Genomic DNA, 144,179 nt, shown 5'->3' on the forward strand with positions numbered 1-144,179 from the left:
AGCCGGCGCTCTCTCGGAGAGAATGGCATGGCCGCCGATCGGGACGCGCGGGCAGCCGTTGGTCTCCTCCCTCGCCGCCGATGACAGCATGAACGATGCACCTACACCCCTGCCCCGGTCGAGGTTGTCCGGCTGGATTTGTGACCAGCCGTGAGCTAAGAGAGTGTGTGGCCACCTGTCGGAGTAAATAGCCATGGGTAGCCTAGCCGGCCTCCCCTGGCCCTTCTGAAAAAATTACGAGCCCGTCCGGCTCTCGAGAATCCAAGACATGGAGCCGCCTTCCCCTTGCTGGCAGCCATCCAGACTGGATTTCAGAAGGCGGCCCGGCTTTGGCCCTCATGAAGAACGCCACGGGAGGGCCGACTTCGGGAAGCCGACCATGAGAAGGCCGACTCCAAGAAGCCGGCTCCCATAAAGCGGTCGAGACCGTACCCTCAAAGTTTGCACCCACCTAACGGTGGTGCGACGGGGCGTGGCTATAGTGAAGCCTGCCACCCCCGCATCCCGGAGCACGCCTGGCACAGTGCGCCGTACGGAGTAGGCATGACCCGTCTGGCGCGGCACTGTTGCCATGTTGACCCTGGTGTCACCCACGACGGGCCGCCAGCGTGGCCCACAGATGGTGGGCCCCTTCGGGTAGAGAGACGCCCGAAGGCGGCCACGTCTCCAACCAGTCGGCCCAAGACAGAGCCGGCTCCCCACAGCCGGCTTGCCGCCTCCCTCGAAGAAGACGCCCCATTAAGGAGACAAGACACGGTGAGGCTACAGCGACCGCCTGACGGGCGGCAGCATTGTAGCCGCGCCTACCACGACGAAGCCCACGTCACCAAGATGAAGCCACAGTAACCAGCCGCCGACCAGGCCCTGGACAGTGGGGCCTGCCTGTCGACCAAGGGGCCGGCAGCCGGCGGGACCCACCAGTCGGCGGGCCCCAGCAGCCGGCGCAGAAGCCGGTGAGCGCAGTCATAGACGGCTGGGCCCCGCGCCCAGTCGGATTACCATTGTACCCCCGGGGGGTGGGCCTATATAAACCCCCCGGAGTACCCATGCAAAGGGTTGGACCCCCTGCTAGTCTTAGACACCACCCAAGGAGAGGAAGCAGGCTAGCCGTGCCCTTCTTCCCCCTCCCACCAAACAGCTCAAGGAGCATTGTGTAGCTGCTTGTTCATCCAGTGATCATGCGGAGACCCCGCAGAGCAGTAGTAGGGGTGTTATCTCCACGGAGAGCCCCGAAGCTGGGTAAGATCCGCCGGCGTGCATGTCTTCGCCTTATCCCGTTTCCAGGCACCGGCGATGTCTTACTGGCTCCCACAATGATAAGCCATCCGTTGGCATATGTCGCACCTACCACCCGAAATTTGGCGCCCACCGTGGGGCCAGGTGCACCGTCGTCCGGAGACCTGTTCTGGACGAGAACCCTCTTCCTCCCCCGCGAGCGTAGCCAGCCCGACAGGCCCGATGGCGCTTGCCACGACGCGCTGCAAGGCGTCACCAGCATCTGCGCGGCGAGCAGCCTCGCCGATCTCCTCGACGAAACCCTCATCTCCGACGAGCTCGCCTCCGATGCGGGCACCGACCACCTCGCCAACCTTCTCGGTCAGCTCCATGTCTCTAGCGAGCCCGCTGCGGACCTGGAGTCGGTTGGCTCCACCGACCCAATGCCTGTCGACTCTGACATGGCCTCGTTCGACACCTTCCCCACCAACATCACGATCTACAACGACCCGCTTCCTCGAGCCGATGGCTGCGACGCTGCCACCACCGAAGTGATGGTTGTCGGCCACAGCGGCCCGGCCGACGAGAGCGCCCATGACGCCCCGCACGCGGCGGCCCACGACTTGTTCACCCCCCTCCCGGCTAACGTCGACGACGAAGCACTGGAGGCACGCCGCCTCGCCCTCCTCGCAGAAGGCCGGAGGCTGGCTTCCGTAAGACGCCTCACTGAGGCCTATCAGCGCGAAGCTGACCGCGCCGCCTTCGGCACGCCGGCCCCGGGCGGGCCAAGCCGGGCCGGCCTTGTCAAGCAACGCGGCGCCGTCATCGCCGACACGCTGGGAGTCGACCACCCAGTCTATGACACTCCGCTCGAGAACTTGCGTGCCGCCCAGGCGGCCATAGACGAGTTGGATGGCTTGGAGGCCGAAGACCTCCCCCACATAACCCGGTGCATCCAGCAACTGATTGACGCAGCCGCGTAGCGACATGAAGCAGACGCCCGCGCGGGAAGCCCTCCCCCGCGCCGAGATCACGGCGCGACGTCCCGGACGCCGGCTACGAGCGACACCCGCGCGCGGCGCGAGAAAGAGCCGGCTGCCAGCCGTAGCCGGACCCGAATCTCCATCGAGCGAGACGCGGACGGCCATCCCCGAGCCATGGAGTGGCGGGGCAACCCGCCTCCGCCTCGACCCCGTGGAGAGAGATATCCCACCCCGCCGCCAGTGGCGCACCCGACTCTCAGCGGCCGACTAGGTCGCCGCGAAGGAGTCGGCGAGAACGACGCCCGCCATCAGATCGACCGCCTGGCGCGATCCCTGGCGTTGGAAGAAGAAGACGATGTCGGCCCGCCTTGTTTCGGCCCCCGCATCCGCGACGAGCCCTTCCCCAAAGGGTTCTCGCTCCCAAGAGACACACCCAAGTACAACGGCTCCATGAAGCCGGAAGATTGGCTGATCGACTACTCCATGGCGGTCAGCATAGCCAACGGCAACCGGCGCGTTGCCATGAAGTACGTGCCCCTCATGCTGCAAGGCACAGCGCGAACTTGGCTCAATAGCCTCAAGCCTCTCAGCATCAACAGCTGGCTAGATTTCACCGAAGCCTTCGTCCGCAACTTCACCAGCACCTACACGCGGGCTCCCAAGCCCAGACAGCTCTCCTTGTGCGTACAAGGCCCCGCCGAGTCCACTCGCGATTACCTCACGCGTTGGGCAGAGCTCCGCCATTCTTGCGAGGGGGTGCACGAGGTGCAAGCCATCGAGTACTTTACAGCCGGATGCCGAGAAGGCACCCTCCTCAAGCACAAGCTCTTCTGTGACGAGCCGGCTACCCTCGACGAGCTTTTGGACATAGCGGACAAGTACGCCACCGCCGATTCCTCGATGAAGACCGAGCTTCGGGTAGACGCGTCCGGAAAGGTACTCAACCCGGCGCCCAAGACGCCGGCTGGGGATTCCGGCCGACGCCCCCACTCGAGCGACCATAAGCGCAAGGGCCCTGCGCCGCCTCCCGCCAGTCGGCAGGTGGCCACAGTTGAAGACGTGCTGCCTGAAGGGCGGCCCGCGCCCAAGAAACCCAAGGGCGGCCGGCCGGCTTGGCAGCCGGCTTTCTCCTACGAGCAAACTCTCGACGCCCCGTGCAAGTTCCACAGCGGCGCGAAGCCGTCCAACCACACAACCCGGAAGTGCCATTGGCTCACCCGGATCTCCAAAGGCGAGGGGCTCGCGCTGCCTCCGCCTACCGGCCCGCCACCTCCGCCTCCGCCGCCTCCGGCAGCTCAGCCCGCGGTCGGAGCCGTGCATGATGAGTTCCCTGACGAGCAAGCAACCTACATCATCTTTACAAGCTAGCCCGAAGACCAGCGCAGCAAACGCCGAGAGCACCAGGAAGTTAGCGTGGTCGCTGCCGACCCCGCCAGACACATGCATTGGTCAGAAAAGGCCATCAACTGGAGCCGGGCCGACCATCCAGAGGTGATGCTGTCTCCCGGTTCTTATGCCCTGGTCCTGGAAGCCACCCTCGCGACGGACAGACGCGCTGCCCGCTTCTCCCGTGTGTTGATAGACAGCGGGAGCAGCATCAACATCCTGTACTGTGATACCCTGGAGAAGCTAAACGTCAAGACGAAGCAACTCGTGCCTACTCGGACAGTGTTTCATGGCATCGTACCCGGCTTATCCTGCGCCAACATTGGCAAGATCAAGATCGACGTACTCTTTGGGGACAAGGAGCATTTCCGCCGGGAAGCGATCTGGTTTGAAGTGGTGGACCTGGAGAGCCCTTACCATGCATTGCTTGGCCGACCTGCCTTGGACAAATTCATGGCAGTTCCCCACTATGCATATCTCAAGATGAAGATACCAAGCACCAAAGGCGTCATCACCGTAGCCGGCGATTACAAGAAGTCCTCTGAGTGCGCGGCAGCCAGCAGCCTGCTGGCCGAGTCCTTTCTGATTGCCGAGGAAAAGAAGATGTTGGACCGAGTCGTGGCCATAGCCGGCAAGCAGTCCGCCGTGTCCCCCGACCCCAAGGAGGCTGATACACAAGGATCTTTCCAGCCGGCCAAGGAGACGAAGAAGATACCTCTTGATCCCGAGCAACCAGAGAGGTTTGCCATCATCGGGGCAAACCTGAACAGCAAATAGGAAGGCGAGCTCGCCGATTTCCTTCGTGAGAATCGGGACATCTTTGCATGGTCCCCCAAGGACATGCCGGGTGTTCTGAGGAAATTCGCCGAGCACAAACTACACGTTCGAGAAGACGCAAAGCCAGTCAAACAACCCCTTCGCCGACTGTCGGAGGAGAAGCGCAGTATTGTAGGGGAGGAGATAGCCCGGCTTTTGGCAGCCGGCTTCATTATGGAAGTTTTCTTTCCAGAGTGGCTCGCCAACCCGGTCCTCGTGCTAAAGAAGAACAACAAGTGGCGCATGTGTATAGACTACACAAGCCTCAACAAGGCCTGCCCCAAAGATCCCTTTGCCCTGCCAAGGATTGATCAAGTGATAGACTCCACAGCCGGATGCGAGCTGTTGAGTTTCTTGGATGCTTACTCCGGATATCACCAGATAAAGCTGGATCCGGACGACCGCCTGAAGACCGCCTTCATCACGCCATTTGGAGCCTTCTGTTACCTGACTATGACATTCGGCTTGAGAAATGCCGGTGCCACTTTTCAGCGTTGCATGCAGAAGTGCCTCCTCAAGAAGCTCGGCAGAAACGCTCACGTTTACGTGGACGACATCATGGTGAAGACGGAGAAGCGCGGCACCTTGCTGGGAGACCTCAAGGAAACGTTTGAGAACCTGCGCCGACTTCAAATCAAGCTCAACCCCGAGAAATGCGTGTTTGGAGTGCCAGCCAGCCAGCTCCTAGGCTTCCTGGTCTCCGAACGCGGCATCGAATGCAACCCGGTGAAGATCAAGGCCATTGAGAGAATGGCGATCCCCACCAAGCTTCGAGACATTCAGAAGTTCACCGGGTGCTTGGCCTCCTTGAACCGCTTCATTAGCCGGCTCGGAGAGAAAGCTCTCCCCCTCTACCGCCTCATGAAGAAAAGCACTCACTTCGAGTGGAACAACCAGGCCGACCAAGCTTTTCATGAGCTGAAGAAGATGCTGGCCACGCCGCCCGTTCTGGCGGCGCCGGCTGAGAAAGAGCCCATGCTCCTCTACATCGCCGCAACCAGCCGGGTGGTCAGCACCGTCATTGTCCAATGCCCAGAAGAAGGCCGAGCCCAGCCGGTTCAGAGGCCGGTGTATTATTTGAGCGAGGTGCTGTCCGCCTCAAAGCAGAACTACCCGCACTACCAGAAGATGTGTTACGGCGTGTACTTCACCGCCAAGAAGCTGAAGCCCTACTTTCAAGAGCATCCCGTCACGGTCGTATGCACCGCCCCGCTGGCCGAGATCATAGGCAGCCGGGACGCATCCGGCCGGGTGGCGAAATGGGCCATCGAGTTGGCCCCTTACACGATCTTCTACCAGCCCCGCACCGCCATCAAGTCCCAAGCACTGACCGACTTCCTCGTCGACTGGGCCGAGACCCAGTACCTGCCGCCAGCTCCCGACTCCACCCATTGGCGCATGCACTTCGATGGGTCCAAGATGCGCACCGGCTTGGGAGCCGGCGTTGTCCTTACCTCTCCCAAAGGCGACAAGATCAGATACACGCTATAGATCCACTTTGCCGCCTCCAACAACGTGGCCGAGTACGAGGCGCTCATACACGGGCTCCGGCTTGCCAAAGAACTTGGCATTCACCAGATCCTATGTTATGGCGACTCGGACCTGGTGGTCCAGCAATCATCCGGCGGCTGGGACGCCAAGGACGCAAATATGGCGAGCTACCGCTTCCTGGTCCAACAACTCAGCGGATACTTTGAAGGATGCGAGTTCCTCAACGTACCGCGAGCTGACAACGAGCCAGCCGATGCCCTGGCTCGAATAGGCTCTACTCGGCAAGCAATACCAACCGGCGTCGCTCTACAATGCCTCCTCAAGCCATCTATCAAGCCGTCTCCAGAGTCCGACTCCATCTTCGTGCCGCCTAACCCCGATGCGGCCGGGTCCGGCTCGAAGAACCAAGAAGGCGACCCCGAGACTCCCGCAGCCGGCCCGGGGACTTCGACAACCGGCTCGGGGACTGCCACACCCGGCTCGGGGACTGCGGTAGCCGGCCCGGGGACTGCACCAGCACAACAGCCGGTGGCCGACTCCAGCATTTCACCACCCAGCCCGCCCACCCTGGTAGCAGTAGCCACATTGGCAGTAGGAGAAGTCGCGGCTCCGTCATGGGCTCAGTCCATCCTCAACTTCCTAGTAAACCAAGACCTGCCGGCTGACGAAACAGAAGCAAGACAAGTCCAACATCGAGCCGGAGCATACACAATCGTCAACGGAGAACTTGTCAAGCGCAGTGTCACTGGAATCCTCCAACGGTGCGTCGAGCAAGAGAAGGGCATTGCAATCCTCAGAGACATTCACCAAGGAGAATGCGGCCACCATGCGGCCTCAAGACCACTTGTCGCCAAAGCCTTCCGCCATGGTTTCTTCTGGCCGACTGCTTTGGATGACGCCAAAGAATTAGTTAAACATTGCAAGGGGTGCCAACTTTTCAGCTCCAAGCAACACATGCCGGCTTCGGCACTCAAGACCATTCCCCTCACTTGGCCCTTCGCCGTTTAGGGACTGGACATGGTGGGCCCATTCAAGACGGCGCGCGGTGGCATGACGCATTTGCTCGTCGCCGTGGACAAATTCACCAAGTGGATTGAGGCAAAGCCGATCAAGAAGCTGAATGGGCCGACTGCTGTGACGTTCATTGCAGACATAACAATTCGGTATGGCGTGCCACACAGCATCATCACCGACAATGGCACGAATTTTGCCAAAGGAGCCTTGGCACGTTTCTGCGCAGCCCAAGGTATCCGACTGGACTTAGCATCCGTCGCCCACCCGCAGTCAAACGGCCAGGTCGAGTGAGCCAACGGCCTCATCCCCTCCGGCATCAAGCCCCGACTGGTCGTACCTCTGGAGCGCTCAGCCGGCTGTTGGCTCGATGAGCTGCCGGCTGTCCTCTGGAGTCTGCGCACCACACCAAACAAGTCAACCGGCTTCACCCCTTTCTTCCTTGTGTGTGGTGCCGAGGCAGTCATCCCAACTGACATCGAGTTCGACTCGCCTCGAGTAACCATGTACACGGAAGCGGAGGCCAAGGAAGCACGAGAAGACGGCGTCGACCTGCTGGAAGAAAGACGGCTGTTAGCCCTCAGCCGGTCTGCCATCTACCAGCAGGGTTTGCGCCGCTACCACAGCCGGAAGGTCAGGCCAAGATCTTTCCAAGAGGGCGATCTTGTGCTCCGGCTGATCCAGCGAACAGCCGGCCGGCACAAGCTCTCAGCCCCTTGGGAAGGTCCCTTCGTCATCAGCAGAGCTCTAGGCAACGACTCCTACTACCTGATCGATGCACAGAAGCCAAAGGCACGCAAGAGAGACGACTCCGGCAAGGAGTCGGAACGACCATGGAACGCCAACCTCCTTCGAAGATTTTACAGTTGAAATGCAGTATGTACCACGCTAACTTTTGTATTGAGTACAAGACAATAGGCTCCCCGAGGAGGGCTCGGGGACTGCCATCCCTTATCTATGAATGAAAAGTATCATGCTTATGACCTTGTCATTTCATTTTCCGTCCGGCACCGGGTTTGACTAGTCGGCTCGGGGACTGGCCGACTGGAGTTATATTAGAAGTCCTACCCGCAGTCAGATAAGTAGTGTGCCGGCTCCCAAGCTTTCTCTTGCCAAAAGTCGCAGTTCGAAGAACCAGCTGTCCGACTGGCAAGAGTTAAAGGCAGGAACGGGCGCCCACACGAAAAAACGGCTAGGGACTAACGGACTAATATAAAAAAGCCGGTTTTTCTCCCACCGCCGAATGGCTACCAGAGTAGTCGGCCGGCCGGTTTCCATTCACTTCACTTCAATCCAAGAAAGCTCAAGTACTTGCCTCCCCAAAGAGGGAAGGCGGCAAAGGAAAAAGCCTAAGGATAAAAAGCATACGCGAATGGAAACCAAACATGCACATAATAATATTTACATAAAAGACCTCCGAGAGGCCAGCATTCAACATAGTTTGGATACACCCCCAGTGGGTGGAACTGCGAAAACTTAATGAATATTGTTCAAAAGACAACAAGCAGGAAAGATAAAGACGGCAGGTCAAGCCGGCGGAGCGACCGACGAGCCGGACTGGTTGGCGGAGACGGTCGTGCCGGCTGAAGGAGCGGCCGGCTGGCGAACTTCGGCTTGGTCGCCGCCTCCCGCAGAGGGCGCGCTTCCACGCGCCTCGTTGCTGGAGGCATGGTCGGCCTGAGGTCGGCCGGTTGTTCCACCAGCTGGCTCGACGTCTTCGCCGTCCTCCTCTTCGTCATCCTCGCCCTCGTCACTTGAGGCAATCTCCTCCGCCGAATCCTCGCCCACCGCCGGGTTCAGCCCGAACCACTCCTCCGGCTGAGCAACACCGTCATCATCGATTTCGGGTGCGAAAACGCTGATGTCGGTGCACTCGGCGATCGTCGAAGCTCGCTGGGCGATAGCCGGCCTCACCTCCTCCAGCTCCACATCGGCCTCCATCCGCCAAGTGCGCAGCTGGTCTAGGCTCAGCCCTGGGTACCAAGCCCGAACGAACTCCAACGCCCGCCCGGCTCCGAGGCGGGCCGCCGACGCCTTCCAAGCCTCAAAGCGACCAACTGCGACCTCTAGCCAGTCGGCAGTTCGGCTTGGGGTGCGGGGGATCGTCTCGCCGGGCCAGAGGGCGGCCAACACTTGCGCCCCGGCACGTTGTAGCCAGCGAAGCATCCGATGAGCCGGCTGCAACCGCGCCTGGACAGCCAAGAGCTGCTCCTCAAGCGTCCGGTTCGCATCCGGCGCGATGTTGGCCCCCGCCTGACGGCGCGCCTCGCGATGGGCCTCAATGCTTTGGGCGGCGAAGGCGGAGTAGCCGGGGAATTAGTCTGCACCAAAAAACAAGCAGCAGCCCAAGATAAGCCAAAAACCCAGGCGGCAAGGGGCAGGGGAGGGGCGAGGAAGGCGGCTTACCGTCGACCAAATCCTCGATCCGGCCGAAGCCTTCATCCAGGGCTTGCCGGGTCTCAGCCCAGCTCGCCGCCTCGGTCTCATACTCTGCCTTCAAGGCGGCTTCGCTATCCTGCGCCGCCTGCAGGGCCGCCTTGTGGCTCTCCTCTTGGTCAGCCAGCTTCTTGGCTAGGCGATCCCGTTCCTGGACCAAGGCGGCATACTCGGCCTCCTTGGTATGAAGGGCGGCCTTCGCTTCGCCGAGCTCCTTCCTCAAGTCGGCGTTGGCCCCTGAAGACAAAGAAAAAGAAAAAACCAATAAGGAAAGAGTCGTCAAGAAAGATCCGACCCGACTCCTCAGCAGTCGGCCCGAATCTCGGGGACTACACCCAGTGGGTGCGCTGACGCGCCCCCACAGGAGACAGACAAGATCGAGTACTTACTTCGGCTGTCGGCCAGGTCATCGGTCCTCCGGCTCAACTCCCGAGCCTGGGAGTTGAAGCCGGCACCACGGAGGTTGTGATATTCCTGAAAGTTCAGACAAAAAGCAAAGTAAGGTAGCCGTCGAGAAAGATCCGACCCGACTGCGCAACAGTCGGCCCGAATCTCGGGGACTACACCCAGTGGGTGCGCTGACGCGCCCCCATGGAAGAGATCAAGAAATCAAAAGTGGCCAAGAATGAAAGACTCACCCGGATGGTGGCTCGCGTCGACAGGAACTCCTGGGTGAATTGTTGCAGCAGGGCGACCTGAACTTGTAGCCGGCTCCAGACCCCTTGAGCCGCCACGTTCAGCTTGCCAGTCCCTCCGCTGGGAGTCCACTCGGACGTGGCAGTGCTGGCCGCCTCCAGATCTTCCACCGACTGGCCTGCGCCTGTGACTCAGCGCAACTCCGGCGGAGCAGCGCCTCCCCCCGCGCGCCGGCCCGTCACCGGCTATACCTCGAGGCCGACTCTGTTCTCCGGCTCACCCCCGGTCGGCCCCTCTGGCGCCGCTGACGATTGGCTGCCTTGGCCCGCTCCAGTTGGCGCTATTGGCGGCGCTCTCCTCGCAAAGGCCACGGGGTCTTCCCCCCTCTCCATCAGCGGCGGGTCTTGGACGATCTCCTCCGCCAAGGGCAATGGGGTGTCGGGGGCCACGGCTCGGAGGCGAATGGCGAGCAACGGAGGCTGGTTGTGCGAACCTTCCGCCTCCGATTCCGCGGTCGCCGCCTCCGTCTGGGCCTTGGCTGCCGCGTCGGCCTGCTCCCTTGCCGCCTGGGCAGCCGCCTTCTCCGCCGCCTCGCGCTCCTCCCACGCTTCACGGGCGTTCCGCTCTGTGGCCTCCCTGAGGTCGGCGCGGGGGTCCACGCGGCGGGAGCTTGAAGAACCTCCAGCCGGCCCAACTACGGAGCCGCCCGGACCACGCTCAAGGTAAAGCGGCGCCCTATCCAGCAAGCGGAAGAAATTAAGAAGAATGCTCGAACAAGAAGAGAATGATGAAGAGCATGCGGCAAGGCAATTGAAGACTTACGCTGAGACCGCCTGAGGCTGCTTCACCGCCTTGTGGAAGCGGGCCGCTTTCGCAGCCGCCTCGTCTCGCTTGGTCGCCGCGGTGGAGGCTTTGGACTTCTTCGGCCGACTGCCGAAGAGGCCTGAAGCGGCCCGGCGCTTCTGTGCGCTGCCGCCGGCAGCCAGCGCGATAGACGAGCCCGCGCCCTGATGGTCGGCCGTCGGCTGGCGACGCGGGGCGACTTCGGCTTCGAAATCATCCGGCCAGTCCTCGAAGCTGGCGGTGAGCCTTGTGCCCCCGGGCTCGGCGTCGTCCCCACGACGGCGTCTTCCATGGCGGCCGCCCCCAAGTCCGGATCGTCGACGTCGTCTGCCGTGCGGTCGGGGGCATACTGACGTTCTATCCCCGCTGTCCCGATCGTCGGCGGGAGAAGGGGGTTCTGCTAAGAAGGACCGACTGATTAGAAGCCGGCCCTCATAAAGCCGGCTACCCATGAAAAGAAGGAAGAAACGAAAAACTTACCACGGGCGGAGGGTTGGCGCGAGAATACGGCGCCTTGCCGTATCACCAGTCTTCGGCGAGCTTGCAATTTGAGATGTAGTTTACCATATATGATACCTCCGCATGAGGCATCTCCCTGGTGCTCAGCCGGCTTGGGTCGAAGCGGCCGCTCATCTGGCACATCATGTGGGGCCGGCTCTGGAGAGGAGATATCCGGCGCTCCACGAAGGCGGCCACCAAGTCGGCCCCGTTCAAGCCCTCCGACTGGATCATCACCCGAAGCCGGGAGACGGCGGCGTTCCCGGCCTGAGACAGTGACCGGGACCGGAAACTCCACGAGGGCTGCCTCCCAGCCGGCGGGCCGGCTACGTAAGCAGGCAGGTTGACGTGGTCCCCTTGCTCGGCGACGTTCTTCACGTAGAAATATGATTTCTGCCAGATCTTCACCGACTGGATCAGGGGGATGGGCGGGAACGGGTTGTTCTCGCTCGCCCTCCTCATGGCGATGAAGGCCCCGCAGGGGGCGGGCACGCCCGCGACGACGGCGCCGAGTTTGCTCTGGAAGAACTCTCCCCAGAGCTCCAGCGTGGGGAGCAGCCCCAAGAAGCCTTCGCAGAGGGAGACGAAGGCCGACAGCAGCATCACCGCGTTGGGCGTGAGGTGATGCGGCTGGAGGTTGTAGAACTCGAGGAAGGAGCGCAGAAATCTGCTCGCCGGAAGGCCGAAGCCACGCAGGAAGTGCGAGCGGAAGACGACCCGCTCGCCATCCTCCGGCGCCGGCGAGATCTCCGTCTTCGGCGCCAGACGGACCCGCACGAGGTTGGCGTCGGGCAGGTGCCGAGTCTGGCAGAGGAACTCCACGTGATCCTCATGGACGTTGGAGCCGTCCCACGAGCTTGACAGCGCCATGGGAGCGAGGCGATGTGGAGGCGCGGCGGCGCTGAGACGGGAGGCTGCGGCAGCAACGAGAGGAAGAAGCAAGGACGAGAGGGGGCGGAGCGAGAGAGAGCGTGCGAACCTCTGTCGCTCCCCCTCCTCCCCCTACTTATAGGCTCGCGTGGCGGGACCGAGGGGGTGCGGCATGGGGAAGCGTGAGGATCGATCATGCCCACTCCCCCACGTCCCGCGATTACTGTGCCATGATGGTGGAATAAAAACCGCCGCGGGAAGGCGAGCGGCCCATGTGGGCCACGGAAGATCCGTGCTCGGACCGAGGCCTGCGAGTGGCGGGCCCGGGCCTACGGCGACGTCCCGTCGCGCATGTGCATTGGCAGGATTTCCTCGCCACGCGGTCTGCGTCCCCGCCTGCGAGAACCGGAGCTCTCTGAAGTCGGCGTGCGCAAGCAAAGCCGGCTCTTCAGGATAGGAAGCTGACCAAGCTTCTCGTCCCTCTGTCCGCCTCGAGGCTCGATCATCCTTGGGGACTACTGTTGGAGTAAATAGCCATGGGTAGCCTAGCCGGCCTCCCCTGGCCCTTCTGAAAAAATTATGAGCCCGTCCGGCTCTCGAGAATCCAAGACATGGAGCCGCCTTCCCCTTGCTGGCAGCCATCCAGACCGGCTTTCAGAAGGCGGTCCGACTTTGGCCCTCATGAAGAACGCCACGGGAGGGCCGACTTCGGGAAGCCGGCCATGAGAAGGCCGACTCCAAGAAGCCGGCTCCCATAAAGCGGTCGAGACTGTACCCTCAAAGTTTGCACCCACCTAACAGTTGTGCGACGGGGCGTGGCTACATTGAAGCCTGCCACCCCCGAATCCCGGAGCACGCCTGGCATAGTGCGCCGTACGGAGTAGGCATGACCCGTCCGGCGCAGCACTGTTGCCATGTTGACCCTGGTGTCACCCACGACGGGCCGCCAGCGTGGCCCACAGATGGTGGGCCCCTTCGGGCAGAGAGACGCCCGAAGGCGGCCACGCCTCCAATCAGTCGGCCCAAGACAGAGCCGGCTCCCCGCAGCCGGCTTGGCGCCTCCCTCGAAGAAGACGCCCCATTAAGGAGACAAGACGCGGTGAGGCTACAGCGACCGCCTGACGGGCGGCAGCACTGTAGCCGCGCCTACCACGACGAAGCCCACGTCACCAAGATGAAGCCACAGTAACCAGCCGCAGACCAGGCCCTGGACAGTGGGGCCTGCCTGTCGACCAAGGGGCCGGCAGCCGGCGGGACCCACCAGTCGGCGGGCCCCAGCAGCCGGCGCAGAAGCCGGTGAGCGCAGTCATAGACGGCTGGGCCCCGCGCCCAGTCGGATTACCATTGTACCCCCGGGGGGTGGGCCTATATAAACCCCCCGGAGTACCCATGCAAAGGGTTGGACCCCCTGCTAGTCTTAGACACCACCCAAGGAGAGGAAGCAGGCTAGCCGTGCCCTTCTTCCCCCTCCCACCAAACAGCTCAAGGAGCATTGTGTAGCTGCTTGTTCATCCAGTGATCATGCGGAGACCCCGCAGAGCAGCAGTAGGGGTGTTATCTCCACGGAGAGCCCCGAAGCTAGGTAAGATCTGCCGGCGTGCATGTCTTCGCCTTATCCCGTTTCCAGGCACTGGCGATGTCTTACTGGCTCCCACAATGATAAGCCATCCGTTGGCATATGTTGCACCTACCGCCCGATATTTGGTGCCCACCGTGGGGCCAGGTGCACCGTCGTCCGTAGACCTGTTCTGGACGGGAACCCTCTTCCTCCCCCGCAAGCGTAGCCAGCCCGGCACGCCCGATGGCGCTTGCCATGACGCGCTGCAAGGCGTCACCAGCATCTGCGCGGCGAGCAGCCTCGCCGATCTCCTCGACGAAACCCTCATCTCCGACGAGCTCGCCTCCGATGCGGGCACCGACCACCTCGCCAACCTTCTCGGTCAGCTCCATGTCTCCAGCGAGCCCGCTGCGGACCTGGAGTCGGTTGGCTCCACCGACCCAATGCCTGTCGACTCTGACACGGCCTCGTTCGACACCTTCCCCACCAACGTCCGTAAATCATTATCCGACAAACGTTCGCCACAAGCCTTTTCCTGACGAACGCCATAAGAACTGTTAGATCGACATCCGACAGTGTCTGTTTTGCCATGTCATTTAAGAGAGCAGCCACTCCACCTACACACAAATCTTCCACGTGAGTGTTAGCAACTGCTGTATGCTCCATCCGTTCCGAAATGCAGTGCATATAGCTTACTTGAAAATTCTAACCTCGCAAACTTTTACCGAGTTTTCGTGTACCAAATTGCACATGTAGAATACCATGTATATGCCATTTCATTCTTCTTCAAGAGGTAACTATAAAGTTGGGTGAGGAGTCTACAAAGAAAGACCATCGTATCACCCGTAGCAATTTCGAGCATCCTTTAGTGTCGAGGAATATCATAGGAACTCTATATGATATGATTTTTATAGGATTTTTTCCTTTAGAGCCAATTGGTTCATAGGAATATATTCATATACTCCACATTTCAAAGGAAATAAACATGATATCATTTCTATAGCTTTAGAGCCACTTGGTTCATATGAATGGATTCCTATACTCCCTTAATTTCAAAGGAAAATAAACATTAGCGTATATTCAATAGAAAAGTTCCTATGATATGAACCAAATTACATCTCTTTTCTAATCCCTCATAGGAATTGAGATACATGTCATCTCTAGATTCAATAGAAAAGTTCCTATGATGTGAACCAAATGACATATCTTTTCCAATCCCTACTCATAGGAATTGAGATGGTCCATGTCATCTCTTTCCCTACAACTTCCATGTATACATCTTCTATTCCTAAATAGATAGTACAACCCACTAGTAGCTTTTTTCCAAAACATGCAACTATGGCACAAGAACTATATAGTGTGCCAATAACTTTGAAAGATGGTCGCTAGATGAAGCTAACCCGACAGTGCAGAGGTAGGCAAATTCGAGCACTACTGGCCGTTGGATATCATCAACATTCCACCAGATCTGCCACACGTACAATTTAGAAGACTCCATAGTTGAACTTAAGCATAATGCGCAAACCTCAAAACACAAGCACTTCTCCTTTGTTCTAGAATCTTCTATATCATAATTAATTATTTTTTTCTAAATGAATTGCCATTATTTGTTTTTTACTTTATGATTTACTCCCTCCATTCCAAAATAGATGACCCAACTTTGCACTAACTCAAAGTTAGTGCAAAGTTGGGTCATCTATTTTGGAACGGAGGGAGTACAATGCACAACCCCATGAATCTTAACATTTTTATAAAACTTATTGATTTTGAATGAGATGAACTATAAGAACTAAACGGACATCTACATAATGCATATATGACTCAAAGCTTTACTTGCTATAGTGTGTATTTATTCATAATTTGGTTTCGAAATCTCATGCGTTCAATACATGTGTACTCCATCCGTCCGCGAATAAGTGTACTTCTAGCCTTTGTTCTAAGTCAAAGTTTTAAAATTTTGACCAAATATATACAAAAGAGTAGTGACATATATGACATAAAATTGATATATTATGGAATTACAATTCAAAACGAATCTAGTGATACTAATTTAGTGTCATAAATGCTCCTACTTTTCCCTATAAAGTTGGTCAAAGTTTTAAAACTTTGACTTAAGACAAAAGCTAGAAGTACACTTATTCATGGACGGAGGGAGTACCTTACTAGTAGTCTTGAGTAGAGTAGCAAATTTCACACGGCCCCGGGTATATCAAAATGCAGGGCCGTTGCATCATTGCCTTTCGGTCGAACCTACGACCACAATTTTTTGTACGTACTATATCTCCACTGGTCCTCGAACCCAAAATGCTGCCTCGTTCCCGTAAAACCAAGCGGCCCACACATATTTAAGGCGTCGGCTCGAACCCGTTTACTACGACATGGCCCCGCACGCCGTAGTAATCCTACAAACCCTACCGCCGCACTCATCATCGGTTTTCTTCAAGAGGACGAGGGAGAAGCCGATTTGTAGTGGAGGCGCTTTCAAAAAAAAGGATCTGCAGTGGAGACCTCTACCCTAGGGCGCCCTAGGTAGCTGCTGCACGCATCATTGTTTTCTCTTTTCTTTATGCTCTTGCGCCCTAGAGTGAAATGATGGTTGCTTCGTCCGTCCAGCTTAATGCGGGAAAGGTGGGCCTTTGTGATTTGACCCCTCGTTGCTCATTTTCTACTACTGCGGCGCTACGACCGGGGTGCCTCCAATTCCAACCGCTGCTCCGAACTGTAATTTGGTGCATCGCACGTGGAACAAGACGGTGGATGAGCCACATGTCGGCCAAAGGGGTCCTGTTTAGTGTGTCACCATTTCGTTTGCGGACTGACCCTGCTTGAGTTTCTACGCCAACACGACAGGAGCAGCCTACCACTTGGTTTTGCTCCTTGGTGAATCCCGACTATATTGATCTAAAAAGATACGTGCTGAACTACCCTCTCCATCTCGGTTTTTTTATTTTTAGGCGTCTCGGTTTATAGGGCCTGCACTTCTAGGTCATCCATTTGACTAACTAAATAGGAGTTACTATGTCACAAAAAGTATATCATTGGATTCTTAAGCGGATGTAGTTGTATTTAAAAGTCGAGGGTGGGGCTTTTCCTGCGCGGTAGGCGGCGGGGCAGTTCCGCCTAGTCGGTTCGACAGAGACGCGAGAAGACGAGGGAGTAGCTGCTGCAAACGTAGGGATGCGTGATTTGACAGCGAGTTACTGCTGGCAGGTGGGGCCCCGTGATTTGACTTGCCATTATCATTTTAACTGCGACGCTACGACCGGCGTGAGTCTCCCAGATTCCTGACCACCTCCATACAAGTGCCTCTCCCAATGCTCCACCATGTAGTAGAGGCTGGCTCTTGCATGAGAGCCCACTTCTCCACTTTTTCCTTGCCTCTCTTTCCTCCACATATGCAAAAATGCCATGTAAAGCGCACTATTGTACTTACTTTTACTTGCTCCTACAGGTGCTTAAGCTTGCCACATAGGCATAAAGTCTGATGTGGCAAGTTAATCAAGAAGGGAGAGACTAGTTTGGTGACCCAAGGAAGAAACGGTGCTAAGCGCGTGTACCTAGGTGAAAAGAAAATTTTGAGTCTATAGCTAATTAAATGAAGCAAACTTAGCAACACCATTTCATTGGAAGAGGCCACTCCTTGGCAAATGCGATAAATACACACGCTTACTAGCACCGTTTCTTCCTTGAGTACGAAGAAAGAGATAGAGAGGAGTAACAAAATATACACTTATAGCCAACCTTGTTGTAGTATGAGTGACTAAGTGATGACTATGTATGACATGCCAACATCAGATAGCCTAACGCACCGTGTTAAATCTCCAAGGGCGCGACCGCGCGAGCGACGCGACGGTTATGGTAGGCGCGACCATGATACGGGCTGCTGGCAGCCCTTGGATCTGAGATCAAACGGTCGCATGCTAAGTTGCTGAAAATTTGTAGAATAACCCTCCAGGATAGGATATTCACCCATAGGTCTAGAATCACGCCATGCAACCGTTCGATCTTAGATCCAAGGGCTCTCGGAAGCCCGTATCATGGGAGAATGGAAAGCCACTACCCTGCCGTTCGCACGCTGGCAGTTCGCTCCTACTCGTCCACGCACATCCTTCAATACTACGGCGATTCGCTCCTAGTCGTCCCGTCCATTCACATTACGGCAGTTCCACTAATCCTAACCCTCCTCCCAAATCCATGGCGTCCCAAATCTCCATGATTGGCAGTGATTACAAGGTTAGAACCATCACCGGCGATGAGTTCGACGTCATCTACACCCGTTCTTCCGCGACGGTGAAAGGATGCCTTTCTTGCTTCAGATGCATGTTCGAAAACTCAGATGATGAGTGGGTCGTTGGGCTAGATGTTGAGTACACCACAGTCCTAGGATGATATAAGGATCTAAAGGACGAAGAGAGGAAGAAGCCCGCCGTGATCCAGGTTTGCGTGCATGACTTATGCTTGGTCTACCACATATGCCATGCCGACGTTGAGTGCCAGGATTTTAAGGACTTCCTCGGGAGCAACCTAGTCAAATTCGTTATTGTAGACTTTGGTAATGACAAAGAAATCCTGGGTCCGATAGGCCTCGTTGTAGGCAACCCCTTCGACCTCCAGAAGAATCGGCTGGTGCCCTCTCGTTGGCCTTCAATGCTGACCCTGGAAGGAGCCATGGTTCATCCTTCGTACGGTAAACTGGTGAAACCTCCATACACGTTTCATCGTCATGCATGGCAGCGGAATTTACTAGATATAGACCACATCCACTACGCTGCAATGGATGGCTACCTTTGCTTCAATATCTACAAGGGTTGGATGAAGAGCAACAGCCAAGTGTGCGGTTCAAGCAAAGAAGTATCGGCCAAGAGGAATAGGGACAAGGACGAAGTAGAGGACGTGGACGAGGACTCCGAGTAAGGTGGCAGTGTCGTTGCTCATGGTAGTTCTAAACTTCTAATGCAGTGTCTACCAGATTAGTTGTATAGTTTAATTTCAGGTGTGCTTAGTTTAATTTGAGGGGTGTGTTGTGCTGAGCCCCCAGCAGAACTATGTTATGTTTCTTCTCGTTACTTTAACTCTTCAGTATGTACATACTACTAGTATTTCTTTAATTGAATTTAGCACCCCAATTAAGCACATACTAGCTTTTTTAATAGTACTATATGCATAATTTGGCGACGAGCGCTCTCTATATGTACCACCTTTTTTTTAATTTCAAGTTTTGCTCCATGGCGCAATCCATCGATAGTACTACTGTACAAAAGTATACATTTTTTAAAAGGCTAGAGTACTATTCATCACATATATAGCCAGTTAAATTCTCAACCTAGAACGACGTGCATGCCATGTAGTAAACCGATACGGAGGAAGTATAGTAAAAATGAGGTGATTTTATCGAGCGATCGACGGGGGAGCATGGCCTGTCATGCGGTCCCACGTGTCATGATGAACCAAGGCGATGTGCGTGTCCCTCTTGAGGCAGAAGCGATACTAGTACGTGGTTTGAGATGATGGCGAACCGAAGGCCCTATTTGGATCAATGGGTTAGAGTTAGTTTGGGTTAGTTTGGACTCAACTAACTCAAAAAGATCCAAACAGGAGGGTTAGTTTGGGTTAGATGCATCTAACCCATCCAAAAACACTAACCCATACAAGAGGTGTTTATTTGGGTTAGTTCTTCTCAAGGCCATTAAAAAATATTTTTTCTCTCGCTCTCCCTGTAGCAGATCCCTCCCCACTTCCTCTAAGCTTATCCTCCTCTCCCTCCCTCCCTCCCTCCCTCTCACACCGTCCGTGAAGGCGCCTCGCCGTATCCGCGCTCCATCTAACCCTGCCATCCAAACACCTCTTTGGTTAGAGTTAGTTCAGGGTTAGTTCAGGGTTAGAATCTAAATCTAACCTCCAACTGAGTTAGAGTATCCAAACAGGGCCGAAGTGTGAAATAAGGGTTGCTTCATCCGTCTGGGAAAGTGCGGCATTGTGATTTGACGTCTCATTGCTCATTACTACTACTGGGCCGGTACGAGTGGGGTGCGTCCCCCCTACTGTTCTGCACTGTTATTTGGTGCTTGAAACGTCGACCCGGTTGCTATATGTCCCACATGTCGGCGACAGGAAGTACAGAATTCATGAAAGGGAGTGTCGACGGAGGAGTATACTACTACAGAATTCATGAAAGGGAGCGACTTAGTGTTGGAAAAATCTGTTTTTACGGTGTACGTACCCACTAGGGTTTATAGGGCTCATCTAAAAACATTCGTTTTTCCGTTTGATAAGTCTCAATTCTACTCCACTATACTAGTAGTAGTACAATTACATGTTGGATTTCGAGGTGCGTTAGATCACCCGACGCAAGCAGTGTCAAGAGGAAACTAACCAATGCATGTACAAGTTCATGGAAATTTAGTGGTCATTCATGCATTCGTTCTAATTAATGCCTCGGTAAACACAACTTCTTGAGAAAAACGAGCGTACTAATTACTTGTGCAAACTACGAAATTAATTCGACCACTCACCGTCTACCTTGGTTGGAGAGATTTTGAAATTGAGCCATAAACCGGAAAGGAGGGAGTAGTAACTTTTGTCTCGATTACTATTTGTGGCCTTGTATAGATGCAAAATGTATTTTTTTATAGTGGCCTTGTAGAAGTAAATGGAGGGAGTACTAACCAAAGTATGTAGTAGGGACGAGGAGTAAACGGAGGGAGCAGTAAAATTTTCTCCTCGGGCTGCGAGCCACCGCGCGCGTGGGCGAGGGAGCGGGCGTAAGGCGTGGTAAGCAAGCTTCACCTCATCCTGCGAGCCACCGCGCCCGTGGGCGGGGGAGACGGCATACTAAGCAAGCTTCTCCTCGTTCTGCGAGTTGACAGGACACATCAAAAGTACTCAAGTGTATAGAGCCTTGCCTCTAAGGTATGCCCCACATGGTTTGCCTCTTTTTTAATTTAACATAACGCGTCAAGTCGCAATTTGTTTGTTCACTCGTGGTAGACGATCCTCCCTCCACCAAGTGGACAACCAGTACGCGTGCCAAATTACCACGTGGGCTGCCTTTTTCGTACAGAAATGAGCTCCACCGTGTACACGCGCGGGTGTGGTTGGGAAAGAGACGGGAGTACGTGCATGTCCCCCACCTACGTGGGTGTGTGTGTGAGAGAGATACAAACCTAGACATAATGCGCCGTCCATCCCCATGCCTCCGCCCAGTCCGACCACCAGTCACCACCACGCCCCACTCCTCCTCGCCTTATCTCTCATCTTTCTCCCTCCATTTTTATATACAAGGGGCCACTATCAAAATTACAATTTGCAGATATACAAGGCCACTAACACTAATCGATGCAATATTAATGGTGTTTGCCTCGTGGTACTAGCAAAGGAGGACATTAATTATCCCTTGCATGCATGCGGGAGTTTGTAAAAAAATGCATCTTGATGTTTCGTGCAATGCACGGGCATCTTGCTAGTCCATGAAAACAACACATGGCAAAATTCCACGACGAACGAGGGATTTGAATCTGTTGGGAGGGGCTGTTTGGATCTTGCCCGGGGTAGCCAAAATATTGGCGACTACTTCGCCATGGCCGGCAACGGCTCGAGTTCATCCTAACATTGTTGTCGGTGTACAAAAAGAGGGGTACGTTTTTTGTACCCCTATAATTGTGCACGGGCAGTCTGAGCCACGGGCACCACCACACTGAGCAAGACAAGGGAGGTGAGCCAAGGTAAGGCCAAAGCTTAGGAGAAGTAGAACGACGCCAAGACCAAGACCACAAAGAGCAAAGGGGACGAAACGGATTCCCCCCGGCAAGATCCTTGCCGGCAGGCGGTTTTAGCAAACCCGGCAAGACCCTTGCCATGGCAGCTCGCCCCACACCTACAGAGTGAGTCACCCTTGAGTCCACTGCCCCCATGGGGCAAGGATTCGGGAGACATCCCCGTGGTGGCTTGCAGATCTTTGTGAAGACATTCAAGATCAGAATCACCCTTTGGAAGGTGATGATCCCTGGCGGGATCCCAGCCAAGGAGGACCACAAGGCCCCCGGCAAGAGCCTTGCCGGGGATGACAACAGGCGCCACGGGAAGACCCTTGCCGGGGCCCCGGCAAGGCCCTTGCCAAGAACACCCGTAGGGCCACCATCAGGCCCACGTCGGTCAAACCTCCACCGCCGTTCGCATGCAGCTGCTGACCCAACCAGCTGGGCAGGCACCTGCGTGGAGGCATGCAGATCTTCATGGAGACTCACCACTGCGCCACCTTAGCTGCCTGCCTGCCTACATGGCACCACGGGCGCCGCTGGCCAGGGCGCGTGTCGATATGAGAGGGAGCAGCGACGGACGAGACATGGCTCTCCCCCATCCCCGATAAAGCAAAGACACCTGGGCAAGACGCATTAAATGCGCCTTGTCATGTAATGCGAGGGATAACCTCACATCACTGTTCCCTTTCCACCTCCTGTGTGCCACCGTGGCAGCCCCTTTCTTATAAAAAGAGGCCTGAGGCGACCAGGAGGAGGATTCAGCTTTTTGGAGCTCCTCACGCCCCATAGCTAGCTCAAGAACACAGATATACAATCCACCAAAGCAGGAGTAGGGTTTTACGCATCCTCGCAGCCCGAACCTGGATAAACAAACCGTGTGCTATCTGTTTGATCCGCTCTTCTCACGACCCCGCGCCCCGCAACCGTAGTAGGGATTCTTGTGATCCCATAGGTGTCGTTCCCACCGACAATTGCCCTCTTCTGTGGAGCCCATGCGGGGTCGACGAAGGTCCTCGCAACAAAAGGATCCGGCAAGACACCTGCTGTGTACGCCAGCGTTGCCTCCGCGGTGGCCTTCAAGGGGCCCAAGCAGCGGCGGCCTCCCGTGTTCTACTTCTCCTCGATGATGGCAGCGGATGCGGAGGCGCTGGCCACTGACTCGCCGCTCTCCGCGCACCCGGCTTCTGTCACTGCTTGCATGGCGCGGCCGCCGACATGGGAGTCTCGGCCATAGAAACGGGAGACGCGGTACGAGGCGGCGACGTGGACGGCAGCAACGACGCCCGTGCGCCGCTCCTCGTCGAGCTGGCTTGGAGCAGCGAGTTGCTGAACCGCGCGCCGGCTTGGGGAAGAAACTGGCTCCATCGGGCGAGGGGAGGGAGGTGGATCAGTGAGCTGCATAGCTCGTATCCGGCGGGCTACCCAGCCGGCTTGGATGCGGAATAACTACTGTTCGTAAGCTATTGTAAGAGTGGACAAAATGATGGAGGAGATAGGGGAGCGGCGGAGGTGTGCGATTCTTGCCCGGCGTTTGGCCTCGTTTAAATAGGAGATTAAATAGATGGCGGACGGGAGGAGCTTGGCCGGTGTTGCGTTTGACGCCGGCCCGGTCATGAACGGACATGTGTCCAGTGTGGGTTTCTCGGCTTCCATATGGGCGGGTTTCATGGAGGCATTTGAATGCGGCACGGAGGCGTGTTCAGCCAGGCGTGCCCCGAGTGGAGCCCTCGACTCTGACCTAGGACACCGTGCCGTTCTTCCATTGACGTGTGGGCTCTTTGGGTGCATGGCCTGCATGTCAGTGACCCAACGCAGGCAGCGCACAGCAGAGGAACCTTTGGTGGGCCAGGGCGGTCAGAAGCAGGCATTTCATAAACCGATGATTGTTTATTGAGTGTGACGTCATGTTTTTCATGTAGATAAGCCTACTATGTTGATAGGCCGTGCGATACATTGTGATTCATAAAGACCGCTGCAAACATCAATGTTCTTCTTATCACAGATAAGATTGATTAATACCCGTAACAATCCATGTCCTTAGCAAAGGGTGCATGCACGTATAGGTTGAACGTGTGTCTTGCATCATGTGCTGTGTGCATGCAGGCGTGCGAGTGTTGCGTGCGTGCAAGGGTATGTTTCAGTGTTGCATGCATGGGTGCGTACGTGCGTGTGTTCTTGAGTGCATGTGTACGTGTCGGTGTTGCACGCCAGCATGCGTGCGTGTGTATGTGTCAGTGTTGCACGCCTACATGCGTGCGTGTCTTGCGTGCGTGCATGTGTACGTGCGGGGTGAGGCTACATGTCGGTCGACTGACTTTTTCATCTCTGGTCATTAGATTTTCCAGCCGTTGGATACGAAATCAAGGGCCTCTAGTTTATCATCAAACTCCACCCCCCGGAGCCGCCAGCCACCACCGGGCGAACCGCCAGCCCCCACCGCCCGCGGCTGGCCCGCCCTCCCCGAAACCACTCCCCGCCGCCGGTCCGCCGCCGCACCGGCCATCCCTCTAGCCCCCCCCCCCCCCCCGAGCTTTTTCTCCGGGGATCCCCACCCCACCACCCAATGAACGCCCCCAACCGCCGATGACTGCCAACCAGAGGTCTCATGACTTCGAATACCCGCCGACCACTAATTCATTACCATTTATGTCCTTCATATACGAGCTGGCGGGTGGGCCATATGGTAATGTGCGCTGCTGAGTGTGGACCGTTTGACTGGTCAATTGATCCTGTTATCAACAAATTACGGAGCTGTATGGTGAGCTAGTGACCGTACGATCACCCTAAAATGTACTCCTATTTTATTAACACAGTACAGACTCAAACTACCATTTCTTTCTTTCATATACGGGCTGACAGGTGGGCCCCACGGTTACGTGCCCTGATGGTGCTACACTAGTTGCGTCGCGTGGAACGTTTTCCTGGTCAATTGATTGTGTCATCAACAAAATACGGAGTTGTACGGGTGAGCCAGTGACCGTAAAATCATGATATGTATTTGTTTAACACGGTACAGACGCAAGGGCTCATATATACGCGCAAGCACTCACCGCTATAAGCGCACACACGCGAACCCGACCCCTATGAGCACCTTCGAGAGAGTGGGCTAGCATGTACGATCTTGAGATTTTACGAAGTCACCATAGGTGCCTCGTAGTTGAGTGGAACGTCTCCTCCCACTGAACGTACGTCGCCGGAAAATACTGAAATTAACACAAGATAAATGCGAGCACCGGGACTTTAACCTTGGTGGGCTCTAGAAACCACTGTCCTCTAACCATCCCACCACATGTTGGTTAGCACGACAAAATGTATGCGGTGACCGTGATGAGCTTATTCTGAAGTCCAGTGACCATATCGTGCTTTCGCTTCAAATACAATGACCGTAAGTGTCGTCAACAAAATACGGAGCACGCATCAAATGTTAAAGTCCGTCAGTGTCATCAACAAAATATGGAGACGTATCGTGAGCTAGACACCGTTGTACTATTGTATATGCTTATTCTCTTAGTGGCCGATTGCGTGTGTGGTGTGGTGGGCACATCATTTCTAGTTGTGGTGGGTCAACATGAAAACTCATGGGTCGGTTCCATCCTGCGCCACATATAGGTTGGACCAAGACTGTCGGTGTACAAAAAGAGGGGTACACTTTTTGTACCCCTATAACTATGCACGGGCAGTCTGAGCCACGGGCACCACCACACTGAGCAAGGCAAGGGAGGTGAGCCAAGGTAAGGCCGAAGCTCAGGAGAAGCAGAACGACGCCAAGACCATGACCACAAAGAGCAAAGGGGACGAAGCGGACCCCCCTGGCAAGATCCTTGCCGGGAGGCGGTTTTAGCAAACCCGGCAAGACCCTTGCCATGGCAGCTCGCCCCACACCTACGGAGTGAGTCACCCTTGAGTCCACTGCCCCCATGGGGCAAGGATTCGGGAGACATCCCTGTGGTGGCATGCAGATATTTATGAAGACATTCAAGATTAGATACACCATTTAGAAGATGATGATTGTAACACCCCGGATGTAATTTACCCAATATGTACTCCAACTCTGGCCGTTTCTGGCCTTAAGTTATTTTATTTTTCTCGGGTTCGGGTCTTTGTCTCTGTGTGTTGTTGTCGTTGTAATGCATCTCATATCATGTCATCATGTGCGTTGCATTTGCATACGTGTTCATCTCATGCATTCGAGCATTTTCCCCGTTGTCCGTTTTGCATTCCAGCGCTCCGTTCTCCTCCGGTGGTCATTTCTACCTTTCTTTCGTGTGTGGGGATTAAACATTTCTGGATTGGACCGAGACTTGCCAAGTGGCCTTGGTTTACTACCAGTAGACCGCCTGTCAAGTTTCGTACCATTTGGACTTCGTTTGATACTCCAACGGTTAACCGAGGGACCGAAAAGGCCTCGTGTGTGTTGCAGCCCAACACCCCTCCATTTTGGCCCAAAACCCACCAAAACCCTCTCTAACATCTAGAGCGTTCGATCACGATTGCGTGGCCGAAAACCGCACCTCATTTGGACTCTCCTAACTCCCTCAATGCCTATATAAAGACCCCCCAAAATTTCCCCTTCCCCTTCCTCCCGAAAACCCTAGATCCACTTCATCCGCCGCCGCCGGACATCTTCACCACCGACGGACGTGTCCGCCCGCCGTGTCCGCCGACACGTGTCGCCTCCCCATTCGCTGGGACGCCGCACCCACTTCGCCTCTGCGCGCCGCCGCGCCGGCCCGGGAAGCCCAGGCGAGGCCCCCGCAGCCCGGTGTCCCGAGCCGCCGTCCGATCCGCGCACCCGAGCGCCGTGCCGCCCCTCTCCTCCAACTCCGGGCACCGGAGCCGCCTTGCGCCACCGCGCCATCATCGCCGGCCGCCACCGCGGGTCCTCTCGCCGCCCGACCTCGCCGATGACGCCCGCGCCTCACCGCCCTGCCGCCTCTCCATCTCCGGCCGCCTCGTAGCCGCGCGCCCTCGCCGAAGGAGCCGAGCTCCACCGCGGCCACTCCGGCCGTCCCCGCATCGAGCACCATCGCCGGAGCTACAGTGGTCGCCGGACTTGCCTCGGGCCGCGTGCCCACCGAACCCCAGATCTCAGATCCACATATCTCGGTTGACTTTCCCCCTCTCCCTTATTTTTTTCGCTATGTTCATCATGTCGTATCTCCTCGTCCGTAGATCCGTTTTGGGCATATAGCATATCAAAATGTTCGTCTCAGAGAGTACATCATTTCATCTCATTGCATCATTTTCATTTGAGTTCACCTTGATGCCCGAAATGCTGTTAGAAGTAGGCTATTTGAGATAATTGTCAGATCTGCTGCTCAAATTAGATATTTGTCATTTTTGCCATGATTATTGTGTGCATGATATGCCCCTGAGGTCTTCATGAGTTTTGTTATGTTTTGCCATCTATCCAGAGGTGCAACCCATGTATTTTTGTGATGTGTGTGGTGACTAGCACAAGCTTGCAAAGTGGTGCATTCGTTAATGCTTATTTCAGGGACTTAACATTTCCACTAAGTCCTTGAGCTGTTTATCTCATTATGCCATATGTTCATGTTGTTTCCTAGTGATCCGTGCCTCTTTTGAGGATGATCAGTAAGGATGTTTTGTTAATATTGTAGTGCTCTATCCATCTATGTCTTTGTTTGCAATTATGGAGCACCCTAGCTTGAGTCAATCGAGCTCTACTTTTGTCATTTCATGAATCTGGGCAGATTGTCTACTTGTTAGCAATTTTGCCGAGGATGTTGTAGTTGATCCGTGCATGCTATATTATTGTTCTTGCCATGTATAGCTTGCATTTTGTGTATTCTTGATGGGTGCATGCTTAGATTGTCATGACTTGCTCTGTAGTGACTGCATCGAGCTCATAAACATGCCTACTTGATATCTGTTTCAGCATGCTCCAGTTTTCACTAAGTCTGAAAACTGATTATGTTTTTTGCCATGTTCACATGCTTGCAAATTTATTTTCTGATCCCTTTTGGCTCAAGGTCACTAAGGGACTTTTATTAAGCTCTTTGAGTAGCTCCATGCCATGCTTTACTTTGCCATGTTCAGGTCCTGTAGCATATTGTTTTCTTGCTCCAAAGAGTGCTACCTGATCTGAAATTCCAGAAAAGTGTTAATTTCACTAAGTCTGAAATCTGTTTGCCAAATGCATTTTTGCCATGCTTGTTTGAACCTGTTAATGGATGAATTGGACGTATCTCTGTGCTAGTCTTTTGTTAAGCATCACGAATGGATCCCTGCAATGTATTTTGTTGTCATGTTTGGGTGCTGTAGCATGTTCATCTTGTTGCATTTAAATGGCTACTTGCTGTAAATCGCAGAACGTGGTCATATTTGAATCGCTTGCCATTTCCAAACCGCAACTCCGATTCCGGCGTTCTTTATATCGCTTCCAAGCCATTTCATCTCATATTTCCAGTGGCACACTTGGATTCCCAAGTTGAGGCCAGGTTCATTCATTCCTTGTCAAATCTTGCATATGCATCACATATTGCATCCCGCATAGCATACCATCTTTGCATCATGTTGTTTGAGTTTGCACATGGTTGATTGTGTCCTTGTTGCTTGTTTGTCTTGTTTGGGTAGAGCCGGGAGACGAGTTCGCTAACGAGGAGCCCGTTGAGTTTGCTTTCGAGGATCCAGTCAACTCTGACAACTTTGCAGGCAAGATGATCATACCCTCGAAATCACTACTATCTTTGCTTCTAGACGCTCGCTCTTTTGTTATGCCTATTCTACGATGCCTACCACTTGCTTATCATGCCTCCCAAATTGCCATGTCAAACCTCTAACCCACCATGTCCTAGCAAACCGTTGATTGGCTATGTTACCGCTTTGCTCAGCCCCTCTTATAGCGTTGCTAGTTGCAGGTGAAGATTGGAGACCGTTCCTTGTTGGGACATTATTTTACTTGTTGGGATATCATTATATTGCCATGTTATCTTAATGCATCTATATACTTGGTAAAGGGTGGAAGGCTCGGCCTCTCGCCTAGTGTTTTGTTCCACTCTTGCCACCCTAGTTTCCGTCATATCAGTGTTATGTCCCGGATTTTGCGTTCCTTACGCAGTTAGGTCATAATGGGAACCCCTTGATAGTTCGCCTTGATTAAAGCTTTTCCAGCAATGCCCAACCTTGGTTTTACCATTTTCCACCTAGCCTCTTTTTCCCTTGGGTTTCCGGAGCCCGAGGGTCATCTTATTTAAGCCCCCCCCCCCCCGGGCCAGTGCTCCTCTGAGTGTTGGTCCAACCGAGCGATGTCTGGGGCTACCAGGGGCAACTCTGGGCTGGCTTACCCGACGTCTTGCTCATCCGATGTGCCCTGAGAACGAGATATGTGCAGATCCTATCGGGATTTGTCGGCACATCTGGGTGGTGTTGCTGGATTTGTTTTAACGTGTCGAAGTGTCTTGTAGAACCGGGATACCGAGTCTGATCGGAATGTCTCAGGAGAAGGTTTATTCCTTCGTTGACCGTGAGAGCTCGTCATGGGCTAAGTTGGGACTCCCCTGCAAGGATTTGAACTTTCGAAAGCCGTGCCCGCGGTTATGGGCAGATGGGAATTTATTAATGTCCGGTTGTAGATAACTTGAACTTTAACTTAATTAAAATGAATCAACTGTGTGAGTTACCGTGATGGTCTCTTCTCGGCGGAGTCCGGGAAGTGAACACGGTGATGGAGTAATGCTTGCCGCAGGATGACCTCTAGTTACTCACTCGCGCTTTGCCTCCTCTTCTCGCTCTCTTTTGCGAATAGGATAGCCACCATATATGCTAGTCGCTTGCTGCAGCTCCACATATTTTCCTTGCCTTACCTTTTAAGCTTAAATAGTCTTGATCGTGAGGGTGCGAGATTGCTGAGTCCCTGTGGCTCACAGATTACTTCCAAACCAGATGCAGGGCCTGATGATTCCGTTCCAGATGACGCGCTTAAGCTCAAGTGGGAGTTCGACGAGGACTCACGCCGATACTATGTGTCTTTCCCTGATGATCAGTAGTGGTGCCCAGTTGGGGTGATCGGGACCGTGTCGCATGTTGGGTTGTTCTTTTATTTCGGCACCGTAGTCGGGCCATGAGTGTTTGAATGTTGTAATGCTATTTATGTACTTTGATTGACGTGGCGAGTGTAAGCCAACTATGTATCTCCCCTTTTATTATCTATATTACATGGGATGTTGTGAAGATTGCCTAACTTGCGACATTGCTTTCAATGCGGTTATGTCTCTAAGTCGTTCCTTGACACGTGGGAGCTATAGCCGCATCGAGGGCGTTACAAGTTGGTAATCAGAGCCTTCCCCGACCTTAGGAGCCCCATTGCTTGATCGTTTTTAGCAACCGTTGTTGAGTCTAGAAAAATGTTTTGAGTCATTTAGGAATTATATATCGGAGAGTTTAGGAATTCTTTTTACTTCCCAGTCTCCTCATCGCTCTAGTAAGGCATCCTGACGTAGAGTTTTGACTCTTCTCTTCTCAAATTTCACTAAATTTTTTTTAGGATCACGCGGGTATCTTGGAATCGTTCCGATGGTTTTGTGACGAGAACATTGTTCTTGGTGCCTCCTGTCTTTAGGGGTTGTGGCAGTGTCCCGGGGAGTTGAGCTCCGAGGTGTTGTCGTCACAATTTTATCGTTGCAGTTCTGGAATACCTGAGTTTAGTACGCCGACATCGAAAATCTCTTTTATGTAGTTCGTTGGTGAGATAACCTCGACGCCACCCAGTACTGGGGCGGGAGTTCGGGAGTATCGCCATAACTTGTATAACAGATGCTTTTCGAAGGTTGAGGTAGATGGTTTCCGAAGTTTTCTCGGTTATGTGTTGAAGGATGGATACAGCTGGATGTAGGATCTGCTAGATTTGGGTGAGATATTATGCTTCCCCTGTATCCCCAACACCTGATTGCATAACCGGAAAGGTTCGGGAGTTTCATAGGTGGGAATTCTTGTAGCTCTAGTTCTTCTTCCTCGGATATTTGGTTTGAGATTGGGATTTCTTACCGAGTATTCGTTCTTGACCCGTACCTTGTTTATTTATTCCTCTACCTAAATTCTAAGTGGCTTCTCAATTTATGGATATGTGACCATTTCAAATGGAATGCATTCGTTCATTTTGTTCGGATGTGAAGACTATATGTTGCAATTTTCATTCCGTTGGATTCAGCTTCAATATTTGTCTATCAATGTGCTAATGGATGTCAACCTCGTCAGGATGGCTCCTCCAACGTGCACGACTCCAAATCCTGGTCCGCCACCACCTCCACCTCCTCCGGAGGCATGGCAAGCTGTCATGGCCGCAACCAATGCAAACACACAGTTGATCATGCATATTCTTCAAGAGCACAATCAAGCGAACCAAGGCAACCAAGGCAACAATCAGAATCACTTTGCTACACTCAACCAGTTCCTTGAAAAAGGGCCAAAGACTTTCAGTAATTGTGTTGAGGCAACTGATGCTGACGATTGGCTCGTGGATCTGTGCAAGCATTTCGAGTGCAGTAACGTCAGGCCTGAGGACTTTGTCAAGTTCGCTTCCTTCCAACTCAAAGATCAAGCTGCAGAATGGTTCCAGCAGTACAAGGATTCCAGAGGAGGCCGTGTGATTACCTGGGATGAATTCTATCAAGACCTCAAAGCTCATCATATCCCTCAGAGCGTGGTTGAAAGCAAGCGTGAGGAATTCCGCAACCTGAAGCAAGGCTCTTTGTCTGTCTATGACTACAACAAGTTGTTTCAGAAGCTCGCCTGCTTTGCTAAGTAGGACGTCCCTGATGAGAAGAGCATGATATACTAGTTCAGGGGTGGTCTCAGAGAAGAAATCCAGCTAGCTCTTGTTCTCTTTGAGCCCTTGAGGTACGATGAGTTCTACAACATGGCATTGAAGCAAGAGGCTGCTCAACTGAGGTGTGATGCTTCCAAGAAGCGAGTCAGATATGCTACTCCTTCTTCCTCTACTCAAGTGTCCAAGCAGCAGAAATATTGGCTTCCTCCTCCTCCGTTTCGTCAGCCGTATCAAAAGAGCAAAGGTGGCAGTGGATCTTCCCACCCACCCAACCCTGGCTTTCAGAACAAGACTTCATCTCAAGCTCCAAGATCAAGTGCTCCGTATCACCGTCCCCTTTTAGAGGTCACGTGCAACAAGTGCCAACAGAAGGGTCACTATGCCAACAAATGCTTCAATCTGAGGCGTCTTCCTCCTCCTCCTCCTGTGAGATCGGCAAGTACAGCTATGGTCAAGCATAACACCAAGTCCGCCAAGGTCAACTTGCTGAATGCAGCTCAGGCGGAGGACTCGCCAGATGTGATTATGGGTAACCTTCCTATTAATGACATTCCCGAAAGAGTTCTTTTTGACACTGGTGCATCTCTATCATTTTTATCGAAGCCTTTGCATCCATGCATGATGTGCATACTATTGATTTGCCTAAGCCGATAGCGGTCTCTTCTCCGGGGTTGTTCATGAACACCAAAATGATGGCTCCGGATGTTACTATCACGTTGGGCGATTATAAGTTTCTTTCTTCTCCAATGGTCCTTGGCAACTCGGATATTGATCTTATTCTCGGGATGGATTGGCTTTCTAAGCACAAGGCGCATCTTGATTGTGCTGCCAGGCAGATTCAATTGACTCATTCGTCTGAGGATGTAATTGTCTTTGCTACTCGTGATGATACTATCCGGCTGTTTTCTCTCAATGAGAAGGGTGAACTCGATGCTATCTCGCAAATTCCAGTCGTTTGCGAATATCAAGACGTTTTTCCAGAAGAGCTTCCAGGAATGCCTCCGCACCGGCCAGTTGAATTCGTCATCGATCTTGAGCCTGGCATGGAACCTGTGTGCAAGCATCCTTACAAGCTCGGACCTGAAGAGTTGAAGGAGCTAAAGAAGCAACTCGATGTTCAAGAGAGAATGGGTCTCATCCGGCCTAGTTCTTCTCCATGGGGTTGTGGTGTTCTTTTTGTGAAGAAGAAGGATGGAACGGACTGACTCTGTGTTGATTACCGTCCATTGAACAAGAAGACCATCAAGAACAAACACCCACTTCCCAACATCAACGAGCTGTTCGAACAACTCAAAGGTGCCCAAGTATTCTCCAAGCTTGATCTTCGTATGGGTTATCATCAGATTCGAATCCGTGAGCAAGATATTCCCAAGACGGCTTTCAGGACAAGCTATGGTTCATATGAATACACTGTCATGTCTTTTGGCCTCGTCAACGCTCCTCCGACGTTCTCTCGCATGATGAACTTCATCTTCAACGCCTACACCAATGACTTTGTTCTGGTCTATCTCGACGACATTCTGGTTTTCTCGAAGAACAAGGAAGATCATGCCAAGCACTTGCATTTGGTACTCGATAAGCTCAGAGAACACCAGTTCTACGCCAAGTTCTCCAAGTGCGAATTTTGGCTCGATGAGGTTCTTTATCTTGGACATCTCTGTCAAGGGCATTGCGGAGAATCCTGAGAAGGTGTCTGCAATTGTGAATTGGGAACCTCCTCAGAACGTGAAGCAACTCCGTAGCTTCCTCGGTCTCGCAAGCTACTGCCGAAGATTCGTTGAAAACTTTTCTAAGATCGCGAAGCCTCTCTCAAATCTTCTCCAGAAGCACGTCAAGTACGTTTGTTCTCCGGAGTGTGACATTGCTTTCAACACTTTGAAAGAGAAATTGGTCACTACTCCAGTTCTGACTCCGCCTGATGAATCCAAACCGTACGAGGTCTTTTGCGATGCCTCTCTCCAAGGTCTTGGCGCAGTGTTGATGCAAGAGAAGAAAGTTGTGGCTTATACCTCTCGCCAGTTGAAGCCCAACGAGAAGAACTACCCCACTCATGACCTCGAGTTGGTGGCAGTTGTGCATGCTCTTTTGACTTGGAGGCATCTCTTATTGTGAAGAAAAGTGGACATTTTCACTGATCACAAGAGTCTCAAGTACATCTTCACGCAGCCTAATCTCAACCTCAGGCAGACTCGATGGGTCGAAATGATTCAAGAGTATAATTCGAGTATCGAGTATACTCCAGGCAAGGCCAATGTGATTGCTGACGCATTGAGCAGGAAGGCTTATTGCAACAGCCTGATTCTCAAGCCTTATCAACCCGAGCTTTGTGAAGCTTTCCGCAAACTTAATCTGCAAGTTGTTACTCAAGGTTTCCTCGCCAACCTTCAAGTCTCTCCTACCTTGGAAGACCAGATTCGCCAAGCTCAGCTTCTTGATGCTATGGTGAAAAATGTGAAGATTGTGATTGCCAAGAGTCAACCCAAGTACAAGTGTTACCGCCTTGATGACAAGGATACTCTCTTCTTCGAGGATCGTATTGTTGTGCCCAAAGGTGACCTTCAGAAAGTGATCATGAATGAGGCTCACAATTCTCTCCTCTCCATCCACCCTGGGAGCACGAAGATGTATCAGGACCTCAAGCAGGCTTATTGGTGGACTCGAATGAAGCTCGAGATTGCTCAATTCGTGAATGAATGTGATGTCTGCAGAAGAGTGAAGGCAGAACACCAAAGGCCAGCGGGTCTCCTCCAACCTCTTGCCATTCCAGAATGGAAGTTTGACCACATTGAGATGGACTTCGTGACTGGGTTTCCTAAGTCCAAGCGTCGCAATGATGCTATATTCGTTGTCATCGACAAACTCACTAAAGTGGCTCCCTTTCTGCCTATCAAAGAGTCAATCACTGCAGCTCAATTGGCGGAACTCTATACCTCTCGGATTGTCTCTCTGCACGGTATTCCACAAGTGATATCTTCAGACCGTGGCAGCATCTTTACCTCCAAGTTTTGGGATTCTTTTCAGAAGGCCATGGGCACCAACATCCGCTTCAGCACAACTTTCCATTCTCAAACTAGCGGTCAAGTCGAGCGTGTCAACCAGATTCTTGAAGATATGCTCAGGGCTTGTGTGATCTCCTTCGGCATGAAGTGGGAGGATTGTCTTCCTTATGCTGAATTCTCCGACAACAATAGTTTTCAAGCAAGTTCGAGCAAGGCCCCATTTGAAATTCTGTATGGCAGGAAGTGCCGTACCCCTCTCAACTGGTCTGAAACCGGTGAACGTCAGCTTTTGGGTAATGACTTAATCACAGAGGCAGAGGAAATGTGCAAAGTCATCCGAGATAACCTCAAAGCATCCCAATCCCGCCAAAAGAGCTACTATGATAGTAAGCACCATGATTTGGCTTTCGAGATCGGAGATCATGTTTACCTCCGCGTCTCTCCTATGAAAGGTACTCGCCGCTTCGGTATTAAAGGGAAGCTTGCCCCTAGATACGTGGGACCTTTCAAGATCATCAGCAAGAGAGGCGATCTCACCTATCAACTCGAGCTTCCTTCAAACTTTGCAAATGTTCACGACGTGTTCCATGTCTCTCAGCTTCGAAAGTGCTTCAAGACTCCTGACCGCACAGTCAACTTTGAGGACATTGAGCTCCAAGAAGATCTCTCTTATCGTGAGCACCCCGTTGCTATTCTTGAAGAGACTGAACGCAAGACTCGCAACAAGTCGATCAAATTCCTCAAAGTCAAGTGGTCACACCATTCCGACCGTGATGCTACCTGGGAACGCGAGGATCACCTCCGTTCTGAGTACCCGGCGTTCTTTCAGTCCTAGATCTCGGGATAAGATCCTTTCGAAGTGGTGGAGTGTTGTAACACCCCGGATGTAATTTGCCCAATATGTACTCCAACTCTTGCCGTTTCCGGCCTTAAGTTATTTTATTTTTCTCGGGTTCGGGTCTTTGTCTCTGTGTGTTGTTGTCGTTGTCATGCATCTCATATCATGTCATCATGTGCATTGCATTTGCATATGTGTTCATCTCATGCATTCGAGCATTTTCCCCGTTGTCCGTTTTGCATTCCAGCGCTCCGTTCTCCTCCGGCGGTCATTTGTACCTTTCTTTCGTGTGTGGGGATTAAACATTTCCGGATTGGACCCAGACTTGCCAAGTGGCCTTGGTTTACTACCGGTAGACCGCCTGTCAAGTTTTGTACCATTTGGACTTCATTTGATACTCCAACGGTTAACCGAGGGACCGAAAAGGCCTCGTGTGTGTTGCAGCCCAACACCCCTCCATTTTGGCCCAAAATCCACCAAAACCCTCTCCAACATCTAGAGTGTTCGATCACGATCGCGTGGCCGAAAACTGCACCTCATTTGGACTCTCCTAACTCCCTCAATGCCTATATAAAGACCCCCCGAAATTTCCCCTTCCCCTTCCTCCCGAAAACCCTAGATCCACTTCGTCCGCCGCCGCCAGACATCTTCGCCACCGACGGACGTGTCCGCCGACACGTGTCGCCTCCCCATTCGCTGGGACACCGCGCCCACTTCGTCTCTGCGCCAGCCCGGGAAGCCCAGGCGAGGCCCCCGTGGCCCGGTGTCCTGAGCCGCCGTCCGATCCGCGCACCTGAGCGCCGCGCCGCCCCGCCCCTCTCCTCCAACTCCGGGCACCGGAGCCGCCTTGCGCCACCGCGCGATCATCGCCGGCCGCCACCGCGGGTTCTCTCGCCGCCCGACCTCGCCAACGACGCCCGCGCCTCACCGCCCCGCCGCCTCTCCATCTCCGGCCGCCGCGTCGCCGCGCGCCCTTGCCGGAGGAGCCGATCTCCACCGCGGCCACTCCGGTCGTCCCGGCATCAAGCACCATCGCCGGAGCTACAGTGGTAGCCGGACTTGCCTCGGGCCGCGTGCCCACGGAACCCTAGATCTCAGATCCACATATCTCGGTTGACTTTCCCCCTCTCCCTTATTTTTTTCGCTATGTTCATCGTGTCGTATCTCCTCATCCGTAGAGTACATCATTTCATCTCATTGCATCATTTTCATTTGAGTTCATCTTGATGCCCGAAATGCTGTTAGAAGTAGCCTATTTGAGATAATTGTCAGATCTGCTGCTCCAATTAGATATTTGTCATTTTTGCCATGATTATTGTGTGCATGATATGCCCCTGAGCTCTTCATGAGTTTTGTTATATGTTTTGCCATCTATCCAGAGGTGCAACCCATGTATTTTTGTGATGTGTGTGGTGACTAGCACAAGATTGCAAAGTGGTGCATTCGTTAATGCTGAAATCTGTTTGCCAAATGCATTTTTGCCATGCTTGTTTGAACCTGTTAATGGATGAATTGGATGTAGCTCTGTGCTAGTCTTTTGTTAAGCATCATGAATGGATCCCTGCAATGCATTTTGTTGTCATGTTTGGGTGCTGTAGCATGTTCATCTTGTTGCATTTAGATGGCTACTTGCTATAAATCGCAGAACGTGGTCATATTTGAATCGCTTGCCATTTCCAAACCGTAACTCCGATTCCGGTGTTCTTTATATCGCTTTCAAGCGATTTCATCTCATCTTTCTAGTGGCACACTTGGATTCCAAAGTTGAGGCCAGGTTCATTCATTCCTTGTAAAATCTTGCATATGCATCACATATTGCATCCCGCATAGCATACCATCTTTGCATCATGTTGTTTGAGTTTGCACGTGGTTGATTGTGTCCTTGTTGCTTGTTTGTCTTGTTTGGGTAGAGCCGGGAGACGAGTTCGCTAACGAGGAGCCCGCTGAGTTTGCTTTCGAGGATCCAGTCAACTCTGACAACTTTGCAGGCAAGATGATCATACCCTCGAAATCACTACTATCTTTGCTTTGCTAGACGCTCGCTCTTTTGCTATGCCTATGCTACGATGCCTACCACTTGCTTATCATGCCTCCCAAATTACCATGTCAAACCTCTAACCCACCATGTCCTAGCAAACCATTGATTGGCTATGTTACCGCTTTGCTCAGCCCCTCTTATAGCGTTGCTAGTTGCAGGAGAAGATTGGAGACCGTTCCTTGTTGGGACATTATTTTACTTGTTGGGATATCATTATATTGCCATGTTATCTTAATGCATCTATATACTTGGTAAAGGGTGGAAGGCTCGGCCTCTCGCCTAGTGTTTTGTTCCACTCTTGCCGCCCTAGTTTCCATCATATCGGTGTTATGTTCCCGGATTTTGCGTTCCTTACGCGGTTGGGTCATAATGGGAACCCATTGATAGTTCGCCTTGATTAAAGCTTTTCCAGCAATGCCCAACCTTGGTTTTACCATTTGCCACCTAGCCTCTTTTTCCCTTGGGTTTCCGGAGCCCGAGGGTCATCTTATTTAAGCCCCCCCGGGCCAGTGCTCCTCTGAGTGTTGGTCCAACCGAGCGATGTCCGGGGCTACCAGGGGCAACTCTGGGCTGGCCTACCCGACATCTTGCTCATCCGGTGTGCCCTGAGAACGAGATATGTGCAGCTCCTATTGGGATTTGTCGGCACATCTGGGTGGTGTTGCTGGATTTGTTTTAACGTGTCGAAGTGTCTTGTAGAACCGGGATACCGAGTCTGATCAGAATGTCTCGGGAGAAGGTCTATCCCTTCATTGACCGTGAGAGCTTGTCATGGGCTAATTTGGGACTCCCCTGCAGGGATTTGAACTTTCAAAAGTTGTGCCCACGATTATGGGTAGATGGGAATTTGTTAATGTATGGTTGTAGATAACTTGAACTTTAACTTAATTAAAATGAATCAACTGTGTGAGTTACCGTGATGGTCTCTTCTCGGCGGAGTCCGGGAAGTGAACACGGTGTTGGAGTAATGCTTGCCGCAGGATGCCCTCTAGTTACTCGCTCGCGCTTTGCCTCCTCTTCTTGCTCTCTTTTGCGAACAGGATAGCCACCATATATGCTAGTCGCTTGCTCCAGCTCCACATATTTTCCCTGCCTTACCTTTTAAGCTTAAATAGTCTTGATCACGAGGGTGCGAGATTGCTGAGTCCCTGTGGCTCACAGATTACTTCCAAACCAGATGCAGGGCCTGATGATTCCGTTCCAGATGACGCGCTTGAGCTCAAGTGGGAGTTCGACGAGGACTCACGCCGATACTATGTGTCTTTCCCTGATGATCAGTAGTGGTGCCCAGTTGGGGTGATCGGGACCGCGTCGCATGTTGGGTTGTTCTTTTATTTCGGCGCCGTAGTCGGGCCATGAGCATTTGAATGTTGTAATACTATTTATGTACTTTGATTGACGTGGCGAGTGTAAGCCAACTATGTATCTCCCCTTTTATTATCTATATTACATGGGATGTTGTGAAGATTGCCTAACTTGCGACATTGCTTTCAATGCGGTTATGTCTCTAAGTCATGCCTCGACACGTGGGAGCTATAGCCGCGTCGAGGGCGTTACAATGATCCTTGGTGGGATCCCAGCCAAGGAGAACCACAAGGCCCCCGGCAAGAGCCTTGCCGAGGATGATAGCAGGCGCCACGGCAAGACCCTTGCCGGGGCCCCGGCAAGGCCCTTGCCAAGAACACCCGTAGGGCCACCATCAGGCCCACGCCGGTCAAACCTCCACCGCTTTTCACATGCAGCTGCCGACCCAACCAGCTGCGCAGGCACCTGCGTGGCGGCATGCAGGTCTTCGTGGAGACTCACCACCGCGCCACCTCAGCTGCCTGCCTGCCTACATGGCACCGCGGGCGCCGCTGGCCAGGGCGCGTTTCGACGCGAGAGGGAGCGGCGACGGATGAGACAGGGCTCTCCCCCGTCCCCGATAAAGCAAGGACACTTGGACAAGACGCATTAAATGCGCCTTGTCATGTAATGGGAGGGATAACCTCACATCACTGTTCCCTTTCCACCTCCTGTGTGCCACTGTGGCAGCCCCTTTCCTATAAAAGGAGGCCCGAGGCGACCAGGAGGAGGATTCGGCTTTTTGGAGCTCCTCACGCCCCATAGCTAGCTCAAGAACACAGATATACAATCCACCAAAGCAGGAGTAGGGTTTTACGCATCCTCGCGGCCCAAACCTGGATAAACGAACCGTGTGCTATCTGTTTGATCCGCTCTTCTCACGACCCCGCGCCCCGCAACCGTAGTAGGGATTCTTGTGATCCCATACGTGTCATTCCCGCCGACATCTTTGGCGCGCCAGGTAGGGGGACGCAGTTGTGAGAATCGGCTCTAGCAATCATCTCAGCACTCCTTCGCCTTCGTGGCTCTTGGAGAAGGACGGAGGCCAGAAGTTCAACGCTCGAGTGACTACAAACAGAAGCTAAGTTGCACTGAACCCTTATTTGTGTTACCCTTCTTATTTGAGGTTATTCCCCCCGGAGATATTTGCTTTGTATGAGAAACCTGCACGCCAGGGGGATCTACCATGATCGGCAACGCCCTTGCCCTGTTTTGAGTCCGCTCAACAGCTCAAGCGGCTGCGTCGAGAATGGCAGAGTAGCCTTCCGCCATCAGCAACGCCCCCGATTCTGACTCGAGTCAAGCTCGACAGTTCGAGCGGCCGCGTTCAGAACGGAAAGGTGGCTCGTCCGGCAGCACGCATACCTGGCTAGCCATGGGGATCCGTCCCGAAAACACCGTAGGGGCTTCCGCGCCGGCAAGCCTTCCCGATTGACGTAGGGCACGCATACAAAGAGGAATTGAACGGGGAAATAACATGCATGAAAATTAAAAGTACTGCAAAGTTATATTACATCACATCATTGCTGCGGTTCTAACTAAAGATAAAATTTGTCTTGGTCGGGAACCCGCAGTGGCGAAGAAGAATGGGATGCCTAGTCCCGGCGCTGGCCTTCCACCCTCTTGATTTCGTTGATGCAGTCGGTGATGGGCTTGATGCGCTCCTTGAGTACCGTGAGGTCAGCACCATCCGGCAAGCTCTTCATCGCGGCCGCGAAGTCAAGATCGGGATTCCAGTACGCCGTCTTGGTGAGGACCTTGGTCACGACCCTCCGGCAAAGTCGTCGGGCCTCCTCGGCCAGCGTGGTCGTTCTATTGGAGTGGAGATAAGACAAGGCTCCGAGGACGCCCTCGAAGAACAGGGTCAACTTGGTGTTGACGGTCCCGCTGCGCTCAGGGGCGTACCTCACGTTTGGCATCCCCATGGTGGCCAACTGCGAGGTGACCCTGCCGGTGACCTCCTCTAGACGGCTGATCCATCTGTTCTCGCCCGCCACATAATCCTGGTGGGAGGCGGCCTCGTTCGCCCGCAGCTGCTTCTCCTCCTCCAAGCTCCTGGTCAAGGTCTCCTCCCGAGCCCTGCTCTCCGACAGCATCTTCTCGAGATCCCCCAGCTTCAGCTTGAGGTCTCTGATGGAGTTTTGTGCTTCAGAGAGCTCCCCAGCCCTGCTGATGACCGCTCCTTGCGCCTCTACCAAGGCGCTATTGAGCGTGCTCTTCTCATTGGACAGCTTGAGGGCCTGCTCCTTCAGCTCGTCCTGCGCCACCTCTAACTCCCTTACCTTGCCGGCATGTGCCAGAGCCTGGGCATTGAGTGCCTCCTTGTGCCTCTGCTCTAGCTCGCGAGTCCGCCGCGCGACAAGGGCCTCGAGCTCCTCATCCTTGCCACGGAGCGCTGCGGCAAGCTTCGCCTCACGCGCGGTGAGGTCCTCTTCCTGGGAATCCAAGGTGGCTTGATGCTGGTTCCGGGCGGCCTTGGCCGCGGCAGCCAAGTTCGCCCCCTTTTCCTGGGCCTTCTCGATGTCGGCCATCTTCATGGTGAGCTCCACATCGCGCTCGGCCAATTTCTCCTGAAAGGCCCTCTGCTCCTCGCGAGCCTAGTGGAACCAGGTCTGCCTCTTGGCAACGCGCGCCTTGAAGTCCACCTCCGCGTTGTCCACCGTTGCCATCCTGGACTTGACCTTGTCCAGGCGAGCACGGTAGAGCACTTGGAGCTTCCAGAAATTGGCCCCCATGGCACGGAAAAGCTGCTCTTCTGGAGAACCGTCGCCACCAACGCCCGGCTCATCAACCACCTCAAGCCCGGTGGCGGCAAGCACCTCGCCGTCGAAAACTTCCCCTTGGGCGGGCGCCCGGCTTGACGCCCCTGGGAGGTGGACGAGGAGATCGTCGCCCACATTCAGATACCTGCCGGGGCCCGAGGTTGAGGAGGAGGGAGGCTGGTCACCCACCACCTCTTCCTCGGCGGAAGCCTTGCCGGCGTCACTGGCAGGTCCACCGCTGGTGCCCTCGGCAGAAGCCTCGCCGGTCGCCTTGGCGGCCCCCGCCGCGGTGTCCTCGGCAGCATCCTTGGCGGCCTCCTCAGCAATGTTCCCAGCAACGGAATCCACGTCCTCCATACCTGTTGAAGGAGGGCCTGGGCAGCAACGGGAGCAATGAAGCCAAGAAAAGAATAAGGGAAAACAGAGACGAAGGACAGGCGACTCACCAGTGCCAGGTTATGAAGCAGAAGTCCCCTCTCCGCCAACATTTGGCGCCGTGGCAGAGCCACCAGCGCCCAAGTTCCCCTCTTCCTCCATGGGTGTGGGCACCGTGCCTGATGCCCTTGCCGGGGACGCCCCCCGCGGCGGCGTAGTTGATGGGGGTGGTGTGTTAGGAGTAGCCCTCTGTGGCTCCTCCTGCTGCCACTCCCCTCCTGCAAACCCGGCAAGGTCAGCATCATAGCATCGAGCGCCTACCACATGTCGAGTAAGAAGAGGGCGACGAACTTACGCTGGGGGCTGCACTGGGGGCTGCTGTCCGGGCTGCTCAGCACCACCAGTGGTGTCGTTGAAGCCCCAGCCGGGGGCTGGCTGCTCGCCGAGGTCCTCGCTCTCTTCACCCTCTGGGCCAACGTCTCTGTCTCCCTACGGAAGAAAAAATGGATTAAGACAAGCGACCCAATTCAAGGAAATGGAAATGTCAGTAAGGAACGGAGAACTTACTCCTCATCCGTCTCCTCCTCTTCCACCAGTTTCCTTTTCCTCTCCGGGCTGAGAGGCCCGAGATCAAAAAGGAGCTCCGCATCATCATCCGAGTCGACGCCTGCCGGAGGAGGCAAAGGAGGCGGCGGGGTTTGTGCACGCCCGGATGAGGAAGGTGTTGGAAATATGCCCTAGAGGCAATAGTAAAATAGTTATTATTATATTTCATTGTTCATTATAATTGTCTATTGTTCATGCTATAATTGTGTTATCCGGAAATCGTAGTGCATGTGTGAATACATAGACCACAACACGTCCCTAGTGAGCCTCTAGTTGACTAGCTCGTTGATCAAAAGATAGTCATGGTTTCCTGACTATGGACATTGGATGTCATTGATAACGGGATCACATCATTAGGAGAATGATGTGATGGACAAGACCCAATCCTAAGCATAGCTCAAAGATCGTATAGTTCGTTTGCTGTAGCTTTTCTGAATGTCAAGTATCATTTCCTTAGACCATGAGATTGTGCAACTCCCGGATACCGTAGGAGTGCCTTGGGTGTGCCAAACGTCACAACGTAACTGGGTGACTATAAAGGTACATTACAGGTATCTCCGAAAGTGCCTGTTGGGTTGGCACGAACCGAGACTGGGATTTGTCACTCCGTATGACGGAGAGGTATCTCTGGGCCCACTCAGTAATGCATCATCATAATGAGCTCAATGTGGTCAAGTGGTTGATCACGGGATCATGCATTACGGTACGATTAAAGTGACTTGCCGGTAACGAGACTAAACAAGGTATTGGGATACCGACGATCGAGTCTCGGGCAAGTAACGTACCGATTGACAAAGGGAATTGTATACGGATTGATTGAATCCTCGACATCATGGTTCATCCGATGAGATCATCGGGGACCATGTGGGAGCCAAAATGGGTATCTAGATCCCGCTGCTGGTTATTGACTGGAGAGTCATCTCGGTCATGTCTGCATGTCTCCCGAACCCGTAGGGTCTACACAATTAAGGTTCGGTGACGCTAGGGTTGTTAGGAAGACTTGTGTGTGATTACCGAATGTTGTTCGGAGTCCCGGATGAGATCCGGACGTCACGAGGAGTTCCGAAATGGTCCGGAGGTAAAGATTTATATATGGGAAGTTGTCATACGGTCGCCGGAAAGGTTCGGGGGCATATCGGTATTGTACCGGGGCCACGGGGAGGGTCCACCTCTTCCGGGGGGCCTTATGGGCTGTATGGAGAAGGGAACCAGCCCAAGTGGGCTGGGGCGCCACACTCCCTAGGGCCCATGCGCCTAGGGATGGGGGGAAACCCTAAAGGGGGGCGCCCCTTGCTTGGGGGGCAAGCCCCCCTCCGCTTGGCCGCCGCCCCCCCTCTAGATCTCATCTAGAGGGGGCCGACCCCCTTCCCCCTTCCCCTATAAATAGAGGGGTGAGGGGAGGGCTGCTAACAACATCCAAGGCGCAACCCCTCCCCTCCCCAACACCTCTCCTCCTCCATAAGAGCTTGGCGAAGCCCTGCCGGAGTACTGCAGCTTCATCACCACCACGTCGTCATGCTGCTGTTGGAGCCCTCTTCCTCAACCTCTCCCTCCTCCTTGCTGGATCAAGGCGCGGGAGACGTCCTCGCTCCGTACGTGTGTTGAATGCGGAGGTGCCGTCCGTTCGGCGCTAGGATCTTCAGTGACTTGGATCATGACGAGTACGACTCCATCAACCCCGTTCTCTTAAACGCTTCCGATCGTGATCTACAAGGGTATGTAGATGCACTCCCCTCTCCCTCGTTGCTAGATGACTCCATAGATTGATCTTGGTGATGCGTAGATTTTTTTTAAAATTCGGCTACGTTCCCCAACAGTGGCATCATGAGCTAGGTCTATGTGTAGTTACTATGCACGAGTAGAACACAAAGTAGTTGTGGGCGTCGATATTGTCAATTATCTTGCCGTTACTAGTCTTATCTTGATTCAGCGGCATCATGGGATGAAGCGGCCCGGACCAACCTTACACATACGCTTACGTGAGACCGGTTCCACCGACTGACATGCACTAGTTGCATAAGGTGGCTGGCGGGTGTCTGTCTCTCCCACTTTAGTCGGATCGGATTCGATGAACAGGGTCCTTATGAAGGGTAAATAGAAATTGGCAATTCACGTTGTGGTTTTGGCGTAGGTAAGAAACGTTCTTGCTAGAATCCTATAGCAGCCACGTAAAAACTTGCAACAACAATTAGAGGACGTCTAACTTGTTTTTGCAGCAAGTGCTTTGTGATGTGATATGGCCAAAGGATGTGATGAATGATATATGTGATGTATGAGATGATCATGTTCTTGTAATAGGAATCACGACTTACATGGTGATGAGTATGACAACCGGCAGGAGCCATAGGAGTTGTCTTTATTTATTTATGACCCGCGTTTCAACATAAACGTTATGTATTTACTTTACTTTATTGCTAAAGCGTTAGCCATAGTAGTAGAAGTAATATATGACGTGACAACTTCAAGAAGACACAATGATGGAGATCATGATGATGGAGATCATGGTGTCATGCAGGTGACAACAATGATCATGGAGCCCCGAAGATGGAGATCAAAGGAGCAACTGATATTGGCCATATCATGTCACTATTTGATTGCATGTGATGTTTATCATGTTTTACATCTTATTTGCTTAGAACGACGGTAGCTTAAATAAGATGATCCCTCGAATTAATTTCAAGAAAGTGTTCCCCCTAACTGTGCACCGTTGCGAAGGTTCGTTGTTTCGAAGCACCACGTGATGATCGGCTGTGATAGATTCTAACGTTCGAATACAACGGGTGTAAGCCAGATTTACACACGCAATACACTTAGGTTGACTTGACGAGCCAAGCGTGTACAGACATGGCCTCGGAACACAGAAGACCGAAAGGTCGAGCATGAGTCGTATATAAGATACGATCAACATGAAGATGTTCACCGATGTTGACTAGTCCGTCTCACATGATGATCGGACACGGCCTAGTTGACTCGGATCATGTTTCACTTAGATGACTAGAGGGATGTCTATCTGAGTGGGAGTTCATTGAGTAATTTGATTAGATGAACTTAATTATCATGAACTTTGTCTAAAATCTTTACAATATGTCTTGTAGATCAAATGGCCCACGTTGTCCTCAACTTCAACGCGTTCCTAGAGAAAACCAAGCTGAAAGACGATGGCAGCAACTATACGGACTGGGTCCGGAACTTGAGGATCATCCTCATAGCTGCCAAGAAAGATTATGTCCTAGAAGCACCGCTAGGTGACGCACCCGTCCCACAGAACCAAGACGTTATGAAAGCTTGGCAGACACGTGCTGATGATTACTCCCTCGTTCAGTGCGGCATGCTTTACAGCTTAGAACCGGGGCTCCAAAAGCGTTTTGAGAGACACGGAGCATATGAGATGTTCGAAGAGCTGAAAATGGTTTTTCAAGCTCATGCCCGGGTCGAGAGATATGAAGTCTCCGACATGTTCTTCAGCTGTAAGATGGAGGAAAATAGTTTTGTCAGCGAGCACATACTCACAATGTCTGGGTTGCATAACCGCTTGACTCAGCTGGGAGTTAATCTCTCGGATGACGCGGTCATTGACAGAATCCTTCAGTCGCTTCCACCGAGCTACAAGAGCTTTGTGATGAACTTCAATATGCAGGCGATGGAAAAGACCATTCCTGAGTTATATTCAATGCTGAAATCAGCAGAGGAAGAAGGCAAAAAGGAACATCAAGTGTTGATGGTGAATAAAACCACTAAGTTCAAGAAAGGCAAGGGTAAAAAGAACTTCAAGAAGGACGGCAAGGGAGTTGCCGCGCCCGGTAAGCAAGCTGCCGGGAAGAAGCCAAAGAATGGACCCAAGCCCGAGACTGAGTGCTTTTATTGCAAGGGAAGTGGTCACTGGAAGCAGAACTACCCCACGTACTTAGCGGACAAGAAGGCCGGCAACACTAAAGGTATATGTGATATACATGTAATTGATGTTTACCTTACCAGTACTCATAGTAGCTCCTGGGTATTTGATACCGGTGCGGTTGCTCACATTTGTAACTCAAAACAGGAGCTGCGCAATAAACGGAGACTGGCAAAGGACGAGGTGACGATGCGCGTCGGGAATGGTTCCAAGGTCGATGTAATCGCCGTCGGCACGCTACCTCTACATTACCTACGGGATTAGTTTTAAACCTCAATAATTGTTATTTAGTGCCAGCTTTGAGCATGAACATTGTATCAGGATCTCGTTTAATTCGAGATGGCTACTCATTTAAATCCGAGAATAATGGTTGTTCTATTTATATGAGAGATATGTTTTATGGTCATGCTCCGATGGTGAATGGTTTATTCCTAATGAATCTCGAGCGTAATGCTACACATATTCATAGTGTGAATACCAAAAGATGTAAGGTTGATAATGATAGTCCCACATACTTGTGGCACTGTCGCCTTGGTCACATAGGTGTCAAACGCATGAAGAAGCTCCAGGCAGATGGACTTCTAGAGTCTCTTGATTACGAAGCATTTGACACGTGCGAACCATGCCTCATGGGTAAAATGACCAAGACTCCTTTCTCAGGAACAATGGAGCGAGCAACCAACTTATTGGAAATCTTACATACTGATGTGTGCGGTCCAATGAGTGTTGAGGCTCGCGGTGGCTATCGTTATTTTCTCACCCTCACTGATGACTTGAGTAGATATGGGTATGTCTACTTAATGAAACACAAGTCTGAGACCTTTGAAAAGTTCAAGGAATTTCAGAGTGAGGTTGAGAATCAACGTGACAGGAAAATCAAGTTCTTGCGATCAGATCGTGGGGGAGAATACTTGAGTCACGAATTTGGCACACACTTAAGAAAATGTGGAATAGTTTCACAACTCACGCCGCTTGGAACACCTGAACGTAATGGTGGGTCCGAACGTCGTAATCGCACCCTATTGGATATGGTGCGATCTATGATGTCTCTTACCAATTTACCGCTGTCATTTTGGGGCTATGCTTTAGAGACTGCCGCATTCACTTTAAATAGGGTTCCGTCGAAATCCGTTGAGACGACACCGTATGAATTATGGTTTGGGAAGAAACCTAAGCTGTCGTTTCTAAAAGTTTGGGGATGCGATGCTTATGTCAAGAAACTTCAACCTGAAAAGCTCGAACCCAAGTCGGAAAAATGCGTCTTCATAGGATACCCTAAAGAAACTGTTGGTTATACCTTCTACCTCAAATCCGAAGGCAAGATCTTTGTTGCCAAGAACGGGTCCTTTCTAGAGAAATAGTTTCTCTCGAAAGAAATAAGTGGGAGGAAGGTAGAACTTGATGAAGTATTACCTCTTGAACCGGTAAGTGGCGCAGCTCAAGAAAATGTTCTTGAGGTGCCTGCACCGACTAGAGAGGAAGTTGATGATGATGATCATGAAACTTCAGATCAAGTTGCTACTGAACTTCATAGGTCCACGAGGACACGTTCCACACCAGAGTGGTACGACAGCCCTGTCTTGGAAATCATGTTGTTAGACAACGGCGAACCTTTGAACTATGAAGAAGCGATGGCGGGCCCGGATTCCGACAAATGGCTGGAAGCCATGAAATCCAAGATAGGATCCATGTATGAAAACGAAGTGTGGACTTTGACTGACTTGCCCGATGATCGGCGAGCCATAGAAAATAAATGGATCTTTAAGAAGAAGACAGACGCGGATGGTAATGTGACCATCTATAAAGCTCGGCTTGTCACTAAGGGTTATCAACAAGTTCAACGGGTTGACTACGATGAGACTTTCTCACCCGTAGCGAAGCTGAAGTCCGTCCGTATCATGTTAGTGATTGCCGCATTCTATGATTATGAGATATGGAAAATGGACGTCAAAACGGCATTCCTTAATGGTTTCCTTAAGGAAGAATTGTATATGATGCAGCCAGAAGGTTTTGTCGACCCTAAGAATGCTGACAAGGTGTGCAAGCTCCAACGCTCGATTTATGGGCTGGTGCAAGCATCTCGGAGTTGGAACATTCGTTTTGATGAGTTGATCAAAGCGTTTGGGTTAATGCAGACTTATGGAGAAGCCTGCATTTACAAGAAAGTGAGTGGGAGCTCTGTAGCATTTCACATATTGTATGTGGATGACATACTGTTGATGGGAAATGATATAGAATTCGAGCTCGGTACCCGGGGATCCTCTAGAGTCGACCTGCAGGCATGCAAGCTTGAGTATTCTATAGTCTCACCTAAATAGCTTGGCGTAATCATGGTCATAGCTGTTTCCTGTGTGAAATTGTTATCCGCTCACAATTCCACACAACATACGAGCCGGAAGCATAAAGTGTAAAGCCTGGGGTTCAAAATGGATCAGTCAAAGAAGGGGTTCTTGCCTGTATTGCAAGGTACGAGATTGAGCACGGCTCAATGCCCGACCATGGCAGAAGATAGAGAAAAGATGAGTGTCATCCCCTATGCCTCGACCATAGGGTCTATCATGTATGCTATGCTGTGTACCAGACCTCATGTAAACCTTGCCGTAAGTTTGGTAGGAAGGTACCAAAGTAATCCCGGCATGGAACACTGGACAGCGGTCAAGAATATCCTGAAGTACCTGAAAAGGACTAAGGAAATGTTTCTCATTTATGGAGGTGATGAAGAGCTCATCATAAAGGGTTATGTCGATGCTAGCTTCGACACAGATCTGGATGACTCTAAGTCACAAACCGGATACGTGTATATTTTGAATGGTGGGGCAGTAAGCTGGTGCAGTTGCAAGCAAAGCGTTGTGGCGGGATCTACATGTGAAGAGGAGTACATGGAAGCCTCGGAGGCAGCACAAGAAGCAGTCTGGGTGAAGGAGTTCATTACCGACCTAGGAGTCATACCCAATGCGTCGGGCCCGATGACTCTCTTCTATGACAACACTGGAGCTATTGCGCTTGCGAAGGAGCCCAGGCTTCACAGGAAGACCAGGCATATCAAGCGTCGCTTCAACTCCATTCGTGAAAGTGTTCAAAATGGAGACATAGAGATTTGTAAAGTACATACGGACCTAAATGTAGCAGATCCGTTGACTAAACCTCTCCCTAGAGCAAAACATGATCAACACCAGAACTGCATGGGTGTTCGATTCATCACAATGTAACTAGAATATTGACTCTAGTGCAAGTGGGAGACTGTTGGAAATATGCCCTAGAGGCAATAATAAAATGGTTATTATTATATTTCATTGTTCATGATAATTGTCTATTGTTCATGCTATAATTGTGTTATCCGGAAATCGTAATACATGTGTGAATACATAGACCACAACACGTCCCTAGTGAGCCTCTAGTTGACTAGCTCGTTGATGAAAAGATAGTCATGGTTTCCTGACTATGGACATTGGATGTCATTGATAACGGGATCACATCATTAGGAGAATGATGTGATGGACAAGACCCAATCCTAAGCATAGCTCAAAGATCGTATAGTTCGTTTGTTGTAGCTTTTCTGAATGTCAAGTATCATTTCGTTAGACCATGAGATTGTGCAACTCCCGGATTCCGTAGGAGTGCCTTGGGTGTGCCAAACATCACAACGTAACTGGGTGACTATAAAGGTACATTACAGGTATCTCCGAAAGTGTCTGTTGGGTTGGTACGAATCGAGACTGGGATTTGTCACTCCGTATGACGGAGAGGTATCTCTGGGCCCACTCGATAATGCATCATCATAATGAGCTCAATGTGATCAAGTGGTTGATCATGGAATCATGCATTACGGTACGAGTAAAGTGACTTGCCGGTAACGAGACTGAACAAGGTATTGGGATACCGACGATCGAGTCTCAGGCAAGTAACGTACCGATTGACAAAGGGAATTGTATATGGATTGATTGAATCCTCGACATCGTGGTTCATCCGATGAGATCATCATGGAGCATGTGGGAGACAACATGGGTATCTAGATCCCGCTGTTGGTTATTGACCAGAGAGTCATCTCGGTCATGTCTGCATGTCTCCCGAACCCATAGGGTCTACACACTTAAGGTTCGGTGACGCTAGGGTTGTTAAGAAGACTTGTGTGTGATTACCGAATGTTGTTCGGAGTCCCGGATGAGATCCCGGACGTCACGAGGAGTTCCGAAATGGTCCGGAGGTAAAGATTTATATATGGGAAGTTGTCATACGGTCGCCGGAAAGGTTCAGGGGCATATCGGTATTGTACCGGGGCCACCGGAGGGGTTTCAGGGGTCCATCGGGAGGGTCCACCTCTTCCGGGGGGCCTTATGGGCTGTATGGAGAAGGGAACCAGCCCATGTGGGCTGGGGCGCCACACCCCCTAGGTCCCATGCTCCTAGGGTTGGGGGGAAACCCTAAAGGGGGGCGCCCCCTTGCTTGGGGGGCAAGCCCCCCTCCCCTTGGCCGCCGCCCCCCCTCTAGATCTCATCTAGAGGGGGCCGGCCCCCTTCCCCCTTCCCCTATAAATAGAGGGGTGAGGGGAGGGCTGCTAACAACATCCAAGGCGCAGTCCCTCCCCTCCCCAACACCTCTCCTCCTCCATAAGAGCTTGGCGAAGCCCTGCCGGAGTACCGCAGCTTCATCACCACCACGCCGTCGTGCTGCTGTTGGAGCCCTCTTCCTCAACCTCTCCCTCCTCCTTGCTGGATCAAGGCACGGGAGACGTCCTCGCTCCGTACGTGTGTTGAACGTGGAGGTGCCGTCCGTTCGGCACTAGGATCTTCGGTGATTTGGATCACGACGAGTACGACTCCATCAACCCCGTTCTCTTGAACGCTTCCGCTCGTGATCTACAAGGGTATGTAGATGCACTCCCCTCTCCCTCATTGCTAGATGACTCCATAGATTGATCTTGGTGATGCGTAGAATTTTTTTTAAAATTTTGCTACGTTCCCCAACAGAAGGGGCTGTTGTCTTCTTCTCAGCGGCCTTCGTCAGCCTCTTGGCTGCTGTAGCCCTCGTGTGGTGCCCAGACCCCTCCTGGGTCAACTGAGGCTGCGCAGCCCTGCCGGGCCGGACCGGCTCACCGGAGCCAGCCCGCCGCGGGATTCGCCCTCTTCCCCTGGTTGGCGTCGAGCCCGCTGCCGCGTCCTCCTCCTCCCCCGACGACTCGTCGGCCGCGTCTTCGACGAGCGGAGATCCAGTGTTGGCGCCGCTGACCTCCCCGGAGGCCGCCGCCCACCGGGAGAGCTCCTCTTCCTCTGTCGCCGTTGCGGCCATGTCCTCCACGCCCCCGGTGCTGCCGGCCTCCATGGCAAGTTGTGCCTCCCTCGCCCTAGTGGCGATGTAGTCCAGCTCTGCCTGGGTGGTGTCCATGACAAGACACCGCTCGGCGTCGGCATTGACGTACACCTCGATTAGGGTGTCGAAGAATTGCTGCACATCCTCGACCTTCGGCTCCTTCCAGCTCGGGACAGGTCCGTGCCCATTACAGTCCGGCATCATGGCGATGATCTCGGACCGACGCGAATTGTTGCACAATGGGACCAGCCCCGCTGGCAGCTTGAAAAATGGCCCCTTGAGGGCCTTGCCAACCTTTGCAGCAGCCCTCGCGGCCTTGCCGGTCCGCTCGACCTCGCCATCGCGACACACATCAAGCCGGAAAAGCCACTGGCAGAAGTGGGCATGTGCCAGCACTGTGAAGTTGTGATCGAGGCCGGGGCGGAGTCGCATAATGTCAGCCAAGTTCGTGAAGAGCCAAGCTGGCCTCCCCTTGCTGTGAAACGGGGCGATCCGGCGGCGAATGAAGTCCGCCCCGATCATCTCAAGGGTGAGTCCGGCCTGGGTGAGCCGGAGAATCCTGGTGGTGGTGACGGTGAGCCTCCCATCAGCGGCGTCGACATCGCTCCAATCGCTGCCGTGGACCAGCGACACTCGGCGGACCTTGCAGAATTCCAGCGGGTTTTCATCTTCAATCCAGCACCACCGACCATGCCATTCGTCCCACCTCTCCTTCACGGCACTGTCCGGGTACGCCCCCTTGGATCTTGGGATCCAGGTGACGCAACCGGAGACGGCTCCTCCCGGCTACATTCGAGGGAAGAAGTAATGGCGGAAGAGCGCCGTGTTGGGCTGCACCCCGGCAAAGCCTTCGCAAAGATACGCGAAGAAAGCCATGCACGCCACCACATTTGGAGTAAAATCCAAGAGGCGAAAGCCGGAGGTGCGCATAACGTCGTAGAAGAAATCGGAGAAAGTGAGCAGCGCGCCCACGGTTATTCCTTCTTATGGGGGAAAAACGCGGGCCGCCTCCTGTGATGTGACGCATGCCCGCGGGAAGCAACCCCACGCATGCCGCCCACGTCACACACGCCTCCCCACGACGCGCCACGCGCGGGAAGCATGGCAAGCGCAGCGTGCGAAGAGACTTACCGCGGTAAAAACCGCCCCGCCTGCCCGTGCACCGTTTTTGGGCCTAGCCCAACGACGCGATTGCGCTTACGTGTGGCCCAGGCCCGGGGGCTCCTGTCGGTGTACAAAAAGAGGGGTACACTTTTTGTACCCCTATAACTGTGCACGGGCAGTCTGAGCCACGAGCACCACCACACTGAGAAAGGCAAGGGAGGTGAGCCAAGGTAAGGCCGAAGCTCAGGAGAAGCAGAACGACGCCAAGACCAAGACCACAAAGAGCAAAGGGGACGAAGCGGACCCCCCCGGCAAGATCCATGCTGGGAGGCGGTTTTAGCAAACCCGGCAAGACGCTTGCCGTAGCAGCTCGCCCCACTCCTACGTAGTGAGTCACCCTTGAGTCCATTGCCCCCATGGGGCAAGGATTCGGGAGACATCCCCGTGGTGGCATGCAGATCTTTGTGAAAACATTCAAGATCAGATACACCCTTTAGAAGATGATGATCCTTGGCGGGATCCCAGCCAAGGAGGACCACAAGGCCCCCGGCAAGAGCCTTGCCGGGGATGATAGCAGGCGCCACGGCAAGACCCTTGCCGGGGCCCCGGCAAGGCCCTTGCCAAGAACACCCGTAGGGCCACCATCAGGCCCACGCCGGTCAAACCTCCACTGCTGTTCGCATGCATCTGCCAACCCAACCAGCTGGGCAAGCACCTGCATGGCGGCATGCAGATCTTCGTGGAGACTCACCACTGCGCCACCTCGGCTGCCTGCCTGCCTACATGGCATCGCGAGCGCCGCTGGCCAGGGCGCGTGTCGATGTGAGAGGGAGCGGCGACGGACGAGACAGGGCTCTCCCCCGTCCCCGATAAAGCAAGGACACCTGGGCAAGACGCATTAAATGCGCCTTGTCATGTAATGCGAGGGATAACCTCACATCACTGTTCCCTTTCCACCTCCTGTGTGCCACTGTGGCAGCCCCTTTCCTATAAAAGGAGGCCCGAGGCGACCAGGAGGAGGATTCGGCTTTTTGGAGCTCCTCACACCCCATAGCTAGCTCAAGAACACATATATACAATCCACCAAAGCAGGAGTAGGGTTTTACGCATCCTCGCGGCCTGAACCTGGATAAACGAACCGTGTGCTATCTGTTTGATCCGCTCTTCTCACGACCCCGCGCCCCGCAACTGGTAGGGATTCTTGTGATCCCATAGGTGTCGTTCCCGCCAACAGAGACATGTTATACGAATACCCGTGTGGAGGACTCAGCGTACAACACGAAGCTACCAGAGTTGCGGAGGACTCTATCCCCACTGGTGATAAGCCGACTATATATGATTTGTAACCCTAGGCCCTTATTATGTTATACAAGCTTGGGGGCTAGTTCGTCGATAGTATCCACACACGCACAATGTCTGGTATTCACGTGTACTTTCTACACACACCTATCACTAATATACAGTACCAGGAGTAGGCTCTTTCTTCAACTGCAATTGAATTCTAGCATGTGCATGCGTTTATTTCATATTATCGATCCATAGAGTGAGAGCGGTTTGAAATACAGGTAATGGATGCTTTTGCAATTCATATATAAACATTAATTAGTGCACTCCATGTTGTTAGTGTGAAGAACTTTATACATTTGTCACTTGCATGGATACATTCCAAATTGCTAGCTATGAAATAGAATACATGTCGAATTCAACATAAAGGGGGTTTAGAAGATTCGAATTCGTAGGAAGTGCATTCATCTATTTGAACCCGAGATAATGGCATTTGTAAATCAGATGTAAAAGGGGGCATCAATCTTTGTTGTGAGTTTGAACATGCTATATATATATTCATACGCATATCTAACTTTTTTTTGCAACCAAGGAGATTATATCTGGAACCATGCATGAACTGAGGTAAGTTGCATATTTTTTAATATATACTCATGTACAATGTATATTCAAATGTACCCCCTCCATTCCAAAATAATCGTAGCTTTAGGATTTTCAAGAGTAAAGATTTGTGAAGTCTGACAAATCCTGAAAGTTTAATTCAAGAGAACCGAAAACGTTAATGCTTCTGCTCCCAAATATTGAATGAAGCACCAAATAGGCCTCTGGTCACCCGAAACCACGCGAGACTAATGTTTTGGTGGTAGGAAATTACTGTCCTGACTCTGGCCCATGTAGCCTATCGGCCCGATGTCCCAAGGTCTAAACCGAGGTAGGTTTGTAACTTCACCAAGACGCCAGAGAAGCATTCATACGCCGTGGGCACCTACCCATGCGCTCGGCTGAAATCTATCCCACCCACATTTGGGACACCTGACATGACTGTCCTACCCCCAACCCGCAATATGTCCGAAATTTTAGATGGGGGGAAAATTTGTAACTTTCCCCAAATTTCAAACAAGCGCGTCTCAAACCGAAACATTGTTCCCCCTTAGTTCCCCGCCTCCCTCCGTTTCCCCATTCATACTCCGTGGGCGCGAAAACGCCCTCTCCACCAGCCGCGAAACCCCAGTCTCCTCCGTCCTCCACCCCATAGCGGCCAACCCACCGCCGCCCTCCTCCATCACACCGGAGCCGGTACCCTGACGTCGTCGTCCAACGCAACCGCAACCGCAACACCCTCAAGGACTTAGCAGCTGAAGCCGAGGCAGAGCTGCCTCCACGACACCGACGCCGACGTGCGCCGTACTAGAACCACTCCGACCACGCCGTCCTGCGCCTCACTACTGCGGCTCCACTGTCACAACCGTCCACCGCACCGGAGCTGTTCCCGCTAAGCCGTCGTTCGCCGCCTCGGATCTGCTTCCCTGCCGCCGACAGGCGGCCACCACACCACACTCAACAACTTGGCATTGGGTTCATCCAAGGCTGCACCGTCCTCCACAACTTCTGGTTTCCGGCGAACAACAAGAAGATCGTCGGAAAACAGAAGGAGGACACAGCACTGCCAGCAGAAAGAGGTACTCCTCTTCCCATATTCGTGCAAATCTTACGTCTCCGCTCACACCGTATTCATCCCACGAAAGGAACTAGTTGAACGCTTCTTACTGCATCTTCTTCGTGATACTAAATGCACAAGGTTTCCTCCCTTTTACTATTTCACCTTTGCTAGAGGTCAGTAGCCCGCCTGGATTTCAATTCAGGGTCAGTCGAACCGCAATTAAAAGAAGCAGCACCCGCTTAGGCGCGCGGAGCACCTAGTCCGCCTGCTCCCCGGGGAAGCAGGGTGTGGTGCGCAGGAGCTGCTTGCGCCTGATCTGGAGATCGGTGGGGCTTGAATGGATGGCCGGTGGGCGGTGCCAAGCACCGCGGTGCGATGAGGTCGAGGGGAGGGCGCAGGCAGGGGAGGAATACTGGGCCGGTGGTCGCTGGCATTTCGAGGAAGATCGTCAACACTGATTGGCAAAAGGTAGATGAAGGCGATCTGCCCGTTCTTTGTACATCGGACGGTGCAGAAAAAATGGACTGACCTATTTGCTTTCAGTCGACTGTTATTTTCATAGAATCCTGTAGTAATTTAGTGTGCCATGCATGTTGTAGAGCTATCATATGTCTCCCGTCATTTATTTCTCACCGACCTGCTATCTGCTACCTTTACACTATACTAATTGTGCACACACTTCACCCATACTCACACTATTGTTTTTTATGCATGGGTATTTCAGACTCTGACGCAGTGTTGATGAATGCAGAAAAGAAAAGACAGAAGTCGCTCCAGTGTAATTCGAAGATAAGCACTAAGCGTTCCAGCGCTCTAATGGGTGCAGTGTCAGTAGTTGGAGAGAGTAAACGTAGCTCTGCAGTTGATGATCTCAATTGCCACACACAACCATCCCAGGTGCTTGCTATAACTTCGCGCTGTCAAATGTGGTTGCATGTTGCATATGGTGTCTAGCTTGTATTGCTTCCAACTTTGTTAAATTGCATCTGCTTACTTTACACATTATACCTTTGATAATGACATGCCTTCCTGTTTTCGATACATACTACATATGTCTATTAACCATGTTCGTACATCAAACTAATGCTCTTTTGTATCCCTCATCAATCACTTATGATGAGACAGTCACCCGGGTGGGTTACTGTGAGACCCCATACTCGTTTAAAGAGTGCACTGTCATCCTCCCCACATGATTCTCAAGAAACAGCAAGGCTAAATGAAGATAGTCAACATAGCTCTCTAGTTGATCGCTGCAATTCCCCCACACCACCATCACAGGTGCTTTCTCTTACTTGGCAGTGTGATATGTGGTTGCATGTTGCATACGGTGTCTAGCTTGTAATGCTTCTAATTAGGGTAAATTGCATCTGCTTAGTTTACACACTATACCTGTGAATATGACATGCCTTCCTATTTTTGGTACACACTACATCTATGTGCTAACCTTGTTCTTACATGAAACTACCTCTCTTCTGTATCCTGCATCAATCACTTACGAGGAGTCACCTTTATTCATTGCATATTGCATATTATTTCTAGCCTGTTGCCATGTATTGCTTCTAATTTGGTCAAATACATTTGTTAGGGCACCCTTTTAATTTGGCAGAGTGATATTGGTTTCATCTTTCATATGGTTTCTAGCTTGCATCGATTCTAACAAGTTCAAGCACCTTGTGCTTAGTTTACACTTTATACATCATACATGTCAATATGTCACGCCTTCCTGTTTTTCATACATATTCCATCCTCCTATCATGTGGCTGCCTTACATGAAAGTAGTGTTCGTCAGTATCATGCATCAATGAGTTCTGAAGAGCAAATTTTATTCCTTTTTCTTGTGGGTTTGAGTTGACAAGGCAAAATCAAGAAAGAGGAAGGAAAAGAGTAAGGAAGGCGGTGATGGTGGTCCTTTGAAGCAACGTAAATGGAGCATCTATACCGATTCTCCTTGTACTGATAGTGCATTACAAGGTCCAAGTCTCCGCTCCCCTACTCCACCATCCAAGGTGCTTGCTCTAACTTGGCAGTGTGATATCTGGTTGCATGTTGCATATGGTGTCTAGCTCGTATTGCTCCTAATTAGTGTAAACTACATCTTCTTAGCTTACACATGATACATGTGAATATGACACGCTTTCCTGTTTTCGGTACATACTATATCTTATGATAAGGCACCTTTAGTCGCCACTGTGATATTGGTTGTGTCTTGCATATGATTTCTAGCATGTACTGCTTCTAATTTGTTGAAACGCCATACAGTTTGAACTTGGCAGAGTGATATTGGTTGCATCTTTCATATGGTGTCTAGCTTGCAGTGCTTCTAATTTGTTGAAATGCCTTCTTCTTAGTTACCACATCATAGGTGTGAATATGTCACACCATCCTATTTTTCATACATATTCCATCCTCGCATCATGTGTTTGCCTTTCGTCCAAGTAGTGTTCGTCAGTATCATGCATGAATGAGTTCTGAAGAGCGAATTTTATTCCTTTTTCTTATCGGTTTAACTTCACAATGCAAAATAATAACAGCTGAAGGAAATTAGTCCGACAGTGGATGATGGTGGTCCTTCGGTGCAACTCAAACTGGGGGTCTCTACAGATTCTACTCCGCCATCCTCCCAACAAGATTCGCAAGACAACACAAGGCTAGACAGTCAAAGTAGCTGTGTAGATGATGAGCACATCTCCCCTACTCCACCATCACAGGTGCTTGCTCTAACTTGACACTATTATATGTGGTTGCATGTTGCGTATGATGTCTAGCTTGTATTGCTTCTAACTTGAATTGCATCTGCTTACTTTACACATAATGCCTGTGAATATGACACGTGTTTCTGTTTCTAGAACATACGTGTACATGATGAGCACATCTCCCCTACTCCACCATCACAGGTGCTTGCTCTTACTTGGAACTGTTATATGTGGTTGCGTTTTCCGTATGATGTCTAGTTTGTATTGCTTCTGATTATGTTGAATTGCATCTGCGTAGCTTACAACTTATACCTGCAACGATCACTTACCCGTAAGACACATTTAACTTGGGACTATGATGTAGGTTGCATCTTGCATTGTCTTCTAGCTTGTACTGCTTCTAATTTCTTGAAATGGCACTTACGACGAGACACTTTTTACCTGATAGAGTGATATTGGTTGCATGTTCATATGGTGCCTAGCTTTCATTTCTTCTAATTTTGTTGAAGTGCCTTCCGCTTACTGTTTTTTCATACATATTCCATCCTCCTATCATACGTGTGAATATGAAACGCTATCTTTTTTTGTATATATTCCATCGTCCTATCATGCGCTTGCCTTACATCAAAGTAGTGTTCGTCTGTATCATGCATCAACCAGTTATACAGAGCTAATTTTATTCATCTTGTGGTATTGACTTCATAAGGCAATATCAGAAAATAGGAAGGAAAAGAGTAAGTTAGGGGATGTTGGTGGTCCTCTGCACCGACACAAACAGAGACTCTCTAGATTTGCCACTGCTACTGCTAATGAAGTTTAAGTCCCAAGTCTACACGATGAGTTCATCTCCCGTACTCCACCATCGCAGGTGCTTGCTCTAAGTTGATAGTGTGATAATTGGTTTCATGTTGCATATATTGTCTAGCCTGTATTTCTTCTATTTTGATTAAATTGCACCTACTGAGTTTATACGTTATACATGTGCATATGACATGGCTTTCTGTGTCTAGAATACACTGCATCTATCTATCATACCATGTTCTTACATCAAAGTACTGCTATTGTGTATCCCGCATCAGTCACTCATGATTGGACGCTTTTAACATGGCAGTTTGATAGTGGTTGCATCTTGCATCGGTTTCTACGTTGTACTGCTTCTGAATTTTCGAATTGCCACTTATGACAAGACACTTTTAACTTGGCAGAGTAATATTGGTTGCATCTTACATATGGTGTCTAGCTTGCATTACTTCTATTTTCTTGAAAATCCTTCTGCTTAGTTTGCACATCGTAGCTGTGAATATGTCATGTCGTCCTGTTTTTCTTACATATTCCATACTCATATGGTTGTCTTACATCAAAGTATTGCTTGTCTGTATCATGCATCAATGAGTTCTGAAGAGTGATTTTATTCTTTTGTGTTGTGGGTACAGCTTGACATGGCAAAGTCAAAAAAGAGCAAGGAAAATAATATAGTAGGGTGTGCTGTTACTCGTCGGGTGAAACGGAAAAGGTTCTGCCGTCGAGATTCTGCTGGTACTTATAGTGCAGTAGAAGGTCCAAGTCCATCGGCTAAATCTACAAACAAAGTATCACCTGCTCCACCAGCTGCAGCATCCGCTTCAACTGTACCAGCGTCTCAACCAGTTACTCATTCGTTTGCTCCGGAACTGGACAGTTCCCAAGCTGCCTTCACACCTAACACTTCTTCCGAAGCACTACTGACACAACAGGACTTGGTAAGATCAGATGAACCTCATGAGCATCAACACCAAGACGGTACCTGACCGAGTCAAGTTGCAGTTGCATGCTCCTTTATATGTACTCTCACAGTTTGATGTACACTAACACTTTCCATATTCGTTGTTGAACTAGCACCACGGCGCAAGCGGAAACCGACATCAGGGATAATGCTTGACAGATTAACAAAATCTAAAGGAGAAAGAATGGAGATCCATTTTGAGGCAGGTTTAAAAAGGCCATGTGATGCTACAGAGTCTGCCAAGTTAGTATCAGAGGCAGCCGTTGCCGTTAGGTGTCATGCACGTATCCTCCCAACGTGGATCCAGTACAGGAATGAGAAAGACAATACCCAGTTTAACACCTTTGTTGACCATTTATCCGTAAGTAATGTTATTCATCGCAATTAGTAATATTGTCTTGCTCTATCCCATACTTTCTAGCTTCCTCCTAATAAGACTCACATTCTTTTTTCAACAGATGAGGTTCAAGTTGGATCCGAAAGATGATGCAACTAGACAAGCATGCACTCATGTTTTTCAGTCTGCTCTGCGACAGTATCGGTACCACCTTAGAAAATCTCACTTTGAAGGTAAGGCTAACAATGAAATCGCCCAAACATCTCAAGTGGAATATATTACAGATGAAGACTGGACAGCCCTCGTTAAACATTGGTCTGATCCAAAGTATCAGGTAGGCTATATGTATTTGATCAGACGACGTATTGAACTTGTATTTATGTATGTGCCTTACAAGTGTATCTTCTTCTAGGCTAATTGTTTGAAGAACAAAACCAACCGTTCTAAAGTGAAATTCCAACAGACCACAGGATCTCGTAGCTATATTGCACACTGCGAGGCCCTTGTAAATAGCTGCTACTTCCTTCTTTTTTTGTGCCATATTATCGTATCTATATTGACTTGTTCCAAATACGGAGGAAATCCCATGCGGACCAAAAAGAACCTGAACCGAATGCAGTGCAAATCTTCAAGGATTGCCACACCAGCAAGATGAAGGGCATGAACACACCAGTTCAAGCCACTGTTGTAAGTCCTTACTCCTCCTGCCTTGAACTGATTGGTACTGTGATGTGTTCATTTAACTACTTGGTTTGCAGCCAACGTCAGTTACTCTGTTCACTTTTATTCATAGTTGTCTTAACGTATCATTTCACCTTACATGGTTTAAAAGAGATGAAGGATATTCTTTTGGTCTTGATCTGTAATCTAGTTGTTATGTTCACGTGCGCACACAATGATAAAATAGCCTGTTTGTTTTATATCTTTTTGCCCATGATATGAATGATGTCATACTATGTTCATCCTACTTTAAACCATGTCTCTTTATCCTTAGATGTCAACGAATGTGAGGAAATAGACAATACAGTAGGCATGCTACATGGACATATGTTCCGAAAGTGATTTTATTATGTAGTTGGCACTACAATACATGCTAATGTATTACAGTAGTTCACCAAAATAAGTTATGTATAAACGTTTAACGTACTTTGTTTGTTTTTGTCTCATTAGTTACTTATCTGGTACACTAATCTACAAGTTCAAACTTTCAGGAAGCTATGGAACAAATGATTGAACAGCCACAACCACCTGAAGGTGATGAGGCTACTACAGGCACAATGTCACCTCTTGCTGCAGTGCGTCAGTATCTCTCCACTAACAGTGCAAAAAGCACCTTCCTGCGTAATTCTGGGTTGGTTGTCAAGGTAACCTCGTCCAAATCGCCTACTGAACAAAATCTTCCTGCTAGACAGAGTGATATATCTGTGCTCCAGACACAAGTCCAATCCCTAATGGACATTGTTTCGGAAACAAGAATAGTGGTTGAGAAATGTCGTCAAGATATGAATGGTTTTGAAACTAGACTATTAGACATTCACTTCATTGTTCAAGAGCAATGGCGGAAAAAAGGTGGAGATCGTGCTGCTCCATCAGATTCTACAGCCTGAAACATTAGCACTCAGGTCAAATGATCTATGCTTCTATACATCTGATGGTGCTTTTATCTGGAAGGATTGTAAACTTTATGCCAACAGGCCTTCTGTTGTATGGTTGGAATTTATTTTGTTGTGATACAACATTTATGATGCTGCCTCAGGCTGCAGTAATTACGACACTATTTTTGTATAGTGTAGGTTTATCTTAGTAATGTATTTGGCCGAAACCTTCGTAGGAGCCCAACATGCCAACATTCGTCGGGCCCATTCCAATTGGGCTAAAAACGATTACGGGCCGAAATTGGCATGTAGCCCACTAAAAATATCTGGGCCTAAATCAGCATAAGCTTTCTTATTTTTCTGGTAGGCCTGTGCCCATAGTGGGCCTTTAACAGGCCTAAACATAATTTGGGCCCTCAGTAAAAATAGGCCGTTTACAGGTGTAAATATCTCGAGCCCATAAAATACATGGGCCTTTAATAGACCGAAAGTGAGATTGGGCCCTGATTGTGCCAAATAACCCACTGGACTTTAACAGGCCGAAATTCGGACGGGCCGTAAATGCGCCGACCTAATACACGGGCCTTTAACAGACCGGAACTTCGGTGGGCTAGATTATCGTCATTTTTATATGGGTCGTTAATGGGCCCGATAAGACGTTGGGCCACATATGGCCCATGGTTTACGTCCGGCGTTAACAGACCGAAAATGACAACAGGCCGAAAGTGGCCCAAAGCTATAGTGGGCCTCTAACAGGCCGAACGTCAAACATGGCCAAATATGACCCAAATCCTTCACGGTTGTTTATGGGCCAAAAGTTTTGATGGCCTGTAAATGGGCCCAAATGAAGCCAGACCTTTAACAGGCCAGAAATACATCGGGCCATAATTCGGCCCAATTACTTAGCGGACTGTTTACGGGCCAGAAGTGACCATGGGCCGCGTTGATGACAAGTTTAGGACAGGCCGTTGACGAGCCAATTTGATAGAGAATGTTGGGCCTTTAGCTGGACCGTCCCATTATGGTCGGCAGAATCTAGTGGGCCTTTAGCTAGGCCGGCCCATTGTGGTCTACAAAATCTTGTGGGCCTTTAGCTAGGCTGGCCCATTATGGTCTGCAAAATCGTGTGGGCCTTTAGCTGGACCGGCCCATTATGGTCCGCTAAATTTTGTGGGCCTTTAGCTGGGACGGCCCATTATGGTCCGCTAAATCTTATGGGCCTTTGGTTGGGCCGGCGCATTTAATCTTTGTGGGCCACTTTTGGGCCGATCCACGTGTCAACATATCATAGGCCCATCTCGACCGTTTGATGAGTGACACCTGTGCCAACGCGGAGCTGACGCGTGGATCCGTCAGCCAATGAGAATTTTACACGTGGAAAATCGGCATTGGTCGTGGCTGTTAACGGGTTATCGGATCCAAAATCCGAGTCGATTGCTTAACGGCGTTCCGTTACGGTGGATGCCACGTGTCGGTCACCCTTGACGAAAGCACTTCTGTGACGCGCGATTTATCGTCATGGAACACTTCTACGAGAGCACAAGTATGACTATCTTGACTCTATCATAAATTTGTCATGGATGCACATGCATGACAGAAAACGCGACCTACTGTGACAAACACGTATCATCACAGAAGTGTATTTTTTTGTAGTGATGTTTGGAGTCCGGTCAGCTCTCCTGAACTACCCCAGGACGGGCCCTTCTCGTTCCAGGAGGTGAGCCGCATGGGGATGCCAGATCAGAACTCGGGGGCCGCTACCCATGCAGGGTCACGCAGCTCGGTGATGTAGAACCACCCCGATTGCCACCCTTTTATGGTTTCCACAAAGGAGCCCTCGAGCCATGTAACGTTGGGAATCTTGCCCACCATGGCGCCTCCGCACTCCGCCTGGCGGCCTCCCACAACCTTTGGCTTGACATTGAAGGTCTTCAGCCATAAGCCAAAGTGGGGCTTGATGCGGAGGAAGGCCTCGCACACGATGATAAACGCCGAGATGTTGAGGATGAAGTTCGGGGCCAGATCGTGGAAATCCAGACCGTAGTAGAACACAAGCCCCCGGATGAATGGGTGGAGAGGGAATCTCAGTCCGCGGAGGAAATGGGTAAGGAACACTACCCTCTCATGGGTCCCGGGGGTGGGGATGAGCTGCCCCCCGTCTGGGAGCCGGTGCGCGATGTCGTCGGGCAGGTATCCGGCTCTCCTCAGCTTCTTGATGTCTCCCTCCATGGCGGAGGAGACCATCCACCTGCCTCCAACTCCGAACATGGTTGGAGAAGGTTGAGGTGGGAAGTGCGGACTTGGGCGCTAGAGCTCGAGTGTGCGAAAAAGGATGAGCAAAGGAGGAAGAAGGCGTGGATGAAAAGGTGAATCCTTATCCCTTTATATGGGCGGACGAAACTAAGGGTCCCCACTAGCCTGGTAAAACTTGCTTATCCCCCAAGCGTCGTAATCGATGGCGCGGTTGGGTTACCCACGCCGTATTGATGAGAATCCCGTGATAAGGGGACACGATCTCTGCTTTGACAAGATGTGTCGAAAAACTGCCTCGCGTTATGTGCGGGGCTAGTTAAAGGAAACGGTTCAAATAATTACCGGGCCATGACATAATGTCATGTTGCCGAAACAAGTCAGCAAATTGGATTTGTGGAAATATTATTCTCTCTACGGTGGTATGTGGAACTTATTTTGCAGGGTCGGACACTATCCTTGTATTCAAATCCTTCTCTGATGTATTCGGAGGAGGAACCCGCCTTGCAATGCCGAAGACAATACTGCGCGCTGGACTCTTCGTCATTGAAGCCTGGTTCAGGGGCTACTGTGGGATTCCTGGATTAGGGGGTCTCCGGACAGCCGGACTATCTCCATTGGCTGGACTGTTAGACTATGAAGATACAAGATTGAAGACTTCGTCTCGTGTCCGGACGGGACTCTACTTGGCGTGGAAGGCATGATAGGCAATACGGATATGGATATCTCCTCCTTTGTAACCGACCTTGTGTAACCCTAACCCTCTCCGGTGTCTATATAAACCGAAGGGTTTTAGTCCGTTGGACAACAACAACTACAACATACAATCATACCATAGGCTAGCTTCTAGGGTTTAGCCTCTCTGATCTCGTGGTAGATCTACTCTTGTACTACCCATATCATCATTATTAATCGAGCAGGACGTAGGGTTTTACCTCCATCAAGAGGGCCCGAACCTGGGTAAAACTTTGTGTCCCCTGCCTCCTGTTACCATCCGCCTTAGACGCATAGTTCGGGACCCCCTGCCCGAGATCCGCCGGTTTTGACACTGACATGTGCTTTGAGCAAGGAGATCGAAACTAGCAGCACAATGAGCTAGAACTCGTGCTTGAGCTGGATATTCGTGTTTGGGGGAGGAAGAAGGAGTGTGTGGGTGGAAGGATAAGTGGAGGAGGGCCACCATGGGCCCACGAGGCAGGGGGCGCGCCTAGGGGGGTAGGGCGCGCCCTCCACCTTCGTGGGCAGGTGGTTGACCACCCTGGTGTGTTCCCAGTTCCATAAATCCTCAAATATTCTAGGAAAAAATCATATTTAAATTTCAGGGCATTTGGAGGACTTTTATTTTGAGGTATTTTTATATTGCATGGATAATCAGATAACATACAGAAAAATATTTATTTTTATTTTATTTTATATAAATAACAGAAAGTAAAAGTGGGGTACAGAAGGTTGTGCCTTCTAGTTTCATCCATCTCATGATCATCAAAAGGAATCCACTAACAAGGTTGATCAAGTCTTGTTAACGAACTCATTCTGAATAACATGGAACCGGAGAAATTTCGAATAACACTATGTTACCTCAATGGGGATATGCAAATCCTGCAAATATAATCAATGGCATTTTTCCAATAGAGTTGATACTATGAACTTGAGGTTGTTTCCTCAGAAAGTGTACCGTATGCTCATTACCATTAACATGAAAAGTGACATTGCCTTTAGTGCAATCAATAACATTCCCTGCAGTATTCAAAAAGGGTCTTCCAAGAATAATAGACATACTATATCGTCCTCGGGAATAGCAAGAATAACAAAGTCCGTTAAAATAGTAATGTTTGCAACTACAACAGGCACATCCTCACAAATACCGAAATTTCTCTGGTTCCATGTTATTCGGAATGAGTTCGTTAACAAGACTTGATCAACCTTGTTAGTGGATTCCTTTTGATGATCATGAGATGGATGAAACTAGAAGGCACAACTTTCTGTACCCCACTTTTACTTTCTGTTATTTACATAAAATAAAATTAATATAGATATTTTTCTATATGTTATCTGATTATCCGTGCAATATAAAAATACCTCAAAAATAAAAGTCCTCCAAATGCCCTGAAATTTAAATATGATTTTTTTCCTAGAATATTTGAGGATTTATGGAACTGAGAACACACCAGGGTGGTCAACCACCTGCCCAGGAGGGTGGAGGGCGCGCCCTACCCCCTAGGCGCGCCCCCTGCCTCGTGGGCCGACGGTGGCCCTCCTCCACTTATCCTTCCACCCACACACTCCTTCTTCCTCCCCCAAACACGAATATCCAGCTCAAGCACGAGTTCTAGCTCATTTTGCTGCCAGTTTTGATCTCCTTGCTCAAAGCACCTGTCGGTGTCAAAACCGGCGGATCTCGGGTAGGAGGTCCTGAACTGTGCGTCTAAGGCGGATGGTAACAGGAGGCAGGGGACACAATGTTTTACCCAGGTTCGGGCCCTCTTGATGGAGGTAAAACCCTACGTCCTGCTTGATTAATATTAATGATATGAGTAGTACAAGAGTAGATCTACCACGAGATCAGAGAGGCTAAACCCTAGAAGCTAGCCTATGGTATGATTGTATGTTGTCCTATGGACTAAAACCCTCTGATTTATATAGACACCGAAGGGGGCTAGGGTTACACAAGGTCGGTTACAAAGGAGGAGATATACATATCCGTATTGCCTAGCTTGCCTTCCATGCCAAGTAGAGTCCCATCCGGACACGAGACGAAGTCTTCAATCTTGTATCTTCATAGTCCAACAGCCCGGCCAAAGGATATAGTCCGACTGTCCGTAGACCCCCTAATCCAGGACTCCCTTAGTAGCCCTCGAACCAGGCTTCAAGGACGATGAGTCCGACGCGTAGTGTTGTCTTCGGCATTGCAAGGCGGGTTCTTCTCCAACTTTCAAGTGTTCGTAAGCAGTGTCCGGCTCCATAAATGTTGAGCCTCTTGGCTTTTGTGCCCAATAAGGGCTATCTCCCACGCATCAAACGAATACGAGGCGCCAGGGCATTTTTACATTCGCCCCCCTAGCCAGATAAATAAATTGTCTATTAAAGGGATGGGGATTCTTAGATCCAATCCATATCATCCTCCCCTAGCGAGAATTCATCAGAGCGTGCTCCGGAAAGATCCATTCCAGCATGGCCGACCTCCGCAGCTCCTCCTCCCGCCCCCGTAGCCCTAAGCCCGGTGATTGGGAGAGGTGTTCAGTTCCACACAGTTGATTAGTCGAGCTGCAGACTAAGGGATTTCTCCCTATGGCGTACATGGTGCCCGTTCGAGCCGGGCTCGCCACCTACAATGGCGGGGAGCAAGCGGAGAACTTTCCCTATCCCTCCATGGGGGAACGGGTTTGCCTTGTTCCTTACTTACTAAGGGGACTCGGATTTCCAATTCATCCATTCCTCCGCGGGCTCCTGGAGTTCTACGGCCTCCAACTACACAATCTCACCCCTGCCTCCATCCTACACATCACCGGCTATGTTGCTCTCTGCGAGTTGTTCCTGGGCTGCGAGGCTCATTTTGATCTGTGGAAAAGGCTATTTTTCCTAGTCCCTCGCACACAGAGGGAATCACTTTACCAAGTGGGCGGAGCCGAAGACTGGCCTTCAGAATCGTTTTATATGGAAGACGTCCCCCTTCCAGACCCTGTTCGGCGGGGTCTACCCGAGTTCAACAATGCTCCTTTGAAGAAGCGCCGAAGTTGGCGCCCACGGAGCCCCCAGGTGGAAGACAATGGAGAAGTCCTCTATCTGATGAACTGGATCAAAGCACTAGCTCGATCCGGATTGACAATAATCGAAGTTATGTCGATTTGCATAACGTGGGGAGTGCAGCCACTCCAATATCGTGGGCACCCCTTGTGGTGTTATAACCGGGCGGATGACGCCACCCGCTGCGGGCGTAAGGGTCCGGACAATGTTGCCGCTCTAGCGAAGATTCTGTCAGAACTGTTCAAGGGCGAGGAAGAGGAGTTCACCCGCATCAAGCCACGGGATGGATTCTCTATGTACAATCCTCCAAGCTGGGTAAGTTATATTTCCCCGTGCCCATTTTTCCCGCATTCTTAGTCGTAAGTATTCGCCTTGCCACCTTGCGACAAGAACTGCGAAAAGCCATAAAGGAGGTCAGCATTCCTTCTCCACAACCAGAGGAACCTAACTGGGCCATCGATTCCAGACTCGAAGAAGATCCGGTTATCTCCATGGAACTGATAGACCGACAGTTCTATCAGTTAAGCTGCGACGATGCCCCGGCGGCCATTACGGCCGACTATCCCGGACTGCTCCCTGCATCGTAGGTAAGAAAAATCAAAAAGTCCCAACTCCACAACTAGGATCCCCTTTTAGGCACTTCACCCACCATATACACATGGCATCTTTTACAGGGAAGGCATTCGGGACGCCCTGCCGAACCCGCGGCAACTCGCCAACAAGAGGTGCCGAGGCCGGGTAGGCCAAAAAGGAAGGCGGTCAGGACGGAGACACCAGCGCAAAGGTATAGGAAAAACCCCGCTCCGTGGTTGTCGTCTTTCTCAAAATGTAATGACGCCCGCGTTTCTTTAACAGAAAGAACGCTCGCCGGAATATGTCCGGCGATGCTGCCAATCAAGATTCCACCAGTCGGGCGCCAGGAACGGACATAGAGGCGGAAGGTGATATGGGGTAGGCGCCGGATAATCCCCCGACAGAAGATGCGGATAGATTGTCCGCTACAAACTCAGAAGTGGAAAGCGCCATTAATGATAGGCGCCACCAGGTCGTACTCCGCGACGCTTGTTTCTCACCATAGGCGTTCGACGCCTTCAATTCTGGAGAGGCGTACCTCCATCCTGCTCAAGATGGTCTAGCCAGAGCCACGTATCAGTATGTAAAGGATGTATGGGTGAGTAAATCTGACGATTTATATGTATCAGTAGCCCCTGAGACTTGAAACAGTTAGCAGAACTGATTTAAGGATCATCTATAATGTGCAGGTTCTTATAGAGAAGAATACTAGGTTGTCCCAGGAGCTGGAGGAATGCAAGACCCAACTGGGGGCCGCTCTTGCCGCATTGCAGGAATAGAAAAAGCCTCCCGCCAGTAACATTTACTTTAAAGAATGGTGGTTACCATATAGTGTGCGGCGTGTCTGCAGATCTAACAATTGATTTTGCAGATGAGTCCGGAGAAAGTCCGGGGGACCAGCATGTTATGCGACAGCTAGAAGCTGGCAAACACGTGCTGAGTAAGGTTATGCTGGAGAAAAACAGTCTCCAAGATGCCAATGTTAAGCTGAGCATTGAACTAAAAGACGTTCGGGGCCAGCTTGCGGACTCTGAGAAAGAGAATAAGCGGCTTCGGCACGGCATTTTTAGTAAGTGCTTGAATGAATCCTGCTAAAGGAGTTCGGCGAAGAAGTCAACTAACAACATTATGTCTGTAGGTATGCTGACGGGTCGTCCCGCGGAGGAAATGCCCGGGTCTGTGGGTGATCTTCTGTCCTAGCTGTCACAAATGCATGAACATGTTTGGCGTGTGATGCAGGGCGTTGCCCAGGCCTTGTGGCCGTCCTTCTCCCTGCCAGAAGGTGTTGCAGAGCTTGCGGAGAAGCTGAAGGGAGCACGGTGGCGCTTCCGTTTATGGAAGATATCAGCCTGCCGACAGGGTTCCAGAGAAGCCTGGGCCATGGTGAAGACACGGTATACCAAGGCAGACCCGAATCACATGGCCGAGGTCAGACCTGTGGGGCCCGACGGAAAAGAGATCCCCGTTAGCTAAGTTTATGGGCAAGTAGAATTAGCCGCAAAGTATTCTCAACAGGATTGTAAGCTGGACCGCCTGTTGGATGGTATAGAGGAGGAATTTAGTCAGTCCACATGACTATGTAATTAAAGTGACATGTATAATGCCTTCTAGCCGGATTGTAGGTCATTTGTCGTTGCGGACCTTTTCGCTTCAACCTCCGGGCTCGATAGTCCGGAGTGAATCCGAATACCCGCTCAGTTATATAAAACCGGGGTATGCGTGGAGACCAGGCGTAGGGGTCATTAGTGCTTTATCAAACAAGTGCCCAACTAGTTATGTTATATTACATGGGTAGTAAGAAACATCTTCTAGGGAGAATAGTTCCGTTAAGGGTTCCTTTCCCTGGGTAAGCATGCCCTAAAGTGCATGTCCGGACTGCGATAAGAAACGCAGAAAAAGCATCTCGGGGCAGATATGGACAATAAATAAAAATCATATTTTGTTCACCGACCGAATATTCCCTTAAGAACGCTAGCTTTCGGCTTCACCCAGTCTGAGGTACACATCCGGCTGACCCGGCAGTAACAATCGCAGAGGTGCTCCCCTTATGCCCTAGCCGAATTAACGAGAACGTAGGGCATAAATACAAGAGCCATGCAACCCAGCTTGGCCAAAACTTAAGTCATATCAATGCATATAATGGTGAAAAAAGGTACATGCGGAAGTAGAACACATGTGTTGGGCATGAAGCCCGGATAAATAATTTAAGCTTCTGTGAAAGAAGACCCCAGCTATGAAAAGTGCGGCTAGCGCATCTGTAATGTGCCAACAGGGCACAAGGTGACCCTTGAAGGCCTAGAGAAATAAGAAAAGAAAGAAAGAAAGGAAAATAAGACAGATAATGTATTTGTGAAAAAAATGGACAAAGGGAGGGGATTAACATAGAGTCCGGTGCTAGGCATAGAATCTTCGAAGCCTGGCTACGTTCCATGGGTTCGGCTCGAGTCGACTAGTCGATGCATCCTGCAGTCGGTACGCTCCACTGGTCAGAACTTGGTCAATAATGAAGGGACCTTCCCATTTGGGCTCGAGCTTGTTCTTTTTCTTATCCGGTAGGCGTAGAACTAGTTCGCCAACGTTATAAGTTTTGGCCCGTACTTCTCTACTTTGGTATCTGCGATCCTGTTGCTGATAAAATGCGGAACGGGCTTTGGCTACGTTGCGCTCCTCCTCCAATGTGTCCAGACTGTCCTGCCGATCGAGCTCGGCTTCTCTTTCTTCGTACAAGCGCACTCGAGGTGAGTCATGAATTATGTCACAGGGCAGGACTGCCTCTGCGCCGTACACCATAAAAAGGTGTATATCCGGTACTACGATTCGGCGTGGTCCGCAACCCCCAGAGTACGGAGTCGAGCTCCTCTACCCAGTGCATGTCAGACTCCGTTAAGGAACGCACTAATCTGGGTTTAATGCCGCTCATTATAAGACCGTTTGCTCATTTGACTTGACCGTTGGTTTGTGGGTGATAGACTGAAGCATAATTGAGCTTGATGCCCATTTTGCTGCAGCACAGTTTTACCTCGTCGGCCGTGAAGTTCGTGCCGTTATCAGTGATGATGCTGTGGGGGACGCCGTAATGGTGTACAACCCTGGATATGAAATCTATCACTGGTCTGGATTCGGCTGTTTTAACCGGTTTGGCCTCTATCCATTTGGTGAATTTATCCACCATGACCAATAAGTATTTTTTCTTGTGGCTTCCCCCTTTAAGGGGTCCCAACATGTCAAGCCCCCAAACCGCAAAGGGCCATGTAATGGGGATTGTTTGGAGGGCGGTGGGTGGCATGTGGCTTTGATTTGCAAAGAGCTGGCAACCGGTGCAACGTTGGACCAAGTCCTGTGCATCTGCCCAGGCCGTTGGCCAATAGAATCCTGTACGGAAGGCGTTGCTTACAAGAGCCCGGGCTGCGGCGTGATGACTGCCGAGTCCGGCGTGAATTTCTGCCAAAAGATTCCACCCTTCCTCTTCGGAGATGCACCTTTGAAGGCCTACGGTAGTGCTTTCTTGTACAATTCTCCCTCATGGACCCTGTAGGCCTTGGATGGCCGCACTATGTAGCGTGCCTCATTTTGGTCCTCCGGAAGTTCCTGTCTAGTTAGGTAGGCCAGGAATGGTTCTGTCCACGGGGCAATAATGGCCATTATTTCGTGGGCTGAAGGTGTTATTTCGGTGGCGGAGCCTCCGATTGTGTCAGACAGTTCGGTATCGGGTATTTTGGCCGAGTCCGGACTGTAGTTACCGGTGTCCCCTTCCCATGCTACGGATGGCTTGAAGAGCCTTTCCAGAAATATGTTGGGGAGACCGCGTCGCGTTTTTCGCCGATGCGGGCGAGTATATCCGCCGCCTGATTGTTTTCCCGAGCCACGTGGTGAAATTCGAGTCCCTCGAACCGAGCTGACATTTTTAGGATGGCATTTTCGGATCCTTGGCGTTGAAATCTCCGTTTATTTGGGATATTGCGAGGTTTGAATCCCCACGCACCTCCAGGCGTTGAATGCCCATGGAGACTACCATCCGAAGACCATGCAACAGAGCTTCGTATTTGGCTGCATTGTTGGAATCTGTATACAATATTTGAAGTATGTACCGAACGGTATCTCCGATTGGGGACGTCAGGATGACGCCAGCCCCTAGACCGGCCAGCATTTTAGAACTGTCAAAGTGCATGATCCAATTGGAGTATGCGCCGTACTCTGTAGGGAGTTCGGCCTCCGTCCACTCGGCGATGAAGTCGGCCTGTACTTGCGATTTAATGGCTAGGCGAGGTTTGTACGTTATGTCGAATGTGAGGAGCTCAATGTCCCATTTGGAAATCCGGCCCGTAGCGTCGCGGTTGTTGATAATATCATTAAGTGGCACTTCCGAGGCTACTGTAATCGAACACTTTTGAAAGTAGTGTCGCAGTTTCCGTGATGCCATGAATATCGCATATGCTATTTTTTGGTAATGCGGGTACCGTGATTTGCATGGAGTGAGGACAGTGGATACATATTATGCCGACCTTTGAAGAGGGAATTTGTGTCCATCCGCTTCTCGTTCGACAATGAGCACCGCGCTTACAACTTGATGAGTTGCCGCAATGTACAACATCATTGGTTCACCGATGTTTGGTGCGGCCAGGATTGGGTTGGTTGCCAGAATGGCCTTTATTTCTTCCAATACGGTTGTGGCCGCGTCCGTCCACTCGAAGTGTTCGGTGCGCCGAAGGAGGCGATAAAGGGGTAAAGCCTTTTCTCCCAAGCGGGAGATAAAGCGGCTTAGAGCCACCATGCATCCAGTTAGCTTCTGGATTTGTTTGAGGTCTGTTGGGGTAGCCGACTGTGACAATGCTCGGATTTTGGCCGGATTAGCTTCAATACCTCTACTGGAGACAATGAATCCTAGGAGCTTACAGGCTGGTACGCTGAAAACGCATTTTTCCGGATTGAGCTTGATGTCATATGTTCGGAGGTTGTCGAATGTGAGCCTCAAGTCGTCTATCAAAGAGTCGACGTGTTTGGTTTTGACGACCACATCGTCTACGTATGCCTCTACTGTTTTGCCAATTTGTTTCTCCAGGCATGTCTGAATCATGCGCTGATATGTTGCGCCGACATTTTTGAGCCCAAAAGGCATTGTGTTGAAACAGAAGGGACCGTATGGTGTGATGAATGCCGTTGCAGCTTGGTCGGACTCCGCCATCTTGATTTGGTGGTAACCGGAATATGCGTCGAGGAAACACAATGAATCATGTCCTGCAGTAGCATAAATGATTTGATCGATGCGTGGGAGGGGGAAGGGATCCTTTGGGCAAGCTTTATTGAGGTCTTTGAAGTCGACACAAAGGCCCCAGGATTTGTCCTTCTTTGGTACCATCACCAGGTTTTCTAGCCAGTCCGGGTGTTTTATTTCTTTGATGAATCCGGCCTCCAATAACTTGGCTAGTTCCTCTCCCATGGCCTGTCTCTTAGGTTCAGAGAAATGCCGAAGAGCTTGCTTGACCGGCTCGAATCCCTTTAGGATATTGAGGCTATGCTCGTCCAGCCTGCGTGGGATTCCTGGCATGTCAGAGGGATGCCAGGAGAATATGTCTCAGTTCTCGCGCAGGAACTCTCGTACTGCAGCGTCCACAGCGGGACTTGGAATTTGACTATTTCATCCGCTGGTTTAAAAGAGGTGGACTTGGATCTCTTGTTGAGTATCACGTCGTCCCTGTCCACTGTGGAGCGTAGCGTAGTTAATTCCTCAGCCGAGAGGGCTTCGGATAGTGCCTTGAGGGCCAATGCGGCTGTTTTGTTTTCGGTGCAGAGTGTTGTGTCCCGATTGCTGGCGAGAGTGATGATTCTGTTGGGCCCAGGCATTTTTAGCTTCATGTACCCGTAATGGGGTACGGCTTGGAAGATTGTGAATGCCTCCCGTCCTAAAAGAGCGTGATAACCACTGCTGAATGGGGCCACTTGGAATGTAATTTCTTCGGACCTGTAATTATCCGGCGTGCCGAATACCACATCTAGTGTGATTTTCCCAGCACAGCATGCTTCCCGACTGGGGATGATTCCTCTAAAGGTTGTGCTACTTTGCTCAATGTGGCTCCAGTCTATTTCCATCTTTTCAAGAGTTTCCTCATAGATGAGGTTTAATCCACTGCCGCCGTCCATGAGTACCTTGGTGAGTCGAAAGCCGTCCACGATTGGACTGAGGACCAGTGTGGCTTGTGCTCGGGCTGTTCGGAATTTAGGTTCGTCACTGGCATTGAAGGTAATATCCGTGTCACTCCATGGATTTATTGCTGCTACGTGGCAGATTTTGGCCATGCCGTGGAGTGTTCGCTTGTGTCTATTATTCGACACGAAGGTCTCAAAGACCGTTAACACCGTATTGTTGCCCACGGGATGGTGCTCTGTGGTATTTGGGAGAAGTAGATCCTCACCACTTTTGGCCACCTGCCGGAGTATCCAACATGCTCTAAGGCTGTGCGTTGGTATTGTATCTGCTGTACTATGAATTTTGCAGGGTCCGTTGAGCCATCCTTCCAGTACGGTTCCTTGCCCCGTAGAGGGTTTTTGCTTTTTGGTAGTTAACCCGGGTGTATTGTGATAATGCACCCTTTTATTTCGGACTGGGCTTGTGTTCAGGGCCGGATTATCCCAAAAGTTTGTTTCGGTTTTCCAGGCACTTTCCATCGCACAGTACTTCCGTACTATGGACACCAAGTCAGCGAAGCGTGTTATCTCACAGAGATTTATGGCGTTAAGGATTCCCTTGTCCGTGCAATTATTGCGGAAAAATAAGATTGTGTCTTCCTCGCATCAGTCCTTAACCTTGTTCATCGCATGGAGGAATCTGGCCCAGTAGTGATGTACTATTTCCTGGGGCTCTTGCCTGATATGGGAAAGGTCGCTTGTGTTTGGGTGGGTGGGTGGAATTGAAACCAAACCCCTACCCGATCTGGGATCCAGGGGCCGAGGAGTTTCCAATTTTGGAAGTGCCGGTTCCGGGATGTTACCCGCTAATCCTGGTCCGCTGCCTGACTCTAAGTTCTGGGATTGGATGTTGTCCTCCCGCGAACAGGCGTCCAGCTCGGAGAGCTCGGGAATCCGGACATATTTGGTCCTCAGTATAGAGGAAAGGTCGCCACATTGTTCCTCCACCACCGCAATATGATGGGTGACCGGTGGAGAGTTAATCTCCCTTTGATCGGGTTTAAGCCCAATCCGATCATAGTCCGTAGCGACTCCCAAGGCGGCGATGCGATCCAAGAGCTCGTTTAAGGAGGAGAGCTCCATTGGATCCATCTGTTCGGCGAGTGCTGATTTGACGTGGAGGCTGTTTTTGACTACCCGAGAATTCATCGTTGGTGCGGCGGCCGAACAGGCGGTCATGATGAACCCGCCTAGCCGGAGAGTTTGGCCGACAGCCAAAGCTTCCCCAACAGTAGTACTGTCTTTAAAGACGAGACGAGACACCCTTCCTTCTGGCGACGGCACAAAGGAACTCTCAATGAAAGCACCAATGTCGGTGTCAAAACCGGCGGATCTCGTGTAGGGGGTCCCGAACTGTGCGTCTAAGGCGGATGGTAACAGGAGGCAGGGGACACAATGTTTTACCCAGGTTTGGGCCCTCTTGATGGAGGTAAAACCCTACGTCCTGCTTGATTAATATTGATGATATGAGTAGTACAAGAGTAGATCTACCACGAGATCAGAGAGGCTAAACCATTGAAGCTAGCCTATGGTATGATTGTATGTTGTCCTACAGACTAAAACCCTCCGGTTTATATAGACACCGAAGGGGGCTAGGGTTACACAAGGTCAGTTACAAAGGAGGAGATAGACATATCCGCATTGCCTAGCTTGCCTTCCACGCCAAGTAGAGTCCCATCCGGACACGAGACGAAGTCTTCAATCTTGTATCTTCATAGTCCAACAGTCCGGCCAAAGGATATAGTCCGACTGTCCGGAGACCCCCTGAGGGAGTCCTGGATTAGGAGGTGTTCGGATAGCCGGACTATACCTTCAGCCGGATTCCTGGACTATTAAGATACAAGATTGAAGACTCCATCCCGTGTCCGGAAGGGACATTCCTTGGCGTGGAAGGCAAGCTTGGCGATACGGATATGAAGATCTCCTACCATTGTAACCGACTCTATGTAACCCTAACCCTATCCGGTGTCTATATAAACCGGAGGGTTTTAGTCCGTAGGACAACATACACATCAACAATCATACCATAGGCTAGCTTCTATGTAACGTGTATCCTCATTGTCATTGTGGTTTGATGACTTGTTGTATGTAATCAATGGTACATTTGCATATGCGTCCATCAACTCACGCCTGCTAGTGGTGTCCATATGAACAGTGCTAGTGATTTTAGTTGCAAAAATTAGATAGTGCTAGTGATTTGTAGATGCATATTTTGACAAATCGTAGTGTTACAAGGTTGACAAATGGCAATGTTACTAGATAAACAAATGTCAATCTTTCCAGTTTGACAAATGGCAACATACCCAAAATGAAGGATATGCAAATCTTACCCAATTGTTTGTTCGTGCTTGCACACGGGTCATGCAAAGCAACCATTTGCGTTGAAGGGATGCAGAAATCCTGCTCGGCACATTTTCCCTTGGCTTCCTGGGGAAGCTGTCGGTTTGCATACGGAAGTTCTAACTAAAACGTTTGCGATGTGTGTTTCATATTTAAAAACCATTGACGTTTTTTTCAAAAGAAAATCGTTTGATAAGTTTGTACATTAAGAGAGAAAAACGTAAGTTCGTTCAAACCATATCTTCCATTCAGTCACGCTGCGAATTTATATTCATATGATCGAGAATTCAAGATACAGTATTAAACCCCAAAAAAACTATTTCCGGCGGCGGCGGAGGCGGCGTGCCGCGCCGTCATTGTCGTTGTCATCCTCCGGGATGCCGTTGTTGAGGTCTTCAAGGCAGCACAAAATGTTCTTCACTTGTAAATCAAACATCATGTCATCACGCGATCGATGGGCGGGGCGAGGGAGGACGGCAACTGGCGCCGCTGAGAGGTAGCGGTCGACGGCAGCATCCCATGCCGCTAAGGGGGGGCACGCGCATGGGAACAGGCACGGGCGCGGCGGGTGCAGCCAAACGCATGGGGACCGGCGCCACGGTAGGTGGAGGGGCGCGCACGAGCAGGGGCATAGGCGCGACAGGTGCAGCGAAACACACAGGGGCCGGCGCCACGGTGGGTGGAGGGGCGCGCATGGGCACGGGCACGCGCGCTGGCGCTGTCATGTACACGAGCTCACGCGGGTCCGTGGAGACCTCGCTGACGCTCGCGGCTTCCAGCTCTGCGATAGTGCTCGGCGACCAGTGCGTCAATGCTACAGGGAGCGGGCGCGGGGATGGGAGCTGGGACGGGAGTGGGGGCAGCAACCGCCGCAGCCAGCTTGTTCTGGGCCATGTCCATGAGGCCCCATTCCTCCTTATTTTCTATCTCCCTGGCTCAGAGTCGACTTAACCAAACTTGAAGACTAGTGGCAGATGATCATTCTGCGCCATGGCGTTGGTGGAGGTCTACGGGAGGGAGGGGAATGGGAGGCGAACAGTAAGGCCGGCCGTATTAAACGTCGGCTCGGGCGCCATTAATGGAGAGGAAGGCGGGTGGCCATGGAAGTCCAAGGGCCACCACTCCCTGTGAGCCTGCGCAGCGTATAGCTCGCACGCTTCCCGGTGAGACTGTGCATTGGAGGACAGCATGCACGCTTCTTGGTCAGCCTGCGCACCGGACTATGCTCGCACGCCTCCCATTCAGTCACGATCAAGTAGCTGTCCGCATGGCACCTCCTACAACCATTAAAACCAAGACATGTGGGGTCACGTGAATGGTTAACAGAACGCACACGGTTTGTATTATACAAACGTTTGAGATATTAAAGTGGCAGCTATTTTTTCAAATGCCTTTGTTGGTTGTCATTATTCGAGTGTGCCTTCTCCCAAAATGGACACGAAAAATGCCACAACATGTCAGGTGCCATTCCATGATAGCATGCCAAGTTTCATGAATTTCAGACAAGTTTTAGATTTACTAGGATTTAAAAACTAGGCATCTCAATGGTTTACCGGCAATCAACGGTGCCCTGGTGTTTGAAATTCATTCCCATTTCTTGCATGGATCCTAAGCATGCACCCAAGGACACAGATTTGATTTTTCAACCAATTTATATGCAATGGAGCATGTGCATGTAGTTCAAATTTGAATTATGCACATAAATGCATAAAAATGTCCAAACGAACCCCGAAAAATCCCAAAAATTGACACAACACTCCTGTTGTTCTATGTTGACACGAGAAAATTTTTGAAAGCAATAAGAGAGGCAATGGATATCGTTTTGTCCCCAAAGGTGGGGCGTTCCCTACGAAAAATCATCATGCTTGTTGTGAGATGATCTGGTTTGTGAGAAGCATATACCCGAACCTGCCCCAAATGGGAAAAAAATTAACAAGGTATGTTGATGCTGCTCCATGATAGCATGCCAAGTTTCATGAATTTCTCACGAGTTTTGGATTTACTAGAATTTCAAAACCAAGCATCTCAACATTTTCCGGCAATCAACAGTGCCCTGGTGTTTGAATTTCATTCCCATCTCTTGCATGGGACCTAGAAATTCACCCAAGGACACAGATTAGATTTTTCAACCAACCTTAGTGCACTGGAGCATGTGCTTCTAGTTCAAATTTGAATTATGCACATAAAATGCCTAGAAAACCCAGTTAATGCCTAAAATTGTCCAAACGAACCCCGAAAAATCACAAAAATTGATACAACACTCCTGTTGGTCTATGTTGACACTAGAAAATTTTTGAAAGCAATAAGAGGCAATGGATATAGTTTCGTCCCCTAAGGTGGGACGCTCCCTATCGAAACCGTCATGCTTGTTGTGAGGAGCTCTGGTTTGTGAGAAGCTTATACCCGAACCTACCCCAAATGGGACAAATTTTTTACCACAGCGTGTTGATGCCACTCCATGATAGCATGCCAAGTTTCATGAATTTCAGACGAGTTTTGGACTTACTATAATTTAAAAACTAGGCATCTCAACATTTTGCCGGCAATCAATAGTGCCCCGATGTTTGAATTTCATTCCCATCTCTTGCATGGGACCTAGAAATTCACCCAAGGACACTGAGGGAGTCCTGGATTAGGGGGTGTTCGGATAGCCGGACTATACCTTCAGCCGGACTCCTGGACTATGAAGATGCAATATTGAAGACTGTGTCCCGTGTCCGGAAGGGACTTTTCCTTAGCGTGGAAGGCAAGCTTGACGATACAGATATGCAGATCTCCTACCATTGTAACCGACTCTATGTAACCCTAACCCTATCCGGTGTCTATATAAACCGGAGGGTTTTAGTCCGTAGGACAACATACACATCAACAAACATACCATAGGGTAGCTTCTAGGGTTTAGCCTCCTCGATCTCGTGGTAGATCTACTCTTGTACTACCCATATCATCAATATTAATCAAGCAGGACGTAGGGTTTTTACCTCCATCGAGAGGGCCCGAACCTGGGTAAAACTTCGTGTCCCTTGTCTCCAGTTACCATCCGGCCTAGACGCACAGATCGGAACCCCCTACCCGAGATCCGCCGGTTTTGACACCGACATTGGTGCTTTCATTAAGAGTTCCTCTGTGTCATCACCGTCAGGCTCGATGGCTCCTACGATCATCGATAGCGATGCAGTCCAGGGTGAGAGCTTCCTCCCCGGACAGATCTTCGTCTTTGGCGGCTTCGCACTGCGGGCCAATTCGCTTGGCCATCTGGAGCAGATCAAAAGCTACGCCCCTGGCCGTCAGGTCAGATTTGGAAGTTTTAACTACACGGCTGACATCCGCGGGGACTTGATCTTCGACGGATTCGAGCCACTGCTAGCGCGCCGCACTGTCACGACGAGCATGATCTAGCTATGCCGCCGAACAGTGCCCTAGAGGCCGCACCCGCATCGGCTCCGACCCTTAATTCGGAGTCAACTGCGCTGATCGAGGATGGGCGGTTGGACGCCACCCCGGGTGGTGCGATCCCAACGGCGATTGAGCCAAACAACAGCCCCACACTCCGCGAGACTAATGATTCCAAGGAGTCGGACTCCTCTCCGGACTCCGAGCCATTCGCGCCTCTGCCAATCGAATCCGATTGGGCGCCGATCATGGAGTTTACGGCCGCAGACATCTTTCAGCACTCGCCCTTTGGTGATATTATAAAATCACTAAAGTCTCTCTCTTTATCAGGAGAGCCCTGGCCGGACTATGGTCAGCGAGTTTGGGATGCGGACAATGAAGAAATTCAAATCCCACCCACCACCCACTTTGTAGCCACTGTCGACGATTTAACCGACATGCTCGACTTTGACTCCGAAGACATCGACGGTATGGACGCCGATGAAGGAGACGATGAAGAACCAGCGCCTATTGGGCCCTGGAACGCCACCTCGTCATATGACGTATACATGGTGGACGCACCAAAAGATGACGATGAAGAGCGGAAGGACGCACCGAAGGCTTGTTCCCTCGAAAAGCAGTCAAAGCGGCGACGCAAGCGCCGCCCCAAATCCCGCCTCGACATAAATAGCGATCACACAGACCTAGCGCTGGAGCAGGGCGAACCACTGCTGGACAATGGCAATCAGGATAATAAAACCGAACAAACAAATCCTATCAAGGATAATGGTCCGGATGACATAACGCCGGACAAACACCCGGAGCAGCAGACTGCCCGTAAAAGGCTTGCTGCCACCGCGAGGAGCCTGAAAAAGCAGAAGCAAAGGCTCAAGGCCCCGCAAGACACACTCTAATTCAGATGGAGTAAAATACTCAGCACTGCAGCAAGGTACGGCGACAATCGCCCCTCCAAGAGCTAACCAAAGCGGAAGCTGCTACCCAAATTCGATGAGGAAGCCTTAGAACCCCCACAACCAAATATCGAAGCAGCCACCTGGTCGGATAGACGACCCCTCCACCAATACAGAGCGGCATACAACGCCGCTCACCATACAACACGCAACTAATGCGAGGGCCCGCACCCAAAGGACGGTGTAACAAGATCCATCTATGGACCACGCAAGCGTGCCCTAGCATACAATGCAATACAACAAACATCCGAACAACGCAGTACACCCAGCTACAGGGGTGCCGCACACCCCCTATGTTTCACGATGAGGTGCTGGACCACGAATTTCTAGAAGGATTCAAGCCCGTAAACATAGAGGCATACGACGGAACAACAGACCCTGGGGTCTGGATTGAGGACTACATCCTTCATATCCATATGGCTCGAGGAGATGATCTCCACGCCATCAAGTACCTACCCCTCAAGCTCAAAGGGCCATGTCGTCACTGGCTCAAAGGCCTCCCCGAAAGCTCCATCGGAAGTTGGGAAGAGCTCGAAGACGCCTTTCGGGCAAATTTTCAAGGGACTTATGTCCGACCTCCGGATGCGCACGATTTTAGTCATATAACGCAACAACCCGGAGAGTCAGCCCGAAAGCTTTGGAACATGTTTCTTACTAAAAAGAACCAGATTGTCGATTGTCCGGACGCCGAAGCCTTACCAGCTTTCATGCATAGCGTCCGTGACGAATGGCTCGCCAGACACCTCGGCCAAAATAAGCCGAGAACGATGGCCGCATTAACAAACCTCATGACCCTCTTTTGCGCGGGGGAGGACAGCTGGCTAGCCAGATGCAGCACCAGTGACCCTAGTACATCTGAAGTTCGAGATGGAAACGGGAAATCACGGCGCAACTACAATAACAAACGCCGGAATAAAGAAGACAGCACGAAGGGCGCGGTAGTAAACGCCGGATTCAAAAGCTCTCGGCCAGGTCAAAAGCCTCCTAAAGGCACCAGGGATGAACTGTCCAGCCTCAACAAAATTCTGGACCAAATGTGTTAGATCCATAGTTCCCCTGGTAACCTGCTAATCATACCCACAGAGAATGTTGGGTCTTCAAGCAGTCCGGCAAGCTCAACGCCGTAAATAAGGGGGAGGATACACCAAGTGAAGACGAGGATGAGCCTCCCAAGCAAGACACGGCGGAACAAAAGAAATTTCCACCAGAAGTCAAAACAGTAAACGTGTTACATGTAATCAAGGGAAAAAACAATACGGCACTCCCAAGAAAGTATACCCAAGTGCCTATCACTATGAAGTCCTGCCACTTGTCATCTCAACCGATCACTTTCGACCATCGCGATTACTCAGCAAGTATCCGACACGCAGGATGGGCTGCCCTGGTATTAGACCTAGTAATTGGCGGATATCACTTCACAAGGGTCTTGATGGACGGCGGTAGTAGCCTAAACCTAATATATCAGGATACAATCCGCAGGATGGGGTTAGACCCAACACAAATTCGCCATAGCAATACTACCTTTAAAGGAGTAACGCCAGGCCTAGGGGCTCATTGTATGGGCTCCCTCTTACTACAAGTTATATTCGGCTCCCCCGATAACTTCCGTCGCGAGCATTTAACTTTCCACATTGCTCTGTTCCAAAGTGGCTATCAAGCACTGCTCGGACGCGAAACTTTCGCTCGCTTTAATGCAATACCGCACTACGCCTCCCTCACACTCAAGATTCCTGGTCCACGTGGCATCATTACAGTGCACGGAAATATCAATTGATCTCTGCGTGCCGAAGAGAGTGAGGCTGCCTTGGCCGCCGCACACTAAAGGCGCCCGGACAAACGAAAGCATCCAATAGGTCATCAAGACCTCAGATACAACTAATCAAGTCCAGCGCCGCTATTTATACGGAAATAAGTGGTCACACCCCTATTTGTCAATACAAGGGGCTCAACGCGCGCAGACAAGTGGCAATTTCTTATCAACTTGAATTACACATGGTTTCTTTAAAAACTATCTTTTTGCACGACAACCTTTTCACTTAACTTCCTCTCTTTTACAGACGATCATCATGCTACACCCGTCCAGGATACGGCACAACGGAGACACAGGCGTAGACGTGCAGCAGGGACCTGCTCTAAGGATTCTTTTTAGATTAAGACCCTGTGTAAACCTTTTTTACTATCTCTTGTTGATACATATCCACCGTTAAGAAGGATGCTGGCGTCTTGGCATGTGGCCACGCCAGAACAATGCACGTACCTGGACATAAGGGGCTTCTTACAAAGGCCATTATTTAGGCCCAGTTTATACCACAAAGACCGAATACCTTAGGGAGTGTTCGGCGTCGCGAGTTTGACCCTATATCCATTAGCTTCGAATCATTGTCTTTGGTCAAATGTTGGGTTTGCCCGGCTCCTGTGTTTTGGTGCCTTACGTTCCGCCTTGCCGGCTAAGGTAGCACCAGGAGAACTACTGCGATTGTGCCCTAGTTAATCCGAACGAGCACCTCAGTAGAGAAAGCCGAAAACTGACTGTCATGATATACCGTGAGACTGGTCAACCACTCCATGACCTGTGGGAATGTTAGAATTCCTCCACCTTAATGAAGGGCCGTTTCCCGGCCAGGCATGCACGCACCCCGAGATCGGGAGAGTGCGGAGCCACCAGGGGCTATCTAGTAGCCCCACTGTCAAACTCCTATGGCTAAGTGAAAGTGCTAAAGCATTATAGTCCGGTTGCCTCGCTCGCTCCGCTATCACCTCCTTAATAGGACCAAGACGTTGGGTTCAGTGTGAATGTGTGTTTTTGCGAGCACCTCCGCATTATATGCCTGAGGGTTGAAGCCGAGTGCTGCAATCTTTCAGGTTATACACATGTATACATAAATGGCCGCCTAGGAGGCATCATATTACTTTCAGGCAAAAGTATAAAAATAGCCTTATAAATATTTATAAAAGCATTTCGCTTACAATGAGATTACATATCACTCAAACATAATATTTTTTGAGCACTGGGTCTCTATCAAACGGGCACCCTCAAGAACTTCTTCAAAGTAGTGCTCGATGGCCTTTTGACCTATAGCCGAATCCCGCGCTGCGAGATTGGTAGCATCCATCTCTGCCCAACATGCCTTAACACGGGCAAAGGCCATCTGTGCACCCTCTATGCACGCCGACCTCTTCATAGCATTAACGTGCGGCACCACGTCAAGGAACTGCTGCACCAAGCTGAAATAGCTGTTCGGTTTTGACCTTTCCGGCCATAGCTGATCCACAACAGACCTCATGGAGAGTCCGGACAACCTGTTTAGTTCGGCCCATTTGGCTAATTGATCAGTCAATGACAGTGGATGCTCGGGAGAACGGAATTGTCTCCAAAACAGCTGGTCTACTCCACGGTCTGTCTGACTCTGGAAGTACTTGGCCGCGTCGGCAGCGCTCACCGCCAAATCCATATACACATCCTCCGAACTCCACAGCCGATCCAGAGGGGCATACCGTGGATCTCCGAATTTCCTCCTCAACATAAAGGATTTCCCAGCTACAATATCCCCGGCCTCCCATAGCTCCTCCTTCTTCGCCCTCATAGCAGAGCGGAGATCCTTTTTCGTCGCAGCAACCTTTTCAAGGTCCGATGCCTTTGATTGGTTTTCTTTTTCAAGAACCCGGCAACGGTCGGCGGCGGCTTTTAAAATTCTATAGCCATCTTGGCCATCTTGTCTCGGCTCTCGCCATGCGCGGCCTTCTCGGCTTGCAACTCTTCGGCCGCCTTCACAGCAGCCGCATTACCCAACCTCGCTTGTTCCTTGGCTCGGGAAAGTTCTGCCCGCAAGGTTTCCATAGTGGCAGCTCCATCTGCAGTCACAACATATTAAAGATACTGGCATCATGCTGCTCTCCCTATTGTGGCGTTTACTAGATAATGAAACCTACCCTGTGCCTCGTCAAGCCTTTTGTTAACAAGCTCGATGTCGGTGTGTGCCGCATCCAACTACTGTTCTAAATGGGCAAACTCGCTAGTCCGGCTAGCCACCGGAGCTTCCATGACCTGCACATAGAGGCAGTATGGTTATTACCTGGGAATATGATCCTCTGTTCGTCGTCGTTTCCGACGACAACCAGAGTCTCAAGGGCTACTATCTACACAGGGCACACCTAGCATGTGTAGGATGATCATACATTCTTTTACGTACCTCATGCAATCCGCTTTCGGCGGACGATATTCTCTCCATCACCATATTCATCAGCACACGGTGTTCATCTGAGATGGCCGCTCGCCCCACCAACTCCCTCAGAACATCCGATCGCACACTAGACGGTGCCGGACTCTTTTGTCTACTCTCTTCGGGAGCCGCACACTAGGAGCTTCGGGGGTCAACGGGATTATCTTCTGGCCTCACCGGACTCGGAGAGGCCCTCCGTGACGACACTTCAGGGTCGCCCGCTTCCGGAGCGGAGGAGTCTGGAGGAGGCGTTTCGCTCTCCATCATCTCTGGAAGAAGCTCCCTCGAAGACGAGCTCATTTGAGAGGGGCTAAGGCCCGAACTGGAAAAATATATGCGGTGGTTATCTTCTCAGAAGAAAAAGATGGCATATCTGTACTGTTAAAGTATTCCGGGTCACTTACGACTCGCGGGAGAATGGATCCCCCCGTGGACTTTGTGCGGCAACGGCGCCCCCAAGGCAGGACCCCCTATGGGAGACTTCTTCCCCTGTTTGGAAGCTTCGGCTTCCGAATCTCCGGGCGCAGTCCTTTTCCTCTTCTGGTCGTCTTCCTTCATGGAGATGCTCGCTTCCTCGGTTAAAATGGGCAGCATCGGGGGCCCGCGTCCGCCCACATTATCCTCCATAGTATCTTCCTTCAAGGGCTCCGGGCAAGGTGCGGTCTGGAGCATCTTCTCCAATACCGGATTTTCCAAACCCTCAGGGAGGGGGGCCGAACACCGAATCAACTTTGCCTTTGTTAGCCAGTCCTGGTCAAAAAGCGAACTCTCAGAAATAACTTCGTAACAAAGGAGAGATAGTATATATGTTCGGCCGGAAGAGGCCTTACCTGTTCGGCGGCACGGTTACTACTCAGGCCCACGTCCTCAGAGATTTCCGGACACTCCACCCGAGGTCCAAAGAATGACTTGTACATCTCCTCGTGTGTCAAGGCGAGAAAATTTTGAATGACACGCGGTCCCTCGGGATTGAACTCCCATAGGTGAAGAGGCCGGCGTTTGCAAGGCTGGACTTGACGAACCTGCATAACTTGTATTACCACAACCAAACTGAAATCTCCATTGAAGAGATCTCGAATGCGGCTTTGCAGTATAGGCACGTCCTTGCCTGGCCCCCAGCTCAGACCTCTGCTGATCCATGACATCAGTTGTGGTGGAGGGCCCGAGCGGAAAATAGGGGCGGCCTCCCACTTGGCACTTCTAGGAGCCATGATGTAGAACCACTCCTATTGCCACAATTCAGACACCTCTGGGATGGAACCTTTGGGCCACAGAGCTCCCGTCATCTTGCGTATTGAGGCACCTCCACACGCTGCATGTTGCCCCTCGATCATCTTCGGCTTCACTTCAAAGGCCTTGAGCCAGAGGCCAAAGTGAGGGATAACCCGGAGGAAGGCCTCGCACACGACAATAAATGTCGTGATATGAAGAAAAGAGTCAGGAGCTAGATCATGGAAGTCTAGCCCGTAATAAAACATCAGACCCCTGACGAAAGGATCCAGAGCAAGACCTAGACCTCGGAGGAAGTGGGAAACGAACACGATGTTCTAGTTGGGTTTAGGGGTGGGAACGGCCTGCCCTCGGGGAGGGAGCCGATGCAAAATCTCGGCGGTCAGATATCTGGCCTCCCTCAACTTTTTGATGTCTTCTTCCGTGACGGAGGAAGGCACCCATTGTCCTTGAAGGCTAGATCCGGAAATGACTAAAGGTTCGGAGCACCTGACCTGAACTTCGGGCGTTTGAGCTTGAGGTGGGGGAAGGATTCTATTGAGCACGGGAGGGATAAATAAAAGCCTTGTCCCCTTTATAAAGAGGGTGAATATTGAGCGTCCTCTCCGTGTCCGCTTGGACTTGCCTGTAATCTAGGAGTCCTAGAAGCGGTTGGGTTACCCATGCCCGTATTGATGAGAATACCGGAATAAGGGGACACGATCTCTGCTTTAACAAGACGTGCCAAGGAAACCGCCTCGCATAACGCGCTAAGATGGGACAGTAAAACGGTTCGAATAAAAGCTTGGCCGTGGTGTGATGTCACACTACGGAATACGTCAGCAGATTAGATTTGTGTAAATATTATTCTCTCTATGGCAATATGTGGAAACTTATTTTGCAGAGCCGGACACTATCTTTGTGTTCAAAATCTTCTATGAAGTACTTGGAGGAGGAACCCGCCTTGCAATGCCGAAGACAATCTGCGCGCCGGACTCGTCGTCATTGAAGCCTGGTTCAGGGGCTACTGAGGGAGTCCTGGATTAGGGGGTGTTCGGATAGCCGGACTATACCTTCAGCCAGACTCCTGGACTATGAAGATGCAAGATTCAAGACTTCGTCCCGTGTCCGAAAGGGACTTTTCCTTGGCGTGGAAGGCAAGCTTGACGATACGGATATGCAGATCTCCTACCATTATAACCGACTCTATGTAACCCTAACCCTATCCGGTGTCTATATAAACGGGAGGGTTTTAGTCTGTAGGACAACATACACATCAACAATCATACCATAGGCTAGCTTCTAGGGTTTAGCCTCCTCGATCTCGTGGTAGATCTACTCTTGTACTACCCATATCATCAATATTAATCAAGCAGGACGTATGGTTTTACCTCCATCGAGAGGGCCCGAACGTGGGTAAAACTTCGTGTCCCTTGTCTCCTGTTACCATCCCGCCTAGATGCACAGATCGGGACCCCCTACCCGAGATCCGCCGGTTTTGACACCGACAGACACACATGTGATTTTTCAACCAACTTTAGTGCATTGGAGCATGTACTTGTAGTTCAAATTTGAATTATGCACATAAAATGCCTAGAAAACCTAGTTAATGTATAAAAAAGGCCAAACGAACCCTGAAAAATTCCAATATTAAACACAACACTCCTCTTGTTCTATGTTGACACTAGAAATTTTTTGAAAGTAGTACGATGCAATGGATATCGTCCTGTCACCAAAGGTGGTACGTTCCCTATCGAAACCATCATGCTTGTTGTGAGAAACTCTGGTTTGTGAGAAGCTTATACCCGAACCTGCCCCAAATGGGACACATTTTTTACCATGGCATGTTGATGCCACTCCATGATAGCATGCCAAGTTTCATGAATTTCAGACGAGTTTTGGATTTACTAGAATTTAAAAACCAGGCATCTCAACATTTTGCCGGCAATCAAACATTGCCATGGTGTTTGAATTTCAGTCCCATCTGTTTCATGGGGCCTAGAAATTCACCCAAGGACACACATGTGATTTTTCAACCAACTTTGGTGCATTGGAGCATGTGCTTGTAGTTCAAATTTGAATTATGCACATAAAATGCCTAGAAAACCCAGTTAATGTGTAAAAAAGGCCAAACAAACCTCGAAAAATTCCAGGATTAAACACAACACTCATGTTGTTCTATGTTGGCACTAGAAAATATTTGAAAGCAATAAGAGGCAACAGATATCGTCCCGTCCCCAAAGGTGGTACGTTCCCTATCGAAACCATCATGCTTGTTGTTAGAAGCTCTGGTTTGTGAGAAACTTATGCCCAAACCTGCTCCAAATGGGACAAAATTTATACCACGGCATGTTGATGCTGCTGCATGATAGCATGCCAAGTTTCATGAATTTCAGAAGAGTTTTTAGTTTACTAGAATTTAGAAACCAGGTATCTCAACGTTTTGCCGGCAATCAATAGTACCATGGTGTTTAAAATTCATTCACATCTCTTGCATGGGACCTAGAAATTCACCCAAGGACATGAATGTGATTTTTCAACCAACTTTGGTGCATAGGAGCATGTGCTTGTAATTTGTATTTGAATTATGCACATAAAATGCTTAGAAAACCCAGTTAATGTATAAAAAAGGCCAAACGAACCCCGAAAAATTCCAAGATTAAACACAACACTCCTGTTGTTCTATGTTGACACTAGAATTTTTTTGAAAGGAATAAGAGGCAACAGATATCGTCCCTTCCCCAAAGATGGTACGTTCCCTATCGAAACCATCATGCTTGTTGTGAGAAGCCCTGGTTTGTGAGAAGCTTATACCCAAACCAGCCCCAAATGGGACAAAAGTTTCACCACGGCATGTTGATGCCGCTCCATGATAGCATGCCAAGTTTCTTGAATTTCTGACGAATTTTGGATTTACTAGAATTTAAAAACCAGGTATCTCAATGTTTTGCCGGAAATCAATAGTGCCCTGGTGTTTGAAATTCATTCCTATATGTTGCATGGGACCTAGAAATTCACCCAAGGACACACATGTGAATTTTCAACCAACTTTAGTGTATTGGAGCATGTGCTTGTAGTTCAAATTTGAATTATGCACATAAAATGCCTAGAAAACCTAGTTAATGTATAAAAAAGGCCAAACGAACCCCGAAAAATTCATTCCCATTTCTTGCATGGGACCTAAGCATGCACTGAAGGACACATATTTGATTTTTCCAGCAATTTGTATGCACCGGAGTATGTGCATTTAGTTTAATTTTGAATTGTGCACCTGAAATGGCTAGAAAACTAGTTTAATGTATAAAATGTCCAAACAAACCCTAAATAATTCTAATTCTTTTACGACACACATATAGTTGCATGTTCACTACAATAAAAGGTCTAGCAATTCAAACAATGTCCATTGCCGCTGTGACCCCATTTTGTAATTCAAATCAAGTAGATACCACACAGTTTATTATCACCAACTATGTTAGATGTAGTACAAAATATCTTGGAGCACCGTCGATGTATAGTACGCCTATGGCTTACGCGAGAAGATGCGTCGGCTACAGTCCACAGCCGGCGTGCCAAGCACGCTAGCTCGCTCCCCAAAAACTCCCGCCTCTGCATCCCTCGCAATCTCTAAAATATCTACCGCCTGGAAGGTTTTAATGTTTGATAGCACACGATTAGTATGTGCGGACCGTGTGCGATGTCTGTTATTCCCGCTCTACTTCAGTCCCATGATTCAAATTTTTAGTAGCCCCGATAGTTTACTCCCGCCTCTGCATCCCTCGCAATCTCAAAAATATCTGCTCGCCCTTGATCCAAATTTTTAGTAGCCCCGCCTTGTTACTCCCGCCTAGTAAAATTTTCAGTTGCCCTAGTATTTCCTCAAACACAACCTCCACTCACACAGACACACACAACCTTCGAAACCATTGGTAGGTCGCCGCCATCGCCGGCGCCTCCATCCTCAACCTCTGCGTGTGTGTCGGGGAGCTCGAGGAGCCAATAGCCAAAAGGAAGTTTATCGTGGCCTTTTCGCCCGACGCCGGCGAGGTGGCGGCCAAGGTGTCCCTGTCATCCTCGATGGGCCCGATCCGTCGTCGCTGGTCCCCCGATGCGCCCGCCGCCATGCCCCCACGCCGGTTCGAGGACTTCCCCGTCCTCCCCCGGACCCAGAAGCCGACAAAGTCGTACCTCGGGGTCCAACAGCGGCGGTGGGGGACGTGGGTTGCTGAGAATACAGATCGAGAGACCCACACCTGCCTGTGGCTCGGTAGCTTCCACACGGCCGAGCTCGCAGCCATGGAGTACGACCACTGGTAGGTCCACTACCACGGCGTGGTGGCTAGGCATAATTATGAGAATATCTAGGCATGATCATGTATATTGGCATCACGTCCACGACAAGTAGACTGAAACGATTCTGCATCTACTACTATTACTCCACACATCGACCGCTATCTAGCATGCATCTAGAGTATTAAATTCATAAGAACAGAATAACGCATTAAGCAAGATGACATGATGTAGAGGGATAAACTCAAGCAATATAATATAAACCCCATATTTTTATCCTTGATGGCAACAATACAATACGTGCCTTTTTGCCTCTGCTGTCACTAGGAAAGGACACCGCAAGATTGAACCCAAAGCTAAGCACTTCTCCCATTGCAAGAAAGATCAATCTAGTAGGCCAAACCAAACTTATAATTCGAAGAGACTTGCAAAGATAATAAAATCATACATATATGAATTCAGAGAAGAACCAAATATTGTTCATCGATAATCTTGATCATAAACTCAAGCAATATGATATAAACCCCATCTTTTTATCCTCGATGGCAACAATACAATACTTGCCTTGCTACCCCTGCTGTCACTGGGAAAGGACACCGCACGATTGAACCCAAAGCTAAGCACTTCTCCCATTGCAAGAAAGATCAAACTAGTAGGCCAAACCAAACTGATAATTCGAAGAGACTTGCAAAGATAATTAAATTATACATATAAGAATTCATAGAAGAACCAAATATTGTTCATAGATAATCTTGATCATAAACCCACAATTCACCGGATCTCGACAAACACACCGCAAAAAGAGTTACACCGAATAGATCTCCAAGAAGATCGAGGAGAACTTTGTATTGAGATCCAAAGAGAGAGAAGAATCCATCTAGCTAATAACTATGGACCCGAAGGTCTGAGGTAAACTACTCACACATCATCAGAGAGGCTATGGTGTTGATGTAGAAGCCCTCCGTGATTGATTTCCCCTCCGACAGAGCTCCAAAAAAGGCCCCAAGATGGGATCTCTTGGGTACAGAAGGTTGCGGCGGTGGAAATAGGGTTTCGTGGTGCTCCTGGATGTTTTCGGGTATATGGATATATATATACACTACTATGGAAAAGCCTAGCAGCAGCGCGGGTTTTGGGCCTCTCAGTTGCGCGGGGACCGGCGCTACTAATAAGGCGCTACAACTAACGTATAGCAGTAGCGCCTGTTGTCCCATGCTACTGCTATACATGAATAGCTGTAGCGCTCTTTAGAAAAGGGCGCTGCTGATATTATCTGCAGTGCTGTTTACTGGGAAGAGCTACTGGTAAGGCGGCGCTACTGCTAAATTTCCCCCCCTCGCTACTACTAGTTTTATTAGTTTTTTCCCTGCATATTTGTTTTGTATTTGTTTTTTATTTGAATAGGCTTTATACAATAATCTTTAGCATATCATACACATACAAATGTAATCATAGCATATACATACAATTAGTCTCATCAAATCATGTCATCATCATAATCATCATCCAACACAAAGTGGTCTCTCTTCATCATCTCGAAAATAGTGATACAAGTCTCGATTACTTGCAAATACATCGTCATCCATATAAACAATGATATACGCGAGAAGAGCTATCACTTTGAGTACATGAGTTCGTATCCCTCTCTCGCATTAGCGTGAACCTAAACTAACTACTGCCTATCGCTCGGAAACCGGGAACCAGTACACCTGGGCCTGACACTCCGGCCATTTGTCGTATATATACTGCTGGCGTAGCACTTCTTCACCATCTATGATCTATGCACCTGCATCGTCACATGAGTCGATGATATGCAACATATATAGTTGAACAACAGAAAAGAGACAGACTTGGCAAAAATAGAAACAACATATCATAATCATAAATAACAAAGTTCATCGTACCCCAAAATGCCCTAACTAGAGTGATTTTCGCTAGTCGAGCAGGAGGACGGTTTAATTACATCACAAATAAAGTTTCACCGTGCATAACTCAAAGTTCTGTCATACAGAAAGTATGGACTAAACAGACACATTGTCATATATCGACAATCACTCCAACATGTCGTTCCATCCATCCAAGTCAGGGAGATAGTCCTCGATCTTAGTGAAAGGCTTCATGTCGAGACGCTGAGAGGCTATCCATGTTCGGACATCTTCCTGTGACATTTGTCCGTCTCCGTAGAACATCCCTGTTTTTCCGACGACCTCCTTGATGATGATTTGGGCAAGTTCGCGCTGGATGTTATAGAACTCAGCTCGAAGTCGATGATCCTCGATATCTCCTATGTCCTTTGCCCATTGCAGAATATGGGCATCGCCAGATCTAGGTGACATGCGAAGGTTCTGGTGATCCCGTCTGTACTCCAGCATGTGGTGTAGGACATAGAATCCATCATTAAGAGAATCGTTCGGTTGCTGGATGCAGCAGAAGTCGGTCTTATGGCCGAAGGCGACCCTGCCGCCCCTTCTCTTCTTGTCCCTGACCTCTCCACCCCTTGCTTGGTAATAAAACATAGCACTGTCGAGAACATCCTTGATGTGGGTGTAATCCTTTTTGTGAATGTTCTTCGACGAGTCCAAGTAAAGAGCGTGGGAGAATCGGGGGTAGTGGATGATGAGGACGGCGCGCCCGCCGCTGCGCAAAACAAGTACACCTCAAATTAATTATCCTCCACCATGCAAATGAATGATTGAAATCGAAGGAAGGAGACCAGCGCGGATGACTTACACAGGATGATAAGGCACAATAATCGCCTCCTTGTCCTTATTGGCGATCATGAAACTGACGATGTAATCCCTTGCATAGTCACGGTGCTTTGGGCAGACTCCCAAGAAGCCCTCGTGCATGTAGTACGGGTCAGCAACACAGATATGAGATATCTGCTCAACCCCGATGATGTAGTTCATGTGCAAGGCATAAAGGCGGACAAACGTAAAATCCAGCTTCTTCAAGTGAAACATGTCGAATATGTAATCGAATCGGAGGAAGAACTTATCCGTGGGGAAGCTGTCGATGTACGACATTTGCCGCGGAACGTTAACCACGTAGAGTGGGTATCCTGGATCTTTCGAGGTGATGAGGCCTTTCTCTACCCGCATCACATCGTCATGAAGTCTCCTTAGATCGCCGAATCTGACCCGTAGCGCTGTTGCATGTAGGATTGGTTGACCGGGGATATGCCATTTACCGCATCGGGGATATCTATACGGTCTTGAAGCCGAGGCTGCTGAGGCGGCTGGATCATAGAATCAGCTTTTTTGCCTTTCCTCGCTCTCTTCCTAGAATTTTTTACTATCGGAAGGTCGTCTATAATACGTTGAGACGGCAATTCAGGCACCGACTCATGACGCTCAAACCCTGAGGAGGCGCCAGTATAGACATACTGTTCAACGCCATTGTCGTCCTCATCCTCATCCATGGCGACGTCATCAGTGACTAATGGAGCCTCCTCCTTACCCCGTCCGCTATCACCCAACCCGACACCCGACGCTAATTGGGTAGGTGGGGTGTTGATGTTCATACCTTGCCGAGGCTGCGTGCTCATGGGTGTGCTCCCGGCCCCCTCCAGACAAAGCAGACTCTTTGGCCACAACAAGACCCACCCATTGCAACAATCACCAAGCCGCCGCGGTGTCTCGTCGTCATCCCCCACTAGTATTGGAGGAGGCAAATTCTTGTGGCCCGATTTGACACTGGCCACAGAAACCTTGAAGACGTTCGGGGGGATCGGCCGGCTGTGGAACAATGGTTCCTTCAGCTCCATTATTGTCGCCTTCCCCACGTCCACCTTCTGGTCGCCGATGGTGTACAATATGGTGCACGGTGTTTCGTCGGCCTGCAAAGAAAAGTCTGCGACGTGAGACATCCGAAAGGCAACGAAAACGGGAGATTATACATTTATATTGAAGGGGGCCAATGTGACAGATACCGTGAGGGCGTCAAGCTCAGCCAAAGACGAAGCACCACCGAGCACGTCGGGTGCGGGAGACGGTGCGGGAGCAGGTGCTGGTGCAACACTAGTCGAGCTGCTCCCCAAGAAGTCAGCAAGGGGAAAGTGCTCTGCTTTTTTTCTGGATTTTGCCTTGTCCAAGTGAAAACGCCCGTCACCAAGGGAGTAGACAAATCTGCAACCACCTGTTTTGCGGCAGCTACCGCCATTGCGATTGTCTGAGATGATTTCTTCTCAACCACAATCTCAACCTTCTTGTCGATGTTTTCTTCAGTTAACCTCCGTCTTTCCTTTCTCTCCTCCGTGGTCTCACGGTAGTACTTCTTCCACATGGTGCCGTCTCCGACACCGTGCACGCGTCCATACAACGGCCGAATATCCACCGGTTGTCGTTTCAATATGTTCAACGCCCGGTTGAATGGAGTGTCCCACTTGGGCCTCGCCAATGCCTTAGACGGTGAGTCGCTTTCGGCCACAATCCGGTGCTACTCTCTCTGCAAAAGGCACAAGGATCGTTTACAAATATGACTAATGTGTGCAGTCAAATTGATCAGAAACTAAAATTACCAGCAGTCTCATGAACTCCGTAATGACCGGTGTTGTCTCGTAAACCTTGTTCACTGGGTCCCAACGGTGCCGGGCCCTGAGGATGTCACGCTCCCGCGGGACGGTGAAATCCGCCAAGGGGTCTGGGATGCCAAGACTCGCGGCTTCCGCGTCCTCCTTTGCCCATTTGGACCTTTTTCCGCCGTAACCACGGCTTCCGAGGTGGTGGCTCCCAATGTTTCTCTCTTGAAGCCCCTTCATGTACTTAGACTTTTTTTTTGCAGCTTCGGCCTTGCAAACCTCCTTGAAAATTTGAAACTGCTCTTCCGTGATTGTCGGATTATCCTTTACAATCTCGGAGTAGGGTTCCTTCTTGTCGATGATCTTTGCTTTCACTCGATTTTTCTAGGCGGCCAACGCGTCGCTAAACTTGGTCATGGCGTGTTTGTTTATCTTCTTCATTGCCAGGTCCTCATCTGGATCTTCATAATCCTTCTCATTCCGGCCCGGGAACAAAAATATCTGGTGAAACTTCTTTAGGAGGGATCTCCTCATATTTTCTATCTTCTATAGTTTCTCATCGTTGATGGTGGCAGTTGTCCGTACGATGTAGCCTATTTGATTGTCGTAGCATCGACACGCTTCCTCGGGCGCCTTTGGCTCAAAATTGCCGTCGTCCACCTCAGTGACCACCAGTCTAGTAGTCTTGAGTTTGTTAGGAAGCCGTTGCCTCTTTGCTTTCGGTTCTACACCGGCTCCGCTCCCCGAGGCAGCGCCGGTCTCAGTCTCAGCGCCGGTCTCGATGCCGGTCTGAGTCTCAGCGCCGGTCTCAGTCTCAGCACCGGTCTGCGTGTCGGTCTCAGTCCCCGATGCCACCGGTTGATCGTCGGCAAGGCTAAAAAATTCGCCTGCTGCCCGGTAGACGTCGTCGCAATCACCAGAACCCTGTCCTTCATCATTGCTAGCCATGTTTCCTATGATTAAATCTAGTAAATTAATTCTAGACCTAATAAAATGAATAATGACATACAAAAGGCCTATGTTTTGTAGGAACATCGACTCCTTCCTGGTGCGGCAAATCCCGGGCACTCAATATGTCCTAGTTTGTGGCACAAGTCATGCCGAAATTCATGGAAAATTTCAGCATGACCTCTGCTAAAAAGTGGACAAATCGAGAACCTGAAATTTGCCAGAACGGAAATGAATCAACATTCCAGGAAAACATAGGCCACTCAGCTTCATTCCTTGGAAACAACAAAAGGCCACCTGGGCACAATCGAAACATGGGCAAACACAATTGCGAATTTGCATATATCCTGACCACTTCAAATTTGCATGTCCTAGCGTTTGACACTTCAAGAAAATCGACACAAATCACATGCTCTCTCAAACTCAATTCAAAAACCAAATATAGATTATATTTAGTTAACTACTGAACTAAACTTTACTCTAAACTAAACCCTACTTCCCTAATTAACATCTAGTTAAACAAACTCAATTCAAAAACTAAACCCTACTGAACTAATTAACATCTGCATTATCTACTACTTAACATCGTCTATTATTACCCTAACTAAAAAACATCAACATTATCTACTAGTTAACATTAACATCTATTAACTAAAAAGGATGAGTTGGGGGGCTTACAGAGAGGGGAGAGACGGTGGTGGGGAGGTGCTTGGCGACAGAGATAGGGGCGGGGTGGGCGGGCTCAGGATTGGGACACGGCGGTCTTGGCGGGCTCGGGGGCAGTGAGGTCGAGGGCGGCGGCGGTTAGGTCGAGGGAGGCGACGATGAGGTTGAGGGCGGCCCGAGAGGCGGCGGCGGTGAGGCTGGGCGGCCTCGGGCGACGGCCGTGAGGATGAGCGCGGCGTCGACGCCGGCAGGAGACGACGACGAAGTGGGGGCGACGGCGAAGTGGGGGAGACGGCGGTGAAGTGGGGCGAGGGATCGATTTGGGGGAGAAGTGGTGGCCGGGGGGAAACTGTTTTTGGTTAAGTCAAAAGTAACGGTAGCGCGTTACAGAAAATGCGCTATAGCTAAGTTAGCTATAGCGCGTTTCAGAGAGCTCGCCACTGCTACGTCTTCACCATTTTTTCCCTTTTTCATTTATTTTCTTTACATTTTATATTTTTCTTTTCTCCTTTTTCTGTTTCTTTCATTTTCATTTACATCTCTATTCGTTTTTCATTTCATTTTCTTTTTGTTAGCAGTAGCGATTTACACATAAACGCGCTGCTATAAGTTTATTAGCGGTAGCGCGATTTTGGAAGATCGCTACTACTATGTGTAGCCCATCGGCTAAGTGATTGGAATTTTAGTAGTAGCGAGTTTTCGATGAGACGCGCTACTGATATATGTCCATCTGCAGCGCACTTATTTTGCACGCGCTACTGCTATCTAGCAGTAGCGTGCTCTTTTAACAAGCGCTACTGCTAAAGTTCTGTGTATAACGTTTGCCCTAGTAGTGATAGGAGGAAGAAGTAGGTCGATGGAGCTACGAGGGACACACGAGGGTGGGGGCGCGCCCAGGGAGTAAGCACGCCTCCCTGCCTCATGGCCTCCTCGTTGATTTCTTGACGTCCACTCCAAGTCCCTGGATCATGTTTGTTCCAAAAATAACTCTCCCAAAGGTTTCATTCCGTTTGGATTCCGTTTGATATTCCTTTTCTACGAAACACTGAAATAGGCAAAAAAGCAGCAATTTGCACTGGGCCTTGGGTTAGTAGGTTAGTCCCAAAAATAATATAAAAGTGTATAAATAAGCCCATTAACATCCAAAAAAGATAATATAATTGCATGGAACAATCAAAAATTATAGATACGTTGGAGACGTATCAAGCATCCCCAAGCTTAATTCCTGCTCGTCCTCGAGTAGGTAAATGATAAAAACAGAATTTTTGATGTGGAATGCTACCTAGCATAATTCTCAATGTAATTTTCTTTATTGTGGCATGAATGTTCAGATCTGAAAGATTCAAGACAAAAGTTTAATATTGACATAAAAATAATAATACTTCAAGTATACTAACTAAGCAATCATGTCTTCCCAAAATAACATGGCAAAAGAAAGTTCACACCTACAAAATCATATAGTTTGGTCATGCTCGATTTTCGTCACACAAGAATTCTCTCATCATGCACAACCCCGATGACAAGCCAAGCAATTGTTTCATACTTTAGTAATCTCAAACTTTTTTCAACTTTCACGCAATACATGAGCGTGAGCCATGGATATAGCACTATGGGTGGAATAGAATATGATGATGGAGGTTATCCTAAGAAGGCAAAAAAGAGAAAGTCTCACATCGACGCGGCTAATCAACGGGCTAGGGAGATGCCCATCAATTGATGTCAATGTAAGGAGTAGGGGTTGCCATGCAACAGATGCACTAGAGCTATAAATGTATGAAAGCTCAACAAAAGAAACTAAGTGGGTGTGCATCCAACTTGCTTGCTCACGAAGACCTAGGGCATTTGAGGAAGCCCATTGTTGGAATATAAAAGCCAAGTTCTATAATGAAAAATGCCCACTAGTATATGAAAGTGACAAAATAAGAGACTCTCTATCATAAAGATCATGGTGCTACTTTGAAGCACAAGTGTGGAAAAAGAGGATAGTAGCATTGTCCCTTTTTATTTATTATTTATTATTTTTTTCTCTTTTTTGGGCCTTTATTTCTTTTTTGGCCTTTCGCCCTCTTCTTTTTGGGACAATGCTCTATTAATGATGATCATCACACTTCTATTTATTTACAACTCAATGATTATAACTCGATACTAGAACAAAATATGACTCTATATATGCCTCCGGCGGTGTACCTGGAAGGGCAATGAATCAAGAGTGACATGTATGATAAATTATGCATGGTGGCTTTGCCACAAATACGAAGTCAACTACATGATCATGCAAAGCAATATGACAATGATGAAGCGTGTCATAAATGAAACGGTGGAAAGTTGCATGGCAGTATATCTCGGAATGGCTATGGAAATGCCATAATAGGTAGGTATGGTGGCTCTTTTGAGGAAGATATAAGGAGACTTATGTGTGACAGAGCGTATCATATCACGCGGTTTGGATGCACCGGTGAAGTTTGCACCAACTCTCAAGGTGAGAAAGGGCAATGCACGGTACCGAAGAGGCTAGCAATGATGGAAGGCGAGAGTGCGTATAATCCATGGAATCAACATTAGTCCTAAAGAACTCACATACTTATTGCAAAAATCTACAAGTCATCAAAAACCAAGCACTACGCGCATGCTCCTAGGGGGATAGATTGGTAGGTAAAGTCCATCGCTCGTCCCCGACCTCCACTCATAAGGAGGACAATCAAATAACACCTCATGTTTCAAATTTGTTACACAACGGTTACCATACGTGCATGCTACGGGACTTGCAATATTCCACACAAGTATTACTCAAATTCACAACTACTCAACTAGCACACACTAATATCACCATCTTTATATCTCAAAAACAATTATCATGTATCAAACTTCTCATAGTATTCAATGCACTTTCTATGATAGTTTTTATTATACCCATCTTGGATGCCTATCTTATTAGGACTATTTTATAACCAAGGAAAATTACCATGATGTTCTAAAGGACTCTCAAAATAATATAAGTGAAGCATGAGAGATCAATAACTTCTATAAAATAAAACTACCACCATGCTCTAAAAGATATAAGTGAAGCACTAGAGCAAAAATTATCTAGCTCAAAAGATATAAGTGAAGCACATAGAGTATTCTAATAAATTCCAATTAAAGTGTGTCTCTCCCAAAAAGTGTGTACAGCAAGAATGATTGTGGTAAACTAAAAAGCAAACACTCAAATCATACAAGACGCTCCAAGCAAAACACATATCATGTGGTGAATAAAAATATAGCCTCAAGTAAAGTTACGGATGGAAGAAGACGAAAGAGGGGATGCCTTCCGGGGCATCCCCAAGCTTAGGATTTTGGTTGTCCTCGAATTTTACCTTGGGGTGCCTTGGGCATCCGCAAGATTAGGCTCTTGCCACTCCTTATTTGATAATCCATCAAATCTTTACCCAAAACTTGAAAACTTCACAACACAAAACTTAAACAGAAAATCTACTAAGCTTCGTTAGTATAAGAAAACAAACCACCACTTAAGGTACTGTAATAAACTCATTATTTATTTATATTGGTGTTAAACCTACTGTATTACAACTTCTCTATGGTTCATAACCTCCGATACAAGCCATAGATTCATCAAAATAAGCAAACAACACGCGAAAAACAGAATCAGTCAAAATCGGAACAGTCTGTAGTAATCTGTAGGTTTCTAATACTTCTGTAACCCCAAAAATTCTAAACTAAACTGATGGACGTGATGAATTTATCTATTAATTATCTGCAAAAAGAATCAACCTAATCGCGCTCTCCAGTAAAAAATGGCAGCAAATCTCGTGAGCGCTAAAGTTTTTATTTTTTACAGCAAGATCGCTAAAACTTTCCCCAAGTCTTCCCAAAGGTTCTACTTGGCACAAACACTAATTAAAAGTATAAAACCACATCTAAATAGAGGCTATATGAATTATTTATTACTAAACAGAACCAAAAATAAAGAAACAAAATAAAATAGGGTTGCCTCCGAACAAGCGCTATCGTTTAACGCCCCTAGCTAGGCATAAAAGCAAGAATAGATCTAGGTATTATCATCTTTGGTATGCAATCCATAAGTGGCTCTCATAATAGATTCATAAGGTAATTTAATTTCCTTTTTATGAAAGTGTAACATGCCTTTCCTTAATGGAAATTGGAATCTAATATTCCCTTCTTTCATATCAATAATTTTACCAATCGTTCTAAGGAAAGGCCTACCAAGAATAATGGGACATATACCATTTTTGGGGTTACAGAAGAACAATCACATAAAGAACAATGAAATCTACAGGCACATAATTTCTATTTTCAACAATATGAACATCATTAATTTTTCCCATAGGTTTCTTAATAGTGGAATCCGTGAGGTGCAAATTTAAAGAAGAATCATCAAATTCACGGAAACCTAACACATCACACAAAGTTTTTGGAATCATGGAAACATGATACATCTCCATCATATATATAATTTTTGATTGTTCCATGCCAATATTCTACAACTTTCATATACTTTTGGCAACTTTTTATACTATTTTTGGGAATAACATATTGATCTAGTGCCCAGTGCCAGTTCCTGTTTGTTGCATGTTTTTTGTTTCACAGAATATCCATATCAAATGGAGTCCAGATGGGATAAAAATTGAAGGAGATTTTTTTGGAATATATATGATTTTTGGGAAGAAACATCCACGCGAGACGATGCCCGAGGGGGCCACGAGGCAGGGGGCGCGCCCTAGGGGGGCAGGCACGCCCCTGACCGTCGTGGACACCCTGTAAGGCGGTTGATGCCCTTCTTTCGCTGCAAGAAAGCTAATATGCGGATAGAGATCGTGTTAAAATTTCAGACCAATCGGAGTTACGGATCTCCAGGAATATAAGAAACGGTGAAAGGGTAGAATCTAAAAACACAGAAACAGAGAGAGACAGAGAGACATATCCAATCTCGGAGGGGCTCTCGCCCCTCCCGTGCCATGGAGGCCATGGACCAGAGGGGAAACCCTTCTCCCATCTAGAGAGGAGGTCAAAGAAGAAGAAAAAGGAGGGGAGCTCTCTCCCCCTCGCTTGCGGTGGCACCAGAGTTCCACCGGGGGCCGTCATCATCACCGCAATCTTCACCAACAACTTCACCGCCATCATCACCAACTCTTCCCCCCTCTATGCAGCGGTGTAATCTCTCTCTTACCCGCTGTAATCTCTACTTAAATATGGTGCTCAATGCTATATATTATTTCCCAATGATGTATGGCTATCCTATGATGTTTTAGTAGATCCGTTTTGTCCTATGGGTTATTTGATGATCGTGATTAGTTTGAGTTGCATGTTTTATTATTGGTGCTGTCCTATGGTGCTCTCCGTGTCGCGCAAGAATGAGGGATTCCCGCTGTAGGGTGTTGCAATACGTTTATTATTCGCTTATAGTGGGTTGCGTGAGTGACTGAAACACAAACCCGAGTAAGGGGGTTGTTGCGTATGGGATAAAGAGGACTTGATGCTTTAATGCTATGGTTGGGTTTTACCTTAATGATCTTTAGTAGTTGTGGATGCTTGCTAGAGTTCCAATCATAAGTGCATATGATCCAAGTAGAGAAAGTATGTTAGTTTATGCCTCTCCCTCATATAAAATTGCAATAACGATTACTGGTCTAGTTATTGATTGCCTAGGGACAAATATCTTTCTCATAAAAAAATCTCTCTACTAAACCTAACTTAGTTGTGTCTTTATCTAAACAGCCCCTAGCTTTTATTTACGCGCTCTTTATTATCTTGCAAACCTATCCAACAACACCTATAGAGTACTTCTAGTTTCATACTTGTTCTAGGTAAAGCGAACGTCAAGCGTGTGTAGAGTTGTATCGGTGGTCGATAGAACTTGAGGGAATATTTGTTCTACCTTTAGCTCCTCGTTGGGTTCGACACTCTTACTTATCAAAAACTGTTGCGATACCCTATACTTGTGGGTTATCAAGACATTTTTTGGCGCCGTTGCCGGGGAGCAATAGCGTGGGGTGAATATTCTCGTGTGTGCTTGTTTGCTTTATCACTAAGTAATTTTTATTTGCTGTTCTTAGTTGTTTTCTATCTTTAATTATGTGTAGGATACACAAAATACCAAAAAAATTATTTGTACCTACTAAACCAATGGTTGAAGAACCACACAAAATCTATCACACTGCTGAAGCTTATTACTTGGATCATCTTTGGTCCCTATGTGCTCGTGCTGAAGCCCCAACTAGCTTAGTTGAGGGCAAATCTTTAGATGAGCATGCTTGTTATGTGCGACACCGAATATCTGAAAAAGGGAAAATTTTACTGGGTCAAATTCATCATTTGCAATGTTATGCTTGGAATTTATGCGAAATATATGATATTACTTGTTGTTCTGAAAACCCTAAGAAACACCTTCCCTATCAATGTGAGTGTTTATAGCATAATGGAATCGTATCTTCGTATGCTAAGGGTGTTTATAGTTACTATGATGTTCAACAAATTGAAGAATTTGTTGCTTTTAAGGGTGCTTATGAAATTGCTTCTCTGATTGAAACGTGTGATGCTACCAATACAAAAAATACACTTCTGTGATGATACGTGTTTGTCACAGTAGGTTGCGTTTTTTGTCATGCATGTACATCCATGACGATTTTATGACAGAATCAAGATAGTCATACCTGTGTTGTTGTATAAGTGTTCCATGACATTACCAAAATTATCATCATGGAGGTGTCCACTTCCATGACGATAAATCGCACGTCACAGAAGTGCTTTCATCAAGGGTGACCGACACATGGCATCCACCGTAACGGAACGCCGTTAAGATATCGGGTCGGGTTCTGGATCCGATAACCCGTTAACAGCCCTGACCAATGGGGATTTTCCACGTGTAAAATCATCATTGGCTGGAGGAAACACGTGTCGGCTCACCATTGGGACAGATGTCATCCTCTCATTGGACCGAAGGCGCCTATGATACGGTGCCACGTGGCACGGCCCAACAGAGGTCCATTCCTGTGAAAAGGCCGGCTCGTTTGACTTGGTCAAAAGGTGGCGGGCCGGCCCACAGAAAGCCTGTTAACGGCCTGTTCACATATAGCCCATTTACAGCCCGCTAACCCAGGGCCCGTTACGCCCTACCCGAATTAGGCCCAGTAGCGTCATCTGCGCCGCCCAATATGATTCAGTCTGTTTTAACTTTCATCCCATGTGTGGCCCATGGCTTCCTTCGGCCCGTATGAGGACCTTTGTAACTCTTGGCCCATTAACGGCCGGTGGTGAAACTGGCCAGTAATGAACAGTGTATCACTTTATACCCATTAACGGCCCGTTATTCCTTTGGGCCGTTTCCAGCCCAAGTTATCTTTCGGCCTTCTCAGGGCCCATTAATTCTTGGGCTCATTTGCAGCATTCGGTTACATACGGCCTGTTACTGTCATTTTCTGCTTGTGGGCCAAATTCAGCCCGTCGTTACAGTTGGCCCGTTTGCGGACCGTTAATACGTTGGGCCGTTTTCATGTCCAAAAAAACCGTTGGGCTGTTTTCATAGAGTTATCAAATACGGGCTATTAACGGCCCGTTATGGTCCACGAATAGTATGGCCTATGATTGGTGAAATGATGATATGCCCCGTAGAAGGCCCATGGATCCTACGGCCCGTATGAGGCCCATGGATAGTACGGCTCGTAGAAGGCCCATGGATCGTACGGCCCATAGAAGGCCCATGGACCCTACGGCCCATAGAAGGCCCACGGACCCTAAGGCCCGTATAGAAGTTCGATGAATCCTACGGCCGGATAAAGGCCCATGGATCATACGGCCTGCAGGAGGCCCATGGTTACAATAGTCCGTGTGTTGCCATGATTATTTTGGCCTAGTTACCAAAAATAGGCTATTGTGTCCACTAGAAAAAAACAGAAAAAGAACTGTAGTGACTACAAGCAAACAACTAAACAAGACAATAAGGAAATAAATAAGCAAGCAATTAATGCTAGCCTATTACCACTATTACACATATTACATCCACTGGGCATCAAAGTTCGCCACTAGTGCAAATATAGGGAACAAAGCAGCACATTACATACACTGGTCGTCAAAATTGGCCACCAATGCAAATAAACGCGGCAGCAAAACAAGAGCATAACTGAAACAACTTCAGAAGAGCTCAAGAAACGTTATCCTGGGTATCTACCATGCTGGCAATAAGCTTAGGAAGCTGATTAGCTTTGTCCTGTGTGGCGCTAAAATCCTCCAACGCTTGCTGTTGCACCAGAAAGTATGCATCTGAATGCTCCAGGGACTTCCGCAGTCCTTCCGCTTCTTGTCGCAGCACAGATGATCGATGTCTTTCAGCTTGTAGTTGAGACTCAAGAAACCGAACTGATTCAGACAGTGAGTTTGAATAGCTTGTGGAAGCGGTAGTGGCCAGTAACTCAAACACTAAACCAAGACAGGACTTTGGGGTTGTCTCGCTGTCTTCAAGATAGTCTTCCTTAGCTGTTTTATCAGCTTTGTTGGAGATGAACAAGGATGTGTCACTATCCTGAACCTTATCTGCATTACTTCCTTTACCATTGCTTAATAAGGCACTCTTCCCCAATATTCTGTCAGCATTCTGAAAGAAGAAACAAGTAGACACATAACAAGTTTAGCATGTACTAGTATATGAAACTCATTTCTGTGAACCAGTTCATTAGTAAGGTGGACAGGATTAAACTAGCAAGTCTTCTATTGCCAAGTGCTAGTACATAATAAAAGCATCAAACAAACATATATCTATGTCCTATGGTCACTATATTGTCTTGCCAAATCAAAATAGAGACACGGTTCAAATCATATCAGTTCAAGACAAAGCAGCAGTGAAAGAATACAAAGTGTGGGAAACTACACGGCACAACAAGATTTCAGATGGGTACCACGGGTCTACATGTACAACAACACTATTGGCTCTGTTGTGATGCTAATAATGTGCATGATATGAAGGTCAACTGTATACACAATTGAAATTGAAATCAACAGAGCTATTGATAAGAGCAAACCTGTTAAAGAAACATGCGTGAACATACCTGATGTGCCATTGGAGTTTCGATTGGATCCTTCAATTTAAAAATAAGTTTGTACGAGTGTCGGTGTCAAAACCGGCGGATCTCGGGTAGGGGGTCCCGAACTGCGCGTCTAAGGCAGATGGTAACAGGAGGCAGGGGACACGATGTTTTACCCAGGTTCGGGCCCTCTTGATGGAGGTAAAACCCTACGTCCTGCTTGATTATACTTGATAATATGGGTATTACAAGAGTTGATCTACCAAGAGATCGGAGAGGTTAAACCCTAGAAGCTAGCCTATGGTATGATTGTATGTTGTCCTACAGACTAAAACCCTCCGGTTTATATAGACACCGGAAGGGGCTAAGGTTACTGAAGGTCGATTACAAAGGAGGAGATATACATATCCGTATTGCCTAGCTTGCCTTCCACGCCAAGTAGAGTCCCATCCAGACACGGGACGAAGTCTTCAATCTTGTATCTTCATAGTCCAACAATCCGGCCAAAGGATATAGTCCGGCTATCCGGAGAACCCCTAATCCAGGACTCCCTCAGTAGCCCCTGAACCAGGCTTCAATGACGATGAGTCCGGCGCGCAGTGTTGTCTTCGACATTGCAAGGAGGGTTCCTCCTCCGAATACACCACGGAAGAGTTTGAATACAAGGATAGTGTTCAACCCTGCGAAATAAGTTCCACATACCACCGTAGAGAGAATAACATTTCCACAAATCTAATCTACTGAAACATTTTGGCAGCATGACATCATGTCATGGCCCGGTAATTATTCGAACCATTTTTCTTTAACCAGCCCCGCACATAACGCGAGGCAGTTTCTTGACATGTCTTCTCAAAGCAGAGATCGTGTTCCCCTTATTACGGGATTCTCATTAATACGGACGTGGGTAACCCAACCGCGCCATCAATTATGGCGCTTGGGGGATAAGTGAGTTTTACCAGGCTAGTGGGGGGCGCATAGTTTAGTCCGCCCTTATAAGGGGATAAGATCTCACCTTTTTCTACCCACGCCTTCTTCCTCCTTGCTCATCCATTCTCGCGCACTCGAGCTCCAGCGCCCAAGTCCGCATCCTCCTCCTCAACTCTCTCCAAACATGTCCGGAGCGGGAGGCAAGTGGATGGCCTCCTCTGTCACAGAGGGGCACATCAAAAAGTTACGTGGCGCCGGATACTTAGCCGCGGACATCATGCACTGGCTGCCAGCCGCGGGGCAGGTTGTCCCTACCACGGAACCTCACGAAAGTGTGGTTTTTGTCCCCCACTTTATCCGCAGATTGGGGTTTCCCCTCCATCCATTCATCCGTGGCCTCATGTTCTACTACGGGCTGGACTTTCATGATCTAGCCCCGAATTTCATCCTCAACATCTCGGCGTTCATCGTCGTGTGCGAGGCTTTCCTCCGCATCCGGCCCCACTTTGGCCTATGGCTGAAGACCTTCAATATCAAGCCGAAGGTTGTAGGCAGCCAACAAGCGGAATGCGGCGAAGCCATGGTGGGCAGAATTCCCATAGTTGCATGGCTCCAAGGCTCCTTCGTGGAGACCGTAAAGAGGTGGCAATCGGGGTGGTTATACATCACCGAACCGCGCGACACCAACTGGGTGGCGGCCCCCGAGTTTCGATCCGGAATCCCCACACGGCTCACTTCCTGGAAGGAGAAGGGCCTGTCCTGGGGTTCATCGGTGGAGCTGGACGGACTCTAGAAGTGTATCCGGAACATGACAAGCAAGAAACTTAAGCTTGTCAACATAGTCTAGGTCATGCTCTTCCGTCGGATCCTCCCATGTCAACAACGGGATTTCAACTTATGGGAGTTCGACCAGGCCCGGTACCACACTCTAAGTGAGCTCTTCGACATGATGCACAAAGATGTCTGGAGGGTGCTGTTCAAGGGTGCCGAGGTCCCTCCCTCTCTCACCGAGGACCGCGGGCTAAGCGCAAAGCGCCCAGCGAATCTGGTAAGTTCTGTACATCTGGTAGGATATTTATTTCCCATAGCTTAACCATGTGCGAGGTATGAGCTCCCATGCCTTTGACAGGACTGGGTGGAGGCATCGGAGCAGATTGACTGTCCGGCCCCTCTGCCCGAAGACACTGCGGATGCTCTCTGACGGAGATGCTGACTCCGGCTCCTTATGAGGTGCCGGATAAGGCCAATAAGAAGGCCAAGGGAACCCGAAAGAGTTCCCGGTGCAAGGTGCTATCGGACTCATTGTCCGCGACGCACTCCTCCCATGAAAACGAGGAGGAAGATGAAGATGCTCCCCCTCCAGCCGGGGGAGACAAGAAAAGGAAGGCCGCCCCAACCGGGGAGGCCGAAGGGTCCAAGAAGGGAAGGACTCATCTTGTGGACTGCTCCACCACCGCCACCGAAGGCAAAGACGGGTGGCTGCTCAGGGCCAAGCCCCTGGCGAAGTCGTAAGTATTTGGATACCAGAGTAACTCATAGCATACCTTTGTCGCACTGCTTCTCCTAACGTCGAATATGATTATGCAGACCGCCCCAAGCCCGTATCGACATATCCTCGTCGGGCGGTTCCTTGGACTCGTCGGATATGGATAGCAATCCACTTTTGACCGCCTCCTCCCCTTGCCCTACGGACAATGTCAAGGTATTGTCTCAAGGGGCACCGAGCTGGGGGGAGACAGTCCCGGAGGCGCCTCAAGGAGACCCTCCGGACTCCAGGAGCAAAGGGAGCAAGACTCCCGGGGGCTCCAAGTTCGGCTCTCAGCCGAACACCACGCCGGAACCTACAGTGGTTTCGGACTCGGGCAGGCGGCCCCCTTCCAAAAGGGGAAAGATGCCCGTGCCGGTGACCTCTGTCCATCCAGAGGCACCGGACAACCTGTTGGGAGCGCTTCGAGGCACTTCCATCGACGAAGAACACCACACAATTATGAGTGTGGTGATCAAGAAGGTTCAGTCCACCAAGAGCGGACTGACTGAAGCCTGTGCCAGCCTTCTAACAGGCTTTGAGGTAAGTATTGAAAATATAGGAAAAATATTACCGCATAGACAGTAGCCCCTGATGCTCTGTTTGGTGTTCACAAAGAAAAACCGAATAGAGGATCAAATAAAATATGCAGGAGTCTAATATAAGTATGTTTGTATGCGTATGCAGGATTCGCTGCTGACCTCTGCCACAATGACTGCGGAGGTCGCCGTACTGAAGCAGGATCTCGAGGGGTCCGAGAAAGAGGTCGGCCTTGCCAAGAGGCAGCTCGAGGAGAACAAAGGTAAGTAATACCTTGTCTATATATATAAAAGAAAATGTGGTTGCGAAATGACAGGATCATCATGAATGTGTCAGGGGCCACGACCGAGGTGGCGACCCTAAAGCAAGTGCTGTCCGAGGCCGAAGACAAAGCGGCCAAGGAGCGCACCGAGCGGGAAAAGCAAGAGGCACGGGTGGGCGAGGTGCAGCAAGAGCTCCAGGCTCTCGTGACGAAGCACGAGGCTTTGGAGCTTGACTCGAAGACGCGAGAGTCTGAGCTTGCCGCGACCCTCGAGAGCGCAAAGAATGCCAAGGCCGAAGCCCAAAAAGCCCTCCAGGACATTGAAGCGATGAGGAAGATAGCGGCGGGTAAGGCATTCAATATGCAAAGCAAGCATGTGCAAGTAAATTACTTGTTACTTACCCAAGTCCGGAGCTCTCCAGGAGCATTCACCGATTTGCCCCACAGCGTGTCGGATGCCACAGAATATTACCAGGCCGAGGAGGGAATCTCGATGGAGAAGTTGTTCTGGTCTCAGTATACTGGGACCGAACACCCGATGCCTTTGAGGAACCAGCTGAAGCAACTGGTCGAGCTGCGCAAGGCGGCCGAACAGGCCATGAAGGTCTTTATAGTCTGGATGTGGCCAGGCGAAGCCCTTCCCAATAGCCACTTCGGCCTGGTGAGGCGGCTTGTGGATGCCTGCCCACGGCTGGAAGTCATCAAGCGGTCCGTCTGCATCGAAGGTGCACGCCGGGCTTTTGCCTGTGCAAAGTTGCACTGGGCCAAGATGGACGCCGAGAAGCTGGTGAAGGAGGGGCCGCCGCAGGGCAAGGAGCATCGCCACCCCGAGATGTATTATGAGGGTGTCCTGAAGGGTGCCCGTCTTGTAGCGGACGAGTGTGCGAAAGATGTAATATTTGAATGAACTTGCTCGTGTGATCCTGTAGTATGAAAACTTGTTCATATGCGCTATGCAACGCTTGTTTGAATTTAAAATATTACCTTCTGTTCGGCTGTTTATCAAATATGAGAGATGGCTAGTCGTCGCCTTCTGCCCACATGCCACGAGTGCTGGGGTGTTCGGGATAAACCTGAGCACTCTTTTTCCCATTTTTGGGTCCTTCGAGCGAGGTGCTCCGCACAACGGAAAAGGCAATCGGATTATAATGCTTTATCACTCTCACTTAGCCATAGAATTCTATAATTTTAAATTTTGGCAAAGCCCTGAGTATTCGGAAGGCCGAATTCGGGGCGCTATACACGCCTTAAGCCGGACAAAGCCCGCTCCTTGCTCTAAGCGGCATAAGTCTTTAGGGACTCGAAACCTCTCGAACAGCGGCCAGTCTCTGCCTTATCATGACAGTCAGTTTTAGCTTTCTCTACTAAGGTGCTTAGCCCAGCTGAACCGGGGCAGAATCGTAGTAGTTCTCCCAGTGCTACCTTAGCCGATATAGCGGAACGTAAGGTACCAAAACATGGGAGCCGGGCAAACCCAACTATTGACCCAAGACATGATTCGGAGTTGATGCATATAATGCTATAAGTTCGGGGTGCCGCACTTTCGAAAGTGTTCGGACTTCTCACGCCGTATTATGGGGTATGCTTAAGCCCCTGGCGTATTGGCTGTACCAGAGTGTACGGGTGCATAATGTCGTGAATGAACATATATATATAAAAGAAGAATAGAGAATGCAATAATAGTCTAGCGCTATGCATTGTTTATTCAAAAAGGTGCGTTAAAGCAGAATGATACAAGTAGTGCGAGAAGAAAAAAGTAGGACTATTTGACATGTCCCCTCCAAGGGCAAGCTGAGGAATGGTATGTAAAGCAGGTATTTCACTCGTTGTCAGAGACCACCTGGGAGTTCCGTGGTGCGACGTAGCTTTCTGCCTCCTTCGTTGTTGCATCGCGTGTCTAGCAACCGTACTGCCGGACAGGGTTTCCAGAGATTAATGTCCTGAAAGAGAGAAAAAATAATAAGGCGGGAAGCCCCTAGTGCGGTTGAGCCGCGTCTTGGGGCGTGTCGTAGTCATGCCCCCCTCCCCACCTGTGCCCATGGAATTTTTAATGCATAATTATGTACGCGTGGCACGGATTTCGCCGTTTGGCTGGTATTGGGGTGGGGGCGGATTGCTATGCGAGCTCGGAACGTGCCAGGCGGTCTTGTTGCCGATTACTCAGGGCGCGCTTGAAGGTGTCCGGGTCTTGAATCGCTGAACCGGTGGATTGCCTTAAGAGGCTGCTTTGTGCTTCTGCTGCAAGGGCCGCAATGTGCTCCTCCGTGCGGAGAGAGCGCTCTATGTTTCCATTGACTGTGATGACCCCCCGAGGTCCTGGCATCTTGAGCTTGAGGTACGCATAATGCGGTACCGCATTGAATCTCGCAAATGCGGTTCGCCCGAGCAGTGCATGATAGCCACTGCGGAACAGGCCTATATCGAAGATTAACTCCTTGCTTCAGAAGTTATCCGGGGATCCAAAGACCACTTCCAGTGTGACAGAGCCCGTGCAATGGGCCTATACACCAGGTATGACGCCTTTAAAGGTTGTTTTTGTCGGTTTGATCCTTGAGGGGTCTATGCCCATTTTGCGCATCGTGTCCTGATAAAGCAGGTTCAGGCTGCTACCACCGTCCATAAGGACTCGAGTGAGGTGAGATCCGTCGATGATTGGGTCTAAGACCAGTGCGGCGAATCTGCCATGACGGATACTAGTGGGGTGGTCCTTGCGATCAAAGGTGATCGGACAGGAGGAGCATGGGTTGAACTTTGGTGCGACCGGCTCCAACGCATATACGTCCCTTAGCGCACGCTTCCGCTCCCTCTTTGGGATGTGGGTTGTGTATATCATGTTCACCGTCCGCACTTGTGGGGGGAACCTCTTCTGTCCTCCGGTGTTCGGCTACCGGGGCTCCTCCTCGTCATTGCTATGTGACCCCTTATCTTTGTTTTCGGCATTTAACTTGCCAGCCTGCTTGAACACCCAACAATCCCTGTTGGTGTGGTTGGCTGGCTTGTCGGGGGTGCCGTGTATTTGACACGAGCGATCGAGTATACGGTCCAAACTGGACGGGCCAGGAGTGCTTATTTTGAATGGCTTTTTCCGCTGACCAGGTTTAGAGCCTCTGAATCCGGCATTGACTGCCATATCCTCGGTATTGTCGCTATTAATGCGGCGCTTATGTTTGTTGTGACGTGACCTGCCATTGCCATCCTTGGTATCCAAAGTACCATGGTGTTTGGTCTGTTATTGCTTCGAGCCAGCCAACTTTCTTTTCCTGCACAAAAGCGGGTCATGAGTGTCGTGATGGTTGCCATAGATTTCGGCTTTTCCTAGCCAAGGTGCCGGGCGAGCCACTCGTCGCGGATGTTATGCTTAAAAGCTGCTAGGGCCTCTGCATCCGGATACTCGACGATTTGATTTTTCTTTGTTAGGAACCGTGTCCAGAATTGCCTGGCCGATTCGTCTGGCTGCTGAATTATGTGGCTCAAGTCATCGGCATCTCGTGGTCACACATAAGTGCCCTGGAAGTTGTCACCCTGATTCCAAGTCACATCGAACTAGTCGGTAACACCTCATATCACATTGCGGCCTCCCGCACGGTATCCCCACGGGTGTTGCCTTACCATGGCCCGGGACCGTTTGCGCCTTTTGGCTCACGTATATGATAGTGTCGCTAGCATCCATATGACAGAGAACCCGGGTCGGCATGGCTAGTCGTGAACCCAAAGCGGCACAGACCTATGGAGACAGGCATACGTGAATCACATCGAGCATGTCGGTCATCAGCGTGTGAATCTGGGCTGTAGCACTGGGCTAACAGGACTCCGGGGAACCCGGGCTGTAGCAGGCGAGACAGGACTCCGGAAGTCACCGTGTGACATTTCCCCGAAGGGATAGACATAGGAACCGAGTGAAACACATGCCGGCCAGTCAAGTGTCCTGAGCAGTAGTGTTGGGCTAGCAGGACTCCGGTGAACCGGGCTGTAGCGGACTACTATGGCTCGAGGAACACTAGACTACATTTCCCCATAAGAAAGGCTGCCGAGGATAAACAACTAGATTGTCGGATCCCACACATACCAGGCATTTCAATCATACACACAATATGCTCGATATGTGCAAATACAACATGGCATCACAACAAAACTCTACAACTCAAGTAATTTATTTAAAGGCTCTAAAGAGCCATACATAACATGTTCATACAGGTAGGGGTCACATGACCCGACACTCAAGTCATACAAGCATACAAGCACATGCGGAAGCAAATAGTCTGAGTATAGACACTAGAAAGCAAGATGGCTTCTCGAAGCCTGTCTATCTACATAGGGCCCTCCATGGCCAGGATCACCACCTGGGTGGAAAGTCACTCATCGACGTCGAGATCTACATAAAACCCATCGAAGGGGGCGGTGTTGTCGTCTAAAAACAGTAATTAAGCAAACATGAGTACAAAGGTACTCAGCAAGTCTTACATCAGAACCTACTATACATGCTCATTCTCAAGAAGGTGGTGGAGTTATTGCAGCAAGCCAGCTTTGACTCTTGGCTAAGCTATCCTACGGAACACCACTAATAAAATAGTTTTCGCACACGAGTCCACTACTCACCAACACAATACTCCACCGGGGATCCTCCCTCGTCATCCTACGAGAGGGCCATCCTCGGTACTCACACTTATCTTGAGTCTTTTAGTAGTGTCCATTAACTTGTCTATGAACTGTATAGGCAACCAAGTAGTCCTTTACCGCGGATGCGGCTATTCGAATAGTTTTATACCCTGCAGGGGTGTACTTCCTCAAGCATGTTTCCACCAGTTAGCGTTTGCACACGACATGTGCTCGGCAGACTTCAAGTGAAAGCCGACGTGGGTCTAGACCACGACCTGACTAACCGCACAAGTCTCTAGTCCAGGATTATCGCCTATTCAGGTTCCATCCGCTAGGAAATCCGGCCGAGGTGTCCTCAATGGCCCCAAACGCTATGTACAGGGTCCCGAGACGCCAAACGGGCGCCCAGCATACCCGGCCACAGTGTATCTACCGCATCATAGCCCACCCCTAGGGTCAGCGCTACGCACGGCCGCCAACACATAACCTACAAACACCAGAAACTAGTTGCAACTCCTGGACAGAGGGCGAGAGGGGTCAGTAAGTCAAGCGGGGTCATATTTCAGGGCCCAATGTGTGGTAGTAGCTGAATCTTAAATCACGCATACAGATCTCAGTTCTTATGGACGGCCTCAATGAAACAACCCACCATGCACTCCTACATGGCCTCTCATCGATACCTTTACCAAATCATGTTCAACACATCCCTCACATTACCGACATAATCATTTCACTCTAGCCCATCACCGAGATGAACCAGACCTGACACAACTCTAAGCATAGCAGGCATAGCAGGTAGGAAACACATACATGGCTCAATCAACTCCTACACATGCTAGTCGGTTTCATCTAATTACTATGGCAATGACAGGTCATGCAGAGGATAAGGGTTCAACTACCGTAGCACACAGCAGTTTGAAACGTTGTTGTCTTAATGCAGTAAATGAGAACAGAGGCGAGAACATGGGATTGTATCGGTATGATCAATGTGGCTGCTTGCCTGATGGAGTGGTAGTAGGGTACTGCCCTTCAGTTGGATACTCGGAGATATCCTCGGAGGCAGAACCTACCGCGAAGGACACACAACACATAATCAACACATGACAATATGCACCAATATGATGCATGTTATGACATGGCAAAATAATGTGTCCTGCCTAATGCAATGTGAAACAAGTTGAAATGGGTCCATTTGAATCAAAGATTGAAATGAAGGTTAAAGTTCTTATGCATAAAAAGTGTATTAGCTTCTTTCACCTAAACATCAAGGTTTAAGTGGTTTGTCATGCATGAAACCATTACAGATGGATAGATTGAATTTTTCTGATCATTTTTCATATATAATTTGTTTGATTTGGAGCTATGGTTGATTTTCTATGATTTTTAGAAGTTTTGGCTATTTTCTCGAATTTCCTATATAAAAATAAATCCAGAAAATGAATAATTGCGTCAGCACTGCGTCACTATGACATCGGCGAGTCAAAGGCACTAGGGCCAGTCAAACCTGACTGGTGGGCCCTGTCTGTCAGTGTCTCAGCTAACTAACATGATTAAGTAAACACTAACTAACTTTCAATGGGGCCTGGGCCCACATGTCAGTGACCTAATCTACCTAAAATTAGTCAGCACTAATCCTAAACTAATTAACAGATCGGCCCCACCTGTCATAGGCTCAGGGGGGGAAGTCAACTTGGGTCCACACGTCAGTCCACGGGTCAAAACGTGGTCAACTCGTCGACGGCTTGATGCCGGCGACAACAGACGTGGCGGAGGGGCTCGGGTTTTTCCCACAGTCGACCAAATCGACTGCGGTTTGGTCCTACGCGTAGCTGGGGGCAAGCCGTGGTGTTTGGTGGTGGAAGTGGAGCTCGGGGAGGCCGGAAACGACGCCGGGGACTACCTTGGCGGTCGCCGGAGTTCGGGCGAGGATAAACCCGAAACTACGGGGCACGTCGAGGCGTGGGGAGTGGTGCATTAGGCTCCTAGAAACGTGGTGAGTGTGGTGACACGCTCGGAATCGAGCTTACGTGCCTGTGGCCACGGCGGCGACATGGCCGGCGGAGCCGAGCTCTCGGGCTCAATGGAGCCCGCGGTTAGAGGGAGAAAACGGAAAGGAAAGAGAGGGGAACGGAGAAGGAGCTCACGGGGAGTGTAGCGATGGCCTCAGCGAGCTCGGGGAGGCATCAGGGGCGGCGTACCGTCGCCGGCGATCTCGACGGACCGAGGTGGAAGAAGATGACTCTAGTGGCGTTGTAGTGCGTCCGAGGCGTCGTGGCTCGCCCGTGAGGAAGAGGAAGACGTCGGTGGTGCTCGGGGACACGTCAAAGAGACGAGAGAGGGTCGATGGCCGCGGTGGACGGCGACGGTGGCGACGAGCTCCTCTCGGGAGGGGATGGGGAGAGAGCCAGAGGTGGGAGAGGGGCACGGGAAGAGTGGGGAAAGTGAGAGGGGGACGAGGGAGAGTGTGTGGCACTCGTAGACGACGTCCTGGGTGTCGGCAGAAGTAGGAGGTGGTCGGCGTGTGGCTGCGGGCGCCGGCCACGCGCCTCTCGTCCACCTGGCGAGAGGAGGAGGATGACTGGCGGTAGCTAGTGGGCTGGGCCGAGCTGGGCCAGGCCAGGGCGACAGGTAAGCTCTAACTCTCTCTCTCTCTCTTTTCTGTTTTGCTTTTATTTATTTCCTGCTATGTGTATTGAAATAGAATAAATACCATTTCATTTCCAAAACTCTGGAAATATTCAGAGGCACATTTGGGAATATTCTCAACTGCCTAAAAATGCTTCCAAGATTATTTGAGCACTTTAAAATATTTATAGCATTTAAAATGCCCAAATTAAAATACTTATGGCTTGTTCAAAAATCTAGAATGCCTCCATAAATTGCAAGACCATTTTTGGCAGAGGTTTTAGTCAAGACCAAAAATAGTGGGCTTTTATGAAGGGCATTTTGGGTTCATTGAAATTCCAATTGTTGGAAATTAGCATTTTCAGGGGGGTGTTGGGGTTGATTAGGCCCCATTTCAAGTTTAAAAGAAATTTAACCATGATGCACATGTTCATCCAATCCTAAAGCATGACTAAAAGCAGGGATGTGACAACTCACCCCCACTCAAAAGAATCTCGTCCCGAGATTTAGGATCCTCCGGGAAGAAGGTGGGGTACTTGAGTCGAAGACGATCCTCCCTTTCCCAAGTGGCTTCTTTCTCAGAATGGTGTGACCATTGAACCTTGAGAAACTTGATATTATGGCGTCGAGTGGTACGCTCGGCTTGATCAAGGATACAAACGGGATATTCCCGATATGAGAGGTTATCCTGTAGATCAAGCGTTTCGTGGTCTACTCCATGAATAGGATCCGCGAAGCAACGCCTGAGTTGAGAAACGTGGAAAACATCGTGAACTCTGGAAAGATGCGAAGGTAGTTCCAATTGGTAGGCAACTTCTCCTCGTTTGGCAAGAATGCGAAAGGGTCCAATGTAACGAGGAGCCAATTTGCCTGTGATACCGAAACGATGGGTTCCCTTTAACGGAGTAACTCGAAGGTAAGCCTTCTCGCCGACTTCATAAGTCATGAGCTTATGTTTATGATCATATTGGCTCTTTTGACGATATTGGGCTGTTTTCAATTTCTCACGAATAACGCGAACCTGCTCTTCTGCTTCCTGAATCATATCCGGGCCAAAGAGTTGTCTTTCCCCGGTTTCTGACCAGTTAAGAGGCGTTCGACATTTTCGTCCATAGAGAACTTCGAAAGGAGCTTTGCCCAAGCTAGTTTGATAACTATTGTTATAGGAAAACTCCGCGAATGGAAGGCATTTCTCCCAACCCATTCCGAATGAGATGACAGAAGCTCAGAGCATATCTTCCAGAATTTGATTGACTCGCTCTACTTGACCACTTGATTGAGGATGGAAGGCGGTGCTAAAAGAGAGACGAGTTCCGATAGCATTTTGGAAACTTTCCCAAAATCGAGAGGTGAAGAGACTCCCACGGTCTGAGTTAATTTCCAATGGGACACCATGAAGAGACACTATTCGGGAGATGTATAAATCAGCTAGCTGGCTAGAGGTGATACTCTCATGAACAGGTAGGAAATGGGCTACTTTGGAAAGATGGTCGATCACGACGAAGATGGCATTATTCCCTCTCTTGTTCCTGGGAAACCCAGTAATGAAATCCATACTGATTTTATCCCATTTCCACTCAGGAATAGCCAAAGGTTGAAGGGTGCCAGCAGGCCGTTGGTGCTCTGCTTTAACACGACGACAAACGTCGCAACTAGCAATGTATTGAGCAATTTCTCTCTTCATCCTAGTCCACCAAAACCTCTGGCATAGGTCTTGATACATTTTAGTACTACCGGGATGAATGGTGAGAGGGGATTCATGAGCTTCCTTAAGAATCAACTGGCGTAGATGTTGTTTCTTGGGAACCACCAAGCGGTTCTCGAAGAAGACAACACCTCGCTCATCCATGGAAAAACATTTAGCAGCTCCGCTAGCAATGTTTTCCTTAATCCGGAATATGCCCTAATCACGCTTCTGGGTAGCTATCCGTAAGATTAGGCTTCGCCACCAGGGTGGATAGAAATCCTCGAGGAAAGATGTGAAGATTAAGCTTACGAAATTCCTCATGGAGAAGTGGTTGACTTTGTTGTAACATCAGGTTATTACAATAGGACTTACTACTTAGTGCATCAGCCATGACATTGGCTTTGCCCGGGGTGTAAGTTATTCCTAAGTCGTAATCCGAGATCAACTCGACCCAACTTCTTTGCCTGAGATTCAAATCCGGTTGGGTGAAGATATATTTCAAACTTTGGTGATTGGTGAAGATCTCGCAATGATTACTGAGGAGGTAATGTCGCCAAGTTTTGAGTGCATGGACTACAGCTGCAAGCTCTAGATCATGTGTGGGATAGATTTCCTCATGTGGTGTAATTGCCGTGAGGCATAGGCAATTACCTGGCGATCTTGCATGAGTATGCAACCTAGTCCTTGTCACGAGGCGTCGCAATAGATAATAAAGTCCTTGGAGAAATCTGGTGGTACCAGTACGGGAGCAGATGTTAGGCGTCTTTTCAGTTCCTGAAAGCTGAACTCGCACTGTGGGGTCCACTCGAACTTTTTATCTTTCTTGAGGAGTTCAGTTAGAGGTTTAGCAACCTTGGAGAAATTCTCGAGCAAGCGGCGGCAATAGCTCGCTAAGCCAAGGAAGCTCCGAACTTGCTTGACCGTCTCAGGTGGAGTCCAATCAAGGACGGCTTGAACTCGCTCGGGATTGACAACAATACCCTTACCAGAGATTACATGGCCTAGATAGGTCACCTCTGGCAACCAAAATTCACACGTGGAGAATTTGGCATAAAGGCGATGCTCTCGAAGTTTCGTCAATACCAGCCTTAGATGTGCGGCATGTTCCGCTTCATTCTTGGAGTAGATGAGTATGTCATCGAGGTATACTACGACGAATTTATCCAAATACTCCATGAAGACCGAGTTCATTAACCGAGAGAACGTGGCTGGGGCATTGGTTAGACCGAAGGACATAACGGTGTACACGTATTGGCCATAACGAGTAACAAAGGCCGTTTTGGGAATGTCCCCGTTTCTGATTTTGATTTGATGGTAGCTGTCGGTGTCAAAACCAGCGGATCTCGGGTAGGGGGTCCCGAACTGTGCGTCTAGGCTGGATGGTAACAGGAGACAAGGGACACGATGTTTTTACCCAGGTTCGGGCCCTCTCGATGGAGGTAATACCCTACTCCTGCTTGATTAATATTGATGATATGGGTAGTACAAGAGTAGATCTACCACGAGATCAAGGAGGCTAAACCCTAGAAGCTAGCCTATGGTATGATTGTTGTATATGGAGTTGATTTCCTATGGACTACAACCCTCCGGTTTATATAGACACCGGATAGGGTTAGGGTTACATAGAGTCGGTTACAATGGTAGGAGATCTTGAATATCCGCATCGCCAAGCTTGCCTTCCACGCCAAGGAAAGTCCCATCCGGACACGGGAAGAAGTCTTCAATCTTGTATCTTCATAGTCCAGGAGTCCGGCTGAAGGTATAGTCCGGCTACCCGAACACCCCCTAATCCAAGACTCCCTCAGTAGCCCCTGAACCAGTCTTCAATGACGACGCGTCCGGCACGCAAATTGTCTTCGGCATTGCAAGGGGTTCCTCCTCCAAGTCCTTCATAGAAGATTGTAAACACCAAGAGTAGTGTTCGGCTCTGCAAAATAAGCTTCCACATATTGCCATAGAGAGAATAATATTAACACAAATCAAATCTGCTGACGTACTCCGCAGTGCGCCATCACACTACAGCCAAGTCCTTCGCTCGAATCGTTTGCACTTTTCCACCTCAACATGTTTTGCGAGGCGGTTTCCTTGGCACGTCTTGTCAAAGCAGAGATCGTGTGCCCCCCTTTTACGGGATTCTCACCAATACGGACGTGGGTAACCCAACCACGCCACTTATCACGGCGCTTGGAAGGCAAGCGAGTTTTACTAGGCAGGTGGGGACGCACAACCGCATCCGCCCATATAAGGGGACAAGGATCCACCTTTTTACCTACGCCTTCTTCCTCCTTTGCCTATCCATCTCCTGCGCACCCGAGCTCTAGCGCCCAAGTCTGCACTTCCTACCTCAACCTCCTCCAGCAATGTCCGGAGCGGGAGGCAAGTGGATGGTCTTCGCCGTCATGGAGGGCCATGTCAAAAAGCAAAGGAAGGCCAGATACTTGTCCAAGGACATCGCGCACCGGCTTCCCGAGGAAGGGCAGCTTCTCCCCACCCCAACGCCCCATGAGAGGGTGGTATTCCTTCCCCACTTCCTCCACGGACTGGGTTTCCCACTCCACCCATTTGTCCGGGGGCTCATGTTCTACTATGGCCCCGAACTTCGTCCTCAACATCTCGGCGTTTATCATCGTGTGCGAGGCTTTCCTCCGCATCCGCCCCCATTTCGGCCTCTGGCTCAAGACCTTCAATGTCAAGCCCAAGGTGGTGCGCGGCAGCCAGGCGGAGTGCGGAGGCGCCAAGGCGGGCAAGATGGCCAACGTCCTATGGCTCGAGGGCTCCTTCGTGGAGACTCTGAAGGGGTGGCAATCGTGGTGGTTTTACATCACCGAGCCGCGCGATCCGAAATGGATCGCAGCCCATGAGTTTCGATCCGGACCCCCCACGCGGCTTATGTCCTGGAAAGAGACGGGCCTGTCGTGGGGCGACGAAAAAGAGGTGACCGGATTGCAGACATGCATCCAGTCCCTGGTGAGCAAGCCGATCAAGCTTGTCAATGTAGTCCAGGTTATGCTCGTCCGCCGGATCCTCCCGTGTCAACAACGGGGCTTTAATCTGTGGGAGTTCGACCCGGCGCAGCACCAAACCCTTAACCGGCTCTTCGACACGATGTATGAAGACGTCCGGAAGGTGCTAACCAAAGGCGCCGAGGCTCCCACATCCGCTTCCAAGGACTGCGGATACAGCTCGCGGCGTCACGCCAGCGAGGTAAGCTATTTTCACCTTTTACAGGATGTTAAGTTTCTTCATAGTTTGACTCTATGTGGGATCTAAACTCCCTCACCTTTGACAGGCTTGGTAGGCGCAGTCCGGATCGATTAACTGTCCGGCTCCCTTGCCCGAAGACCTAGCCCCTTCTCTCCTAGTGAAGCTGCTGGTTCCGGCGCCTTATGTGGTGCCGGAGAAGAAGGCCAAGAAGAAGAAGGCCACGGGGACTCGAAAGAGTACCCATAATGTGGTGGTGTCAGACTCGTCATCCGACGAGTCCGAGGTGCTCTCCTCCCGTGAGAACGAGGAGGAGGAAGAAGAACACTCTCCCCCTCCAGCGGGGGGAGGAAAGAAAAGGAAGGCCGCCCCAACGGGGGAGGCCGAAGGGTCCAGGAAGAGGAAGACCCCTCCGCCGAACTACTCCCCCGACGCCGAAGAGGACGAAGAGGAGTGGCCAGATAGGGCCAAGCGTCCGGCGAAATCGTAAGTATTCGGATATCAGAGTAACTCATGACGTTGCTTTGTTGCACAGCCTTCCCTAATGTCGAACATAATTATGCAGCCCGCCCCGGGCCGAACTCAACGAGTCGTCGAGCGGCTCCCTGGATTCATCGGACGTGAACTCAGTTCCGCCCGCTGTCTCCCCCCGCACTGCGGATGACGCCGAAGTGGCGTCGCAACGAGCTCCGAGGTAGGAGGAGGTGGTCCTGGAGGAGCCGCAAGGCGACCTCCCGGACTCCAGGAGTAAAGGGGACAAGACCCCCCAGGGCTCCAAGTCCGGCTTTGTGCCGGACACCACACCGGAATCTTCAACAGTTCCGGACCGCGGTAGGCGAACTCCTTCCAAGAGGAGCAAGCCTTCTGAGCCGGCGGCCTCCGTCCAACCGGAGGTGCCGGACAATCTGCTAGAGGTGCTTGACGGCGCCTCCATCAACGAGGAGCACTGTACTATTATGAGTACGATGATCCAAAGGGTTCAGTCCGCCAAGAGCGGACTGAGTGAAGCTTGTGCTAGCCTTCTAACAGACTTCGAGGTAAGTAAAAAATATGTAAGAATATAACCGCATAGACAGTAGCCCCTGATGCTCTGTTTGGCGTTCGGAAAGAAAAGCCGAATAGAGGATCTATTAAATTTCGCAGGAGTCTGACAACAAAGAGTCAATATGCATATGCAGGCTTCGCTGCTAGCCACCGCCGCACTGACTGCGGAGGTGGGTGCCCTGAAACACGGACTCGAGCGGACCGAGCAAGAGCTCGGCCTTTCCAAGCGGCAGCTCGAGGAGAAAAAAGGTAAGAAATACCTTACATAAAAAGGTGCCTATAGAAAGACGTGATTGCAAAAAATAACAGGATTGTACTGCTTATTGTAGGGGCCACGACTGAGGTGGCGACCCTCAAGCAGGCGCTGTCCGAGGCCGAAAAGAAAGCGGTCGTGGAGCGCACCGAGCGAGAGAAACTTGAGGCCCGTGTCGGTGAGGTGCAGCAAGAGCTTCAGCCTCTCATGAAAAAACATGAGAGTCTGGAGCTTGAGTCAAAGACGCAAGCGTCCGAGCTCGCGGCGGCCCTTTAGACTGCCAAGTCTGCCAAGGCCGAAGCCCAAAAGGCCCTCCAAGAGATGGAGGAGGTGAAAAAGATAGCAGCGGGTAAGGCATTATTTATGCAAAGCAGAAATATAAAAGTAAACTACTTGTTACTTACCTGAATCTGGAGCTCTCCAGGGGCATTCGCAGATCTTCCCCGCAGCGTATCTGACGCCGCCGCATTCTACCGAGCTGAAGAGGGCAGCTCGACGGAGAAGGTGTTTTGGTCTTAGTATGCTGAGGCCGGACACCCTGTGCCCTTAAGTGACCAGCTGAAACAGCTGGTCGAGCTCCACAAGGTGGCCAAACAAGCCATGAAGGGCTTCATAGTTCGGCTGTGGCCCGGAGAGGCCCTGCCTGGGAGCTACTTCGGGCTGGTGCGGCGGCTGGTGGAGGCCTGTCCAAGGCTCGAGGTCATCAAGTGCTCCGTCGGCATCGAAGGTTCCCGTAGGGCCCTTGCCCGTGCCAAGGTGCACTGGGGTAAGCTAGACGGTGAGAAGCTTGTTAGGGACGGGCCGCCGCCTGGGAAGGAGCATCGCAAGCCCGAGAACTACTATAAGGATGTTCTTGCGGGTGCCCGCCTTGTGGCGGATGAGTGTACCAAGGATGTGATTTTTGAATGAACTCGCTCGTGTTTATCCTGTGCGCTGAAAACTTGTTCCTATGCGCTAAGCAATGCTTATTGAATTTAAAATATTACTTTCTATGCGGGCGTTTATCAAAAATTGAGAGATGGCCAGTCGTCGGCTTCTGCCCCCATGCCACTAGTGCTGGGGTGTTCGGGATAAACCTGAGCGCTCTTTTTCCCATAGTTGGGTCCTTCGAGGGAGGCGCTCAGCACAACGAACCAGGCAATCGGACTATAATGCTTGGACACTCTCACTTAGCCATAGAACTCTATAATTTTAAATTTCGGCGAAGCCCCTAGTTCGGAAGACCGAATTCGGGGCGCTATCCACGCCTTGGTCGGACAAAGCCAGCTCCCCGCTCGAAGCGGCATAATCCTTTAGGGACTCGAAAAACCTCTCGAACAGCGACCGGTCTCTCGCCACATCATGACAGTCAGTTTTAGCTTTCTCCACTGACGTGCTTAACCCAGCTGAACCGGGGCACAATCGCAGTGGTTCTCCTAGTGCTACCTTAGCCGATAGAGCGGAACATAAGGCACCAAAACATAGGAGCTGGGCAAACCCAACTATTGACCCAAATCATGATTTGGAGCCGATGCATATAGTGCTATAAGTTCGGGGTGCCGCACTTGTGAAAGTGTACGGACTTCTCACACCATTATGAGGGGTACTGAAGCCCCTGGCGTGTTTGCTGTACCATGGTGTACGGGTGCAATCATGTCATTTAATAAACATAAATGTGAAAAGAAGATAATGCAAAAAATAGACAAGAAGCTAAGCATTGTTTATAGAGAGGCTATTTATCAAAGCCGAACGATACAAATAGTGCGGTTAGCAAAAGATATTGGACTATTTAGTATGTCCTGACCAGGGGCAGGCCACGGAATTGTATTTAAAACAGGTATACCGCTCATAACAGAGACCACCTTGGAGTTCCATAATGCGGCATGGCTTGTCTGCCTCCCTGGAGCTTGCATCGTTTGTGCGGCAGTCGAATTGCCGAACAGGTCGTCCGAAGTATGGAGACCTGAAAGTGAGAAAAAATTAAAAAAGGAATCCGGCAGCCCCTAGTACGTTTTAAGCCGTATTTTGGGCATGCCGTTATTGTGCCCCTTCCCCTGTGCCCATGGTATTTCAAGGGCGTAGTTATGTACGCGAGGTACTGGTTTCATTATGTCGCGAGAGATGGAGTTGGGGCCGCATTGCTACGCTTGCTCAGAGTGTGCCAGGCGGTCCTGCTGTGGGTTACTCCGAGCGTGCTTGGTCGTGTCTGGCTTTTTGATGGCTGGACTAGAGAATTGCCTGAGAAGGCTACTTTGTACCTCCACTGCGAGAGCCGCCGTGTGCTCCTCCATACGAAGGGAGCGTTTGGTGTTTCCGTTGACCGTGATTACTCCTCGAGGGCCTGGCATCTTGAGCTTGAGATATGCGTAGTGCGGCACCGCATTGAACTTTGCAAATGCGGTTCGTCCGAGCAGGGCGTGATAGCCGTTGTGAAACGGGACTATATCGAAGATTAATTCTTCGCTTCAGAAATTGTCCGGAGATCCGAAGACCACGTCAAGTGTTACTGAGCCTGTACAGTTAGCTTCTACACCTGGTATAATGTCTTTAAAGATCATTTTTGTGGGCTTAATCCTTGAGGGATCTATGCCCATTTTCCGCACGGTCTCCTGATAAAGCAGGTTCAGGCTACTGCCGCCGTCCATGAGGACTCTTGTGAGATGAAATCCGTCGATGATTGGGTCGAGAACCACTATGTCGAAGCCGCCATGACAGATGCTAGTGGGATGGTCCCTTCGATCAAAAGTGATCGGGCAGGAGGACCATGGGATGAACTTTGGGGCGACTGGATCCATCGCGTATACGTCCCGTAGCGCACGCTTCCGCTCCCGCTTGGGAATGTGGGTTGCGTATATCATTTTCACCATCCGCACTTGTGGGGGAAGGCCCTTCTGTCCATTGTTGTTCGGCGGCTTGGGCTCCTCCTCGTCGTCGCTGTGCAGCCCCTTGTCTCTGTTTTCGGCCCTTAACTTGCCTGCCTGCTTGAACACCCAACAATCCCTATTAGTGTGATTGGCTGGCCTTTCGGGGGTGCCATGTATCTGGCACAAGCGATCGAGTACTCGGTCCAAACTGTACGGGCCCTGAGTATTCTTTTTGAATGGCTTTTTCTGCTGACCGGATTTATAGCCTTTGAATCCGGCATTGACTGTCGTGTCTTCATTGCTGTCGCTGCTAACGCGGCGTTTTTGCTTATTCTGACGTGTCCTGCCACTTTTGTCCTTAGTATCCGAATGACCAGGGTTCTTTGATAAGTTGTTACTGCGAGCTAGCCAGCTGTCTTCTCCCGTGCAAAAGCGGGTCATGAGTGTCGTGATGGCTGCCATGGATTTCGGTTTTTCCTGTCCCTGGTGCCGGGCAAGCCACTTGTCACGGATGTTATGTGAAAGTGAAACTATCCCTAGGTGGTTTTGGTAATTCATAACAACATATAGCTCATTGAGCTAATGCTATTCCAAGATGATTATTTCAGGAAAGCTCAATGATTGGCATGGCATGGATGTGAAAGTGGAACCCTCAAAATGCTAAGGACAAAGGATTGGCTCAAGCTCAAAAGCTCAAGACTCTTCTTTTTATATTTTAGTGATCCAAGATCACATTGAGTCCATAGGAAAAGCCAATACTATCAAGGAGGGATGAGGTGTTGCTTAATGAGCCTCTTGCTTCATGTGCTTAATGATATGCTCCAAAACCCTCAACTAATTTCCCATATCCACATATGACCTAAACTCTAAGCCAAACTCGGTCCTACCTATTTTTCCTATCCGGCGCCACCGAGTTTCAATTATCATTAGCCACTGCCAAACCCTAGCAATTCGGTCCTACCGATAAGGATCTCGGTCCCACCGAGATGGGGTTGCAAACACTCTGTTTCCCTTTCGTAACTTTTCGGTCCCACCGAAAGAGCGAATCGGTCCCACCGAGATTGCAATGTAAACTCAGTGTTTCCCCTTTGTAACTTTTCGGTCTCACCGAGTTCCACTCGGTCTCACCGAAAGAGCAAATCGGTCCCACCGAGTTTGCCTGACCAACTCTCTGGTTAGCTAATTACCAAACTCGGTCTCACCGAGTTTGTGTAATCGGTCTCACCGAGATTACGTTATGCCCAAACCCTAACCGAATCGGTCCTACCGAGTTGCGTGTCAGTCCCACCGAAATTCCTAACGGTCACTAGGTTTACTACTTCGGTCAGACCGAGTTTTCTGATTCGGTCCCACCGAGATTGGTAAATTGTGTGTAACGGTTGGATTTTGTGTGGAGGCTATATATACCCCTCCACCTCCTTCTCATTTGATGAGAGAGCCATCAGAACACACACATCATTCCAACTCATATGTTCTGAGAGAAAACCACCTACTCATGTGTTGAGACCAAGACATTCCATTCCTACCATATGAATCTTGATCTCTAGCCTTCCCAAGTTGCTTTCCACTCAAATCTTCTTTCCACCAAATCCAAATCCTATGAGAGAGAGTTGAGTGTTGGGGAGACTATCATTTGAAGAACAAGAGCAAGGAGTTCATTACCTACACACCATTTTTTACTTCTTGGAGACTGGTGTCTCCTAGATTGGCTAGGTGTCACTTGGGAGCCTCCGACAAGATTATGGAGTAGAACCAAGGAGTTTGTAAGGGCAAGGAGATCGCCTACTTCGTGAAGATCTACCGCTAGTGAGGCAAGTCCTTCGTGGGCGATGGCCATGGTGGGATAGACAAGGTTGCTTCTTCGTGGACCCTTTGTGGGTGGTTGCTTCTTCGTGGACCCTTCGTGGGTGGAGCCCTTCGTGGACTCGCGCAACCGTGCCCTTGGGTGGAGCCCTGTGTGGACTCGCGCAACCGTTACCCTTCGTGGGTTGAAGTCTCCATCAACGTGGATGTAGGATAGCACCACCTATCCGAACCATGGGAAAAACATCCGTGTCTCCAATAGCGTTTGAATTCTCCAAACCCTTCCCTTTATATTCTTGCAAGTTGCATGCTTTACTTTCCGCTGCCAATATACTCTTTGCATGCTTGCTTGAATTATGTGATGATTGCTTGACTTGTCCTAAAATAGCTAAAATCTGCCAAGAACTAAAATTGGGAAAATTTTAAGCTTTTATTTGGTCAAGTAGTCTAATCACCCCCCCTCTAGACATACTTTCGATCCTACATTATGCTTGAAGGCTGCTAGGGCCTCTGCATCCGGACAGTCGACTATCTGGTTTTTCTTTGTTAGGAACCATGTCCAGAATTGTCTGGCCGATTCCTGTGGCTGCTGAATTATGTGGCTTAAGTCGTCAGCATCCGGTGGTCACACGTAAGTGCCCTGGAAGTTGTTGAGGAATGCGGCTTCCAGGTCCTCCCAAGAACCGATTGAGTCTGCTCGCAAGCTATTAAGCCAATGCCGGGCCGGTCCTTTAAGTTTGAGCGGGAGGTATTTGATGGCGTGTAGATCATCGCCGCGTGCCATGTGGATGTGAAGGAGATAATCCTCGATCCATACCGCCGGATCTGTTGTGCCATCGTATGATTCGATGTTTACGGGTTTGAAACCCTCTGGGATTTTATGATCCATTACTTCATTCGTGAAGCATAGCGAGTGTGCGGCGCCTCTGTACTGGGCTATATCACGACGCAGCTCGGAAGAGCTATGTCTGTTGTGTTCGGCCCGGCCGGATTTGTTGTATCCGGAGTGAAGATCATTGTCACATGTCGTAGGGCGCCTGCGGGATCCGTAGATCGATCTTGTTTGTCTTGCCTTATCCTCCAGTATGTCTCGTAGGTCTGGTGCATTTTCCCGTGCCTTAGTTGAGCGGCGTTGGGGCATGGCTTGGGTGGAGGGCCGAGGGGCCTCTCTGTCGCGGCCGCGAGGTGGCCGGTCTGCCATGTCATGCGCTGGTGATGTAGGTGCTTCCTCCTCTGATCGGGGTAGCGCCCTGCGTTTCAGGTAACTCTTGGAGGGGCGTTCAAGTTCATACTCTTGGCCGCAAGGACTTCAATCCATCTGTCAGCTAGCAAATCTTGGGCAGGTCTAAGTTGTTGCTGCTTTTTCTTGAGGCTGCTTGCCATGGCTAAAAGCCTGCATTTAAAACGCTCTTGTTCGGCGGGGTCTGATGGTATGACGAATTCGTCGTCATCGAGGCTTGCCTCGTCTTCGGAGGGAGGCGTATGGTTATCATCCTCGACCTCTCAGTCTACCACTCTCTCATGAGGGCTGGCTTCTCCATCTTCCTGTGTCGAATCTTGTTGAGGTGGGTGTTCTTCGGCGCTATCCGGGGTAGTATTATCTCCCGTGCCGGAATCACCGTTTTTGCTTTGGCAAGATTTAGAGCGGCGCCGCTGACGCCGGCACTTTGGCTGTTTCTTGGGGGCGTCATCCCCCACTGTTCCATCGCCATCTCCATCTTTTGGAGTATCCACCATATATATGTCATATGACGAGGTGGCCTTCCAGCGCCCTACAGGTGCTGGTTCCTGTTCGTCTCCTACATTGTCGTCCATGCCGTCGATGTCTTCGGAGCCGAAGTCAAGCATGTCGGTTAAATCGTCGACAGTGGCTACAAAGTGGGTGGTGGGTGGGCTTTGAATTTCCTTATCGTCCGTATCCCACCCTCGCTGACCGTAGTCCGGCTAGGGCTCCCCTGATAAAGAGAGAGACTTAAGAGAATTCAGGATGTCGCTAAAAGGCAAATGTTGAAAGTTGTCTGCGGTGGTGAACTCCATAATCGGCGCCCAATCGGATTCGATTGGCAGGGGCGCGGGAGGTTCGGAGTCCGGGGAGGAGTCCGGATCCTCGGAATCACGTGTCGTGCAGAGTGCGGGGCTAGCGTTCGGCTTGATCACTTTTGGGATCGCAGCCCCTGAGGTGACGTCCAACCGCTCATCCTCGATTGGCGCAATAGGCTCCGAGTTGGGGGTCGGAACCGATGCGTGTGCGGCCTCGAGGACACTGTCCGGGGGCAGAGCTAGATCATGCCCCTCGAGATAGTGCGGCGCGCTTGGCCGTGGCTCGAACCCGTCGAAGATCAAGTCTCCGCGGATGTCAGCCGTGTGGTTTAGGCTTCCAAACCTGACTTGATGGCCAGGGGCGTAGCTTTCGATCTGCTCCAGGTGGCCGAGCGAATTGGCCTGCAGAGTGAAGCCACCGAAGACGAAGATCTGTCCGGGGAGAAAAGTCTCACCCTGGACCGCATCGTTGTTGATGATCAAAGGAGCCATCAGGCCTAAAGGCAATGACACAGAGGAACTCTCAATGAAAGCACCAATGTCGGTGTCAAAACCGGCGGATCTCGGGTAGGGGGCCCCGAACTGTGCGTCTAGGCCGGATGGTAACAGGAGACAAGGGACACGATGTTTTTACCTAGGTTCGGGCCCTCTCGATGGAGGTAATACCCTACTCTTGCTTGATTAATATTGATGATATGGGTAGTACAAGAGTAGATCTACCACGAGATCAAGGAGGCTAAACCCTAGAAGCTAGCCTATGGTATGATTGTTGTATATGGAGTTGATTTCCTATGGACTACAACCCTCCGGTTTATATAGACACCGGATAGGGTTAGGGTTACATAGAGTCGGTTACAATGGTAGGAGATCTTGAATATCCGCATCGCCAAGCTTGCCTTCCACGCCAAGGAAAGTCTCATCCGAACACGGGAAGAAGTCTTCAATCTTGTATCTTCATAGTCCAGGAGTCCGGCTACCCGAACACCCCCCAATCCAGGACTCCCTCAGTAGCCCAACCTCAAATCCATCTTGGAAAAGACTGAGGATCCAGCGAGCTGATCATACAGATCGTTGATCCTGGGAAGCGGATACTTGTTCTTGATGGTGACCAAGTTGACAGGTTGGTAATCTACAACCATCCGATCTGTTCCATCCTTCTTCTTGACGAAGAGGACAGGGCAAGCCCAAGGAGAGGAACTAGGACGGATGAAACCCTTTTTCAAGGACTCATCGAGTTGGTTCTTAAGCTCGGCTAGTTCTAAGGGTGCCATCTTATAGGGTCTTCTAGAAATTGGAACGGTTCCTGGAACAAGGTCTATCACGAACTCGACATCCCTGTCAGGTGGAACACCTGGCAGTTCTTCTGGAAAGACATCCGGAAAGTCTCGGACTACTGGAATATCCTCAAGGTCTAGAAGGGGGTTGGCATTTAGGGAGTAAAACTGGCGCTTGGACACTCGAGTTAAAACATTGACTGTCTTGCCCGATGGGTGAGTAAGTTGAACGGTTCTAGTGGCACGATTAATCTTAGCATAATGAGCTGACATCCAGTCCATACCCAAGATGATGTTTATGTCCAAGGAATTGAGAGCTATTAAGGATGCAAGGAAGACAAGTCAATGTTCTGTGTTCCGAAGTCGGTGTTCCGAAGCAGGGCAGTCCGGACTCGCATGATGGTCATCATGGAATAGGCAGCATCCTGCACAGCCATCTCAACAGTAACCCCGAGTCCATAGGAACAGTGAAGGGGCTCAGTGGCTCCAGGATAAGAGGGATATATCCTGACGGTACAGAGGTACTGGCTCTGGTTGAAGTCTCTGAACTGCTCCTTGACGGTATATTCGGGATACCAACGGTAACCCGTCTCGATCATTACCTGGACTAACATAGCAGTATGACCGGGCACATTGAGGCACCGGGTCAGGCGAACCACTTGGTTTTGAGCACGAGTGGCCATCTGAAAGCACAACCACAATGAAAGACATTAGAATTTCTAGGGAAAATTGGACAGCATAACGGCCGTAAATGCTCAGAAAAATATTTGAGACATCCACAATAGTTTGCAATACCACTCAACAACATCATATCAACATTCTGATTCAACTGGCAACATACTAAAAATACTAGAAACTGTACTGAGGCTTGTAACAACAATCCTACGGATTAGTAACACGTGAACCTGATAGAAGAAGAGAGCCTAGTCCTTAACCCACGTTGAATGAGAAGAGAATGACTCAGATCAGAGGGCATAAGGTAAAGGAGTGAAAAGAGCATTACGTTCCCTTCCACAATCAATTCCCCTACATATCACTAAAGCATTTCTAGACTCGACATCGACCAGTTTGGCTCAACGAACCTACAGGCAGTATGGCTCTGATGCCAACGCTGTCAGGACCCTGATTCCAAGTCACATCGATCTAGCCGGTAACACCTCATATCACATTGCGGCCTCACGCACAGTATCCCCACGGGTGTCGCTTTACCATGGCCTGGGACCATTTGCGCCTTTTGGCTCACGTATATGATAGTGTCGCTAGCATCCATGTGACAGAGAACCCGGGCCGACATGGCTAGTCGTGAACCCAAAGCGGCACAGACCTATGGAGACAGGCATACGTGAATCACATCGAGCATGTCGGTCATCAGCGTGTGAATCCGGGCTGTTGCACTGGGCTAACAGGACTCCGGGGAACCCGGGCTGTAGCAGGCTAGGCAGGACTCCGGAAGTCACCGCGTGACATTTCCCCGAAGGGACAGACATAGGAACAAAGTGAAACACATGCCGGCCAGTCAAGTGTCCTGAGCAGTAGTGCTGGGCTAGCAGGACTCCGGTGAACTGGGCTGTAGCGGACTACTATGGCTCGAGGAGCACTAGACTACATTTCCCCATAAGAAAGGCTGCTGAGGATAAACAACTAGATTGTCGGATCCCACACATACCAAGCATTTCAATCATACACACAATATGCTCGATATGTGCAAATACAACATGGCATCACAACAAAACTCTACAACTCAAGTACTTTATTTAAAGGCTCCAAAGAGCCATACATAACATGTTCATACAGGTAGGGGTCACATGACCCAACACTCAAGTCATACAAGCATCCAAGCACATGCGGAAGCAAATAGTCTGTGTACAGACACTAGAAAGCAAGAAGGCTTCTCGAAGCCTGTCTATCTACATAGGGCCCTCCATGGCCAGGATCACCACCTGGGTGGCAAGTCACTCATCGACGTCGAGATCTACATAAAACCCATCGGAGGGGGTGGTGTTGTCGTCTGAATACAGTAATTAAGCAAACATGAGTACAAAGGTACTCAGCAAGTCTTACATCAGAACCTACTATACATGCTCATTCTCAAGAAGGTGGTGGAGTTATTGCAGCAAGCCAGCTTTGACTCTTGGCTAATCTATCCTACAGAACACCACTAATAAAATAGTTTTCGCACACGAGTCCACTACTCACCAACACAATACTCCACCGTGGATCCTCCCTCGTCATCCTACGAGAGGGCCATCCTCGGTACTCACACTTATCTTGAGTCTTTTAGTAGTATCCATTAACTTGTTTATGAACTGTATAGGCAACCAAGTAGTCCTTTACCGCGGACGCGGCTATTCGAATAGTTTTATACCCTGTAGGGGTGTACTTCGTCACACATGTTTCCACCACTTAGCGTCTGCACACGACATGTGCTCGGCAGACTTCAAGCGAAAGACCGCAACCTGGCTAACCGCACAAGTCTCTAGACTAGGTTTATCGCCTATTCAGGTTCCATCCGCAAGGAAATCCAGCCGGGGTGTCCTCAACGGCCCCAAACGATGTGTACAGGGTCCCGAGACGCCAAACGGGCGCCCGGCATACCCGACCACAGTGTATCTACCGCATCATAGCCCACCCCTAGGGTCAGCGCTACGCACGGCCGCCAACACATAACCTACAAACACCAGAAACTAGTTGCAACTCCTGGACAGAGGGCGAGAGGGGTCAGTAAGTCGAGCGGGGTCATATTTCAGGGCCCAATGTGTGGTAGTAGCTGAATCTTAATTCCCGCATACAGATCTCAGTTCTTATGGACGGCCGCAATGAAACAACCCACCATGCACTCCTACATGGCCTCTCATCGATACCTTTACCAAATCATGTGCAACACATCCCTCACATTACCGACATAATCATTTCACTCTAGCCCATCACCTAGATGAACCAGACCTGACACAAATCTAAGCATAGCAGGCATAGCAGGTAGGAAACACATACATGGCTCAATCAACTCCTACACATGCTAGTGGGTTTCATCTAATTACTATGGCAATGACAGGTCATGCAGAGGATAAGGGTTCAACTACCGTAGCACACAGCAGTTTGAAACGTTGTTGTCTTAATGCAGTAAATGAGAACAGAGGCGAGAACATGGGATTGTATCGGTATGATCAATGTGGCTGCTTGCCTGATGGAGTGGTAGTAGGGTACTGCCCTTCAGTTGGATACTCGGAGATATCCTTGGAGGAAGAACCTACCACGAAGGACACACAACACATAATCAACACATGATAATATGCAACAATATGATGCATGCTATGACATGGCAAAATGATGTGTCATGCCTAATGCAATGTGAAACAAGTTGAAATGGGTCCATTTGAATCAAAGATTCAAATGAAGGTTAAAGTTCTTATGCATAAAAAGTGTATTAGCTTGTTTCACCTAAACAGCAAGGTTAAAGTGGTTTGTCATGCATGAAACCATTACAGATGGATAGATTGAATTTTGCCGATCATTTTTCATATATAATTTGTTTGATTTGGAGCTATGGTTGATTTTCTATGATTTTTAGAAGTTTTGGCTATTTTCTGGAATTTCCTATATAAAAATAAATCCAGAAAATGAATAATTGTGTTAGCACTGCATCACTGTGACGTCAGCGAGTCAAAGGCGCCAGGGCCAGTCAAACCTGACTGGTGGGCCCTGTCTGTTAGTGTCTCAGCTAACTAACAGGATTAAGTTAACACTAACTAACTATCAGTGGGGCCTGGGCCCACATGTTAGTGACCTAATCTAACTAAAATTAGTCAGCACTAATCCTAAACTAATTAACAGGTCAGCCCAACCTGTCATAGGCTCAGGGGGGAAGTCAACTTGGGCCCACACGTCAGTCCACGGGTCAAAACGTGGTCAACTCGCCGGCGGCTTGACGCCAGTGACGACAGACGCGGCGGAGGGGCTCGGGTTTTGCCCACAGTCGACCAAGTCGACTGCGGTTTGGTCCTACGCGTAGCTGGGGGCAAGCCGTGGTGTTTGGTGGTGGAAGTGGAGCTCGGGGAGGCCGAAACGACGCCGGCGACGACCTTGGGAGTCGCCGGAGTTCGGGCGAGGATAAACCCAAAGCTACGGGGCACGGCAAGGCGCGGGGAGTGGTGCGTTAGGCTCCTGGAAACGTGGTGAGTGTGGTGACGCGCTCGAAATCGAGCTTACACGCCTGTGGCCACGGCGGCAACATGGCCGGCGGAGCCGAGCTCTCGGGCTCAACGGAGCCCGCGGTTAGAGGGAGAAAACGGCAAGGAAAGAGAGGGGAATGGAGAAGGAGCTCACGGGGAGTGTAGCGGTGGACTCAGCGACCTCGGGGAGGCATCAAGGGCGGCGTACGGTCGCCGGCGATCTCGGCGGACCGAGGTGGAAGAAGACGGTGCTAGTGGCGTTGCAGTGTGTCCGAGGTGTCGTGGCTCGCCCGTGAGGAAGAGGTAGACGTCGGCAGTGCTCGGGGACACGTTGAAGAGACGAGAGAGGGTCGATGGCCGCGGTGGACGACGACGGTGGCGACAAGCTCCTCTCGGGAGGGGATGGGGAGAGAGCCAGAGGAGGGAGAGGGGCACGGAAAGAGTGGGGAAAGTGAGAGGGGGACGAGGGAGAGTGCGTGGCACTCGTAGACGACGTCCTGGGTGTCGGCAGAAGCAGGAGGTGGCCGGCGTGTGGCTGCGGGCGCCGGCCACGCGCCTCTCGTCCTCCTGGCGAGAGGAGGGGGATGACTGGCGGTAGCCAGTGGGATGGGCCGAGCTGGGCTAGGCCAGGCGACAGGTAAGCTCTAACTCTCTCTCTCTTTTCTGTTTTGCTTTTATTTATTTCCTGCTATGTGTATTGAAATAGAATAAATACTATTTCATTTCCAAAAACTCTAGAAATATTCAGAGGCACATTCGGGAATATTCTCAACTGCCTAAAAATGCTTCCAAGATTATTTGAGCACTTTAAAATATTTATAGCATTTAAAATGACCAAATTCAAATACTTATGGCTTGTTCAAAAATCCAGAATGGCTCCATAAATTGCAAGACCATTTTTGGCAGAGGTTTTAGTCAAGACCAAAAATGGTGGGCTTTTATGAAGGGCATTTTGGGTTCATTGAAATTCCAATTCTTGGAAATTAGCATTTTCAGGGGGGGTGTTGGGGTTGATTAGGCCCCATTTCAAGTTTAAAAGAAATTTAACCATGATGCACATGTTCATCCAATCCTAAAGCATGACTAAAAGCAGGGATGTGACAGAAGTTGTCAAGGAATGCGGCTTCCAGATCTTCCAAACAGCCAATGGATTCTGCTGGCAGGCTGTTGAGCCAATGCCGAGCTGCTCCTTTGAGCTTGAGTGGGAGGTATTTTATGGAGTGTAGATCATCACCACCGGCCAATTGGATGTGCAGGAGGAAGTCCTCAATCCATACCGCAGGATCTGTTGTGTCGTCGTATGATTCTATATTTACGGGTTTGAAACCCTCTGGGATTTGATGATCCATTACTTCGTCTGTGAAGCATAGGGGGTGTGCGGCGCCTCTGTACTAGGCTACATCGCGATGTAGCTCAAATGAGTCTTGTCCGCTGTGTTCGGCCCGGCCGGACTTACTTTTACTGTATCCGGCGTGATGGTTATCGTCTCGTATAGTTGCGTGCCCTCGCGATCCGTAGATCGATTTTGCGTGTTTTGCCTTGTCCTCCAATACGTCTCGCAGGTCTGGCATATTTCCCTATCCCTTGACATTTTTATTTGAGTGGCGTCGGGGTGCGGGCTGAAGTTTTGGCTGGAATGCCTCTTTGTCGCGGCCATGAGGTGGCCGATCAGCCCCGTCATACGCTGGAGATGTAGGTTTTGGTGCTTCCTCTTCTAGTCGGGGTAACTCTTGGAGGGGCGTTCGAGTTTATATTCCTCGGCTGCAAGGACTTCAGTCCATCTGTCAGCTAGCAAATCTTGATCAGCTTGAAGCTGTTGTTCCTTTTTCTTAAGGCTATTTGCCGTGGCTATAAGCCAGCGCTTGAAGCGCTCTTGTTCGACGGGATCCTCAGGCACGACGAATTCGTCATCGTCAAGGCTTGCCTCGTCTTTGGAGGGAGGCATGTAATTATCATCCTCCGCTTCTCCAACTGCCGCTCTCTCGGGAGGGCTGGTTTCTCCATCCTCCTGCCCTAAATCCTACTGGAGGGGATTGTTGTTGTATTCGGTACTGTCCCGAGTGTTATTATCTCTTGTGCGGGTGCCACCGCTTTTGCTTTGGCGAGACTTGGAGCGGCGCCGCTGACGTCGGCGCTTGGGTTGCTTCTTGGAGGGGTCATCCTCCGTTGTCACGTCGCCATTGCCGTCTTTGGGTGTGTCCACCATATATATATCATATGATGAGGTGGCTGTCCTGTGCCCTGTGGGCAGTGGTTCCTCTTCATCTCCCGCATCGTCATCCATACCGTCGATGTATTCGGAGTCGAAGTCGAGCATGTCGGTTAAGTCATCGACCGTGGCTACTAAGTGGGTGGTGGGTGGGAGGTGAATTTCTTTGTCATCCGCATCCCAATCCTGCTGGACATAGTTCGGTCAGGACTCTCCTGACAAGGAGAGATACCTTAATGAGTTCAGTATGTCGCCGAAGGGCGAGTGCTGAAAAATATCCATGGAGGTAAACTCCATGATCGGCGCCCAATCGGATTCGATAGGCATGGGCGCAGGCGGTTCGGAGTCCGTGGCCGGGGAGGAATCCGGCAGTTCAGCATCACGGCTCCCGTGAAGGGTAAGGTCGATACTCGGCTCGATCGCTGATGAGAGTGCGGCCTCCGTGGCGGGGTCTATTCACCCGTCCATGGATGGCGCAACTGGCTCCGAATTGAGGGTCGGAGCGGTTGCCAGCGTGATCTCCCGGACACTGTCCGATGGCAGAGCTAAACCATGCTCATCGTGACCGCGTGGCGCACTAAGCAGGGGCTCGAATCCATCGAAGATCAAGTCTCCACGGATATCGGCCGTGTAGTTTAAGCTTCCAAACCTGACCTGATGGCCAGGGGCGTAACTCTCGATCTGCTCCAGATGACCAAGTGAGTTGGCCCGCAGTGCGAAGCTGCCGAATACAAAGATCTGTCCAGGGAGAAAAGTCTCACCCTGGACTACATCGCTATCGATGATCGAAGAAGCCAGCAAGCCTAACAGCGATGACACAGAGGAGCTCTCAATGAAAGCACCAATGTCGGTCTCAAAACCGGGGGATCTTGGGTAGGGGGTCCCGAACTGTGCGTCTAAGACGGATGGTAACAGGAGGCAGGGGACACGATGTTTTACCCCGGTTCGGGCCCTATTGATGGAGGTAAACCCTACATCCTGCTTGATTATACTTGATAATATGGGTATTACAAGAGTTGATCACCACGAGATCGGAGAGGCTAAACCCTAGAAGCTAGCCTATGGTATGATTGTATGTTGTCCTACAGACTAAAACCCTCTGGTTTATATAGACACCGGAAGGGGCTAGGGTTACACAAGGTCGGTTACAAAGGAGGAGATATACATATCCGTATTGCCTAGCTTGCCTTCCACGCCAAGTAGAGTCCCATCCGGACACGGGACGAATTCTTCAATCTTGTATCTTCATAGTCCAACAATCCAGCCAAAGGATATAGTCCGGCTGTCCGGAGACCCCCTAATCCAGGACTCCTTTAATGATTAAATACAGTGATACAAGAGCAAAGTAATCATAATTAATAAAGGCGCGCCTAAGCGAGCGCTTAAGCGCGCCTAGGCTCTAGGCGTTGGCAAAATGCATTGCGCATAACTATGCATAATCTGTGCATAACTGCGCATAAGCATGCGCTTTGGTCAGTAAAGTGCAAGGCGGTGGTGATACACACAATTAACGCCTAGCGCTTTTTTGAACTATGATAGCAATGGAATCTTAAATTAGAATAGTTGTTCTTCAGGTTTAGGCACTTGTTCTACATGAACAGAGTACAGTAAGACGCAAGAATATAATACTTAAAAATAGAAAGTGAACTCATAGACCTTACCACATTCTTGGTTCGGGACAGTACAGAACAAGGTGTCCCAGTCATTGTCCAATAAATGTGTCTCAGGAGAACGTAGGGGAATTTGATGAGTTTCTTTGCCGGTGAAGTACATTTTCTTCAGGTAATTCCGATACTACCACCAAGCATTCTTGAAGATAGCAGAGGTATTAGCACAGGTTACCTCATCCCGAGTTTCCAAATCGGTCCTTCTCTATAGAGAAAAATGGGAAAATTTGCTGTATTATAACCATCATGGAGGTAGGATTTATGGGATGAAGCAAAGTAATTGCCATGAATAACATTACTTACATATAACTCCTGGACAAACACCTGCAACTGGCATTTTCCTTCATCTTCAATATAATATTTCCAAGATGGGAAGATACACACATACGATTTAACAACATCAAATGTGATAGATGCTAAACTACGACTAGCTGGTTGTGCTTCCTCCACAGGAATAGGCGTACTAACTAGTGGAGTTGGGGTTCGCCATGATAGTACTGGCCCTATGGGCACTGGAGCTGCCTTACTAACTGCTCTTGTTTGGGAGCTTTGTGGTGGAGATGGTGCTGTGTCAACAGAAACTGGGTTACTATCGGCTGGGGTTGGGGTTAGATTGGGTGAAGCTGGTTCTCTGTCCATCGCAGTAGGTGTACAATCTGCGAGAGTTTGGGTTATGTGTGGTAGGGCTGGTTCTTGTGCATGTACAACCGGGGTGCTATCTCCACCAAGAGGTAGCACTATTTTATTTGAAGACCGTGTTTTTAGTCCGCTAGATACTGGCATCACCCGCTCCAATTCAAATGGCTGATAAACAGGAAACATAGTTGAATGTACAGACATTGTATGCGAGACAGATGCAATAGATAGTGTGGAAAAAAGAGGGCATGAAATAGTTGACATGTATATTTTTTAACTAAAACGGATAGCATGACATAATTTCACATATATGATGTCTATCTAAACTGGATAGCATAGCATAACATAATTCAAAGATATGATGAATAACTAAATAGGATCACATGACATAATTCACCTACATGTTATCTAAGTAATGAGGATCGCATCATTCAATTCACATATGTGATTTGTATGCTAAACAGAGGGCATTCGATATGATGTCTGATCTAAGAACATGGTGTTGAATATTGTGTATATGATGTCTAAACTCTGCAATGCAAGACACCGTAATCATGATATGAGCAGTATAACCGTGCCAAGTTAGAGCATAAACCTCATTGGGGGAATAGGACTGGTCATCTGTCTCTGAATCCATCTCTGAGGAGCTATCGGGACCCAACAAGAGATCTGCTTCAACAAGTAGCACTGTCTGCTCTGAAGGCCTTGTTTTCACTCCAGATTTTTCCATCTCCCATCCAAATGGCTGATTCACAGGAAGAGTAGTTTAATGTACAAACATTGTCGACAAATGGAAATGTAATGAAGAAAAGGATGGGCAAGATATCATTCAAATATATGATGCCTAGTTAAATAGGATGGCATTGCACATTTCACATATATTATGGCTGGCTAAAAGACATGAGACTGCATAATTCCCATATATGATATAGAAACTAAACAGGTGGCATTACAGAACATGTCTAAACTAAGAAGATGACATATATGATGTCAAAAGTAGGCACTGCAAGGCAACATATGCATGATATGACTAACATCATCATGCCAAGGAAGAGCAAACACCTTGGGGGGTAAATAGGAGTGGTCAGCGGCGTCTGAATCTGCCTTAGAACAGATATCTTCCTATGGATTACAATCTGGAGAGGGGTGGGGAGGGTTTGCCATTGAACCCACCACGGAGCGATGTCTGCATGACATTGTATTGCCACGCAAAACTCTTCTCTTTCTTTCTACATGTTCAGCATGACTGTGTACAATATCTGACATGCATACGAAAGAAATATGGTGAGATTATGTAAGGAGAGCATGCAGAAATTTAGAGTGATGGTAACAACCAGTGGATCGACGTTTTTCTGGTGAACCAAAATAGCCCTAATGGATCGACGTGAATGTATAGTAATAAGTGATGCAACAAGTGTACAACCTCTTTGCCGTAGCCGTGTCGACCTCGGCATCATTGGGTTGGTCGCTGAAGCAGTTGAGGCAGAGATGGTTGTCGGAGGTGTGGAGGAAGATCTGAGGAATCTCTAGACGGCGTCCAGGGCACTGCTCTGTTGTGATGGATCGTTCTGTCATTCGAGCAGCTCCAGTGAGCCGTAAGACGTCAAGGCTAAAGCAGCACAAGACTACAACAGAAGACGTCAAGGTTAAAGTAGCACAAGACTAAAGCAGCGCATCGTAAATCTCAAGTGAGATTCTAATAGCATCTCCAATAGATGATGTAAAATGGATGTAAAATTAACATCACCAAAAACCACCTAACTACAACAAATGAGGTAAAAACTGTTGACTCTGAACTTAACTGTCGAAACTGAAATTTACTGTGGAATCTGAATGCTACTGTCGAAATTGAACGCAATGGTAGCAGAGAGGCACTTCACATGTAGTTTAGGGAGGGCCTGCAGTTCATCTTCAACCTGCACCCCCCTGAGCCGCCAGCCACCACCGGCCGAACCGACAGCCCCAGCACCGCCTCGCCACCCGAAACAACTCGCCACCGCCGCCCCGGCCAGCCCTCTAGGCCCCCTGCCCCCACCCTGAACCCTAAGATAGATAGTGTGGTACCTCTCCGGTGAGCCCCCATCCCCGCTGCGGGTGGTTCTTCCTTAACTCCAGCGAGCCTCCCCAACCCCTGAAAATTGACTGACCCAAAAGTCGATTCAGTCGACTGAAGTGTGGCTTAATCGGAGCAGAGCAGCAGCACGAGCGAGGGGGAGAGCAGCAGCAGCAGCTGGGCGAGCGATCGACCGAGAGCCGGAGCAGCAGTAGCAGTGCGAGTGAGTGAGCGAGAGCTGGAGCAGCAGCAGCAGATCCGGCTGGTATGGACACCACCGCCGAAGGGGCCTCACACTGGGGGAGAGCCGCCGTGCAGATGTCACCTGCGGCGCCGGCTTCAAGGTAGCCGCTCCATGGGGGTGCGGGATGGAGCACCGTCAGCGCTGGGAGGTCGAGTTAAGGAGAAGGTGCGATTTGATGAGTGTACAACCTCTTTGGTGGCGCCGAGTAGGCCTCGGCTTCGTTCGACGAGTCAGTGAGGATGTTGCGGTTCCGGTAGAGCAGGTTAAGGCGTCGCTGTGGGGATGGAGCAGCCTCGATAGATGAGGCAATCGTCGGAGCAGCTCCTTGGAGGTGGAGGACGGGGCGGCTGAACTGGTGGGACGGCGAGATGGATGACGGATCCTCATCCGGGGAGGTGGACGAGGGACGTCAAGCTGTTGCGGTGGACGATGTCATTGGGGAAGAGGCTCCGGCTGGGCAGCGGTGATGTGGCGGATGGAGGGTGGGGTTTCGCGGCTGGAGCGGAGAGGTTATGGCGGCCTGGGATTTCGAATGGCGAAAAGGGGGCGATGGGAGGGGGTGATGCATGACTTAGGGACGCGCTTGTCCAAAATGTAGGGTGTGTTACAAAAGTACCCCCACCAATTTGAACTAGCGGCCCTTTCGGCTCAGGGTTAGAAGGGGGATTTCGCGTGTCGGGATTTGGCAGCTGGAGGGAGTTTTCGCACGCGTTGTAATTTCGGGATAGCAAGGCGCGGGTTGTTAAAGCACCAGTTTTGGGAGCACGATATCTGAATTTTCGGGATATAACAAAACGCGGGTTGAATTTTAGGGACAAGCCTAACGTGTAGTAATATTGTACTTGTACATACCAAATCAATTTGCATTTCCCTCAACCTAAAAGAAAACGAAAAAAATAAAACTATTCACACCACACAAAGAGAGAGTCTTGCCCCGTTTTACTATTCAAATGCTATTCAAAGCTACTCCTTCCTTCCATCTATATAGGGCCTAATGTGTTTTTCGATGCTAACTTTGACCAAATATTAGAGCAATGATATATGACATGCAACTTACACAAAGCACACAGTTAAATTCGTTTGTGAAAGGTTCTTTCAATGATATAATTTTCACATTGTGCATGTCATGTACTATTAATTTTGTCAATAGTCAAAGGCAGTCTTAAAAATCTCATTACGCCCTATATAGATGGAAGGAGGGAGTATGAATCCATGTTATGTCCGATTAAATTTTTTCGCTTGCTGTATAATGCATGTAACCTACTCGTACCAACATTTTAGTGCATTCCAAATGTCTATACTACCGCTGCAATTCGAACTAAATTTGATTTCGTTTCTCTATTTCAATAAGAATCTACAATCATGATTGTTGCCAACTTCAACCATCATAGTTTCCTTGCTATCTGCCAGATATAAATCCAACGGCATATAATGCAGGATGGGAGGCACACCATCATCAACAAACTCCATTTTTTTATAATAGTAGAGATAAAATATATTAAATGTAGTATAACGTGTTCATAACCACACCATGTGTATCACCGTTATATATATTCACACATGCGTCGGTTTGAAACACTATGATAAATTCTTCAAATATCTGAATTCGCTTTTTATAATGAAGTATATATGATCTCTATTCGTCCTTTACACCCACACAACCCTCTTATCTTTGTAGCTAGCGCTAACTTTCTCTTGTGCATGCACACACCCTCATCCCTCTCACCCTCCCTCAGGATTCTCTAGCTCCATCACGCAAATTCGTCTTTTCACTTTAGTTCATTCACCCACGGTGTGTGTAGGCCCCCAGCTCCTTCTTTACGGCACACATCGATCGATATGCCTGTCTAGCCAGGTGTGCCTAGCACAAACACAAGCTTCCCCTCTTCTCTTGTCGCTGTCCATGCCTCACTCCCACCACTCTTTTCATCGTTCTCGTACTCGCACACTCCTCCCCCCTCGATATAGTATGCCTCTCGTACCACCTCCTACATGCATCCCTCTCTCTATCCTTCTCCTCGTGCCTCATTTGCTTCTAACACACACATGCATGTATACCGATCGATCTCCCAACATATACCTAGATCGACTTTAACTACCCCCCATCGATCGACGTACCTCACAAGTTATGTCTCTCCTTTATCTAACAAAGGGCGATTGATCTTCCTATGTAGTTACGTCTGCTTACCACAGTCACATCGTCCCCCCTCATCATTTGTGCATGCCTCCTGACCCGTCTCTCACACGGACGTGCACAGACAACAAGCAGCCATCTCCTATCTTATTGATATTGCGGGCGTGCCCTCCGTTTGTCTAGCAAGCCTATCCCACCATTTGTTAGAAGCAACTCCACTACCACCCCCTCCAACACTCTAGCTCTGTCT

This window comes from Triticum urartu, chromosome 4, assembly GCF_003073215.2.
Source record: "Triticum urartu cultivar G1812 chromosome 4, Tu2.1, whole genome shotgun sequence".
NCBI classification, from domain to species: Eukaryota; Viridiplantae; Streptophyta; class Magnoliopsida; order Poales; family Poaceae; genus Triticum; species Triticum urartu.